This window comes from Lytechinus variegatus, chromosome 6, assembly GCF_018143015.1.
Source record: "Lytechinus variegatus isolate NC3 chromosome 6, Lvar_3.0, whole genome shotgun sequence".
In the NCBI taxonomy this organism is placed as follows: domain Eukaryota; kingdom Metazoa; phylum Echinodermata; class Echinoidea; order Temnopleuroida; family Toxopneustidae; genus Lytechinus; species Lytechinus variegatus.
The window spans coordinates 29,672,141-29,816,319 of NC_054745.1; the positions used below are offsets into that span (position 1 = coordinate 29,672,141).

At 36.5% G+C, this 144,179-nt stretch overlaps 4 protein-coding genes across 4 annotated transcripts; all 4 read right to left on the reverse strand.

Annotated features, from left to right (window-relative positions):
- Window positions 1-3,427: 3,427 nt before the first annotated feature.
- On the reverse strand, window positions 3,428-34,858 carry LOC121417337 (membrane-associated tyrosine- and threonine-specific cdc2-inhibitory kinase-like). The gene is made up of 15 exons (XM_041611010.1): window positions 34,576-34,858; window positions 24,952-25,096; window positions 23,540-23,640; window positions 21,322-21,404; window positions 19,398-19,523; window positions 18,564-18,639; window positions 16,298-16,420; window positions 14,517-14,608; window positions 13,574-13,680; window positions 12,286-12,431; window positions 10,060-10,222; window positions 8,603-8,720; window positions 7,030-7,137; window positions 5,174-5,369; window positions 3,428-4,262 (listed from the first exon to the last, which is right to left on the reverse strand). The coding sequence occupies exons 1-15, from the start codon at window positions 34,675-34,677 to the stop codon at window positions 4,230-4,232; spliced, it is 1,719 nt and encodes a 572-aa protein (XP_041466944.1). The 5' UTR covers window positions 34,678-34,858; the 3' UTR covers window positions 3,428-4,229.
- A 10,270-nt stretch (window positions 34,859-45,128) lies between these two features.
- Window positions 45,129-69,595, reverse strand: LOC121417338 (cornifelin homolog). Its single transcript, XM_041611011.1, has 5 exons — window positions 69,438-69,595; window positions 61,870-61,969; window positions 53,452-53,545; window positions 47,417-47,553; window positions 45,129-46,071 (listed from the first exon to the last, which is right to left on the reverse strand). The coding sequence occupies exons 2-5, from the start codon at window positions 61,951-61,953 to the stop codon at window positions 45,964-45,966; spliced, it is 423 nt and encodes a 140-aa protein (XP_041466945.1). The 5' UTR covers window positions 61,954-61,969; window positions 69,438-69,595; the 3' UTR covers window positions 45,129-45,963.
- Window positions 69,596-77,581: 7,986 nt separating this feature from the next.
- On the reverse strand, window positions 77,582-112,720 carry LOC121417339 (cornifelin-like). The gene is made up of 6 exons (XM_041611012.1): window positions 112,612-112,720; window positions 105,083-105,115; window positions 96,493-96,548; window positions 80,110-80,203; window positions 79,332-79,471; window positions 77,582-77,761 (listed from the first exon to the last, which is right to left on the reverse strand). Exons 2-6 carry the CDS (start codon window positions 105,096-105,098, stop codon window positions 77,654-77,656), a joined length of 414 nt encoding a protein of 137 aa, XP_041466946.1. The 5' UTR covers window positions 105,099-105,115; window positions 112,612-112,720; the 3' UTR covers window positions 77,582-77,653.
- A 5,664-nt stretch (window positions 112,721-118,384) lies between these two features.
- LOC121417340 (cornifelin-like) lies at window positions 118,385-139,630 on the reverse strand. The gene is made up of 5 exons (XM_041611014.1): window positions 139,490-139,630; window positions 126,257-126,315; window positions 125,634-125,718; window positions 123,351-123,490; window positions 118,385-119,459 (listed from the first exon to the last, which is right to left on the reverse strand). The coding sequence occupies exons 2-5, from the start codon at window positions 126,311-126,313 to the stop codon at window positions 119,352-119,354; spliced, it is 390 nt and encodes a 129-aa protein (XP_041466948.1). The 5' UTR covers window positions 126,314-126,315; window positions 139,490-139,630; the 3' UTR covers window positions 118,385-119,351.
- Window positions 139,631-144,179: the final 4,549 nt, after the last annotated feature.

The following is a 144,179-nucleotide window of genomic DNA, read 5'->3' on the forward strand; positions in this document are numbered from 1 at the left end:
CATTGGACCCATATATCATCGCTGTCATGTGAAATCCTAATTTATGAGAAAAAAGGGGACAGCACATCCCCATTCCCCCCCCCCAAAAAAAGAGGATGGATACAGAGTAATCGACATAGGCAACTTTTTTTGCCTAAAAAGAAATCTCTATAGGAATCAGATTAATCAAAGACACAAGGTTGGAACGACATAAATAAAATCTCGATGCAAATTCCAGAAGGACTTTCAGTGGCCCCTGCAATTATGACAGTAAAAAAAAATATGCCTTGCCGTTTCCATAAACTCCAAAACTGATTCTTTATTTCTTCTACAAAACAATCTAATTTTCTTAACCGTGCTTTTGATGCTAATATGAAGTCCCTATAAATCTTGTTTTTTTCTAGTCTTGATCGATTTAATCATTAAAAGAGCTGATTTAATTTCTTAATACTCTTGAGTTGAATTTGAGTAAAATAAACTTGAAAGAAATTGGGGTACAACAAATTGAGTACCTTTATTGTTTTGTTCATTTTCACCGATATTTGTCAGCACTATTTCCATCAACTCTAAAATCCGAAAAACAAATTGGTTTTTATCAGTATTAGCAAAAAAAATAATCATACATCTGTAAAAATGGGTTAAATCTTTTGAATTTGAACATGAAGTCATATTTTTTGTGCAATAACTCCCCCTTTTTCTGCTTGTCAGACAAATTATTTGGGATCTTTGGATGTTATAACCCTGGCTTTAGTCTGGCGTGCATTAAAAAAAAAAAGAATTGCCAAATTGAATGAAAGTCTCTACAGTCCAATAGGTGGGCCCCTGCTATTTGGCATCAAATATCAGTCATTTCAGGGTTTAAAATCTTTTCATAATATGCCAGTTCGTAGATACCCCACGGGCAAGTTTCTTCAACTGACCTTCCTTTTCTTTCATTTGGATACTGTAGGCTAAATTCAAAGCAAGGTTTTATGGCAAGCATTTTTTTTTTAATAGTAGGGGATGCAGAAATTGCATAGACCAGGGGCCGATTGCACGAAAGGGTCTTTCCAAGGACCGTCTTTCGTGTCGCCCATCTTTTATGATACGCTATAAGCGGGGTGTTTCTGAAATTTATGATAAAGAATAAGATACAATTTCAGGATATATCACATCATTTTATAAACAAATATTTTGTTTATTTTAGCGGAAGAATAGAATATGTTTGCAGATCGATGATTGGTTTGAAATGCGTTTCACATGGCGCATCATAAAAAATGGGCGACACAAAAGACGGTCCTTGCAAAGACCCTTTCGTACAACCGGTCCCATGCAGGAGACGAGAATAGCACATCGATGAGGAACTAATTAAAGGGGAAGTTCACCCTGAAAAAATCTTTGTTATAAAAATAGCAGAAAAAATAGTAAAAAATATTGGTGAAGGTTTGAGGAAAATCCGTTAAAGAGTAAGAAAGTTATTAGAGTTCAAAATTTTGGATTTGTGACGTCATAAACGAGCAGCTGCCCCATGTGTTATCTAATATAAAATGTATGAATTTCAAATTTTGTATGGTTCCTGATGACTTAATTTTGTTTTCTTTTCATGATCGGGTGTGAAATGATTTGTCTATTGATATACAAAAGTTGCAGTGAAAACCATTTTCAATTTTTCTTAGAAAATTACATTTCATTGATTTTTTACCATTCGCTATGTAGGAATGCTGCTCGCATATGACGTCACAAATCAAATAATTGAAATTCTAATAACTTTTTAATTATTTGATGAATTTTTCTCAAACCTTCGGCAATATTTTTTACTATTTTTTCTGCTATTTTTACAATAAACTTTTTGTCAGGGTGAACTTCCCCTTTAAGGAATTTGTTCCATTTCTACTTTGAATGCATAGCATGCTTCTTTTACAATGTAATGGGCAAACTGCTAAATACCAGTCCCTATTAAAGGGGAAGTTCACCCCGACAAAAAGTTTATTGTAAAAATAGTAGAAAAAAAAAAAAAATATTGCCGAAGGTTAGAGAAAAATTCGTCAAATAATTAAAAAGTTATTAGAATTTCAATTATATGATTTGTGACGTCATATGCGAGCAGCATTTCTACATAGCGAATGGTAAAATATCAATGAAATGTCATTTTCTCTGAAAATTGAAAATTGTTTTCACTGTACCTTTTGTATATCAATAGACAAACCATTTCACACCCGATCATGAATAGAAAACAAAATTAAGTCTTCTGGATCCATACAAAATTTGACATTCATGCATTTTATATTACATAACACATGGGACAGCTGCTCGTTTATGACGTCACAAATCCAAAACTTTGAACTCTAATAACTTTCTTACTCTTTAACGGATTTTCCTCAAACCTTCACCAATATTTTTCATTATTTTCTCTGCTATTTTTAAAACAAACTTGTCTTCAGGGTGAACTTCCCCTTTAAATGAATGCATAGTTGATTTCTAGTGTCCTGATCAAATGTAAAGCACAATTCAAAAGAATACATGAAATATCAAAAGTTTGTGCTTATCTCATTGAAAATTAAACCGCCATGACACTTTAGTACAAATGACCTTCACCTCATCACGCGCAGAATGGAACTCCAAACTGGCTCTTATTCTGAAGTGCAGATCAACTTCACCATGATCCAACTCTGTGCTACATTTATGGAAAGCTGGAACATGTCAGAAATTTGTTTACATTTTATTGTTCTATATTTTTTTTACCCTCACGCTTTAAAGCTAAATGAAAGTATGGTCAGTTTCTGTTTGTTGTAACTCCCGTAGGAACTCGGCAGGACAGCATTTTGCTGGTAAACGCCAAGCTGGTATATAACCAATTACCAATGAAACATTTAACGTCTATGTTAACAGTTCCCCTATGTCTGCGCGGTCTCCCAAGTCTGCGCACCCGCGTATCTGCACGATTCTAGTAAAAGAAGATACGCAACGAGCACGAACTTTACACATGCAATGCATAGACAGGCATTCATAAAAAAATCTGACTCAAATAATAAAAAAATAATGAATTTAGGGCATTTCATGTGACGGCCTCAAAATGCAGCCTTTGTCATCAAAATTGTGTGCAAAGTGAATGGGTGCTCAGACATGGGGTACCATTTTTTTTTTCAATCTGAAAATGACTGCCCGAGGTTTTTTCAAGAAAATCCTATATTTTCTTTCATTTTTTAATGAGAAATTCGGTACACTTACTCTTAATAAAATAAGGAACATTATTAACCAAAAGATTTTGTGAAATAAGACGAAATTCATGTTAAATCTTAACTCAAATTGTTAGGTGCGCAGACTTGGGGCCCACCATCATACTTGCAGTAAAACACTGACTTCATTAGAAAGTCTGTAAAACCAAGGTGAAGTATGTCTATATCATTGTGGATCTAGATCAGGTACAGTTACATAAATTGAACTTTGTGAAATCATAAAATCTAAGCTGAAAAACAATGATTATCACAGTGAAGATCGCCAACACAGATAGGCACACGTGGCACAGTGTATAATTATTGCTGCAATAAAGACCCAACGGAAGTGCCTGTATCCGCGCTTACTTTGCTTATTTCTTCCAGAATCCTTTGGCACATATTTTTCATTCATACAAACAGACACTTGGGTGATCATTATATTGGATTCTGTAAAAAGTCATTTTGAGATCGTTACCACAACTGGCATTTATCATTAATTATGAAGAAAGCTAGTTTGATTATCATTGAATGACAGTTACAAATGATTTAAGTGTAAAATCAGCTGATAAATGTGAGCCTGTCATGTCATTAACTCGTGAAATGTTTCAATCTCCATAGGTAAACCACAACATAAGGGGCCGGTTGCATAAAAAAAAGGTTGCCACTAAAAAATGTGTAATTTTCAATTGCATAATTTTGTTAGCCAGAGTTTTTGTTTATTAGCAAGAGATATTTACGGCAAAAGTTTTATGCAACGGGCCCCTGACCGTATTTCATTTAACCACAGTTTAGAATATGGGCCACAATGTCTCAGTTAATCAGTTATAGATGAAATGAATTACTCTCAGCCCAGTTTGGTTAATAAAGTGAAGATAACGTCCGAGCGGGGATTTGAACCCTTGACCTCATGTTCACAAGTCCAACGCTAGACCACACAACCCATATAAAGGTCTGATGAACTATTCAACACTGTATTTGTCAATGCTTTACAGCCTCATAATGTTGGCTTTCTCATGAATATTCACAATACAGCATGTGGTCAATGTAGTCTCTGTTTCAGTCACTGTCTTCCCCCAACTCATCAAATTCCTATACAGAAAGACAGAGAATGGAAAATTCCTGTAAATTCTCAGAAAAAATTGAATTGAAGAAAAATTGAAAACAAAAAATCTTATCCCACAAACCTCTGCATGAGGTTGAGATTAAATACATTTGCTGTAATTTTGTCAACAATGTTTAAAGGCATGAAATTAAAAACTCACATTTTTATATTATCGAAGTTCTGATTCATCCAGTGGGAATAGTCAAATACTATTACAACATGGGTCAGAAAAGTTTATCATACTGAAATTCGAATTTCTTTGGAAATTAAAAAAAAGATAAAATGTTTTAAAAACATGATCTCTTTCATAAATTTATTCATTTATGTATTCATTTATTCATCTATTATTAAAGTCAGTCATTACTCCATTCATCCACCACACATCCAATCTATCCCTCCATCCGTTCGTTCGTTCGTTCATTCCTTCATTCATTCATTCATTTGTTGAATGTTCATCCATGCATTCATCCATCCATGCATGCTTTCAACCATCCATCCGTCCGTTCATCTGTGTGTCTGTTCATTCATTCATTCATTCATCCGTTCATTCATTCATTCATCCGTTCATTCATTCATCCATGCATTAATCCACCCGCCCGACCATCCATTCATCCAGTCCAAAATTTGGCTGTTTTTGAGCAATATTTAAGAATTTAAAGGCAAGGATCATAAGGGGGGGGGGTAGGCAACCCCCCCCCCACCCCCGGCATATAGGATTACAAAACATTATTTCATTGATTATTATATCTTGGTCACATTTGCTCTACGGTCACTGTACGGCGAGTCAAAAACAGCCGTTTTATTCATTTTTATTCAAACCACCTTTATCAGAAAAAATCTTAAAACGATTGTTTTCGACTCGCAATTATGTACCACTGTTTCACTTTCAAGAACTTACCAAACTTAAGCTCCTAGGTTCAATCATACAACTATGCCTCTCTGTCTCACTATCTATCGAGCTGAAATCTAGTTTACTAGGAGTGCACCTTGGGGTGAGAAGGACCGACGTTCTGGACGGCGAAGGACGCGTGGGGGTGCCCATCCATTCAGCGTCTCGTACTAAGCTTACATTGGGACTTCCACATGGACTCAGCCTGTTGAAAGATGTGGTAACGATATCAAACCGAGTTTGCACAGAATCCAATCAAATGACCATCAAAGTGATAAATGCCTACTTTGACATTCAAAATGGCTGCCATAGACCCCCGAAAATATGATGTACATTGTAACTGGGGACAAATAATTTTGACAGAATTTTGCTTTGACTATAAAAACTGCTGAATTTTGATGTAGGTGTAAAGTATTGTCTAAACCCATGATTTCTATTCATATCTTGTGTCATAAAAGGTAATGAATGCTGCACTTGAAGTTGATAATGGCGGCCATAGGCCCTTACATGTTATGTAAAATTTGAATGGGGAAAGATAATTTCCACAAAAAGGCATACATGTATCACAGCCATTTTGAATGTTTAAAATATAGCATACATTTATCATCTAAATAACATAAGAAATTATCTATTTTGTTAGAAATCATATTTTCATGCAGACAAAGTTTCACTCAAACACACAGCACCATTTAGTCAAGCAGAGCTAAATTCTGATAAAATGATCTGTTCCCATTCAAATTTTACACGGTACCCAAGGATTCTGGAAGAGATCGTTCTATTCCTGCGAAATCAGCAAAACAAGCGTTAGGATTTGCGCTGAATATCAGGTACACATTTCTCCAAGCGATAATAATACACTGTCCCACATATGCCTATCTTTGATGTCGTTCTACAGCGTGATCGCTTTTCATCTTAGATTAAACTATTTCACAGAGCTCAGGTGATGATAGAGTACCAGATCTCGATCCATGACAAAAGGATTCCCCACCGAGCTTGTCGTGGGGGTGATTTTTTCATATACTAACTTCAGATCGAAGGACTTCATGCACACATTTGGTGAATTTCGTAAAAATTTTCAGTAAAAAATTCTCTAACAATGGGGGGGGGCAACTTAGTTAAAATAAGATTTTATTAAACTCTATTGACCTCCGATTGGGAGTATGAGAAGTCTCAACAAGAACATATTTACAATAATATTAATAAAGGTAAATGGGTACCACCAGGAAGTAATTCCTCAATAAGCTGTACACACCAGAATCGGAAGACGACATGTAGCTTAGCCGAGGGTAATATAGGAGCGCCTTGAGCACCAAGGAAGGTGGATATGTGCGCTATAGAAATCCTATATTATTATTATTCATTGACTGTAATTTCTCATCTGATAAATATTTCGTAATGATTAGCATCTCTGCATATGGCCGTATTTCCTAATTGGCCCGTATTCACAAACATGGTTGAGTCAATGGTTTATGCAGATTTTCTGTATACATTACGCTTAATTTAGTGCGTATCGGGCACGTGTTAAAAAAAAATGTCCAATGCTGATGCGTGCTTTTGTCAGTGTGTCAAATTGACGCCTGTTGCCGTAGTTATTCATGCTATTTTATTAATGAGTCCACTGTTGTTATTCATGAGTCCACTCTTCAAACAGTGGACTCGTGAATAAAATTGCGTATCTTACCAAGGTAACAGGCATCAATTAGCCACACTGTGAGAAAAGCGTGCATCAACATTGGACATTTTAATACACGCGCCCGATACGTGCTAAATTAAGCGTAATTTCTACTGGAAATCTGCATAAACTAGGGAATTAACATAGGTTTTAAAAACCACCTTTGTGAATTTGGGCCGTTGTTTCTACTTACTTTGCTGGTTGTCTGTGTTTAGTGATGGGAGATGAACTTCTTGGAGTAGGACCACCGCACTTCTTCTTCTTCAATAGCGTTGGTGTAGACGGAGTCAGGATGTTCTTACTAAAGATGTAGGAAATGCAAAAACAGACATATTAAAAGCAAAGAAAATAATTGGCACAAACAATGATTTCAACAGAAAATCTTTGAAATCAAAAGGTAATTGTCACAATATTATCATATATCTGGATCTGGAACATTGAAATAAAGTGATCTTTGTGAAATCATGAAATCTTATCTGTAATTCTGATGATCAGTAACACAAAAAAGGCATTATGAGGAAGTGTATTAATATTGCATGGAAAAATACCCCAAATCTGTTCAAAGTCCATGCTTCTTTCGCTTATTTCTCAGCAACAGACCAGTTCGTACTTACTTCATGGACAATTTTGGTCAAATGACCTTTCATTTCTTTCATAATGATAGGCAGATTTCAAAGCAAGATATTACGTAAGCTTGCCTTACATAGCAGGATGAAGAAATTGAATAGACCAGGTGACTAGAATAGCACACAAATGAACGCTTAATGAAGGCATTTGTTGCATTCCTACTTTGAATGCATATCTTAGCTTGTTGCACAATGTACTTTGCAAACTGGGAAATACCAGTCGTTCGTGGAAGCAATGTTGCTTTTTGTGGATGTAAATGAAAACGACAATTCAAAAGAATATATGAAAAATAAAGACATCAAAGTTGGTGCTTATCTCATTAGATTTTAAAGCACCATGTCACTTTAGTACACATGACCTTCTTCTGATCATGCGTAGAATCTTTTGATCATGCGCAGAGAGGAACTACGAACTGGCTTATTACACATTTACTTGGAGAGTAATTTGGCACATATTTTTTTTATTTATACAAGTACAAACACTTAAGTAGCCATTTTATTGGATTCTGTTCAAACTCATTTTGAGACCATTACCCTAGCTGGCATTTATCTTTAAAGCCTGCCTAAAGTTTTTGGAAAGGATATGAGTCATACTCTAATCTCCTTTAAAAATCCAATACTATACAAGCGTAGTGGTCATTATGGCCTGAATTCACAAAGGTGGTTTTGAAAACCCACGGTTGAGTCCATGGTTTATGCAGATTTCCTGTCTAAATTACGCTTAATTTAGCGTGCATCGGGCGCGTGTATCACAAATTTCCAACGCTGATGCACGCTTTTGTCACATTGCCCCAAATTGATGCCTGTTGCCATGGTTATCCACGCTATTTTATTCATAAGTCCATTGTTTTTATTCGTGAGTCCACTCTTCAAACAGTGGACTCATGAATAAAATAGCGTATCTAACCATGGTAACAGGCATCAATTTGGCGCAATGTGACAAAAGCGTGCATCAGCATTGGACATTTTTGATACACGCGCCCGATACGCGCTAAATCAAGCGTAATTTATACAGGAAATCTACACAAACCATGGAGTCAACTGTTGGTTTTCAAAACCACCTTTGTGAATTCGGGCCTATATGTTTTGCCCAATTTCCTTACAACATAGAAGTAGCAATGAAGTGTGAAGTCAACCTACCTGTTATGTATAGCTTTTGTATGCTGGATGTTGCCGGCATCTTCCTCACTAGAGAATGAAAGACTGCCTAAAGGACAGCCCAAGGAACCATGCGATGTGTCACTCTCAAATATCTCATCTGAAATAAAAAAAAATAATATTAGTTATGAATAAAAAACATTATTATGAAGCAAAGATTCCACAAAGATGAGTGTCTAAAGGCCACCACACACCTTACAACTGTCCGCGATCCGATTTGAGAACAAATCGCATTTTGCTCATTTTCTGAAAATGTGAATGGAACATATCATTTGATTTGAGGTCAAAATTAATTGAACAAATACTATTATCACCATTTTGAGAGATTACAAGCCTTTATTTTGGAGTAAAGGGCCAAATTAGTTTTGAATCTTAGCCAATCGTATGACTGTTATGATGTCATTACGACTAGATAATAATTTTGCTTTTATTCTTAGGATGATAGCATAGTCGCAGATTTGAACATAGGTATTCGTAAGACGATTTAGAACCTTACACAATAAGATATTCTGAGTCTCAATGTTAGCATCAAACTCTATTACATTTTATTCTGAAATCGGGTCGCAGACCAATCGCAGGGTGTGCGGTCGCCTTAAGTTTTAGCATAGGGGCATCCACCTAGTTTGTGGTGCCAGCAAAAGTCTCTCCCCCTTTTCTTCCCCCATTACCCCTGCCTACAGCGCCCCTTCCCTATTGAACCCCCTCAAGTACCGTCTAAAAAAGCTAAGATCCCACGATGACGGGTGCCTATGTTTGATCACAGGGACATCTATCTCATCGTGGTTACCAACAAAACATTCTTCCCTCCCCAACCCCCTCCCCCCTCCTTCCTAAAACAGTTCTATTCTTCAGCACACCTCCCTAACCAACTCCCTTGACATACCATCTGGAAAGCTAAGATCCCACGATGATGGATGTCTATGTTTGAGCAGACGGCAATCTGTCTCACTTGGGTAACCAGTAAAACTCTCTCCCTACCTCATCCACATCTCTACCCCTCCCTCTTTTTCTCCTCTCATTTCCCCTACTCACAGCGCCCCTTCCCTATTGAACCCCCTCACGTACCGTCTGAAAAGCTAAGATCCCACGATGACGGGTGCCTATGTTTGATTACAGGTGCATCTATCTCATCTTGATTACCAACAAAACTTTTATCCCTCCCCAACCCCCTTCCCCGTCCTTCCTAAACAGTTCTATTCTTCAGCGCCCCTTCCCTATTGAACCCCCTCACATACCATCTGAGAAGCTCAGATCTCATGATGATGGGAGTCTATGTGTGAGCAGACGGCAATCTATCTCATCTGGGTTACCAGTAAAACTCTCTCCCAACCTCACCCACACATCTACCACTCCATTCCTCTTCTACCCCTTCCCTCTTTGCCCCTTCCCCCATTACCCCTACTCTCAGCGCCCCTTCCCTATTGAACCCCTTGACATACCGTCTGAGAAGCTGAGATCCCACGATGACGGGTGCCTATGTTTGATCACAGGGGCATCGATCTCATCTTGGTTGATACTATGCTTGGATGGGGATAAGATCTTGAAGACTGCAGCGCTCAGTAGGGTGAACAGAAGCGAAAGGAATCCTTGAAACTTGTTCCACTGGAGGATAAAGCAAAAATGGAGAGCACCGTCACGATAAAAGCTAGGTTTGAAAAAATACAAGCATTTGAATACTAGCATTCAAATCAAAATGAATTCAAAGAGAATCCAATATTGACTGATTGGCCCATATGGGCTTTTATTTCCATCCAAGATAAAAAACATACATGTAACATGATAAAACAATATTTGTAAATATTATAAAGAGGCACGGGATAAAAAAAATACAATTTAGAACAATTTACAACGAATGAAAAGCACAACATATCAGATGGACCAGCAAAAGCCGAATGCATGTCAACGTAAATTCCCAAACGATGACATAGGGGAGACCGGGTTTAGTTGGAACATGAGGTAAGTTGAAACATTGTAATTTTCTTTAACGCCTGTAAAAGAAATTTATGCAATACTGCCCTCAATTTATTGCTATTATTAATACAACAGTGTTGAATTATTACTGCAATAAATTGAGGGCAGTATTGCGTGAATTTATTTTACAGGTGTTAAAGAAAATTACAATGTTTCAACTTACCTCATGTTCCAACTAACCACAGTCTCCCCTACAACAGGGCAAATAGGCAACAAAAAAGTCTAATGAATAAATGATTGATTAGCAAGAGACCATTTGTATTGTCTTTAAAAAAAGATCACTCACTCAATTGTTTATATTTATAAGTGCCAAATAATTCTCTTGAAGAATGTGTGATGGCAGAGAAAATAAGCAAGGCCTTCCATGCAGGTGTCCGCTCTCTTTTTCAAGCAATCACAAATAACTGTCCCACATGTGCCTATCTGTGTTTTTGATCTTTAATGCTATTAAAGCACTACATACATGTACTATCAACGGCTTTAGCATGTTCCAGGGAATTCCTTCCTACGGGCAGTGACGGATCCAGGGGGGGGGGGTGGGCACATCCGGCCCGTGCCCCTCTTTTGACAGCCATAATGTAAATATGCTGTTCTTACACAAATGTGCCCCCACCCCTTAGAAAGTCACAGCATATATTTTTAATGGGAATAGGTCGTTCATACACAAGCGAGGACCTTTTTTCTTGCTTGACAAATTTTCGAGAAAATGTGCCCACTCTTTTGAAAAATCCTGGATCCGCCCCTGCCTACCCGGTACCCATTGGGTGATTTCAAGTACGGTGTTCGGTGTTGGTGTTGAGAGCGTAAAAAGTCCGCTGAACCGAGCTCCAACACTGAGCTGAGTTCAGAGGAACGATACCGGTTGCGTTTATCGATAGCACATGACGTCACGCCTCTGCGCTGCGCTGCTAAATCATCTCAACTTCACGCGAGAAGTCTCGACGACGAAAATGAAATCGGAGAGAAATGCATCAAATTCTCATCGTACAGAATACAAATGCTTTAATTAATTCAAGAATTCGAAAGAGTGAACATTATTCTTCATCAAAATATATAAAGCTCAAATAATTTGAACTCATCTTAACGGTAAAAGCAAATTTTACGGGGATGTTTCATCGTGTTCGCCGCCTGTTCACGAGCTTGAGATTGCCAACACCAACACCGAACTTGAAATCATGATTTTCCCAATCCCTGGGGGTTGGTGTTGGTGAATGGGGAAATTGCACGTAGATCATCAACACCAGCTGCAGTGCTGGGTTTAGCAGACGATATTCAACACCATTCTTCAACACGAACTACCGGAAATACGTCATATTTTTCGAGGTCAATCCCAACACCAGCCTGATTTCAAGTACGGTGTTGTGGCTGGTGTTGGTGTTGTCACAACACCAACACCAGCTTTCAACACCCACTGTCACCCATTGTCTACACCTGGGTGGAAAATTACACATGTAGAGTATTCTTACAAATAATTTCAACTTAAAAAAAGATGCTTTTCATTTCCCGTTGTCAGAAAATAAGCAAAACGTGATTTGTTAAAAAGAATTCGACTTTGGCCCAGTCGCTAAGTGCGTAGAGGTCTTCAGACAAAATGCCTCACACAGTAATAATAATAATATGTAGTATTCAAGAGGCGCCGATTATCTAGTTTCTAATTCGATGGCGCACTATTATACTACCAACATTTTCCTCACCATTCTGGACAGCGCCCTCTTTCTTCTCTGCCAGGCGATGGTACGTTGAACTACACTAGTCTCCATCAGTTCAGCAAGGGACGGTCTCTTTTGAAAGTCTGGATTCATCATATTCTTTATCAATCCTTTAAGATCAGATGAAATTCCTAAGGAATATAAAAAAAACACGATAAACACATTCGGTGGTACACCAAGGTTCAACCCAAGTCTACACTAGAATTATAACCACACCCGGGGGGGGGAGGGGGCAGCTCCATTCACGGGTGGATACCATGCGCGACCATGAGATCTCAAAAAGCACCCTAAACACGTATTTTCCATATTCTGAAAATGCATCCCTTAACAAGTATTGGCGAGTGAAACCCTACCCTAAACAAGTATTGGAAACAAAAGTTACTCTTGGCAAGTATTCCGTGAAATGAACCCCTAAACAAGTACTGTACAGTAATATTTCATTGTTATGTCCGACGGTCGTTGGTTTTACCTTTACACACCATTTGGTTTAGTACGGTCCCACCTTTTACCTCGTGCAAATCGGACTCTAAACACGTAGTGTTGGGGCAAAACGCCATCCTTTATAAAACATTTTTATTTTGTTTTATCATCTGCAAATTTGACCCAAAACATGTAGCTTTCCTAGCAAAATAGATACCCTTTTTTCACTATTTTTGTGTTTTTGAAACCCTTATCACGTTACCTAATTAACGTGCCCCATCTTGAAAAAGACATCCTTTTTACATGTTTTTTTGGTCATGCATGGTATCCACTCATCAATGTAAGTACCCCCCCCCCCCCCCCGGAATCACACTTCTATGGAATGCTAGGATTCATGATATTTCTTCCATATTCATTGCACTTATAATGTATCAATTAATACATGAGAATTCACAATTCATTAACTGGCTTCTGATGATACTACTACTATTAGTAATACTTCTAATAATTCTACTACTACTACTACCACTGCTTCTACTACTACAACAACTACTACAACTACTACTACAACAACTCCTACTACTAATACTACTACTACTACTACTACTACTGCTATTACTACTACTACCACTAATAGAACTACATGTACTACTTCTACTACTAACAATAATGGTGTATATAAAGAGAACACACCATCTAAAGACCCTCATGTCACGGCGCTAGCCCAGCAACAGTTCCTTTGTAAATACAAAAAAAAAACTACAAATATAAAGTAAGCAAATTCTACAACTAGATCTTATGAATGTCAGTGGCACATGCATTATGAAGCACACAAATGAATTGCCTGACATACCGGCTGTTAGTTGCCATGGTATCCTCCCCCTCCGTAGATCATGCCAGGAGTCTCCATTACGAGGAAGCTCCAAGTCACTGGCGAGCTCGAAGATCGTTATACCCAAGCTGAAAAACACAAGTATGCATTCTCATTGTATTTTTATAAATCGAGGTTAATGTCGGCATGCACTGAAAACAATTTTTGGCCCAGATTGGTAAAGAATGGGAAATTAGTACAAAGAAGTGAATAACACAGATCAAATGTTTACACAAAAAGTTTCTTGAAATTAGCTATTACTATAAGAGGGTGTTGCAAAAACATATTTGCGATCAATTGCAAATATTCTGCTGCAATTTTACAACTGATAGATCAACGTTAATAGCTGTAGCAAATTGGATTACACTTCTTGTTTCAGGGAGCAGACTAGCAATCAATCACTAATTTACAATTAACTACAAGACCTATGATTGAATCAGGGACCAAATATAGACTTGCGATTGATCGCAAGTTTCTTGCAACACCCCACAAGTCACTGTCTGTTGAAGAAACAATACATTCAACAATTGAATAATTTACCTGGTACAAATACAACAATCTACATACGTTAAAGGCAGAATAAAAAAATCAGCAATATAAGCATCATTGAACATAACATAATTAATTTATAATTAAATCATTTTACTGAATCCTGTAGGGAAAATTAATCAGATGCGAATCACTGAATTTGAAATGGATTACATTTCTTTTTATACAAGTAGAACAGATCTGATAGTCTGGCCTGCATTATGCGATTCAATACAGTGATGGCTTTGAAAACAACTATGATGAATGATTTTTCACACACACACAAAAACACCATTCACTCTATTAGTCACGCTCTGCCACGCAGTTAAGAGATAAACAAATTAAACCAAATGAACAATTTCTTCTGATGAAACTAAAATATAAAATTCAGATTTACCTGAACACATCAGCATGCATTCCAAAGTGACCCTGTAAAAGCTCAGGTGCTAGGTATTTAGGATCTCCTTCTTGGGCATCTGTAAAATCATGCTAGATAAAACAAAATAAAAAAAGGTTTGGTTAAAGTAAACGCAAATGGCAGTTGTGGTCACATCTACAAATGAGTTCAAGGAAAAACCAAGAAAATGACTCCCAAAATATGTATGAAAAATATGTGCCAATGACCCTGGTAGAAAATGTGTAAAGCTGAGAAATCAACAAAACAAGCATGGTATTCAAGCCAGATATAGGGCCCTTTTAAAAAAATATTGATGATGATGATGCACAGCAATTGTATAGCGCCATATACCTATCAAAGACAATCAAAGGCGCATTTTTGGAGGAGCCAGGCAATCTGGGTCCTCTAGAAGGGCGCGCATACAGAACTGTGACCCGCAGGTCTCTCCTCACCGTAAAACTGGTTGGGGGAATGCAGGTGGACCACTACACTGGGGTTTCCCCCTACTCTTATATGAATAGTGCAGTGGGTTCTTAACGTGCAAAGGTGGTGGCTCTCCTCTACACTCCTCCTCCGTCCCTATCCGAGGGACGGAGTGTTTTCAACTGTAACACAGCCTGCATCTATGAAACATGGGAGAGACGTTTACACACAACGCACTGGCTTCAGTCATCCGCCCGGGGTGGACTTGAACCACGATCTTTTGTTCGACGGGCAGACACTCTACCAACTGCGCCAACTTCGCTCTCAGCTTTTGCATCAGTGGTTAGAGCATTGGACTCATAATCACAAGGTTGTGAGTTCGAATCCCAACTCTGCCATTGTCTCCACTTTGATAAAAAGGCCCAAGAGTGATATCTGTCGTCTATTACGTAAGCCACTATGATTGATTAACCTAGACGTAAAATGTTTCCAAGGTAATTGGTTATATACCAGCTTGGCGTTTACCAGCAAAAATGCTGTCCTGCCGAGTTCCTACGGAGTTAGCACAGCTTCAGTAATACTCTGCCCCTAACACGCTTTTTTATGTTGGTGATCTTCTGCGTAGTAATATTTTAGCTTCATGATTTCACAGTGTTATAGGTTCATGCAAAATACCAGCTCTAGATCCACAATAACATGGTGACAATTATCCTCTATTTTAACGATTTTCTCAAGCTGCTTGTTGCAACTACAAATGTTTGTTTATGATTGAAGTACACATTTTTTAAAGTTTTTAAAGTTTTTAAAATACCTTTCTCAAAATTTCGGAAGAGCACCGTGAAAATACGACTTGCTACAAAACATTGCTCTTCCTAAGCATTTGCATTAAAGGTAAATGCCAGTTGTGGTAACGATATCAAAATGAGTTCGTACAGAATCCAATGAAATGATCACCAAAGTGTCTGTTTGTATAAATAAAAAATATGTGCCATAGGATTCTGAAGGAAATTGTGTAATTGCTGAGAAATTAGCAAATAAGCACAGGATTCGGGTCAAGCGTCGGGCCGACATTCAGAGTAATATTAATACACTGTCCCAGGTGCGCTTATCTGTGTTGGTGATCTTCAGTGTGAACATTTTTCAGCGTAGATTTCAAGATTTCACAAAGTTCAGTTTACGTAACTGTACCAGATCTAGATCCTCGATGATATTCTGACAATTAAGCCTGGTTTTACAGACTTTCTCATGAAATCAGTGTTTACTGCGACTACTGGCATTTCTCTTTAAAGATATAACAAACAAACAAACAGCTGACACAATGCATAAACTGCCCAAAAATAGCACTAATAATACCTTACCTCATTCATTTGAACAGACAGTCCAAAGTCACCCAGCTTGCAGACTTTATCAAAAGATATGAAGATGTTCTCTGGCTTCACGTCCAGATGCAACAGGCTGTGTGAATGCATGTGGTGCAATCCCTGAAAAATATGGAAAAAACAGATTTAACAAAAACTGTTACAATGTATTATTAACCGTATGAGCCATCTGAGTAGGGCAACTTTTATACATCATTGCTTGCTTATGACTGTGATGAAATGGTCGGTCAATAAGTTTCCAATTGTTAATCCACAGGCCTAATTTATTGCCCACTCAGGAAAGTCAATGAGAAAATGTGTGGAAATGTAGCGGGGAAATACAGCTGAGCTTACATCCGGGTACTCTACGCGCATTTGTACGCGTCCTTAAACCGCGCATTGCTATACGACACAATGTTCCTCAAGCTGAGACAATGCTGGATACTGCGTCTCCAGGCCAGGGATGCGTCATTTCAATTATGTCACAATGGTAAAGTTCAGAGGCCTTGTCTGTCAACATGACTAAATTGATTCCCGTTCCTGAACTCTAAAACATCTAAATTTTACATGTGTTTGCTCTAGATGTCTGATTTGGTTAATTATAGCAATATTGACTGGCCTGGGGGTGAAAGGACATATATCGCCCTCACTAAATTGATATCCCCCTCAACTAGAGCAATATAAATCTAGTTTCGGCAATATATTTCGCATCGCCCCGAGGCCCAGTCAATATTGCTTTATTATCACCCGTATCAGACATCTGAGCTGGTCACTTACAATACCATATTGCCCTACATTTTCAGAATATTGGGAAGGGTAGGTATATTGTTAGTCTTTTCCTCGGTCTCAATGCGCGTATTTACTTTGCATGCAGAGACGACGCAAAATATACCTTTGTATTGTCCCTGGTCTCACATCCGGGCATTTGAGGATGCGTATAAAGAGATACGCTTCATAAGGATCCACGCACCAACAATATACGTCATAATAAAGACAACGCTGGATCCGAGCGCTTGCAAGTACGTCATAATGGTAAAGTGCAGAGCCTAGACCGATATTAACATGACACAATAGAACTCTATTTTTAAAAGAAATATCCCCATTATCATGATTTTTGCTCTAGATATCTGATTTGGATGATAATAACAATATTGACTGGCTCTTCTTTCGGGAAACATCAAATATATTGCCCTTAAAAGACCCATATTGCCCTCGTCTAAAGACACGGGCTTTTGCTGGCAATATATTTGATGTTACCCTCAAGGCCAGTCAATATTATATAATTATTTCGTCTCTCCTGGCTATGGGATCAATTTCACACAATTTTCATCAATACTGAGTGAACCCAATAGTTCACACAGACCTGCCAACCTCTGGGAATGAAAACGTGTATTCTGTGATAAAAGAAGTGTATTTTTCCCCCAAAAAAGTGTATTTCATAATAAAATGTGTGGTGCACTCGGTCATTGCGGCGCTCAAGCTGTATGCAAGCTAAAATGCGCACTGCTCTTGCAGATGAAAAAAAAAACATTTAAACATGTGTATATCTCACCCTGGTTTTAACAAAATGATTGAAAAAGAAAGTTACCTGAAATTACATTGATCTAATAACCAAATTTGTGCAAGTTTTATGAAATAGAGACATATAGAGATGATATTTCTCAATAAATTATAATTTTGTTGAGAAAAAAAAACATACTTTTTAAAGAAAAAACATAATGGCGTATTTTGGTTGCAAAAACATACTCGTTGGCAGGTCTGTTTCACATCTAGTTTTCTACTTTCTATAAAATTGCCCGACTGCTAGGTAGTTCAAAAGTGAATAAAATATTTGTATGGATTACTGAACAAATTTACCAAACAATACATCATTTTAGACCTTAGACTCTGATTTTTTTATATATTTAATACACTTATCATCGGCTGAGCTGTCAAAATCTTGAAAAGCTTGAAAAGAAGTTTGATTTTAGAGATATGCCACAAGTAGCAGCATTCTTTTGCCTTTGATAATTTATCGACAGGAATTAGGATGTTTCCAGATAACATGAGGTTGCCCCTTTGCCATATTTGAAACATCAAATATGTCGTTCGTAAAAGAACCATATCGCCCTTGTCTAAAGACTTGGGCCAATATGATTCTGTTGCAGGCGACATATTTGATGTTCCCCTCAAGGCCAGTCAATATTATATAAATATTCACTATACCAAAATTATTATTATTATTGAGGTGGAAGATTAGAAACAGAGCCCAATATCTTCCCATTACCTGTATAAGATCCACTAAGAAGCTCCAGAGAATATGTTCAGGAATCTTGTGATTCTGTTCAGCATAAGACTGCAAGCTGAAAAAATGAATTAAATGAAATGTCAAATAAAAATGTAATGAAAATTATCAAGTTTTACCCGGGGAAGCTACTGCCTCATACTGTGTCCCCCCCAAAAAAAAAATTACTGCCTTGTTTTCGTTTTTTCTGGGATGCACTGTACAGCTGTAAGCTGGTTCTTCCAACAGCCTTGTCCAGATTGGACCATGGTATATGGAAGTTCCCTTTCCCAAAGCTAACATAGAGGGCATGAGTCCCACTCTCTAATCAGCGCCGATCCACTCATCTTTCCTTGGTGAAGAGGGAAGATGAGTGGATTGGTGCTGATTAGAGAGTGCGAGTCATGTGCCCTCTATGTTAGCTTTGGGAAAGGGAACTTCCATACACCAAGGTCCAATCTGAGGCCCGTCTTACAAAGAGTTGCGATTGGCCCGATCAATCCGAACTATGGACGGCCAGCAAGGTCAATATGTATTGTGTATGTTGGTTCAAAATATTTCCTATGATGTACATTCATGCATTATTTTCTTAAAAATTCACTGTGCTTCTCTTTGTTTTACATTGTGCAAATTTCCTGTAGAAAAATTTATGACACTGATGGATTTCCATATAGTTAAATTGATTGGATCAAATGCAACTCTTTGTAAGACGGCCCTATGACGACCAACAACCCTACTTATCAGCCTAATTTAACAATCTCCATTCCAACAAACTTAAGTGTCGGGAAAAGAAGGCAGAAGGACCCCTTTCAGAAACCCTCCCTCAGCCCTTCTTACGTCATCTTGCACAGTTCAGTCTGTATATATAAATGTCCCCTCTCTGCCCATGCCTTATAGAACTCCACGCAGTTGGGATGTTTGGAAAGACTCTCGTGTTTCTTCACTTCCTCCAGCTTTCTCCTCCTGCAAATTCAATCATAATTATATTTTAAATAAATTCACAAGCATTATACACGTAGCCTGCTTATAGTTTGTTAAAATGTGAATTATATCTACATTGAAGTACATGTATTCAGATCTTGGAAGAGTGTAGCAAATGTTTACAACATTTTTGATGAGTCCATACTAATTTGACTTTGCATGTTCGACTCAAATTAAAGACCCTTTCTGTTAGTAATATTACTCTAGTCCTCATTCACAGCGCTGATGAATGAAGCACTTTGAAAGGATGATATAAAAATGAATGAATTCTTAAAAATGAAATGCCTTTCCATTAAAGAAAGAATGTTTCCTGAAGTTTTCCCCTTTCCCCATTAAAGGATACTGTGGCCAAGTGGTCCAAGGCGCCAGGATACACCATGAAGGTCTGGGGTTCAATTACCGGTACGGCCCACGAACAAGGTATTTTATCCACATTACTCTTTGATCTTGCATCAAATAAATGAAAACGCTTCATGTATTATTGGTACAAACAGTAAACACTGATTTCATGAGAAAGTCTGTAAAACCAAAGATTAATTGTCACCATATTATCCTAGATGTACATGTACATGTAGAACAGGGGTGTGTTTCGTGAAAGAACCTGCTAGACGTTTCATCTCACAAGTCCCATATTATCTGACAGTTACCATAGTAACAGTGCTTCTCAGCCAATCAAAATCCCCACAAGTTGTCAGATCGGACAAAAATTTTGATGAAAGGCTCCCCAGGTATAGTTACTTTGGTGAAACATCATGCTCAATTTGCTTTAATATTTCTCGGCAATTACAAAATTTCTTCCAGAATCCTTTGGAACATATTTCAATCCATACATGTACATGTACATACAGACAATTGAGTAGTACTTTTGTTTGACACCACCCAAGCTCACTATGAAATCGTTACCACAACTGACATTTATCTACAAGGTTAATAAGGCTCTGTCACATTGTTCCATGCAAGCTTTGCGGGCGAGTTGCGGGCAATCACCCGCAAAAATGTTTCAAGCATGTTCAAAACTTTTCTGCGTGCAACTCAGACTTGCGTGTACTTCTGCGTGTGAGTTGTGTGCGAGATACTGTCAATGCAGCCGACCTGCGAGTAGCAAAAATAGTTACTAGCAAGGCTTGCACAGAACAATTTGACTGGGCCTTTAAGCGTTAGGTCAAGTCCAACCAAGATAATGGTTGACTTGAATAAATAGAGAAAAATCAAACTAGCACAACGCTGAAAATTTCATCAAAATCTGATGTAAAATAAGAAAGTTATGACATTTTAAATTTTCGCTTATTTTTCAAAAAACAGTGATATGCGCAACTCAGTGACATGCAAATGAGACAGCCGACGATGTCCATTACTCACTATTTCTTTTGTTTTTTATTGTTTGAATAATACAACATTTCATTTTTTTACAGATTTGACAATAAGGACCAACTTGACTGAACCATATAGTATTGAACAATGCTAACTCCACATGTTCAGAGAGGAATTGATCGTTGTTTCAGTTGACAATGAGGAAAAAATTAGAATATTTCTTTTTTACTATAATAAAGTATAAAAGAAATATTGAGTGGATGATGTCATTAGTCTCCTCATTTGCATATCGACCAGGATGTTCATATATTGTTCTGTGAAATTAAGCAAAACTTTAAAATGTCATAACTTTCTCATTTTACATCCGATTTTGATGAAATTTTCAGTGTTATGATTGTTGGATTTTTCTCTTTTTCTTCAAATCAACTTTTTGTTAGGGTGGAATTGTCCTTCGATCAATATAACTCACTTGTCTGACTCTCCTCTGAACCTATCTCTTGATCTCTTGACTGCGTAATACCCGCCATCCTCTTTGCTCTGGACCTTGAAAACCTAGTGTGAATGCAACAACAACAGCAAATCACATAACACACTGCCAAGAAAGTCGAGAAATGGTTTTGGGCCAAAACAACCAATATTTTGGAGTGGCCAAGCCAAAGCCTAAACCTGAACCCTATTGCAAATAATTGCAGAGGGAACTTCAGGGGAGCGTTTCACGAAAGGATTCGTCAGACATTTTATCCATACAAGTCCTGTTTTATCTGACAGTTACCATTGTAGCAGTGCCTCTCACCAATCAGAATCAAAGAAAGATGTCGGGGGAATTTCATTGTGAAAGAACTTGTCGGATGTTGTGGGGTTGGTTTTCGAAATGCTGGTGCTATCCCATCAATACCTCCAATGATCTATGCCAGTTTTATCTGACAAGACCCTTTTTATCTGACACTTGCCATAGGAACAGTTCTTCTCAGCCTATCAAAATCAAGAAAAACTGTCAGATCTGACAACTTGTCATACAAAAATATCCTCAGGTGGAGGATTGATCACGCAAGAAATCCAACAAACTTGAAGTCCTGACTTTTTTAATAGTGAAAATTTGGTGTACAATCCCAGTCAAAATATTATGGTTATTATGGTCTATGGTATTCTCCCGTAGGAACTCAGCAGGACAGCATTTTTCCTGGTAAACGCCAAGCTGGCGTATAACCATATATAACCAATTTCCTAGGAAACATTTTACATCTTGGTTAACCAGCCATAGTGGCTGACCTTCTAGACGACAGATATTACTCTTGGGCATTTTTATCAAAGTAGAGACAATGGCAGAGTAGGGATTCAAATTCACAACCTTGCGATTATGAGTTCAATGCTATAACCACTGGACCACACAACCCGTGCTGGAATATGCTGGAACCTAATAGTAAACTAAAGTAGCATCTGGATCCATTCATTGCAAAAAAAAATCTTTTTTTCCTTCATTCAGGCTATTAAAAATCAAAGGTATACCAAAGATATATATCTATCATAAATCACATTTAAATTAATTTCTGAGCAGTGCTCAATAAATAGATAATTGCATGTATGTTCCATTATATTGAATTATGCTATACTTTCTGTATGTTAAATTTCAATACGGTATTTCTCTTTGTATATAGATGGATATACTTTTTAAATAATTCAATTGATTGGAAAACCATTGAAAATGTATTGATGTATTACTGATTTACCGTATACAATATACTGCTATAAATATTTTTATGATAACATTGTGTATACCAAAATGTTCATGTCAAGTGAATGAACTTTGTTAATAAATAAAAAACAAGAAAACAAAGTATGAATACTTCTGAACATGCCCCTATTTTCCACATTGTGGAATAAAACAGAAATATGATGGAGTTTTTATCTGAGAAGCATATGCCAAAATACAGAAAGTCTGTTTTCTACTGTCATACTCATATCTCTTCTGTCTTCATCTTCCCCCATCCTCTTTCACTACTCTATTGTATCCCCCTTTCCCCTTATCTCTACACTCTGGTCACCCTTTCCTTAATCTGTCATTTGTAAATAACATATTTATAACGTTCGATTGCTATACCATGTTATCATTTTATTGTTATATTTTGTAAATCCAATGCAATTCAGTCTAAATGGCTGCGATATGTGGATATCCTAATAAAACCTGTTGAAACCTTTATGAACAAAATAAGTGCAAACATACAAGGAGCTACATGTATGTGACCATATTTTATTTTTTATTGCTAAAAAACCATCTCCTGTTAAAGTTACATGTACAATTATTAATAAAGAATGAATGAATGATTTTTTATAATTAGCTATGGCGTGCCAAATGATTTATTTCTTATTAAATTTTCAACTTTTAGTTTATGCATCCAAAGCAGTGGTGCATCCGGGGGGGGGGGGGCACATCCAGCCCATGGAGTCCCCCTTTAAAAAAGCCATAAAAATTTGTAATGTAAATATGCCGTTAGTACCCAAGTGTGCCCCCCCCCCCCCTTTTGAAAGTGAGGATCTTGTTTTTTCCGCAGGTTAAATGACCTTCAATTTTAATTATGTGAAAACCTCTTCTTCTTTTGCCAAATTTTCATTGGGAAAATGTGCCCACCCCCCTCTTTATTTTGAAAATCCTGGATCTGCCCCTGATCGAAAGACCCTTCATTTCTTACTTCTCCAAATGATCCAGCTCCTAGTCTTCTCTCCACTCTGAAACACTGATCAAAATATAGTTCCCCACTGCTTTGGTTATAGTGAGGACTCTGGAGAACAGCTGGAAAATAGACTAGTCAAGGAATATAAGATCAATTACGGTAATAAAAATAGTAATAATTGGCATTTATATAGTGCTTTATCAATCTGGAATGTTCAAAGCGCTTCACAATTATTATTACCCGGTCACTGGATTCATAGCATTCCAAGCAGCCTGTTAGGCGCAAACTTGCTAAACCAACCACAATGACGTTTTTTTCATACGAGTAACCAATTAGCACCTGGGTGAGAGTGGCAAAGTGTGGATTGATGCCTTGCCAAAGGGCGCTAGGTCATGGAGGGATTCGAACACACAACCCTCTGACAAGGCGAGAGTCAGAACCGCTACACCACGGCGCTTCCAAAATTGGCCATTGAATGAAGCATACACCTGTAATTCAAGAGACAAACATGAAAAGAAACTTTCCAAATCGATGCACATGCAACTTCGTCTTTCAGAATGTGACGTTAAAACTCTGTCCCAGACATTCAGGATAATCATATGTGATTTTAATATTCATGTGTGTAAAGACAAACACACGCACAGATCACTTCGAAGTACTACATCTGTAGTGTGTGGCAAAAGTAGTTGAATTTGACTGATTGCCATGTGAAAAATTCTTAATCTAAAAGGAAATCATCACTATAATCCTTAAATTGGCAAAGCAATACAAGCCAAATTTCACTGCAGTCACAAGCAAGTTTGTACATTTTCAACCCATACTTGATACAAGTGTTGATCATTTAAAGAATAAAGCTTGGAAAAATAAAGAACTTCAAATACATGTAGCTGCTAGTATCAAATGAGTTTAAAATGCTATTTTCCATGTAGGATACATGTACATTGATCTGGAGTGTTGTCAATTTGAAATCTAAAGGATATTGAACAAAGACCTTTTATTATGAATATTACCTACTAAAAATAGTTTAAAAAAAAAAGATTTTCTACAAAAGATACATTTAAAACCTATAATATTGTTGCCAATTCGAAGAATAAAGAGCTCTGAAAACTAAATTCTTAAGTCTCATTAGTTTTACTTGGAAGGATAAGATTTATCTGCCTGTATAAAATAGTAGTACAAGTGTTGTCAATTCAAAATAATTCATCTTAAGGGCAATTCCGTCAAATAATCAACCTTTTTGTATGTCGGACCCCCCCCCCCACATTTTCCAGGTTTTACTTCACTTCATAAACTGACCAAGTCATGGTCATTTGAGAGCCTTACAGACTGTCAAAAGAACAAGACATGAAAGTCCCACGTATAGGGGGTCGGACGTACATATCTTATGGAATTACCCGTAATCGCAATCATTATTTTCTATTGAAGGATACAGTTATCTGCTTGTCTGAAGGAAACATTTGTAGCTCTGTTCTCATCCTCAGTTCTAGATCGGTGTGGAAACAAACGGCTCACAGACGGAAGACTCTTTGCTGGAGGACGCGGTGGTAGGGAGCCATGAGGGGTCGAGCCAGTATTCTGAAACAAATCAAAATAGAAAAAATTGTTACAATTCTAGTTTTTATTCCATATCATAGTACAACACATTTTTTGTGGGGAGCCATTGGGTTCTGTGAAGTGGGTTTAAAGGTAAATGCTAGTTTTGGTAACGATATCAAGATGAGTTCGTACAGAATCCAATGAAATGACCACCAAAGTGTCTGTTTGTATAAAACAAAACATACCGTAAGTAACGGTGTATTAACCGCACCTTTTTCTTGGCGGGGTAGAAGCAAAAGTCGGGGGTGCGGTTTATACACGGTGACGGGTCTGAGCCAGCCCGCCGTAACCCCTCCCGTACATGTACAATGTCTGCCAGTTCACAACACATCGAGTGGCCGGGCGTAGCCGCCCAGGCAATGTCGTTTAGAGGGGTATGAGCCGCGGGTAATGGGAAGCGATTATTGCAATATTAATTAAATGTTGTCCATAACAAACGCACCCACCTTCATGACACTAATTTTGACTTTATTCTCGATTCAAAGTAGTGAAGTTCCCTGGCTAATTTAAAAGAGACGCCAAGCATACTCGGTAATATTTTGTCACCGCTGAGCGAGAGTTGAGTGAGCTTAGAGATTGCGTTGTAATGTGGTTATAGTGCGACTTAAGCTGGCGCTATTCAAAGTCCCGTTTCGCGCCAGCTTGGTTTTTTTCCTTCCTGTTTGCTTTTCATAAGATACCATGTAAACCACGCACGAGAGAGACGGCACGAAGCCGTAAAAAACAACTGGAAAAAATGCCAATTTCTTTGTTTCTTGAACCTTCCTATAATCCCGTATCCAAAATTCATGCTAAGACATCAAATTTCTGAAAGTGATTGTGAGATTGTGATGCAAGAAATGTGAATGTTTCTTCCTCCTACGCTGGGAAAGACACAGATCATAATTTGATAAGATGTACTGGCATGACTTGTACTGTATCGTAGTTTGCAATGTAATGGCAGTGCTGTGTGTGTACACTGTGACTGTGAGGTGAGCAAGTGTGTAAGTTGCCAATATTGTCGGGACCGTTCTTTCTTTCTAACATTTGTAGATGAATTGATCAAGAACAGCATATTTCTGCATACCGGTAATCTCTTTGGATACTTTGAAATCTTAAAAACTTAGATTTTGTTTCTTCGTACCTCAAATATGCATGTAAATGTGAGAAGATTTTTTTATTTTTTTTAATTTTTTTTTTTTAGTCCAAAGTTGGGGTGCGGTTAATACATAAGGTATGTGCCAAAGGATTCTGGAAGAAATTGTGTAATTGCTGAGAAATCAGCGAATAAGCACAGGATTCGGGTTGAGCGTCGAGCCCAGCATTCAATGCAGTAATTATACTCTGTCCCATGTGCGCTTATCTGTGTTGGGGATCTTCAGTCTGAACATTTTTCAGCGTAGATTTCAAGATTTCACAAAGTTCAGTTTATGTAGCTGTACCAGATCTAGATCCTCGATGATATACTGACAATCCTTGTTTTACAGACTTTCTCATGAAATCAGTGTTTACTGCAACTACTGGTATTTCTCTTTAAAACAGACGAGAAAAGAATAACAAGTTTTATTTTATAGTTGAACATGGTAGGCTTAGACTACACTCAGTGTAGCTTGATGATGATGATCCACAGCATTTATATGCGCAATATTTCTTTTTAAAAGTCAAATCCACCTCAGAAAAATGTTGATATGAATCAATAGAGAAAAATCAGACAGGCACAATGTTGAAAATTTCATCAAAATCGGATGTAAAAGAAGAAAGTTATGACATGTCAAAGTTTTGCTTATTTTTAACAAAATAGTTATATGAACGAGCCAGTTACATCCAAATGAGAGAGTCGATGATGTCACTCACTCACTATTTCTTTTGTTTTTTATTGTTTGAATTATACAACATTTCAATTTTTACAAATTCGATGATTAGGACCTCCTTGCCTGAAGCACAAAATGTTAAAATAATGGAATTCCACGTGTTCAGGGAGGAATGAAACTTCATTTCACATGACAATGACGAGAAAATCAAAATATTTCATATAATAAAATACAAAAGAAATAGTGAGTGATGTCATCAGTTCCTCATTTGCATACCGACCGAGATGTGCATATAACTGTTTTGTGAAATGAAGCAAAACTTTAAAATGCCATAACTTTCTTATTTTACATCCAATTTTGATGAAATTTTCAGTGTTATGCTTGTTGAATTTTTCTCTTTTTATTCAAATCAATTTTTTTTTGGGTTGGACTGGTCCTTTAAACATTCATAGGTGCAGATTAGAGCCTTACGAAAATTAGTGTGATGTGTCTCCTGAAATTGTCACTTTGGGCTACATTTATTACTATTTTGTTTAATTAGGGCCAGATCTACTGGACAGATCTAAACTGTTAGTTTCCCAAGGATTTCTTAACCCTAAAAAGACTGGGGGGCCTTTTAGGCCCCCCCTGTACATAAATCGCGATAACTTTTTTGCGCATGAAGCGTTCGCGCCGCCATTTCATGACTTTTTTCTCTTGAGTTTTGCGCAACTTTTGATACCAAATTTGTATACCCCCATGCCGCGGTTGCGGAGTTACGTAACATTTTCGTATCACATGTCACGTAAGAAATTGAAATTTGTATTCGTTTGTGTGTAAAGTGTATGGTATTTGAATGAATGTTATACACATTGTTTTCTAACTACATTTTTATTTGTTTCTTTCTATATCTTGTTACTTGTCGCAATAATCCCAAAACGCAGCTCCTTGGAAGCTATACTGGGATGTCGATAATGTCATGTGCCAATGGAGGTGACAAGGTGCAGGATTTGGGTTGGCTCACATATATACAATAAAAATGAGCGTGCAGGGGTGCGAGTAAAAACATGCATTGGTCCATTTATAGCATGTGGGACCCAACAGGAGGCTGCATCGTGCTGATGATAGGTAGTGCAGCCTCTCTGAACGTAGTTGGGTTTCCATGGAGAATGACATGTCCTGGTAATCTGTTCCATATCCGTACTGTCCTAGGGAACATTGCATATTTGTATGTGTCTATTGTAGCTTTGGGTATGGCATATTTAGCTATATGGTCGTGCCTACCAAAGTAGGTTGCTGGAGAAATGACCTGTGGCAAAGGCACGCGAACCAGTTGATGGTGCATCCGGTGAAAAAGGGAGCATTGTGCTAAGAGCCGACGAGTGTGGAGGCTGTTCCATCCAAGGGTGGAGACCAAGGCTGAGGAGGATGTTGTTCTCCTGAAGTCACAGTGAACGAATCGGGCCGCAGATCTTTGTACTTGTTCCAGTGATTTAACAGCTGTAACTGTGTGCGGATTCCATGCCTCAGAAGCGTACTCCAGTTGAGGACGGACTAACGCAGTATATGCCTTGGCCTTAACCTTTTTGGAACACGGTGATAGAGTTCTGCGGATGAGGCCCAGTGTACGACTGGCCTTTCTCCTGATGTCCTGACAGTGAAGATTCCAACGCAGATCTGTAGTCACTGTCACTCCCAGGTATTTGTAGTTGTTGGCTCTAGGTATCGCATCGGAGTCAAGAAAATAATCATAGGTGCGAGGAGAGCATTTACGTGTGATGGAAAGTACAGCACATTTCTTGACATTAAATTTCATTTGCCATGTAGCAGACCAGGATGACAGCTGTAGTAGATCTTGCTGCAGGATGTGAAAGTCTTCATCAGTCACGATCTCTCTGTAGACGACACAGTCATCAGCAAACAGCCGAAGAGAGGATTTGATGTTATCTTGGATGTCGTTAATGAACAGAAGGAAGAGAGTCGGACCGATGACCGAGCCTTGGGGGACACCAGAGGAGACATCCCTCCATGAAGACTGTTTGCCGTTAACAACTACAGACTGCTTCCTGTCTGAAAGAAAAGCCATTATCCAGTTGAAAGTGTCACCTTTGATGCCGTAATGCTGGAGCTTGATGCCAAGACGTTCATGGGGCACTCTATCAAAGGCCTTTTGGAAGTCTAAGAAGATAGTATCAACTTGACTGCGTTTCTGTAAAATGAAAGACCAGTCATGAACGGCTAATGACAGTTGGGTGGTAGTTGATAGCCCCTGGCGGAAGCCATGCTGGGCATCACTAAGAATCTCATTGGATGCAAGATGTTTGGAAACATGGCTGAGGACTATGTGCTCCATTATCTTACAGGCAATACAGGTGAGGGATATTGGCCGGTAGTTTGATGGGTCACTCTTGTCGCCCGACTTGTGAATTGGTGAAACAAGAGCCTTTTTCCATTGTGATGGTATAGTACCTGTATTATAACTTTGTTGAAATAAAAAGGCAAACACGGGCAATCTCACAGGCTATAAGCTTAAGAAGCTTGGGTGGGATTTCATCAGGCCCGCTAGCTTTGGACGGGTTGAGTTGCTTTAACTACTTTTCTACTCCTCTCCTGTCAATGTGTAGGTGGCCAATAGATGGGTAAGAAGACTGGCCTTTTGATGGTAGACTCTGAGTATTTTCTTGAGTGAACATGGAGTGGAAAAAGATGTTCAATGCCTCAGCCTTGTCTGCAGCTACGGAACACGGTTTTGAAGCTGTGCGCAGGGGAGGTATTCCAATCTGCTCAGTGCGGCAGCTCTTGATGTAAGACCAAAAGGCTTTTGGATTATCACTCAAGCTGGCTCCTATGATGTTATTGATGTAATCATCATGAGCTTTATGGACAGTCTTGGCTACTTGGTTTCTAAACCTTCTAAAGACTTCCCAGTCAGCTCCAGTATTCTGATGGCAAGCTTTCTTGTACAGTCGGTCTCTTTTCCTCATTTTCTGTTTAATGTCCTGTGTAATCCATGGGAGATTTCTTCTACCTCTGCTCATCTTTGACGGGACAAGCTCAGTCAAACATTTACTGAGGAAATTGGAGATCATCATCCAATTTGTCTCTACAGAACGTTTTTCAGGATCTGAGAGGAGAAACGTCATGTCACTTGTGAATTCAAGTAGCAGTTCTAGGATATGAAAATAATGAAAATCATTGCATAAAAAAATAAAGAAATACATAAGAAATGCAAAATAAAGAAATACATAAGAAATTAAAATCAAAGAATAACATAAGAAAAGTAGTGCAAAATACCAGAATCGCTTGCACAACTATATTTAGTAATTACTAATTTGCATAAGCATATCTAATAATTCAAGCATGAAACAACACAATTCCATGATAAACAACCTCTTCTTACAGCTGAAAACCTTGAAACAGGAATTTATGGACCGCAATAAGTACCAAAATATGAAAAATTCAATTTTTTGATAAAAATTTGCATATTCACATAATTAATTATGAATATAATTTGCATAAATTATGTGATATCTCTTATGCTTTGTTTTCACCAGCTAGTGTACATGTAACACATCACTTGTTTATCTTCCAAGATTGCTTTGGCTCATTGCAAGAGAGTGTAATGCAATAAAACATGCCAAATGTTGTATTTCTCTACATAACATGTGCAGAGTACTTATTTGCATATTTAGTAATTACTAATTTGCATAAGCATATCTAATAATTCAAGCACGAAATAACACAATTCCATGATAAACAACCTCTTCTTACAGCTGAAAACCTTGAAACGGGAATTTATGGACCGCAATAGGTACCAAAGTATGAAAAATTCAATTTTTTGATAAAAATTTGCATATTCGCATAATTAATTATGCATATATTAAAAAATACAATGAATATCAGTATTTTGACTATGTTTTCTTTTAGAGGACATGACAAAGGATGTGTGTGCCAAATTTGGTTGCGATCGGACGACCAACGACCGAGATCTTAGGGGGGGCCCAACTTAGGGGGGGCCCAAAAGGCCCCCCCCCCCCAGTTTTTCTAGCCTCCAAAATAGCCCAGTCTTTTTAGGGTTAAGCAAATAAGAATGTTTATAATATAATACTGGTAATAATAACATTCACTGTTTTACAATTAATGAAATAAATGAGTTAACTTTTAAAACCTTTTCATATTTTTTTTCAATTTTAGTGGAAGGGACTTAACCCTAAAGACTGGGGGGGGGGGCTATATCAGCTCCCCCCTCCTTCGACATTTTCATGATAAATCCGCCGCTCAAAATTTTTTGACTGCATCGCTTCCTGACTTTTTACTTTCAAGTCTCGTGCAACTTTTGATACCAAACTTGTTTTTAGATCAAGTTCAAACGAAATTACAGATTTTCAGAAACGGAAAATACAATTTTTTTAAATGGAAAATTACTGTCAATACGATGTTAACTATCATTTGATCAGTTATCATGACTAGATAGGATCTTGCCTTCTGTTTGGTATTGATGATTTTAATCAACTTTAATTTTGTGTGAACTTTGAGTTGGACATAAATTATAATTTGGGGGTTGAAAACTTGAATGACAATTTTTCATACCGACAAATGTGCACAAATAATGTTCACCCAATATACCCATTGTCATCATCGTACAAGTGTAATGATAGTATTCTACTGAATTGAATTGACTTTAATAGTTAGGACCTACACCAAATATATCAGTCAGGTACAATGGAGTAAATCACATCTAAACAAAACTTTTGGTAAACTGGAGCTAACATAATAGCAAGATGCTAATGGGCTATTCCACGGTTACTCACGTTACATTTGGAGACACCTTGACTCATACTTGGAGCTGTAACTCCATTATTATTGATAGGAACTAAACATCTCCGTATCACAACAAAGTACACAGTCTGACTATCCTTTGTATAAAAACAAAACTTGGGAAATTCTATTATGCTCCTGGCAAATCTTTGGAATGTGTCGGTTACTCACGTTACAGATTTGACCCAACCTGTGGAATTGCCCTAATCGAGATTAGCCCCATAGTTTAAAAAATAATTTTAACTAGGCCTAAATATAGTGTTGCAGAAAATAAATTGTGATCATTTTTAGTGAACATATGATATAGTAATTTACACTATTTACAAGAAAAAAATATCTTATTTATTCACAAAATATTCATATAGAACTATTATACTGACAAGATAATAATGGGCAGATATACTAATTGCTAAAATGAAGAAACTATCGTACAGGACCTAGACCAAAAGCTTCAGACTCTGTATATTTTTGGTTGTTCCGCTGAACTACGTTGGCTCCACTCAACAATACATAGACTGAAGAGCTTGGAGGCCCGTACGTACAGCCAACTTATAAGTGAACTAACGTTTTATAGGTCGCGATTTAAACTGTTTTTTAAGCAAAATTTACAGTTTCAAGGTTCCATTATCAGGGAAATATAAGTAAGTGTGTACCTTGGACTGGAGTTATTGATAAAAATCCTCTGCATGATCGAGAAATTTTTCATCTAAGACATTTTCACCTGAGCTGAGGGTTTTTCCTGCAAGTTGCCATCTTGAGTGACGTCATTATCTTTATTAACTTTTTAATGTCTCGATATATCAAATGTTGTCTGCTACCTGTGATCGTAGCAGACTTAGCACCCATGTGGGGCAGATCGCATAATAATCAATATTGAAAGCAATATCGATATCACATTCGTAAATTGTTGACGCCCTCTCCGTTCGTTTGTATTTTATTTCATATTTTGGCTGCCATTTTTGTTTTTCCGGTGTCCAAGACAAGTAAACATTGGTACAATTTTCATACCTTTTCATCAATATCGTTGAAAGTATTTTAATAATAGAATATCAAATATTGAAAGTTTGTAGTTTATAAATCCTTAACGTTAGACAAAATTTGATGTGTACAAGTACATCGAAGTGACATGGACAGTTGATTGACAAAACAAAAGGGAGGATGTGATAACACATGCGAGCTCACATGAACACTCTACCGTCGGTGAATGGGGATTACGGTAAAATGTCAGAAATTGTTGAATAAATCCCCAGAAACGATGGTTATTCCTGACTAACTTTATACAGGACCTTGACCAAAAGCTTCAGTCTCTGTATTTTCGTTGTTCCGCTGAACTACGTTGGCTCCACTCACCATACATAGACTGAAGAGCTTGGGGGCCCGTGGCTACAGACGTCTAGTGAGTAGCGTTTTATAGATCGCGATTTAAAACTGTTTTTTAAGCGAAATTTACAGTTTCATGCCATTATCAGGGAAATATAAGTAACTCAAGTAATTCCATACCTTGGAACGGAGTTATTGAAAAAAAATCCACTGGATTGAGAAATCTGTCATCTAAGACATTTTCACCTGACATTTTGACCTGACGGTTTTTCTTGTCAGTTGCCATCTTGAATGACGTCATTATTGTATTAATAAATGTCTCGATATATCGCGATTATAACTAGTATCGTTTGTCTTCGTGTAGTGTATCATATCATATTATTTGCCTTGTAGGTGTGCTGGTTGGTAATGCAATATCGATATCACATTCGTAAATTGTTGACGCCTACTCCGTTTTTAAAAAAATTTCATACACTGTAGTTTGGCTGCCATTTTGATCGTTTTTCCTGTGTCCTACCCAACTAAACATCGGTAAAGTATAATTTTCATGCATTTCCAACCATATCGTTTAAAGTATTTTCATAGTGAATAATCATGCATTCTTAGTTTGTAGTTTATAAATCCTTAGACAGTAGAGGCGCACGGCCAATATGGGAGACTCTCTCCAATAAGGGAGACAATCTCCCATATTGGAGACTTGCTTTGCAAAAGAACAAAAGAAACAACACCAACAAAACTCAAAAGCATGATTTTTTCCACCCAAACTTTTGTCCCACTGAGGTCAGAAGCCCATTTGTTTTGTGTGTGGATGACAACAAAAATCCTTATAAAAACAAAAGTAGGCCTAGACGGTAAATTTTAAAAGTAGACGGTGAAAAGAGGTAATATTTCAAAAGGAATCTGCTTATGACATTTTAATCTGCCGCCAAGGTAGATCTACTCCTTTTTAAGCAAATGTAAACAAAGAAAATTGGTCTCCCAAACTGGAGACTGTCTCTGATTGGATACCCAAATTCTTTAGAAAAGTCTCTGATATTGCCTTGGAGATAATCTCTCTCATCGGAGACTGTCTCCAATATTGGCCGTGCGCCTCTACTGTTTATGTGTAAAATTACACCAAACTGTGGACTGTGGATTGACAAAAGTGAGGGTGTGATAACAAATGCAAGCCCACACGGACACTTTAAAGTCTTTACCGTCGGTGAATGGGGATTAGGGCCTACAGTAAATGGCAGAAATTGTTGAATAAATCCCCAGAAACGACGGTTAGGAATAACCGTTGTTTCTGCCTTCTGGGGATTTATTCAACAATTTCTGACATTTTACTGAGTGGAGCCAACGTAGTTCAGCTCAGCGGAACAACCAAAATACAGAGACTGAAGCTTTTGGTCTGTACAGGACCCTGCTTTAGTAACGTCCGTTCAGCTGAGCAGACAGCTGCGGCGGCTCGGCCTCGGGCCGCTACGCCCGGGCCAATCGACGACGGTATGCTCAGTCAGGCCTCAGCTGCCCACACTCACATGAACTCGGGCTCTGATCTTCTCTGCTTACCTTTTTATGTGAAAACGACGGTTCCTGGAAAAACTTCGGAACTGGTCTGGCTGGTGTTGGAAACCCACTAAAACTCGATCTTGAATTAACCTTGGAATGCATTCCTGCGTTCAGTCAAAAACACTCCTTTCGTTCTCGATCTCTTTATAAAATTTGATTTCCCGCGAGAGACATATCGCGATCACTTGTTTACGTTTTACTCTATGAGGGTTGCGTGCATTAACGAGTGATTGCGATTATCAAACGATACCGCGGGAAATCTCGAAAGGCGCGCGCAATTCCGAGGTTGGTTGGTTCCGGTTCCGAGCGTTCCGAGGTTAACTTGGGCATGATAGGCAAATTCATCAAGCACTCCTCCTTACCAGAATGAAGAGCGCCATCTTTACGTTACATTTTATGCTCATCCAAACTTTTTTTTTTAAAAGGGAAGTTTGAACAGCGAGACGAAGTTAATTGTAAAAAATACCAGAAATATGACAAAAAAATATGTTGGTTACATTTTGAAGAACATCCTTGAAGTAAATTGAATTGCTTCATCATTGTTGTAACGTCATATAATGCAGGCATCTTCCCCATTTATCAAGGACTAATAAATAAACGAATTAATAATAGGCATAAATAAATAAATGCATAAATATTAAATAAATGAATAAATAAATGAGAAAATAAATAATAAACAAATAAATGAATAAATAAAAAAACATAATGGTTAGTTGCGTGCATTTGAGTGTCCGAAACTCCACACACACGTACACACAGCTTCAACACAGGAAACAGTCGTTAGTCACGAGCGTAATATTGCAAAAATATTACGTAAAAAAGTATATCTTAATCTCACACCAGATTGATAAGAGTGTGAAAAATTTATCCAATTCCATTCATTTGATGTAAATATTATTAAAATTAGTTCACTATTTACATCTCGCTGCTCATTTGAAATTGTCCATATTCACAACCGTTTGCTATGGCAAACGGTCCGATATCACACATATTTTCGAGACACTGGCATCTTCGTTTTCCCACTGAAATATCCGTAAAGGTCAAAAGGTCAAGATTGATTGTCATCTCAATGCTACATAGATTACCTACATGTTGATATATGCTTATGACGGGTATAATGGTTACATCTCATTTTCCTCCCAAATTTTGACATCGAGCAGGCAGTACTGTACAACGTCACGTGATAGTATGATAGTTCCGTTCCTAGACCCTTTTCATTTCATTTCATTTCATTTAGGTTTTATTTCCACAAATCCGTTTAGTGTTACAAAACTTTGATAACTTAACATACATAACTAAGTTGAACAACCATCACACACGTATATAGACTATAAAGTATAAATAGCAAGCATTCTTAAACAATACATATTAAGAGATGTTTAAGTACATAAAAAACGGAAAGTGGGGGAAACCTTAGAAGCAGAATGCTTGTAGATAAGGTTCCCTGTTTATACATTACTTTTGATATAACTACTTAATAATAATACACGAGACAACATTTTATCAATCAACTTACACCGACAAAAACAACACAACACAGAAAAGTGACAAAAAGCAAAGAAAGAAAGAAACAAAGAAATAAAGGAACAAAAGAAATAAAGTAAGCAGCTGCCATCCAACAGAATTTAAGAAACTTCTGGATAAGCTCTGTGGACAAAAATACAATAGAGCATGCCAATAAAGAGCAATTTCATATTGTTTCATTATATTGAAGAAGAAGCTTTGCTTTCAAGTTATGTTTGAAAATATTATAATTTTGTAGTTGCTTAAGTGTCATATCCAAGGAATTCCAATAAACTGGACCAGTATACTATCGGACTTTTCCTAAGTACTGTTCTCAACCTATGCAAATGAAAGAATGTCGCGACTGTCGGGTAGGGTAACTATACAAATGTTGAATCTTTTGGAAAAGTGTAAAACATGAGGAAGAGCATTTGAGTTCAATTGAAACATGAAACACCCTAAAAAGAAATTATATAAATCATGCACCTTCAATATTTTATTGGTGAAAAATAAAATGTTTGTGTGACTTAACCTGTCAGAATGGCAAATTATTCGCAATACGCGTTTTTGAAGAATTAACAATTTATCCAGTTGGTAATTAAACGAATTACCCCATACAAGTATACCGTAGTTCAGATAAGGTAGTGTAAGTGTTGAGTATAAACCTTTTAAAATATGCATATGAAATTACGATTTTAGTTTATTGATTACCCCAACATTCCTCGCAAGCATTTTACTTAAATTCAAATTATGCTCTTTCCAAGAAAGTTTATTGTCAATAATATAAGACCAAGAAATTTTAACGAATCAACTATATTTATAACAGTATTATTAATGTAAACATTACCGGGTAACTGTGAAATAGAATTAGGTCCAAAAATATTCCGAGTGTATGACAATGATCGTCATTAGCGGAAGCAACATGTTTAACGAATTGTAAAATTGCATGTATCGTGGAATGTTTTTGTCTGAAACCAAATTGCGAATCTGCGAAAACATTATTACTTACAAAGAACGACATAGTACGATCAAAAATAAGTTTTTCTAACACTTTGGAAATTGACGATAGCAGTGATATTGGCCTATATTTATTGGAGTCTAAAGGATCACCTTTTTTCAATATCGGAATAACTTTAGCGATTTTTATTGCATCGGGTACAACACCTTGACTTATAAAAGAATTGTAAATGTGCTCTAGAGGTTCAGTAATTTCATTTATGATATGTTTTAGACTTTTAGCAAAAAAATAATAAATTCATCATGGCCCATACTTCGCTTGTCTTTCATATTTTTCACAATTCGTAAAATTTCTGATGAATTGGTTGGATTGAAAAATATTGAATTCTGATTTTTGTTCTTCAAAAAATTATGAAAACTTTTTTCTACGTTAGGAATTTTCTTAGCCAAATTTGGTCCGATGTTTCCAAAGTATTCATTAAAGTGATTGGATATAGATTCATTCTCATCTAAAACTTTGTTTCCCTCACGGATTTGGGTTATATCTTTCATAAGACTCCTCCTATTCAAAGCAATATTTATCATACCCCATGTTTCGTTTATGTTGGACCTTCTCTTTTCAAACTGATTACATTGTTCATTTGGAACAATAAAGACAATCCAAACAAAATTCCTGTGCTATACACCTTTATCTACTGATATCTATAATATAGCTACATTTTGAGAGGGCAAATATTTAGTAGTATAGAGTACGAAATCGATTTTGATGAGGGTCTGCGTATACATCTAGGATAAACTAGCAGGCTGCATCGTCTGCTACGTAAACCAAATGAGCGAACATGACCGAAACTAACCATTATGATAAGTAAATAAATAAATAGATAAATAAATAAATAAAGGAATAAATAAACAAACTAATTAATTATTAAATAAATGTCATTTTCTGGAAAACTTTTGTTGTCAGCCTTGTTTCAGTATTTCACGTCCTCTCCTGCATGAACTAAAAACTGAGTCATCATGAAATGAAACATGAAACTGAAATTACTTATAAAGAGTTTGGTTGCAAATTGGGTTAGGTCCACTTTGGACCATTCCGAGAAAAATCATGTTTTTTCATTCATACTTATTGCAATATTTTTATGATAAACTAACTTGTCATGATGTAGTACCCGATCATGTGAACATAAAATTGGGTGGAAAATAAATCGACCTGTTTTTATTTTTTTCTATATTTTTTTTCTTCAAAAATTATGATTGTGGACCTAACTCCTTTTGCACTGAAATGAATCCAATCTCTTTTGAATAAAAAAAAGTAATTTTTCTTTGCCACTTTCATTCACGATGTACTGTGAATTTCAAATTTTCTTTGGTATCATCATAGCGACTAAAAGTCTATAGGGTTTGAGACAGAAAACAATAAAATTTTTGAAAAAAATGACCTAACCCATTTTAACAAGTGAGCTCTTCAGAAGAGTTTGGTTGCAAAAGGGGTTAGGTCGACTCCCATAATTTTTTTTCTCCCATATTGCAATATTCTTATGCGAAACTGAATTTTCATAATACCCTATACCCTACAATGTGAACATAAAATTGGGTATAAAAGAAATCTACCTGTCTTCTCCTTTTATTATTAATATTCTTTTTTTTTAATCATCATTGTGGACCTAATTCCTTTTATAATAAATCCATTCTCTTTTGAATAAAAAAAGTGATTTTTCTTTGCCACTTTCAATCACGTTTTAATGTGAATTTCAAATTTTCTTTGGTATCATCTTATAGAGCTACTAAAAATCTATATATTTAGAAAAAATAGTCAAATTCGATGAAAAATGGACCTATCCCTTTTGCAACTGAACTCTTCATAATTATCATTAACGGTAGCTGCTCGTCCAAGAGCATAGGACTACGAGCAACTGCACTTATCACAATATCTTATTCTATATAGGACTTTCCTTTAACCTTCACCAATATATTTGAATTATTTATTCTATAATTTTTTTGAAAAACCGAGAGGATTAATTTTCCGATTAAAGTCCCCCCCCTCTCTTCCTGAAAAGAGATTATCCCTGCTAGAAAGAAAAGTGTGTTCACATGGTCGACATCCGTGTGACTCACACTGTTGAAATGCTCCAATTTAACAGTGTGAAGGTGATTTCACATCGTGTTCCACACTGCGAAGACACTCGGGGCACTGCCCCCCCCCCCGTAAGGATAGGGAGTATTATTACTCCTGTAACAATTTGATTTATTATTATTATTTTATTCGGCATACAGAATCAAATAAAATATTACAAACAAGTGAATACAAAATGCAATAGAGTCATACAGATCATAATATAAAATTCAAAACAAAATTACGTTGTATCAGGTGCGTCTGGTCAAGCTGCCAGGGTATGGAAAAAGTTAACTTAATGACTATGGTCCGCAGACCTTCCTCCCCATACCTGACCAGACGCACCTGATATTGATTTAACCCTAAGATTTGCTTTTTTAATTACGACAATCCCATCATTATCTGTATTATCACTTCTGGAAAGGACGCCTGTATAACGTCCTACAGCGTGCATGTTGACAGTGTCGGAACACGAGATGAAATCACCTTCACACTGTAAAACCTGAGCATTTCAACAGTGTGAATCCCTTATTCACAAGTCATAGTAATCCTTAACCATGTGAACACGCTGTGAACAGTCACACTGTTGACTAGTCATAGAACCAATGTGTTTGATGAAATGTAAAATCCCCTTCGGTCTGCTCCCTGAATAATCAAAGAATAAACAAAAATGAGGAGAGAAGGAGTTGGATCAAGAAAAAAAAAACCCAGATAATTTCTTTCTCATGACACATTTGCAATTAAATGTGTGTTAAAATGGCACTTTTGAAAAATTCCTAAAAATTAAGCTTGAAATTATAGGTTCAAATGTTCACTACCATTGGAGAGGATATATATCTGAAATTCCATATCTGACCAGAGAAGGGTATTGTAGCCAGATTAAATTTACTGACTGAAATAGTAAAATAGCCTCAATTCTTCCTCTAGTCGAAAAATAATTCCAAATTCATTGATGTATCTTCCCAATTTGTTCAGTAGTTACCATTTCAAGAATAAGTGTTGAACTTTCAAATATATTCATACACTTTTTGTCAATCAGCAATATCAAATTGAAAAAAATCGAATTGGTTGGGTCGAACGAATATCTTTAGCCTTATTGTGGTAATTAGGGTTACGAAACCTTTGCTTGCTCGCTTCTCTCCATAGATTTTTGAGCCCTCGAACATTGCTCGAAAGTTTGCCCCCTCTTTCCTTTCCACTCTCTCTCTCTCTCTCTAGTACGCCATTGTTCATTATTTTCTTTCATCAAGTTTACTTAATTTGTGAAAAAGGGTGATCGGGTCAGTATGAGACAGCAGAAATAATAATGAATGCAAATGATAATCAGGGTGGAAAAAGGAGTAAAAAATACTTTTTATTTACACTGTATTAGGCGGTCTGAGGGTAATGAGAACAAATCTGTACAAAGTCCACATTTGACCGGTTGCTTTCTATCCTAGGCAATTGTGTCTTCTTAAAGGTCAATAGATATAGAGGCACTGCTGACGTACAAACTAATGGTTAATGGAGGGGGGGGGGCTATAAACAACGACATTTTCACAAGCAAGAAAGCATATCATTTTCTGAATAATAATGTCAAAATCTATCACAAGATTATATAATAATAATGATGATGATGATAATAATAGAAATAATAATAATAACAATAACATAGGATTTGTATATAGCGCACGTATCCACCTTCAAGTTACTATATTACTCAAGGCGCTCCTACACAATCACATTTCATTTTTTTAAGTTAGGGTAGACCACGGGAACTTACACGCTAAAAATGATGGTTATAAAGGGCGGGGGGGGGGGGTGGGGGAATCTCTGTCCCTGGCCAAACAAACAGAAAACAATAATAAAACAAACATGACAGCTCGTTATCTTAACAATAAAAAAGTTTTCAAGAAGTCATTGGCCCGTATTCTGAAGTCAGGTTTATCTTAGACCACGGTCTAACTCTGTGCTGAAAATATGGGAAACCAAGAGTCTCAAAATTTTTAATAAGTTGCCTGTTTTTTTTTTTTTAATTATGTGTTTTATTGGTCTTCAAAATCACATATAATCACAATATTTACAGGTAATTGGAAATGGTTTGAAACAGTTCAAAAGTAGTAAAATCACAAAACAGAGATAAAATAAAAAATAAACGAAAAAAAAATAAATGAAAAGGGTGACATAAATCAAAATAAAACATTGGACGATACAGGTTACTCTATACGGAATACACATCGAGATGAATTTACATGTATAATCATTTGTAGCATATTACTCTGTGCATGCAAGTTGCCTGTTTCTTATGTTTGCTGTGCTCTTCCAGATTCATCGATGGTGAAGACAATCATCTTTTTATAAATCCTAGACAATTATGAATTATTTGAGAGCCAAATGAGCTGAAATATGATATCTCTACTGTTAGTGATCTATGTAACAATTGGCTATCCACAACTTAAACCTCAACTTTAAACCCGACTTCAGAATACGGGCCTATTGTCTGAAATTTCGGACATCAAATCAGCAGTTTCGTCCTAAACTCTGGACAAACGGCATAATAAATTTGCAAATTATAATCAGCTCTGAAACTAAGGACTAACTGCTGATCCGGTTCACCAATTTTCGACAAAGACCTATATTTCCACTGTCCTTTGACTGGCATTTACAATAGATTTACAGTTTTCTTGAATGTGTCGTGTGAACAATCGGTCACTCAGTAGATTTGTGCACAGGGTGAAATTATGTTCACACTGTTTGATTTTCATAATTTGCATTGAGCAGTGCTAATCACATCTTTACATAGTCCACAGTGTGAACACATTCTGAATGCTCACACTGTAGAGGTGTCCACCGAGTGAAGTAATCTTCACGGCTCCACTGCATAAATTCAATGATGTGATTGCATATTCACGATATCCACAATGTATCCATACTGTGAACAATTCCACTTTTAGAGATGTGAAGAGTAAAATAGATACTAACGATTGATTGTATAATTTTTGAACGTGTACACATAATACCATAATCCACAATGTGAACATATATTGACATAATCCACAATGTGAACATGTATACACATAATCCAAAGTGTGAATGCACAATGAACATTCACACTTCAGTTGTTACAAGAAGTGAAATTATCTTCATGGTTTTAGCCTGCATGGTTAAACTGGATCATTTGGTGTGAATCACTTCTCCACATAATCCAACATGTGAACAAATATTAACATAATCCACACTGTGAAAAATGTATTGCTATAATCCACAATGTGAACATATATTGACATAATCCACCATGTTAACATGTATTCACACAATCCGGAATATGAGCTTGCATTCACATAATCCACGGTGTGAACGTAGATTCACATACTCCACAATGTAAGCATGAATTCACATACTCCACAATGTGAACATGTATTCACACAATCCACAATGTGAAAATATATTGACACAATCCACAATGTGAACATGTATTGACATAATCCACAATGTAAACATATATTAACATAATCCACAATGTGAACATGTATTCACATAATCCACAATGTGAACATGTATTCACACAATCCACAATGTGAACATATATTGACATAATCCACAATGTTAACATGTATTCACATAATTCAAAAAGTGAACATATATTCACATAATCCAAAAAGGGAACATATATTCACAATCCACTGTGAAAACATATTCACATAATCCACAATGTTAGCAAATATTCACATAATACATAGTGTGAACACACTATGGACACTCACACTGCATAATGTTACAGGAAGTGAAATTATCTTCACTGTTTTGACTTAGTTGAACTGGATCATTTAATGCGAATCCCTTCTTCACATAGTCCACTGTGTGAACACATTGTGAAAACAAGGTGAACACACTGAACACATTATCAAGACACAGAACACACAATGAATACACGGTAAACACACTGATCAAACTGTAAAGACACCGTGAACACACTGAACAAACTATAAAAGCTCAGTAAAAACATTGTGAACACACCGTAATCAAACTGTAAACATACAGCATGTACAGTAAACACATAGTCACACAGGGAACACACAGTAAATTGTGGCCACACCGTGAAAACACAGTAAACACACCGAACACACGGTAAACAAACTGAACACACTGCAAACAAATAGATCACACTTTAAACACACTGTGGACACAGTAACCACACTTTGACCACAACGTGAACACCGTTCACCGAACACCGTAAACACACCCTAAACGGACTGAACACACACTAAACATGCTGTGAACACACTGTAGCACACTTTAACCCACTGTGATTACACTGAACACGCTGTAACACACTTCGAACACACTATAAACACATAGTAATCACACTGTAAACACAATGAACACACTGGACACATTCACTGTGAACAGATAGAAAACACAATGAACGCATGGTGAACACACGGTGAACTCACTGAGTGCCATTGCGTTTTATCCTGTAGGACATGTTAAAAAAGAGAAAATAAAATGAAAAAGAGACATGACATGAAATATGCTGGTTAAATGATTAGCATTTATTTAAATTCTCAATAAAAAGCCTCTTAAATTCAGCGTTGTATATTATAGATAAAAATAAATTTCAGTTGTATAACCACTCATACATGACACAAGAACATTTTGTTCAAAATACAAATCAGTATCAACAATTTTGGCAGACTTTTTCAAATAAAAGAAAAATCCAAACTACACTTTCCGAATTGAATTGTTAAAAATCAGCCCCTTGGTCTAACAGCCTTGAAGTGATATTCTGTTCTTCAGTATTAGTATTTACCACCTTTCTCCTAAATCTGATGCCACTTGTTTAACCCCAAAAACTAAGAATTCTGTTTTTAGAAAGAGCCATATAAAAAAAATCAATAAACAGAAAGAAGGGTTTAAAACTTTTAAAATGCTTTGGCTGCCTCTCGATATACTACATCAAACTTGATCTTTTATTACGAGCGATACATGTACTATAAAATACTAAAAACTCACAAAAAAAACTAGATACATCTGATTATAACGAGTTTGAAAATACTATAATCACTTCAAATACACATATAAAGCGATATTTAATCGATATCCAATCGATATCTAATCTGTCATAATACATGTACAAATTGACGCAAACACAGCATTTTAATAACTGAAGAATTAATTAAGCTGCATAATAATATTGAAAGTTCTATAAGAATTAAGAAAAAATATTCAGTGTGACAATGATACCAAACCAATCATTTCAGTAAGATTTAGGCAATTTTTTTATCGAATATTGTGCTCCTCACTTCTTCTTTAATCTTATGGCACTACACATTATTTGCAATAATAATTGTTAACTTTAAACCTCTCAATTACTACTAAATATATTCTTTTACCAAATATCAAATATTTCTTTCCTTGTCATTTCATTTCCGTTCGTGTATCAATTCTAATCTTATGTCACTACGCATTATTTACAATAATGAATTCTTATCTTATGTCACTACGCATTATTTACAATAATAATTGTTTACTTTAAACCTCTCAATTATTACTAAATATATTCTTTAACCAAATATTTCTTTCCGTGTCATATCATTTCATGTCCGTCCGTGTATCAATTCTAATCTTATGTCACTACGCATTATTTACAATAATAATTGTTAACTTTAAACCTCTCAATTATTACTAATATATTCTTTAACCAAATATTTCTTTTCGTGTCATTTCATTTCCGTGTAACAATTAAGCATATTCTGTTCCAACATTTACCAGCTTATTTCCTCTGTAATCTTATGCCATTTGGCATTAGTGCATAAATGGACACAGTCAATGCTACGACTTTGCTATTAAATACAACCGTTCATGATAAAAATGTGTGTGTGGGGGTGTGCGTGTGTGTGTGTATAATTACTTAAGTGACTCCCCCCCAAAAAAAATGATAATAACAATAATAATCAAAACAATAAAAAAAAGTGCGTATAGTTTTCTTTTAATATTTTCCCCAACCCCTATAAGTAAAGCATAAACCATACTAACGACTGAACTTTGTACCCCCTTCTCTGGCGAAAAGTTTGGTATTGAATATTGACATAATCCATGGTTGGGCAAGTAATAAAAGACCGCCAAATTCCATTTATTATACCAATTTGGTAAAGAATTGGTACGGTCTGCAAATTTTCAAAGGATAATCACCGTTTTTATGGTTTTATAGACAAAATCTGATGGTGCACTGCGAATAGTGCAATGTTAAGTGCATTAACCACGATCAGTGGATGAGTCTATAACAAGCTGAATAGAATCAGACATTCAAGTCTACTCCACAGAGAAATAACACACCTATCTCCTTTATACACAAAAACCCAACACAAAGACACACTCTGAAACACATTACGGTGCGGTATAGAATAAACTTCCAGTAGTGTTGCCCCCGGAATTTCATGGACATACGGCTGTGCCATGTCTTTACCCTTTAAGATAAGATGAAACCCCTCTCCCCCTCAAAAAAAGGAGAGGCTTTTAGGAGTAACAGTCAGAGTATTCTGAACTTTCAATAGATATAAGAATAGTACAATTATGATAGAAAGGGGCATTAAAACCCGCGATTTAAAAATGATGAAATATCTACAAAGGAGTCAGTTGACATCCATGTCAAAAGAACCAACACGTGAATACTTACGAAACTTTTTGAAAGTAAAGGCACAACCATTAACAAAGTGAAAGAACGTGAAGTGAATTACATTAAATCAATTTCGAATTCTACAACATGCTACACCCGCCCCTTTTCCTCGCGTCTCCTTAGTAGCGTCGTCCAGCGACTGTGACGTCACGACATGCGTTTATGGCATAGCGCGTCCATTCTTGATCATCTTCAATTCGCGTCCCAGCTGGCAGGTGGTGCAAGGGCCACAGAAGGTCATGCAAGCACAATCGTTCATCAGGTTGCCCTGTATAGGGAGATATAACCCGGTAATAGTCGTTTTTATTGCACTCTTCTTGCGCGTAAAATCATTAGAGGAATTCAATATCAAATTATTTCTGATTTTCCCCCTTCAACAGGTTTTTTTTTTACTTTGAAAATCAATTCCAAGTGTAATTATACAATATAAATTACACTCATTTGCTTACACACATTGGAGATAAACGAATATGAACAACATGTTATAATTCATCACAATCGTTAGCACAATGTTCATATACAGCTTGTAGGTTATTGAAGTTATTGTATGATGACTGTACATATAGTACTATCTCATAAATTTGAAGAGTTAAACATTAGAGGACTCTAAATACTATTTCAAGAAGGAGAGAGAAAAAAGGAAGAACAAAGAGAACAAGTTATAAAATCGTCCTGAATTTCCTTTTTACTTTAATCATAATAGTTTCAACTAACATGAAAATATACTGAAACCTTGGAGGACCATTTGATGTCATTTCTAGTCTGAAATGGTATTCAGCATTGCAAGGAATCTTATGTTATGGACTTCCAAATGCCACAAACAATACCTACCGATTTTTGTAGCCTTTTGAAAGTTTAATCCAATATCAAATCAAAGATTAACACACCACGATAGTATTACTATGGAGTCATTGTATTGGATTATGATTCCCTTTAAATCCTCCCCGGAAATTAAAAAAAAAACGAAACCAAAAACAAATGAAAGAAGACAAACATACACCACCACCGAAAACAACAAAAATAAATAAACCAAAACATACAAATCAATCAGAGTCACTGATATAAACATCAAAGCCACAGGTGTAATGATTTTTTTAAGGAGGCACCACCAAATAAAAGCAATTATTCACATCGATTGTGGTTATCTACTTCTTTTTTCTCTTTCCAATGCGCTTAGAAACTGTTGTATTAAGCGCTATATAAAATGTTAATTATTATTATTGATTGCGGGGGCAATTCTATTGTATAAATAAGTATTTTTAATTATTCTCCTTGAATTTCTGCGTGTAAATTCCAGAAAAACGATTTTTAGAATAAGCTTGTAGTATAACTATATTTTCACTCAGCTACTTGTCCTCGCTCACTCCCGAATTTCATCATGCTCCTATTTTAAATCCCCCCCCCCCGTAGGTTGGTCATTTTTGTCTTGGGGTTTCCCACTTCCCACTTTAAATGTTATCTGTTATATTTTTAGGTTCCTTTATTTTGTGTTTTCAATCCTGTAGAATCTTTGTACCTTGTGATTTTGGATGATTTATTTTAATAAAAACATTGATATTGTTTTTTTCACACTCGGGAAGTTAGCAAAGAGCTTGAATTCAAAGATAACTTACAGTGATGTTGTGGCGTGAACGTACAACTGCACGCATAGCGATGAGAGCGGACGGGATGCACATAGGCACGCAGCAGGACTCATCCATATCAGCGGCCAGCATGCATGAATGACAGGGCACAAATGTCGTACACAGACCTACAAAATATAGCAGAGATCCCAAATAGTTAATTTTTATCATCATGATTATTGATGAATAATATACTAGTGTTTTTTTTCTCACCGTATATAGATAGCCGTAGTGCGACGATATTACTATTTCTTAATGAGATACTGACCTGTCCTTATTATGCTAATTGTCATTAGTAAGATGACCTTTGTTACAATTTTCATCGTCATTGTCATCATTATGGTAGGCCTTATTACAGACTACACGTCCTTTATATTCACAAAAACGAATCGCAAAGCTAAAATAATTTGCGACAATCATTTATCTCGTCAAATTGCTTATTGTGATCATTATTACGCTTATAATCAATGACAAGGTTTGTGGTGTGTGTTTCATAAAGCTGTTCATAAGTTAAAGGCTAGTTTAAGAACGACTGTTGATTATTCTTGTTGTAAATGATATATTCATTTGTGATGGATTGACGCGTAAGAAAGGTTCACCAGTCGTTCTTAAAGTCGCTCTTAACAGCTTTTATGAAAGAGGTGAGAAAAAATACACAATGTAAAGAAATGTTACCTTATTCAAAGACTTCAAAATCTTTGCTATTAAACGAAAAATTAGGGGACTAAAAAATAACAAGTGGAACGACCCCTGGCAGTCTCGCCTGCATTACGCATTCGATATAGCGCAGCATTGCTTCCTTTGTAAAAAAAAACAGCTAATGAATAATTATTCACAGAAGAAACGTTAATAAGATATTAAAATATTATGTCCATTGACGCAAAATTACCTTTGACCATGAACATGTGACCTAAGGATTGTGCAAAACTATCATTCATACTTGATTACCATGATTACCCTTATGTCGATGTTTCATGAGCAAGTACCATAAACTTCCTAAGATATGATGCCAAATTCAACATATACTCCCAACACAGACAGAGTTCATTGACCTTTAAATCACCTTTGATCTTGGCCATGTTCCTGAAACACTAACAGGGTATTCAGGGATACACTGCTGCTCTTATGTCCAAGTTTCATGACATAAATCCATAGACTTTTATAATTTATGATGACAATTCCTCACATACCCTCCATATGGCCAAAGTGCGTTGACCCTTAGTGACCTTTGACCTTGGTCATGTGACCTGAAACTCGCACATTATATTCAGGGATACATGGTTGCTCTTATGTCCAAGTTTCATGAACTAGATCCATAATTTTTAAAGTTATGATGACAATTCCTCAAATGACCCCAACATGGCCAAAGTTTGTTAACCCTAAGTGACTTTTGTCCTTAATCACGTGATGCAAAACTCAGGTTTAGTAATACACCTCTATCCTTAATATGTCTAAGTTTTAGGAACTAGGGCCCGTATTCCATAAACGAGATAAGCATGCTTAAGTAAAAAAATCTAAGCATTTTGTCTTATTTTCTGTCTAAGATAAAATTCTTAGCCAAAATGCGTATTCCATAAAGAATTGGCTAAGAATTTTGTCTTAGAATTTGGCTAAGAGGTTTTGCGCAACTAAGACTGATATAGGATGAATGGCTAAGTAACTTTTCTTAAAAACTGCAGATTCTGTATTTCATAAATACAACATGGCTAAGAATTTAGCCCTAACTTTAAGACAGCTGTGAGTTGTCTTAATTGTATTAGTTTCAAGGTAATTCAGACAACAAAATTTTAGAATTTATACCTATATTGCATATTGCATGAGGCTCCTGCCTCATTTTTTAAACCGATTTTCATAAAATTTTGAACACACATTGGTCTTAAGGTAAGGAGGTGGAAGATGTTTTTCTTTTTCAGAAATTGTGTTGCCATGGTAACAATATATTATGGCCAAAATTTTGCCGTTTAAAATACTTCATTAATTTTCTACCAATTCTCATGAAAGTTGGCTCACACATTGGATTTGAGGAAAAGATGTGCAAGACACATTTATGCATGTGTCGGAAATTGTGTTGCCATGGTAACGGTATATATTGGCAAAAATTATGTATAAATCTTTCTGTTCCAACTACTTCCTCAGTTTTTAACCAATTTTCATTAAATGTGGCACAAACATTAGTCTTGATGTGAAGATGTACAAAACATATTTTATGCCTATATAAAAAATTGTGTTGCCATGGTAAAAAAAAATACCAAAAATAAATGAAAATCTTGTGATTGAATTACTTCATCAGTTTTTAACTGGTCTATTCTCCTAAAATTTGGCATACACATTAGTCTTGAAGATGTCTAAGACATATTTTTGACTGTATCAAAAGTCGTGTTGCCATGGTAACAACATATAATATAATGAAATTAGGTGAAAAACTTGTGGTTTGAACCGCTTTTTAGTTTTCAACCAATTCTTGGCTCACAGTTGACTTTGTTGGCTCACACATTGATTTTGAGACTAGATCTGTAAAACATAGACTATATTGAAAAATGTGTTTCCATGGTAACAGCATATCAAATCAATAAATGCTTAAACAGCATGATGTGGATTAAACTACTTCTTATTTTATGACATTGGCCTGTATGCTCATGGAATGCAGGTTTTGCGCTAAAATAATCTGCAAGACACATTTTCTCATTCATCAAAACATGTGTTTGTATTGGTACATGTAACTGCAAACATCTACGCCGAAATAAGATTAAGACAATGGTCAATGCTAAATTTTGTTTGGCTACATGGAGAACTACATGTAGCTGTGGGCTTAGTTCTAGCTTTTAATTTTAGGGGGGGGCTAGGCCTCTAGATCTCAAACTACAGCCCCTAGCTTTAGATGTAGGCCTAAGCCTAAATCAAGATTCTTTAGTCCTAGAAATAATCCAATGCTAGATCCCTAGCTCACTTCCCTTTTCAGGCCTAATGTTAGATGAATAGATCTAGACTAGCCTACATTTACTTTTTTTTAGAACTAGAATCTATATTTTGATAGAGTCTACAAGTCTCCACTCTAGATCTCGACCTATTACTATATAGGCCTACACCTAGATTGATATAGTTAGTTGTACTTGTAGATCTAGATAGGGTGTAACTTTTAGTCTTAGTCATTTAGTCTAGATCTAGGCCTAGATCTACGTTAGAGATTCTAGATCAAACAGTAGACTAGATCAGCCAGTCCTAGCGTTAGGGCTACCGACTAGGCTAGAAATAGAATCTAGAATGAATAGAAGAAAGCATAGCTATACTAGGCCTAGTAATACTAGGCTAGGCCACCTAGATCTAGTAAATTTATATAAATCTAGGCCCCAGTCTAGTCTGAGCTGTTGGTCTAGGTTTTATTTCAGGCCTGTTTTCTAGAAACCTTAGATCTAAACAAACTCCCCAAAATGTATAAAATAGAAACTCCTCCAAATCTAGGCCTACATATAGATATATAGGCCTAGGTCAGGACTAGATCTAAGTTTTGGCAAGCAATGTATAGCGATGGGTACTCTAGCACTGTAAACATGAATAACCGTCGTTTCTGGGAGTTATTTAAAAGTTTCTGACATATACTGTCATATCACATTGGTGAGATTAAGGTCTAGGCCAAAGTAATGTTACAATTAGACTGTTGAGTGTCGTATTCGTAGACGTAGTCGTAACGTTAGTTTAGCAAAAAAAAAATCGGAGACTGAAATGAAGCTTTTGTTCTAACTTTACCTAGTAACCTAGTCAGATCTATTCTAGTCCTGCATGTAAATCTATCCCTGTCCTAAGTAAGGCTAAGCCAGGCTAAGTCCTGAATGTTGTTCCAGGCCTAGACCAATACTGATAGGCCTAGGTTTTTATGTACTTTATGTAGCTTCAGTGTCGGTTGCTCCACTATGTCTATGGCACTAGACTAGAGTCTAACAAAGTTACATTTTGCAGCCTTCATGTCTCATGAAAATAAAAAGTCAAAATAATGTTCAATTCTCCTCCAAACAGACGGATACTATAGATTTTGGGCCTAGGCTAGATCTAGGCCTAATGTTAGACCCAAGACTAGTCGACAAAGGTTTTCCCTAAGGGGGCCTAGGTCTACTTAAACTGAAGTTAAGAGTAGAGATGTCGAGAGGAATATTTCAATTTATATTTTGACAAACAATACATGAAAAGTAATAAATGGGACTGATACACAAAAAAACTGTGCAAGTCACTCGGTTTGGGATTGAAATGTTTTGGTAATTAACAAAAATATAGATAATTTGAATTAAAAATTATTACCATATATGGGTGATGAATGCTCCTCTCTTACTACAATAGTTGTAATTAGTTTCAATAAAATCCAAATTTTTAAGAAAAAAACAACTTCTGTGACATTTTTGCAAGTTTGTTGCAGTCACCTCTGCAGCAATTTATTATTAAGAAGGTCACTGAAGGTCATATCATTTGAGACTTTGGCTTAGCCATATCGCCTGACTTGAGACAAATGTCTTAAAGTTTATAGAATATCGTTAGGGAAGATTTCTTAGACAAGCAAAATGCTAAGACAAATTGCTAAGACTTAAGCAAAAATCTTATCTCGTTTATGGAATACGGGCCTAGGTTCATATACTTTTGAAGGTATGACAACATTTCAAAAACTCAACCTTGGTTAAGAATTTGATATTGATTCCCCCAGAATGGTCTAAGTTCATTGACTATAAATGACCTTTGAACTTGATCATGTGACCTGGAATTCGGCCAGGATATTTATACAATATTGACTGACCTTGAGGGAGATACCAAATATGTTTCCCAAACTAGTCTCATATTGCCCCGAGTCGAAGACGAGGGCAATATGGGTCAAGTGAGGGAAATATTTTTGGTATCTCCCGAAAGTAACGCCAGTCAATATTATTATTATTACCTGTTACCTCTTTCTGGTACATTAAATTAATATATTGATAGATTTATAACTAAATTGTTGGACTTACCTTGGTCAAGCCTATAGTGTCAATTCTGCACTTTACCATTATGACGTATTTACAAGCGCTCGGATCCAGCGTTGTCTTTATTATGACGTATATTGTTGGTGCGCGGATCCTTATGAAGCGTATCTCTTTATACGCACCCACAAATGCGCAGGGGATTGATGAGCTCGGAATACGGATATTATGGACCGCTTATTAATGTACGTAGGTGCAGTAGGAAAATTACTCTTTTCTGGGAGGAGGGGTGTACGAATATTATGGTCACTCGTCATTCAGCTGATCGCGGACCCAGCCATTGTGACGTAGTTTATGTTGAGTTTATCAGTTAGACAGACAGAATACGCGTTTATATCATGTCTCCAAAATGCCTCATTCAGGTCAGGTAATAATACTGATTATTACCTGACCTGAATGAGGCATTTTGGAGCGCATTTGTAGATGCGTATAAAGAGATACGCTTCATAAACGATCCGCGCACCAACAATATACGTCATAATAAAGACAACGCTGGATCCGAGCACTTGTAAGTACGTCATAATGGTAAAGTGCAGAATTGACACTACAGGCTTGACCAAGGTAAAGTCCAACAATTTAGTTATATAATCTATCAATATGTTGATTTAATGTACCAGAAAAAGTTGAACAGGTAATAATAATAATATTGACTGGCGTTACTTTCGGGAGATACCAAAAATATTTCCCTCACTAGACCCATATTGCCCTCGTCTTCGACTCGGGGCAATATGAGACTAGTTTGGGAAATATATTTGGTATCTCCCTTAAGGCCAGTCAATATTATATAAATACGCCATGACCCTTATGTTCAAGTTTCATGAACTAGGTCTATATACTTTCTAAGTTATGATGACGTTTCAAAAACATAACCTTCAGTTAAGATTTGGTGTTGACAACGCCGCCGTCGCCGTCGAAAAAGCGGCGCCTATAGTCTCGCTCTGCTATGCAAGCGAGACAAAAATCGTAGGAAGAGAGATTTTTTTTTTTTTTTTTTGGGGGGGGAGGTGACATTGACTTTCGCCAACGACTTACAAATGGTCATATCGTCACAGCATCCGCACATATCCGTAGACCAGTCACGTGATGGCCCGCGAGGCATCATGGGATTGCCAGTCACTTGAGTCACCTAGTTTGACGTAACAATAAATTCATGATTCATAATTATTCATTTGTTATTGTTGATTCTATCATTCACGGTAGGCGAATTGAAATATTGATATGGATTTATTTACTTCATTTGGTGGTTTTAGAAAAGCAGATACTATTCCGTACTTTTTCGGAGGGAGAAGGAGGAATTATTAAAAATGATACAAAATCGAGGACGAATTGAGTAATTAAATAAAACTTATGCTCATGTACAGGAAATGGTTATACGCGATTGACAATCAGAAGCTATAGTCATGTCATAAAACTTATCAAGGTAGTTGTGATGTATAGGTGATTTTCTTTCTGCATGTTCGTGTGTGTGAAATAGGCTGGTGTGTGTTACATTTGCGGAGGTGTGTGTGTGTGTGTGCTTTTACATGGAGGGTGCCGTCACGTTGGCCGAGTGTTCTAAGGTGCCTGCCTACAGTGTGACACAGAGTGGGGTTCGATCCCCGGCCAAGGGACCTATGCCCTTGATCAAGACATTGTGCTCTTTAACCCTAAATTTGAAATAAATGGACATATTTCGAAGTATACTTCGTAACAGTGTTTGTGCATGTGTGTGTAGTTATTGGAAAAAATACCATGTATTATGTTTGTGTGGGTGTGGGTTTGTGCGCCTCTGTGAATTCATGAACGTACTTAAATGAGTTTCATGATATGAGCTCCGGCGAGGATCTCTAAATTCCAAACACTGATTGAATAACCAACTTCAACACTTGGTTTTACACTACACACTAAGAAATAAAGGTTCAAAATTGAACCCCGAAAGGTTGATGCAAAATCAGCACCCTATGGATTCAAAAATTGAACCCTGCGGTTGGGGTTCATTTTTGCACTCTGCGGGATCAAAACTGCACCCTAAATTTTAAATTGAACCCCTAGGGGTGCAGTTTCGAACCCGCATCGTGCAAAAATGAACCCCAACCGCAGGGTTCAATTTTTGAACCCCAAATTAGAGGTTTAATTTTTGAACCCATAAGGGTGCTGATTTTGCATCAACATTTCGGGGTTCAATTTTGAACCTTTATTTCTTTGTGTGCAGGCCTCTTTATTTTGGAGCCAATCCCCCCTTTTGCATTTTCTGACCAATGTCCCCTTAATTTTGCAGTGAAAACCTTCTTTTTTAATTAATCAATTTATGTTTTGCCATAGTCATACCCTCTTTAAAAATCGATCTCAGGCTCTGTATCTCATCGAGAATTTAGAAATTACGCCAAAGCACATAATCCACTGGTAACGACTTTTTTATATCAATGGAAATGAAAGTTCGACACATGCACATTCTTTTTTCATTGGTTTACTCTTAATTGGTTTAGGAGGCTGCACTCTACAAGCTCCGCTTTTTAGCAGCCTCCTCCATTCTCAACCTGATTTGTAATAATCTTGAATATAATTTTCTGTACAGGAATAATTGAAATATGTTTTGTTATTTATATATGTCAACATGTACAGAAAAAACTGTAATTGTTGAAAATGGAAATAAACGAATGAAATGAAATGAAATTGCTCCACGTATTGTCCCATTATTAAATGACTATCGTGTACCGCGCTGCTTTTGCAAATTAAATCTTAAAGGGAAAGTCCACCCTGGCAAACAATTTCATTGCCAAAGTAGCAGAAGAATAGTGACGTCATCGTGCAAAAAAATGAAGTTTAATTTTCTCAAGCAATTGATTGCTTCAACTTTATTTCAAGAGACATATAATTTCACAATAGAATTATCAAGCCATGAACAATTATCAAATCAAAATTAATTCATTATATAACATACACTGTATGGGACAGCTGCTCATATTTGACGTCACAAATTAGAATCTTAAAACTATAATAACTTTGTGAATGTTTGATTGATTTTCGTCAAACCTTTACCGATATTTCTTTCTTTTTCTTACTATTTTTAAAACAGACATTTGTTCAAGGTTATCTTCCCCTTTTACTACTTTTTTGAGAGAATTGGAACTAACTGTGCACATATCACGTTTGCCGTACAGTGGGGCTCTTGCCATAAGCCCACACTCTGAAAAAAGTTTTACCCAATATTGGGTAAAATCTTACTCAATGTTTTTAGAGTGCATGCATCTGCATCCTTAATAGTCTCGATTCATATAACTTTTCATTAAAACAATTCAAGATATAAAAAAGAAATCGCGTAATAAATCAAATGGGTATTTCATGTTCATTGAAGAAGTGAAAGTGAATTCTTCTTGAAAAAATGTTTTTGTGTGGATGCCGCAAGACTCATGAATATTATAACTTAGTATTCTAGTGAGCATCCATTGTGATACCAGGGGTCCGTCTTACAAAAAGTTACGATTGATCCGATCAATCGCAACTATGGACGACCAGCAACGTCAAAAGCTATTATGCATGTTTGTTCAAAATATTTTCTAGCTATGATGTACATTCATGCATTCATTGTTTTCTTGAAAATTTACTGCACCCTTCTTTGCATCCAAAGTACATTGTGCAAATTTTATGACACTGATGGATTTCCATAGAGTTACGATTGATCGGATCAATCGTAACTCTTTGTAAGACGGGGCCCTGGAGGCACAATAGCTCAGTTAGTAGAGCGGGGGTTTCGGATTACTGCATGGGTCTGATTCCCACTTTGTGCTATTTGGTAAGTCATTAATCTTAATTACCGGGTCCCTCAGAGAGGACCTAAGCTGTCGGTCCTCTGGTTGCCTACTTACAAACTTCTATGCCTTCTTAGCAATCAGGTAAAAAATAACCACCACCACACAAAAAATATATATCACCACCACCATGCTACATGGTTCATAAGTTGTGTTATGAGTCCGAAGCCATTTTTAGAACTTTGAAAAAAGAATTAGGACTTAATTAAAGTACAAGTACAATGTTGAAATTTCAAAGCTATTGTTGCACTTCGAATGTAGTAAAATCATCAGTGTGATAAGTGAACGCCCCCCCCCCCCCGAAGAGAAAAAAGATAAAACAATAGGGGGGTCAGATATAGCGAATGTATAGCCAAAGTGCAAAAAAGATGTGAGCAAGCAAATAAACATTTATGACCCTACAAATGTCATTTTCTTAAAAATAGATTTTGGAAATAATATACAGATAATTTTTTAAAACTCTTTCTCTTTTTTTTTGTCTCCTCCCTTTCCTTTGCGGTTTCTTTTTTTTTTTTGGGGGGGGGGTGGTAAAGATAACCCGAAGCCCCCCAGGGAGACTTCTTGGGCTATACCGTGTATGTTATAAGCAATCTCTTTAGATGAAATCGGAATCAATTAAAATTTGCTTTCCTATCGAAATTATAATCGGATTCATTTAAATTTATTTCCAATATACCAAAAAACGAACACGTGATGTGTTGGAAGGATCGGTAATTTTCGAAATTATGATTTTAATTGAAAGAATACATTGAAAATGAAAATTGAAAAACGAAATAATAGAACCTATCCTAAATTGCTATTGGACGAGAATATATTTCGTCTTAGTTTATAGAAAAAAAGTAACCCCATGATTATGGTTAAATCTGCTTTCATTGTGATAACGTATATTGAATGTGCCCGGGAAAATGCTATAATGCTGTACAAACAATGTGATGATTGTGAGTTGTGTACTGAATCATACTAAAAATAATGAAAAATAGCAGGGCCCGCTGGGAGAATAGTTTTTGGAACTGATTGGCTACCCTGGGTAAATATGCCGTTATTACTATTATTATTATTATTAACATTTTGCATAGTTCCTCTTTCGTTTTTGAAATTCACGTTTTCATTTAATTTTGCGCTATCTTTAGTTTGAACTACAGTGTATATGTTGATATGTTAAATACATAGGGCAATATCATAAAGAATTTATTTGCAAAAATACTGAAGTTTGATTTTTGTACAAATGAAAATGTTGTAGGGAAGGAAAGAAGGCACCAAGAGAAAAAAAAGTGAAACGAAAAATTCGTGCAAACACTTTCAATACATTAGTGACCGAGGAGCGTTGAGGCTATTGCTTAGTCTCCCAACTTTGAAACGGACTGCCGTGGGTTCGAATCACAGTCATGGTGCATTTTCCTTTAGCAAGAAATAAATCCACATCGTGCTGCACTCGACCCAGGTCAGGTGAATGGGTACTCGGCCGGATTTATTCATTGAACGCTTAGGCGCCTACATGGGCATGATGGGTGCCTCTGTTACTTCCTCGGATATGATATGATACGGCTTATCATATACCACTCATCACGCAAAGTACGCTACATAACTTGACATATTATCATCATTATTATTTATGCAAACTTTCGTGATCTATTTCATCTCCAGGGGAGAAAACTATAATACATGAAATGGGAAGAAATTAAGATGTTACTTCTGGGCTCCGTTGCACAAGGGTTAGTGATTGATCATACGCTTGATTTTCACGATTAATTGTATATTGTAGCGAATGCAATCAATCGTAGAAAAAAAAGGTTCTACGATCATTGCTCAGCGTTGTGTTACAGGCTATTCGCCACTTTATTTTTCACTTTTCTGAATGAAACTTTTCGAGTGCGATTTTTTTTCTGGACTTTATTTTTATTACATATCACAGACACAAGGGAGAAAGAGGGGTCTTGCAGGTTATGTTTTAAAGTCAACTCAATGTTTCCCTGTGCCTTTAATAGCTTGCTTTTTGTAAATTCCCTTTGCAGTTTTGTTGACAACGTAATACGAGAATGGTGACCTTTATGTGGCATTAATGAAAGAACCTTTAGGTATTGATATCCGTGTTTCATCATCTCTAACCATTTTCCCCGCTTAGCCTCATCCCCTCCTCCATTTTGTTTATTTCGGATCTCCATGGAAATGGGTTGCCACGGATACCACACACACACCACAGACTCTATTTACATTCAGGGATCTCAGTAATCATCGCATTTCAATTGTGGCGCAGTCACATCGCTGAATAGGACTCCAGACCGATCAAAGCTATTATGCGATTTACAATGCAATATCATCGATGTATAGGCGTGAAGATCTTAGATGACGCCATATTTCTATTTTGTATATAGTTGTATATATAGTTTGTTTATAATTAGTATTGAAACTAAGTTTAGGGGCCTGCCTTCTCTACAAGCTTTTGCTTTTTCTTGGCAAGTCCCTCCGTTCATTTCTTGTTTCTTTTCATTGATAAAAATACTGCAACAAATTTTATATGTATTGTTACTTTGATTGTATTTTGAAAAACTTGTTGAACGGAAATTAATGAATAAATCTATCTATCTATATTTTGTTTACATAGGAGGATTATACAAGTGAAATTATTAGACTAAACATTTGTTTTAATCCTTTCCTCTTACATCTTAATTTTCTTTCTCCCCCTTTTCGTTTTTCTTTTCTTTTACTACTTGTCAAAATTACTGTGGATGCTGTCGCCCAGCCCATTGCCCTTTGCTCTATGCAGGCGCTGATCCCGGGGGGGGGGGGGCAGGGGCACGTGCCCCCCTTTTGAGAAGCAAAATGAAAATTTGAACTGTAAAAATGCCGAAAAATTCTACTAGCTTGAATAGAGTTGGTAAACTATGTTCTACCGGAGTCTATTTTCTGTATTTTTGTATAATCGTTCTACGTTTCATTTATTCGCATGTTATATACATGTATAAAACAAGAGCTTTCTTTGTTGGCGTGCTGAAATGAAAATAGCCATAATTTTGTTGTGCTTTCACCTATTTATTTTGACATAAAAAAACACAGCAGTATTGGTATAAGTAAATTTTACGTGTTGCGATGTTTTCATTATTTTTAAACTCATTAATATGTCATGTTTTTAAGGTCACTAGTGGCACTTTATAAGGGCGGCGGTATATTTCACTCAAAGTATGTTTATTTATTTTGATCATAGTTAACATAAATGCAGAAACTCCTGCAAACAAGCAAGACGATTGTGCCGCATTTTTAAAGTGAATCCTGACTTAACGAAGAAAACTATTTGAAAATCAAGCTGAATGACTGTCTGGAATGGTTTGTCCGCCGAGTTGGTTGGTTACCTATTGTTTGGCCATGATGGTAGGCCTAGTTACCACGGGTTTGGGCTTGAGGGAAAACCTGGTTGGTTAAGCACAGGTTGGCTTGAGGGAAAACTTGAGGAAAAATAATTTTTATTCATTCTGTATGATATATAATTTGAATTAGATTGAATATAAATATTTCCTCATTTTTTGTTTGTATATCACATACTTATAGCTTGACGTTTGACTCATATTGGATTCCCCCCCCCCTCAAACTCAACTTTCATATAATACCGGTTCAATAATCTACTATTTATTTTCATCTGCTATATTGTTGACATATATACATCAATGACATACACTGTAAAATCTGCGGTGTTAAATATGACACCAATTGGTGTTAATAGAGGACCACACCCTGAGGTGTAAAAAATTACACCCTAGAGATTGAACATAACACCAAAGAGTGTAAATGTTACAACAAATGTGTTGTAATAACACCTATAGTTGTAAAACTAACCCCACCAATCAAACAACGGTGTAAAATAACTGGTGTGGTCCTCTATGACCGATTAATACCACAGTTTTTGCTGTGTATGGATGGATACTTACATTTATTTTGCAGATCATTAACTATGAACTTAGGGGCCCGTTGCAGAAAGAGTTGCGTTTAAACGCAAGTCAAAAAATCAATCGCAAGTCCCAAATGCGCACTGTTGATTGGTTGAAAATCAAGTTGCGCAAGATTTGTAGAGTTGCAACTGATTGCAACTCTTTCTGCAACGGGCCCTAGAACTTGCTATTTATTTTCTTCTATTGAATTATATGTTTGTATATAATTTGTATATGTTTGTAAAAGACATCCCTCGCTGCCTTACCTAGAGTCGGAAGGAATGACTTGCAGGTAACAGGAATTTTATATATTTTTTCCAGGCAACTCCAGGACTGCAGCGGGGAGTCCTTTTTAAAATTCTGTCATATTTTGTAATGTCATCATTCTATGGTTTTTGTTTGAATGCCAAATAAATAATAATGATAAAAGCACGGTTGGCTAAAGGTCAAGTCCACATCAGAAAAATGTTGATTTGAATCAAAAGAGAAAAATCAGACAAGCACAATGCTGAAGATTTCATCAAAATCGGATGTAAAATAATATGACATTTCAAAGTTTCTCTTATTTTTAACAAAATAGTTATATGAACGAGCCAGTTACATCCAAAGAGAGTTGATGATGTCACTCACTATTTTATTTGTTTTTTATTGTTTGAATTATACAATATGTCAATTTTTACGAATTTGACGATTTGGACCTCCTTGCCTGAAGCACAAAATAATGTAATTCCACGTGTTCAGGGAGGAATGAAACTTCATTTAACATGCCAATGACGAGAAAATTAAAATATTTCATATTTCAAAAAATAAAAAACAAAAGAAATAGTGAGTGAATGACATCATCGACTCTCTCATTTGGATGTAGCTGGCTCGTTCATATAACTGTTTTTTGTGAAATGAAGCGAAATTTTGAAATGTCATAACTTTCTTATTTTACATCCGATTTTGATGAAATTTTCAGTGTTATGCTTGTTGATTTTTTCTCTTTTTATTCAAATCAAGTTTTTGTTGGGGTGGACTTGTCCTTTAAGTACACGTTTGCTTCGAGCATAAGCCTGGCGGATACGTACAGGCTGGGGTCGAGGAAAAGCCTGGTTGGTTAAGTATGGGTTAATTGATCTTGATGGAGAGCCTGGTTGTACGGATTGGCCATGAGTTAAAGGCTGGTGGATTATCTAGGTTAATATTTTGGAAACTAACCCTACACTGCTAAAACTCTTCCCGGAATCTACATATGAACACAAGAAGTGTTAAACAACGCTAGTTTCGTTTTGGTCTAGCACGAGAATTATGTGTTTATAAAACATCAGTTAGTATTAAAACGGCATCGGTTTGATTCCAAACTGGTGTTGTTTCAATACTTTTCTGGTGTGGACATAATCCGGGCTGGTGCTAAATCAACACCGGAGGTTTTGCAATGTAATGATGTCTGGTGTGCTAGTTGGACAGCCCCAGTAATTTGGTTGGTAAACAATGGGTTGGCCTTGAAGACAGGCCGGGTGGGTGTTTCATAAAGCTGTTCGTAAGATACGAACGACTGGTGATCCTTTCCTGTGCAATGTGATATCCCTATGTAATTGAGTTATGACCTAAGAACATGTCCCAGTCGTGCGTAAAGTCGTTCGTAACTTTACGAACAGCTTTATGAAACACCAACCTGCATGGTTAACCGACGGGTTTCGGCTTGAGGAAAAGTTTGGTTGTTAAACTAAAAGATAGATAATTTTTTTTTTGAAACTAACCTGAATTACTGTCTGTGGTGCTGGCTGTACCGTCACAGCTGGTTGGTTGATCACCGGTTGTTGGCCTTGAGGATATGCCTGCATTTTGACCACCCACTCTCTACAGGTAATATATAATTAAGGTTAGACCTTTACAATACTTTAATATAAAAATGATAATAATGGTGATAACAATGATAATGATACTAAGGATTATGACAATAATAACAATAATAATTATAAAAAATAATAATTATAATAATAATGATGATAGTGATAACAGATTCATTCATTCAGTTTTTTTTTATCTGCAACCTGACTTTCTTCTTTATTTCTAAAATGAAAAGTAATGTCCCATCATTTGTGTTTTAGAGATAATCATACACACAATGAAAAGTGTGTAAAATTGTGCCGTTTAACGTCAGTTTCCATGGTAATGCCCATAGGATTCCTGAAGCATGTTTTATAAAAAGTGTATTTCAAGTTATATGTGACGTCACCATTAACTAAGGCCTAAGCATGACTTCACGTCTGGTCACGCCATGCGTGAAGTCGTGTTTACCCTTCCTTGTTTGTCGAATGTACATATTCATGAATTTGATTTAATTATCGTCATGCACGCATGATTGTTTTAAAAAATCTACTCCTTTAACAATGTGCTTAACATTCTTAGGTGCAATTTTGAATGTTTGTACTGAAATAAAATTTGATTTAAGATATTCAATACAATGTCATTTTGCTTTAGCCTAAATGTCGTTGACTTTTTAATGATCGTCATATTTATATGTAATTTAATTCCGGATACACTGCTATGCGAGCATTGTGTGGGGGGGGGCGATCTACCCAACATTCATGAAACAACCTATCTACAATTTATAATGTTCGCATTGAAATGTACTTTAATTCCAGCTATTTAATACACAGACTTTATTTCAACTTCAGCTCATGCAAATAAAAGAAATGAAGACTTCTATTTGGCTTACAGGAACGAGTCACTAGTCTTGATTAAAGTCGCATATGGATTATAAAGAACTTTACGTTTCATGAGGTTGTCTGACAAAGAATAAGTATCAATTTCAGTCATGCTAAATTGCAAGTAAAGTGCCATAATTCTGATTGACGGGGTGACGAATTATTATCTTTTCGAGACGATTAATATAAGGATCATAATCGACTTGTCACCTTGGTCGTACAGCTTATCTCATCAAGTTGATGAGATTACATGTTACACGTTGTCATGGTAGCTTGGCAAGCTTCATAAATTGATTAGATGGAATGTATAACATAACTACTCAGACACTGTATTACGATGGGTATGGATGTGTGGGTTGGTGTGTGTGTATGTGTACAGACTATATAATGTTGTACATGTATTTTTATGTAGGGCCCAGTTTATAAGCAGTTTTGCTTCTTTTGGGTCCTGGCCATTTTTAAAATATGTTTGCCAAATGATGAATGGTATGATATTTATTTTACGGTGTTCATGTTCCATGCTGATTTTAAATGGTCAAGCTATCTTAAACGACTAATGTGACCTGCAAGGCAAATATGTTGACATGATAAATACTATCAAGTCAATTTGGCAAGATTTAGCTCTCCATCTCGCGCGTTTCAAGCGTAATCCCATTGATGAAAACGCGGTCACGCTCATCCCGTTGAGTGTGAGATTACAAATGCTTGATGGTGTGCGTCATTCAAGACGGAATTAAGATAAGGTCACTTAACTCATTACTTTTCAGAAACACCCATTCTCCTTAATACATTTAAATAAAACTTCTAAATTCTTAAAACTACGACTACCGCAGAAACGAATCACAAGACGTACAGTGTACACACACACACACATATATATACACATATCGACTTATCACTTAAAAAAACAAATGACGGTACTATTAATATACACTTAAAGCATTTTAGGATGGCACGTATCAAATTTTCCAGTCGTTCTTACAATGCTCACAGTTTTCTGAAGTTTCTTCAAAAAGTTACAAACTTACCTATCCATATAATATGAATAAAATCTTACTGTACATTTTTTTATATAATACAATTAATTTGGGATTCTAAGGCTTTATCTCAAAAGAAAAATATCAAGCAAGTTCGATACGACATCTAATAATTGGTTCCCTAGGTATTTTCTAGCTAGTTATTTAGATTTATTCTTTCTTCAAATGTATTTTGAATCATTATGATCGATGTGTTTTTATACACCCACACATGCATATATATATATATATATATATATATATATATATACATACATACATACAACAAGTCTCTTATACACCACTATCAACCTGCACGCACACTGCGATCATTCCTATCTAGTTTCTAATCCTGGGGCGACCAAACCGTTGCTCATGCATGACCAGCCCTGTGGAATTCACTACCAAAAAAGCTGAAGAACTCAACCTAAAATTGCATTTGTTCACCAGCAGGTACTAGGCTATACACGTAGGTTTGAAGACATTTGTAATTTACCCTTAGTTGTATTTCTCTTAGTTCTCTTTACTTCTATGTTTTGCTCTCTTAAGCGCCTTGAGCATTTAATCAAAATGGAAAAGACGCTACACTGTATATAAATCATATGTATGTATCATATATTTATATATTTTTATATATTCATATATATATATATATATATATATATATATATATATATATATATATATATATATATATATATATATATATATATATTTATAAATTTTTGTATATATGTACATTATATATACACGAGTAAGGACTGTTATTTTTTTCGTTCACGAGAACGAAAAAAAATAAATACAAACAAATACAAATAGACTAGAAAGATTCTGGAAAAAGATGCCTATATAAACTTGAAGAAGCATTTTGGGGTAAAAGTTGGGAACGGACTTTTTAACACAATTCAAATATGCTGAATCTGATAAGATCGGTTCCCAAGCTGATTTCTTATGTTTTGACCACCTAATTTGCATAAACAAAATGGCTGCCAAATTGACAATTCAGAATATTATTTTTGCAATTTTCTGTTATTATATTTGCTTTCACAGACATGGATACTGCAAACTCTTGCATACATAACATGTACCATTCGAGAAAATTGGCAATTTCAGTTTGCAGCTAATTAATTATGCAAATTTATGCATAGACTAGAGCCACTCTGGAAAAAGAGGCATATATATATATAAACTTTAAGAAGAATTTTGGGGTAAAAGTAGGGGACCGGACTTTTTAACACAATTCAAAAATGCTGAATCTGATAAGATCGGCCCCCAAGCTAATTTCTCATGTTTAGACCACCTAATTTGCATAAACAAAATGGTTGCCAAATTGACAATTCAGAATATTATTTCGACAATGTTCTCTAATTATATTCGCGTTCACAGACATGAATACTGCGAAATCCTGCATTCATAAGTGTACCTTTCGGGAAAATTTGTTATTTTTGTTTTCGGCTGATTAATTATGCAAATTTTATGCATATTTTTATCATTATGCTATAATTTGATAATTTCAGCTCAAATGTTTATATTTTGGTACAAATAGTATCTGCATCATCATAAATAATTGTACGGCCCTTAGAATATAATATCACAGTGAATAATAATTTTTTTTAAATTTCTTATGTATTTCTTTCTATTTTGTACCTTTTGTTTTGTACATGTTTTGTTGTGGGATCTGTCAAAGCATTGATTTTCAATGGCAGAAAATAATTAGCCTCAATGATTTAATTATGTATAACTTTTTTACATTTTTTTATTCGTATATATCCATGGGCATAAACAGATGCACTAAATCCCAGACCCACATCTCAGCATACAAAGGTAAAGTCCTGCAGGGAGGGCGTTCCCATTTAAAAGCGCACTGGTGGTGATCCAACGAATTTCATGAACCTATCTGTATTTAAGCAAATTTCACTATTAGTTGCTTAAAATTTGATTATAAAATGGTTTCTTGAATTATGATATCCATCAATTAAATCATATTTACAATTTTAGATGATGAATTATTAAATTTGAATCATGAGAGTACTGTAATTCTCAACTCCTAGTAGTTAATCAGTTGCATTTAATATCCTTTGGAGTACTTATGCTCTCCGACCAACAGAATCTGATCACACATACATGTTTATATATTATGTTTTTCGTTAGCAAAATGAAGTGAAAACATTCTGCTGAAAGTGAGATGTTGCGTATATTTTCCATCATGCTGGTCAAATTGTCTCAATTTGGAGAAAAAAAAATCTCAGAACTGAACCCACACATAAACCATCTAATTTCTTATTTTACCTATCAATTTGACCGTTTTCCAGGTTTTAAAAGCCAGACAGTGATGTTCTAAAGTTCCACCGTGGCAACGAATAAATCACTGCATGTCCTTTTAATCACACATTTTGATCATTGGACTTCATTTACGGATTACATGTGCATCTCCATAGTATATCTTTTCCAATGCTGTACTGCAACTGTCCTATCAAGGATTGCCGCTTCATCCAACTTAGCGGCATCCAGCTTCCCCCAGCTTGATATACACCTTTTTCTTTGGAGTGTTGAATGGTCAATATCAGTTATCATCGATGTGGTGTTCTATTGGATGGCTTGATTTATAGGGCAGCCTCATATTTTAACAGTCTCTAACATCTCTAATCATTGAAATCAAACCAATTTAGTACAAGTATTCTGTGGAGGCAGTTCGTATATGGAAGTCATCGTGTTTGTGTTCTTGAGATATGCCCGATTCTCATGTCACAGATCCATAAAGAAAACCTAAACTTTTGTCTTGAGAGAGAATCTGCTGTCTGACCAGATCTTGTTTCAGGTGTTAAAATGCTTGGAGTGCACCTTTTCAATACTGCAGTGAATTTTCTGATGTCCCCTTGGCCATTTATCGAAGTTCTAATATTCATATATCTTCATATCTTCATAAGATTAGACTATTTCTAATTGATAACGAAGATACCTTTCAGAGGATGGTGGGTTCCTGACATGTTTGGTGTTCATGTAGGTGATTATTAATCCACTTCTTTAGATCGGCATTAAACCCAACAGCATCCAATAGCTTACCCAGTTCTGATAGGCTGCATGCGAGTCTGAGATATCACTATCAAAGTCTAGGTCAAGAATTTCTTCGACTGTAGAGCCAGTGTATCTCTTTCTGTGAGGAAAGCAGTTGCCTTAGTTAATACGTTTGACTTGTTAACCGGTTATGTTACAACTGAACTTGGCATTCTTCTTGGGAGACTGACAGTCTGTTTTTGAATTGATGATTCTGCACTCCAATAGCTTTCCTCTTACCTTGCCAACAGAGGACAAGCTGTCTTCATCACTGGCATGCAGTTTCCTGTGACTACCTTTTGCTATATATGGAGTTCCTTGGAGGTCTGTCCTTGGTCCCTTGTTCTTCAAACTGTATCCCATCACTCCTCTTGGCTCTATAATGTGGCAACATGGTCTTGGTATACATTTCTATGCTGATAGCATCCAGCTGTATACCTAACTTTTGATCCAAAAGTTGGAGATAGAGGGGTTCGTGCAGCTGGTGTTCTTGGTGCTGCCATTAAGGATTGGATGAAGGTCAACTTCCTGGAGCTTACCGATAAAAAGCGAAGTATCTTGTTCTGTCATCTCCATATGCGTAATTTTTATCGGTGAGGAAGCTATATGTCTCCAGTATGCAAGGTTGGATATCTTTGCGTAGTCTTTGATAGAACAATAAGCATGAAGAAATACACATCACATGTCTTCCAATCTGCATATTACCAGCTCCAAAGAATTGCTGAGATCAGACATTGTCTTACATGAGGTGATGGGGGAAAATATCATCCATCCTGTCCATGACCGGATAACCTCAAGATTGGACTTCTGCAACTGTCTCCAAGCTGGTTTGCCCTCATCAGGCACCCCTAGCACTTTTCAACCATAGGACGCAGTGTGGAAGTTTGTTCTACATTGTGCAGTGAATAGAAACCTTCTTGCACATGTTTTTACCATGGGGCTAATCTGTGTTTAGCCTATGTTTTTATCATTTCCTCTTCTGTATTCCTTATCGTTCGTAAAAGAATCTTTCAAGGCAAGGATTGGATAGAAGCTGTGGTTTTCCGTTATCACTTTGATGGTTGACTTGGGGAAAATGTATCGTTACCAAATAAATTGATAAATCGATAATGACCCCAAAATTAGTAAGTGATCCAGTAAAACAGACCCTTTGCATTTATTACAAATTGTACTTTGGTAAACTGCCATGATTGCAGTTCTGATGGAGCTGAATCAAAGGATATAATTTTGCTACATGGATGTTAACAATGTACTGATACTTATATCCGATTGATGCTACATGTACACTGCATAAATCATACGTTTAATTGATTATTAGATCTAATTATTAAGGATATATAAAACATGTTAATATATCTATTTAAAAAAATAATTTCAGCATGATAACAGCTCTTCCAACTTCTAAACTATTCTTTTCTTACGGGTTCATTGAATTTGGTAATTGTCATGATTATAGGATCAGCAATGAATGTGTTTTATATTGGGCATGTGTAATATACCTTGCAAGTATATTACTTTCTATATAATGTACATACATATATGTGTGTTTGTTTCTAAGTACAATTAGCAGTTGTGGCAAAAGAGGTATATCAAATGATTAAATCATTGAAGCTTAGTATTTGTTTGCCATTGATATTAGTTTTTAAAGATCTCATATCAAACATATACAAAGCAAATGGGAGAAAATATAAGAACATAAATAAGATATCAAAGAACAATAAAATACGTACAAATATTGACTTAAATACTACATTTAAGGACCAAACAATTATCATAATGATACAAATGTTATTAGTACCCAAAATGATAAACATTTTAGGTGTAATTAACAAATTATTGCATAATATTCAAAATATGCATAAATTTGCATGATTAATTAGCCGCAACAGAAAAAAAATTCCCGAATGGTAAATGTTATGTATGCAGGATTTGCAATATCCATATTGTTGAAAGCGAATATTATAAAATAATATTGCAGAAATAAGATTATAAATGGTCAATTTGGCAGCCATTTTGTTTTTGCAAATGAAGTGGTCAAAACATGAAAACTTGGCTTGGGAATCGGTCTTATCAGATTCAGCACATTCAAATTAGGTGAAATAGATCAGTTCCCAACTTTTACCCCAAAATGCTCCTTGAATTCAAATTCTCCCCATATTGGTCTTGTCTAAAATGCAACTACATGTACCTAACGTCTGATTTACAGAAGCTATTTCAACATTTTCAATCATTACTTATTCGCCAGCACCTCTTGATTCATCGCTTTCCAGCTATTCAGGAAGATATTGTACACCAATATCAAATACAATGGGACTTTCATCCTTTTTTTCAATATTCATGATGCATTGCTTGTTGCTTAAATGCTTGACACGGGACGACAAAACGAATGCCGGCCATTCTCGCCTGCATTTTTTTGTTTGTTGTTGATTAATTAAAAGAAAATTATTTAGTACACCCTTTACCTTTAAGTTAGTAGTTAGACTTAACTGACGTGTCGTAAAATGAACATTTCAACAGCATGATGTTACTTTATATAGTATTACTCACCTATCTCAAAGATGAATTTAGGAGCAGGAGTGGTTGTTTTATCTCCAAAGCGAAAGCGCAACTGGTAGGAATATGGCGGGTGTTTCATGTGCGACGGACTTGTTAGCGGTGCGCACGATTCTGAATTAAATATCAAAAGCACAGCATTATATCGAAATGGGAGTTGTGTGCCTAGTTTTGCCTTTCAGAGTTGTCGCGTAAAACGAGGACATGGAAAGCGTTTGATCCATTCTATTGTATTTCGCCATCAGAAGAAAACACATTTTTTATATTGAAAATACCATGAATACAGCCAAGCAACTAATTTATAATAAAGGAATATCATTCCCCCGGTATTGTGAGTTAAGAATTATTTCTTTTCGTGTTACAGCATTTACTCATAATATTTAAACTAATTGACAACGACATTTGGGTTTGCAGAGTTCTTTTTTTTAGCTATTGTATTGAACTTATTGATCAATTAATTGTGACTTTCCATTTTACTTTTCATTTTTCCCCAAATTATTATAAAGTGGCATATTTTATCTCAGAGCATTTAAGAGGATGCTCGAATTTTTCATTGCATTCAATTTTCTTGGGACGCGCAGTTCAAAACACACTGGGGAGCCACTTTCACACTCCTGAATTTAAGAATCATTACAGCATAAAAATTAAATTTTGAAATGATATACCATGTGACCACACTGAACACGATGTAAACACACTGTAAACAAACACACACTTTGAACATACTGCGAACACACACAGTAAAAACTGTGGTGTTAACCGGTGAACATAGAGGACCACACCAGTTATTTTACACCGGTGTTAAATTGGTGGTGTTAGTTTTACACCTACACTCTAAAAAATGGAATGTTAAATCAACATTTTGAAAGGTTGGAGGAGTGACAACATTTTCTAAATGTTGCATTTACCACTTTAAATGGTTCTACCCAACATTTAAAATGTTGGATTTAGCTTTATACAAAGTTGGATGTAACATTTGGAAAAGGTTGTCACTCCTCCAACCTTTCAAATGTTTATTTAACATTCCATTTTTTAGAGTGTATACTATAGGTGCTATTACAACACCTATTGTTGTTACATTTACACTCTTTGGTGTTATGTTCAATCTCTAAGGTGTTATTTTAACACATCAGTGTGTGGTCCCATTCGCATTATTGCACATCCGCAGGCGTGTTTCGTTTGCATTTTTGCACAACCACGCATTTCCCATAGACGTCCCCTGCCCCATTGTTTTTTAACAATCGCATGCCCCAGAGCGTGCCTAGCTACAGTGTATAGCCTGGCGTTTGTGTATACCGTACCTGTGTACCGATCGATCGATCGCGAGTGCGACATTAGTTTAGCGTTCGACGGATTATCGCAGTTTCAAAATTACAGAATCATTACATTGACTTTTTCCAAAAAATCAATACATCCTGATCACAGCCAGAAAGTTCATTGAAAAAGGAGAGGGGAAAATCAATAAAACCCTCCTTACAAATAATACCATGGCCAGGCTTATTGTTAGGAGTCTGTGACTCATGGCCCCATGGCTCATGGCACGAATGTGAATGAGACCCTTTCAATACCTTGACCAGGCACAAATTTACTCTTTTATTTTCCACTAGCTATTTTTATCGGATTATCATGATTTTTGGTATCAATACAAAGCTTATGTAATGAACAGTCCAAGAGGATAAATAAAAATCATGCCACTAACGCAAGAACCAAAGTAAAAGGGGGGCTATATTTTGTTGGAAGTATTAGGAGAAAGCATTTAGAAAATGTAATTTACTATTCATTTTTCCATAATTTATCCGATAAATCTATATACGATAAGAAAGCCCAGGAAACACTCTACAAGTTTGCTACGCAACATTTTTTTTCAAAATGATCATATAAAAAGTTATGGCACTCTGAATAACAGAGTGTATTATACTGCGTAGAGGGGATCACTGCTAAAATAATGCAACACACAGGGGGTTTACAGGTGAACGCATAAAGAGTTAACAAATGACATACCGTGTGACCACACTGAACACGATGTAAACACACTGTGAACACCATTGATGTAAGTTTTAACACCACAGTTTGTACAGTGCACTGCGAACACACTGCAACCACACCGTGAAGACACAGGGGACACACTATAAACACACAGTGAACACACCCTGAATACACGTTGAACACGCAGAATACACTGTGAACACACTGTTAACATCGTAAAGAGAATGTGAACACACTATGCGATACATGCTACTCCCTCCACCCCTGCCCGAGACATGATTACCATCACTAATGACCATAGCAAATGATTTCGAAGACGGATAGAGCAATGTTGGTCTGTTGGATTATAGAATAAGAAAATATGACCTTTATCCTCAATAAAATGAATAGATAAATAAATGAATAAAAACCCTGCAGGCCTATAGTCATACGTATCGCAGAAAGTTTGTATTTTAATACTACATGTCTCCAAGCATTTATATATATATATATATATATATATATATATATATATATATATATATATATATTATAACAGTGAGATTAAATAAATGAGAAGAAAAATTGCTTTAGGGTATGGAAGTCGGGGTGGTAAGGATAAATCAGGTGCTTATAAGTGTGAGTGAGTGTGTTTCTCTGTGTATGCGGGAGAGAGAACGACTGACTTGAGAGAGAGGAGATATATAGAAAGAGAGGAGAAAACAATGGAAAAGGGACAGGGACTGTCAGCTGAACAAGGCAGTGTGCTTGTGTGTAATGGTGTAGGGGCGTATGTGTATGAGCGGGGACGGTGCATGTGAGGGTGTGTGTGTGTGTGTATGTGAGGGGGAAGAAACAACTCTGAATTTGAACTCACGATCACATTGTAAATAGAATAATGCTCTAATAATATATTTTGCTAAATATTCTAGTTTTATAAACCTAAATTTTGATTTACTTTGGAGCTTATGACTAATTAATTACATGATCTACAAAAGAAAACCCCGTCTCAACACTGTTTTTAATTCGCATTGTGTGAATCCCGTTTAAATACATGTGGGCCCGTCTTACAAAGAGTTACGATTGATCAGATCAATCGTTCCTATGGAAAGCCAGCAAAGTCAACATATAAAATACATGTACATTATGAATGTATATCCATAAATTCATTGATTTCTTGACTAATTGGTGTGTTCTTTGTTTACAAAGGACATTTTGCAAATTGTCTGTAACAAAAATTATGATACCGTTGTATTACCATAGAGTTATGATTGATTGGATTAATTGCAACACTTTGTAAGATGGGGCCCAGTAATCATCATCATCACTTTCATCATTTCTATTGCTGTTGTTTATGCAATATGTCCCATAATACAATGCAAAAACTGTGGTGTTGATTTAACACCAGTCCGAAATCTATACATGTCCACACCAGAGAAGTGTGACTTGATCAACATCCTCTTTATCATAATTATCCTCTCCATGAGCTCACGTTTGTTCCGAATTTAAATCTCATGATTTCTTTATTTTCCTTTGAGTCAATAAGCCAGGGACGCTGCATTAGTACGCCATCTACGATAGTTCTCGGTTAGACATGGCAGGTCACACATGGGTATTTAGACCCCCAATCACTCACGTGTTAAATCACGATGAACAATATGGCAAACCCATATGTTAATTGTGTACTTGTCCTTTCTCAAACAAAAGTTAAATAGCCTGAAATAAGACTAAACATAATTTCAGCCAGTAAATATTCATATCTGAATGATACGCGCCTTAAAGGGGAAGTTCACCCGGACAAAAAAGTTTATTGTAAAAATAGCAGAAAAATAATAATAAAATATTGCCGAAGGTTTTGGAAAAATTCATTAAATAATTAAAAAGTAAGTAGAATTTCAATTATTTGATTTGTGACGTCATATGCGAGCAGCATTCCTACATAGCGAATGGTAAAAAATCAACGAAATGTCATTTTCTCAGAAAATTGAAAATGGTTTTCACTGTACCTTTTGTATGTCAATAGACAAATTACTTCACACCCGATCATGAATAGAAAACAAAATTAAGTCATCAGGAACCATACAAAATTTGAAATTCATGCATTTTATATTACATAACACATGGGAGAGCTGCTCGTTTATGACGTCACAAATCCAAAACCTTTAACTCTAATAACTTTCTTACTCTTTATAGGATTTTCCTCAAACCTTCACCAATATTTTTACTATTTTTTCTGCTATTTTTATAACAAAGATTTCTTCAGGATGAACCTCCCCTTTAAAACCCAAAATAACAACAACAGTTCACTGCGAGAAAAACCGAATAGCATTGTGGCATAGCATAGTGTGGTGAAAAGGAGATATGTGAGGAAGAAGAGGAAAAAAGGAAAGAGAGAATGACAGAAAAAACATCAATTAGTTTTTGTTCGTCTAATATTGCCACTGTAATGCAATTGCGAAAACATGGTTGTCACCCCACTCCTCCTATACACTGCAAACACGGCCAAAAAGACGAGTGAATCCTGTTTCTCGTCAATCGAGCATGTGTTAGTGTGACGTTCCCTTAGCTTATTTTAACGGGTTTATTTCCAATTCGTCCACTGCCAATTCGTCAAATTGTTAACTCGTCTATCATTTGGTCTGCCATCAGTTCGTCCACTCACCATATGGTCTACTTTCATTTAGTCTAATGCCAGTCCGTCTAATAACCAGTTGGTCCAAAAGCCATTTATTGTGCGAAATGAAGGAAAATGAAACGGGTATTGGACTAAATGGTAATAGACGAACTGGTGATTAGACAAAGTGATGATTGCACTAATGGTTATTGGATCAAATGGTTGTTAGACGAAATGTTAATGGAGGACCTAAGACCAAATGAAGGTAGACCATGCGGTGAGTGGACGAGTTGGCAGTGGACGAATTGGCAATTTACCCATTTCACATACATGGTCCATCCTTGCAATGTAGTTCTAGACGATTAACCTACTATCTACGTAACGGTACCGCGCATACAAAGCGCATACATTCGTAATTCCGAAGCTTCGTTATTCCGAAGGTTAGGATATTCCGAAGGTTCGTTATTCCGAAGGTTCGTTAGTCCGAAAACGAAATGAGGTTCGTAATTCCGAAGGTTCGTTAGTCCGAAAACGAAATGATTAACGAACCTTATTTCGTTTTCGGATTATCGATCCTTCGGAATAATGCTACAAATGTTCGGATTAACGAACTCTTTCACGTTTTCAGATTAACGAACATCTAGGTAAAGGCAATTTACGTGTTTCGGAATTACGAAGTGTAACCATACAACATGTACATGTACAAAGGTAGCTTGGCATACGCACATGATCATAATGGTACGTCTCAAAGCACCGTAACGATGTACGTCGCGTCGACGAAATAACGATTAAATTTGTCTACAACTATGACTCGACCGTATGGCAAGCCGTTTAAGCGTTTATTCCTATATCAAGAATTCGATTTCTTGATATCAAGAATTACCATTGCTTAACTACACAAAAACATTTCTTGATATCAAGAATTCGATTTCTTGATATCAAGAAGTGAATTCTTGATATCAGGAAATAGGATTAAATGATAAAACGGCTTGCCATACGGCCGAGGTGTACACACCAACCACTCACTAGTCACAAATCAAATGAAGACAAGTATTTTCAAATATACTGATACTGTCTAGTCTTTATTTGCGAAGTGCATACAGGTAATTTCCTAAAATTGAATACTCAATAATTTGAATCTAGTACTAACATTAATTCGGTTGAATAATTTGTTGGAATGGGGGTTTCTGGCACCGAGGTTCTCCCCTAGCACAAGGCACTGGAAAAGGTCACAGTGATCTCGTTCTCTTCGAAATATCCCCTTGCAACTTTTGGAGTGATTTTATAGGCCTATACACACTAAGTCAAGGGGGTCAAAATCTGAACTCTGTGGCCGGAATTCACAAAGGTGGCTTGTTTAAAACCATCGGTTGAACCCATTGTTTATGCAGATTTCCTGTATGAATTTCGGTTATTTACCGCGTATATTACACAAATGTCCAATGCTGATGCGCGCTTTTGTCAAAGTGCGCCAAATTGACGCCTGTTGCCATGGTCATGTATGCTATTTTATTCATGAGTCCACTGTTTTCGATTAATGATGGTTTGTTGTTGGGGTCCTCGATTTATTGTTTCCATTAATATGTTGTATTTTAGAGTTGAGCCATTAGCTCCCCCTTCTTGAAACAAGTAACTTTTCACGATACCGTCTATACTACATTCATATGCATCCAGAATATTAAACAAATCCAGGGATTGTATTCTATTTACGGACTTGTAAAACGCTTTCTGAAGCACAAATGACACTTCACTTTTTCTTCATATTTTAAGTACACATGTATACCTATACCATGTATACTATCCTTTTACATGCTATGCAAGGTGACAAATATACATTGTCAATACTTTTTGTCCAAATTACTGTGAATACACATTCAGAACATTATAAAAGGCAAGAAGTTACAAGAAATCACTATAAAAGTGCTAAAGTAATTATTACTACTATGAATAATTAGGAATATTAAGTGTGCGCATGACCAGTATTTACTAAATTGCAATGTATGCCTATATATTTATTACATTATACATTACATTACATTATAACAATACAATGAAGAAAAAAATGTATTATGAAGAAAGGAATGAATTATTAAAAGACAAATTTTAACAAATTAATAACATGTTCATTAGGAAAAATGCATTATCAAGTATTTCACCATATAATTCCAATAAAAAAACAACCATCTTGATGTGTAGAAATACGATTGTAAAATATCCATGATTATTGAATATCTTATATTACCTTGAATCATAGACACACATCGAATATCTGAGTATTAAAATTTACAACATAAAATGCTCCTTTACTGTCTTTGCTCGAATTTACTTTTCTGGTGAGCGTCATTTCCGACACCTTACGAACTCACTATAAATAGGCTACACTGTAAAACAAAAAAGGTGTAAAAAATATTCATGTGCTTATTACTGTTGCATGTTGATACATTTTCTATTACCCCTTGCAACACCGAATATTTTTCTAAAAAATATAAACCAAACTTGAAAGAATACTCCTTAAGTCGATTTTTTTTGTCAATCTATATAGCAACCCTTTAATTTAAACCTTACGGTGACGGGTTCCATGCCATATAGTTTTGTAAATGGCGAGTTGCAAGCTACTGTTATAATCTACTGTTATAAGCCATGAAAAAAATTGAGAAGGAATAGAGGAACTATTATCCCCAGATTTTGAAAAAGTTTCAGCCAAGACGCGTTCTAAACGCATGCAATTTGGAACGTCTTGAAAAGGGAAAGTTTTTGGTCCAGGATATTATGGTATAGATTTCTTATCAATCTACTATCTAAACATGCTAAAAGGGGACATTTTAAACCCATTGCACAGAAATTAAAGAAAAAGTGCTAGATTTGTTTTACATTGGTAATGCTTCGTTGAAGTTTTAAATCAAATTCGTACGACCATGAAGCTCTCATTTATACCTAATTACAAATAAACATGGTACAACAAAATGAGTTTTAAAAAATGTTATCCAAGGTTCATCTTAATGCAAATATGATTTCATTACCTTTTGGCTACACATAATGGGTAAAAATACTCCGTCAGGGGAAATTATGTGTCCAACCAACATTGGGCAATTCTTTTAGGCATATTTATTAATCCAGTGTGATGAAAATTCTACCCATTCTAAAGTAATTCCTGTTTGTGTGTTTTTTAGCTTACTGGACAATATGCTTCCCACATTGGGTAAAATACTGCCTCGAATTGGTTGGACACATAATTACCCTTGTGCTGGTTAAAATCTCACCCATTTTTTTTATGATATACTATTCCGCATTGTTCTTCGCATTTTCTACCAAACCAACACAATTTCTACCAAACCAACCACATTCTAGTTACTTCGATTAGGTTGGCAGCATATAGAATATTAACAATGAAAATGAAATTGGAAAATCAGTCGACCGTGTTTGAATTCGACATCTTAACAATGAAATAAATTCACATTTTCCTTAGCCCAAACAAACGGAGAAAAAAATCAAAGTAAATGAATTGTAAATATTAGAATCATCGTAGTAGTATTATGTAAGTAAACTACATTTGAAGTATAAATGTCTGCGAATTGAAAGATGTCGTTTGCCCATGACCTGCTGTTGAGCTCATATATCGTTGCCGGGGGTCTTAGGCCTGTGCTTTTCCCGCCTTGATGGCCTTAACTTCCCGGGCAAGCTGGCATTGTGCACACGGCTCCAAGAAAGTAGACAGACAACAGTCGGTGAGGATAGTACCCTGTCACATAATTATAGAAAAAAAGGAAATATGTGAATAAATTAAATCTAAATGGAAGACAGTGAAGTAATCAGAGTTCATAGAGAGGACAAGAACATGGTGTCTATTGCATTTGAAAATAAAAGTCACAAGGGAACGAAAATTCAGACCTTTTCCAGAATTTCGATGTAGTAACAAATTGATTTTGGCATAAATTTTGATATATATATGCAGAAAAAATATCATATTTCCAATGTATTTCCTTTTTTTTTAATTTATGTATTATCATGTCCCTTTTACTTGGACATGGATATTTTTCTGAATTCTATCATTGTTATTAAGATCTATTTTTCATTATTTATTCTTTATTGTTATTGTTTTCTGGAGGGGGGGATACAGTGACCCTTAAGGTAACAAGCAACATTGAATGGGGAATAACTTGATGGTTGATATCTCGGATGGATGAATTTTAAAATATATAAACGAATTATTACTTTAACTGTATAGCCCTAAATTAATACAAAAATTATTTAAGTCCACCCCAGAAAAATGTTGATTTGAATATAAAAGAGATAAATCAAACTAGCAAAACGCTGATGATTTCACCAAAATTGGATGTAAAATAAGAAAATTATGACAAAAGTTTTGCTTATTTTTCCACAAAACAGTGATACGCACAACTCAAATGAGAGGGTTGATGATGTCCCTCACTCACTATTTCTTTTTGCTTTTCATTGTTTGAATTATACAATATTTCATTTTTTTAGGTTTGACAATCAGTACCAATTTGACTGAATCATATGGTATTGAACAATGCCCATTCCACATGTTCAGGGAGGAATTAATCGTTTTGTCATTTGACAGTGAGGGAAAAATATAGAATATTCCCTAATTTCTATAATAAAATACAACATAAATAATGAGTGGATGACGTCACCAGTCTCTTCATTTGCATACCCACCAAGATGTGCATGTAACTGTTTGTTAAAATTAAGCAAAACTCTATATGTCAAAACTTTCTTATTTTACATCCGATTTTGATGAAACCTTCAATGGTATGCTTGTTGGATTTTTCCCTTTTTATTCAAATCAACTTTTTGTTGGGGTGGACTTGTCCTTTAAATGAAAAAAAAAAAATCATGCGTACTTGGTAGATACATGAGTGTGTGAGGCAAGGCGAGTCTCCTGAACGCTTTAAAGTATGTGAGGATGCGGATGTATGAATAGCGTGTGTGGGATGCCAGGAAAATCTGAGGCATTAAACACAATTTGATGTACGTGATTGTGCCTGTGAGTGTGTGGGAGAGGGAGTTATCTAGATATCATGTATGTGTGAGGATGGGTGTGTGTGAGGGTGGGTGTGTATGAGTGTGTAGACTGTGATGTGAGTGTGTGGAAGAGGGAGTCACCTGTATATCATGTGGGGTGTGGGTGTGTTATGGCGTGTGGAAGCGGGTGTTACCTCGATATCATGTGTACTTCCGTGTGTGGGTGTATGTGTGAGTGAGTGGAAGAGGGATTTACTTCGATATGTGTGGGTGTGCGTGCAGGTGTATCATGTATGGGCGCAGCATGTGGAAGGAGGAGTTACCTGAATGTTATGGCGCCCTCTAATTTGGGTCCTCATCGTGATGAGTGAGTTTGGTACGCAGCAAGGCACGCAGCAGTTCTCTCCCATATCAGTCGCGATACAGCACTGATGACATGGGCCTAGGAACAGTCCCAACAGACCTGAAATTTAAGATAAGGTTGAAAAGTAGGTTGAAATCTTAGATATTTCAGTTGAGGAGAAGCTGAAAATGAGGGTCAAATCCGCCACCAGCATTGTTATTTATTATTAAAAAAAAAGTGGTGGAGGGGGCGAGTCGAAGGTAGGAAAGTAGTAAAGGGTTGCAAGGGCAGACTGCACTTCAATTTTTGTTTTTCATTTTTCAAAATTTCTGGTGGAGGGGGATGCCCCTTTGCACGACTCCCCGGTGACCACCACCAAAATACACTAAATGCAGCTAAAACATGTAAAAGGATATCATTCATTTGTCATTATTCATCATAATCATATCGATATATGTTTGTTTTAAAATTGACTCTTCAATAATTCAGGAATCAAAGGATTAAGAAATACGTAGATGAATAATAATTAAAAAAATTGTTTATTCGCTAGAAAATTCAATTTGGCAATAATCAATGGAAGAAGTGTGCAAACAAACAATTAACAAAACGTCATAAGAATAATAATTACAGGAAGGATGAATAGCGGGGCATTTTTTCATTACATTATCTCAAAGTATAGCTTGCTCTGTGATAAGTGAAAGAGGATGACAAGAACGAACATATATCTTAATTTTTCATTTATTCAAGACCATACTTACAGGTTGGAATGTCCTCAAAGCAGGAGCAAATTCCAGTGTGCCAGTCACGTGGGTTACCACGTGGCATCAGAGGATTGGTCACCGTGCTAGTCACCTGACAATTTCACCAGGAAAAAAAGAAGAAGAGAGAAATAGTACAAACTGAAAGGCTACGTTACAGCAACAACCTACTCAGGCTTCACATTGGGCGAGAGACGCTCCAAATACTCCCCTCGTTTTCTTCAATCAATTCATTTGTTATAACTATGGTAATACACTAGCGTACCTACGGGGGGCAGAGGGGGCAGTCTGCCCCCCCCCCTGACGAGTCACAACCCATACAAAATACATATCCCTGCCCCCCGACGAGCTTGAATACCTATTTTGCCCCCTGACGAGCTTGAAGACCTTTTTTTATTGTCAAATTTTTCGACCGGTTTTGCCCCCCCCCCCTGTGGAAAATCCCAGGTACGCCACTGTGGTAATATCAACATATTCTGTCCAAACTTGCACAACAAAGGGACAATTGCCCATCAAATATCCATCTTACTTCAAAATGCAGTGCAGAAAAAATAATAATAACAATAATAATAATTAATTGATTATAGTCCATGTATCAATTACTCACAGGATATATTGTTCATTTCATTCAGTAGTCGATTTTCGTAAAGCAAGGAGAGGCGGGATACTAAATAACAATAGAACCATGATACTGATATAAAACAAAAATCATTCAGTACCGAAATAAACTAAGCGAACTGTGCAAGGTTAAAGATGGTAAGTGCGATGATCATTGATCACTAACAAAACACGAATGATGGACTCGTACTCTTATCTAATTCAGTTTCTTGACAGCCTACAACCAGTGGCGGATCCAGCTTTCGCCAAAGGGGGGGGGGCGAAAAATATATTTTCATCAAATTTTTTCTCGATTGGCCGCTATAATCTGATTTTTTTGTTGGTTTTTTCAGGGGGTAGTCCTATAAAAAGTCTGAAGTTTTAAATTTATGTTAGTTGTTATTGTTATAAACAAGATAAGGCATCTCATGTGGTCTTCATATATAATGCGAGAGCGAAGCGCGAGCTAAAATTCTTTGATATTTTATGTTCTTAGAGCTGAAGATTCTGAGCAGTTTTTATAATCATGAACAAAGATAAGTATCCAAGTAAACAATGCGAGCGCGAAGCGCGAGCCGAAATTTTATTATAGTGACTTGAAAAGGGACTCAATTAGGACTGTTTTTAGTGATAAATGAAGAGGATACAAGTATCACCAATTAAATAATGAGTGCGAGCTCAAAATTTTTGATATTCCGATTTGAAAACTGGACAGTCTAAGCGCGTTTTTATTTAAATAAAGAACAAGCTGTGTGTCTCAAACAATTAAATGCGAGCGCGAAGCACAAGCTTATTTTTTTGATATACTGACATGATAAACAGATAAAGGAGCATTTTGACAAATTTTTGAAAGAATTTCCAAAGAGGATAGGTATCTCACAAATCAAACAATGCGAGCGCGCAGCGCGAGCCTGAAAATTTTGATATAACAATTTGTGTAAATCAAACAAAATAATAAAAGCTTGATGTGCGAGCTAAAACATTGTGAGCAAATTGATATAAGAACTGGATATATTTAACCCTTTTAAATGGGATTCATTACAAGGCAATGCGAGCGCGAAGCGCGAGGGATTTTTTTATATAAAGCCTATTTTCCGATTCTTCCCCTCATCCTTTTCTTCTTTCCTTTCGGGGTCGGGCCGGCCGTTACGAGGCTGCATGTAAATTACACATCATGGTTATAATACCTCTTTCTTACTTTTCTTTCTGTTTTTCGTAGTTTCTATCAAGTTAAAGAGTACACTTTTTCTGCAGGTTGTCAAAAAATAGGGGGGGGGGGGCCGGGGCCGGCTCGGCCCCCTCCTGGATCCGCGCCTGTACAACGTCGAGGTATAAATTAAGAGTTTAGTTGCAAAAGGGGTTAGGTCCACTTTGGACCATTCCGAGAAAAACCACGTTTTTTTATTCTCACTTATTGCAATATTCTTACGAGAAACTAAATTGTCATGATGTACTACCCCATCATGTGAACATAAAATCGGGTATAAACGAAATCGACCTGTCTTCAATTTTTTTTCTCTATATTAAAAAAAAATATCATTGTGGACCTAACCCCTTTTGCAACTAAACTGAAATGAATCCAATCTCTTTTGATTAAAAAGGTGATTTTTCTTTTCCACTTTTAGTCACGTTTCCATTTCAATCTGAAATTGTCTTTGGTATCACCAGAGTGACTAAAAATTTAGTGGTTTAGAAACAAGAAACAATAAAATTTATGAAAAATTGACCTAACCCCTTTTGACAAATGAGTTCTTCAGAAGAGTTTACTTGCAAAAGGGGTTAGGTCCACTCCAAGAAAATCATTTTTTTTTATTCTCCCATATTGCAATATTCGTATGCGAAACTGAATTTTCATGATACCCTACCATGAGAACATAAAATTGGGTATAAGAGAAATGTACCAGTCTTTTTTTTAAGATATTCTTTTACAAAAAAAGGATGTGTGGACCTAACCCCTTTTAAAACTAAACTGAAATGGACCTAACCCTTTTTGAAAAAAAAAAATCTTTACCATTTTAGTTCACTTTTTAATAGTAATTTAAACTTTTCTTTGGTATTATCTTATAGAGCTACTAAAAATCTATACATTAACACATAAAAATTAAATTTGATGAAAAATGGACCTAACCCCTTCTGCAAGTAAGCTCTTCAAACGTTGTATAAGTCAACGGATAAGATGACCTCAAGTGGGAAAATATCAATTCAATTTCGATTTAATTTCAATAAAATTTTGGTTCTATTGTAGGAGATGGTGGAAGATTTTCAACAAATTTGCTAACAAATAATTTGCTGAATGAAATGAACAATATTTCCAGTTATGAATTATTAATACATGGACTATTATTAATTATGATTACTACTATTGTTATTAATATTGCAATGCATTACATGACAAGAGTCCGAAGACTTCAATAAACTACATAAATGACTCCTTATAATTGCTGGACCTTGCATTTTACCCATAGATATACACAACAAAAAAAGTAAGTCCCCCTTAAACAAGCATCAATAATTTCCAAACCAATGCGAGTTTTTAATATATTTTTACATGAGCGTGTAGGTAATTTTATAAGCTACCCTATGAGTAAATGTTATGGACGTATTTTACGTCATGCTTCAGTGAGCACCGTCAGAAGGCAAAAATGTCACTTTTCAAAAGTCACAAGCCACATATCATGACTTTGATTCCATTTCATTGGAGCTTATTCCACATTCTCGTCCCCAAAAATAGTCAGAAGGCTTATAAAAGGTACTTTCTAAAGGACGACACAACTTTTTTGGCTAAATTTCACGGTTGAATAAACACAAGTCAAAATTTGCTATGATTGGTTATTTTACACGCTTCTATCAATAAAAATTATCGAATATGATGACAGTTATTTTTGGGAAGAGTTTCTGCAACAGTATTCATCGTTTCACGGTTCAATGAACATTTATTGAAAACAAAAAATACGATTTTCAAATATCATAGGCAAGTATTGTTTCATTTTGGTACCTGAAAATGATCTTTTCTCAACTTTTTCGTTGTGTTTATGACCAATTAACATGCTTCAATGATTCAAAGGCATTTAATTAAACATTCACGCTTGAATGAACATGTGGAATGTGATAAGCTCTTTTTTACGTTATTGGAAAAAATGCAATTTGTAACTACGGATATCTGTCAGAAACCTCCTTGCATAGTTAATTTGATTTGATTTTTGTGAAAATCCCGATGTTTAATGCATCAGTGAACACATAATACTCGAAAATTATGCAAATGAGAAGAAAGTTCAAGGCCTTGGCCCCACTCTGTGCCCTATCGAATTGTTATTTTGGTGTGCGCACCTTTTGGATAGTGTTACTCTGAAGCCATGTGCGAAGTTTCATGAAATAACTGTTGGCAGAAGCAGGCGCGGATCCATAGGGGGGGCCGAGGGGGCCTTGGCCCCCCCCTTCGGCTAAAAAAAGAGAGAGGGAAAGAAAGAAAAAAAGAGGAGAAGAGGGGAAAGAAAAGAAGAAAAAAGAAAGGAAGAAGGGAAGAAAAAAGAGAGGAAAAGGGGGGAAAGAAAAGAAGAAAAGGAAGAGGGGGAAGGAAGGGAAGGAAGAGAGAGGAAAAAGAGGAAAGAAAAGGAGGAAGAGAAGAAAAGAAAGGGAGAGGGAGGAAAGAAGAGAAGAAAAAAGAGAGGGGAAAGAAAAGAAGAAGGGAAAGAAAAAAAAAGAGAAGAAGAGGGGAAAGAAAGAGAAAAAAGAGGAAGAGGGGGAAGGAAGAGAAGAAAAAGGGAGGGGGAGGGAGAAGAAAAAAGAGGAAGAGGGGGGAAGAGAGGGGAAAAGGAGAAAAAGGAAAGAGAGGAAGAGGGAAGAAAGAAGAGGAAAAAAGAGAGAGAAGGGGGAAGAAAAGGGAAAAGGAAGAGAAGAAAAGGCGAAAGGAAGAGAAGAAAAGGGGAAAGGAAGACAAGAAAAGGGAGGGGAAGAGGAGCGGAAAGAGGGAGAGGGGAAAGAAAAGGAGAGAGAGGAAGAGGGAGGAAAGAAAAAAAGAGAGGAGAAAGAAAAGAAGAGGGGAAGAAAAAAGGGGGAAAGAAAGAGAAAAAAGGGTAAGAAGGGGGGGGGAGGAAGAGAAGAAAAGGGAGGGGAGGGGGAGAAAAAAAAGAGGAAGAGGGTGGAAAGAGAGAGGAAGAGGGGAAAAGGAGAAAGAGGAAGAGCGAAGAGAAGAAAAAAGAGAGAGAAAGGGGAAAGAAGAGAAGAAAAGGGGAGAGGAAGAGGGGGAAGGACGAGAAGAAAAAAAGAGGAAGAGGAAGAAAGAAAATGATGTTTGAACCAAAAGGGCGCCGAAATGATGTTCGAAGGGATGCCAAAATGATGTTCGAACTGGGGGCCGAATTGAACTTAGAACGGGGGGGGGGGGGGGGCGAACTGATGATCGACCTACATGGAGGTGCGCCGAATTGATATTCGAGCTAGGGGGGGATGATATTCAAACTAGGGAAGGCAAATTGAGTTCAAAGGGATACCAAAATGATGTTCGAACGGGGGGGGTGCGAATTGATGATCGACCTACACGTAGGGGCGGCAAATTAATATTCAACTAGGGGCGCCAAATTGATGTTGGACCTACATGTAGGGGCGCCGAATTGATATTCGAACTAGGAGGGCGCCGAAATGATGTTCGAAGTGGGGGCGCCAAATTGATACTCGAACTAGGGAGGGGGGCCGAACATCGATACTCAAACTAGGGGGCGCCGAATTGATGTCCAAACTAGGGGGGCGCAAAATTGATACTCGAGCTAGGGGGGCGAAATGATATTCGAACTAGGGAAGGCACATTGAGTTCGAAGGAATGCCAAAATGATGTTCGAACTGGGGGCCGAATTGATGTTCGAACGGGGGGGGGAGGCAAATTGATGATCGACCTACATGTAGGGGCGCCGAACTGATATTCGAACTAGGAGGGCGCCGAAAAGATGTTCGAAGTGGGGGCGCCAAATTGATACTCGAACTAGGGAGGGGGGGGGGGCGAATCGATGTTCGACGTAGGGGCGCCAAATTGATGTTGGAACTAGGTTGCGCCAAATGTATGCTCGAGCTAGGGGGGGGGGGGGCGAAATAGTATTCGAACTAGGGGCGCCAAATTGATGTTTGACTTACATGTAGGGGCGCCGAATCGATATTCGAACTAGGAGGGCGCCGAAATGATGTTCGAAGGGATGCAAAAATGATGTTCGAACTGGGGGCCGAATTGAAGTTAGAACGGGGGGGGGGGCGAACTGATGATCGACCTACATGTAGGGGCGCCGAATTGATATTTGAACTAGGGGCGCCAAATTGATATTCGAACTAGGGGCGCCAAATTGATGTTGGACCTTCATGTAGGGGCGCCGAATTGATATTCGAACTAGGGGGGGGGGGGCGCAAAATTGATACTCGAGCTAGGGGGGATGATATTCGAACTAGGGAAGGCAAATTGAGTTTCATGTAGTAATGCGTAAAAGACAGCTATATACAGTTGATACGACACCTTTTCGTTTCCAACCTACAGTGGGAAATCACGTTTAATTCTTTTAAACGAATTCCACTGAAACTATTACGTGTATTTCCTCAGGCCTAAACTGCATTGCTATCATTTACATTTATTGTTCCATCTTGAAATAGTGTATTAATACAAGATACATGGGACCTTGGAATTCATGTTTCACTAGTATTGTATGAAAGAGAGAGATAAGAACTTATCGTCCAAAATGATGCGAACTTAAGAGCATTGTTTTCATATTTATAAAGACACTGACAATAAAGTATATTTTTACAGTATATTTATCTTTAGTATCTTATATTCTTTTTATATACACCGTTTACACGCATTCTGTTTCTTTTGAAAATCTATTTGGAGTATATAAAATTTGAGCAAGATTATAAGATACATAACCTTTTGATACTTTTGATTCTTTTCAAGAATATTTTACCCAAAATAAAATATTAATTTTCTTTCATGCAGAATATGCAATTTAGTTATTGCACAACCAGTTTTCATACGCGGCGATACAGGGGCGTCATCCCCGTAAGATTTTTCAACCCCTGAAGCAAAAAGTAGAAAAAAAATGAGAGTACCCACAAGAACGAAGAATGCCTACAATGCAAGAGAGGTTTCTGTGAGAAGTAACTGAACTTAACATTACCCATTCGGCAATGGGAGTCAATATTTCGGCACGATTATTACTTGACTTGAAATTAGGGCCCCTAAGAAATCCTGGATCCGCGACTGGCTCCCACTCACATAATTCTAGCAGGGCCTACTCTGATGAGAAGTTAAACGAAATTGAAAGCATCAAATGGTTGAAAAAAAAATCGCTTGAGTTTCCCGCTCGCATTGATTATTTTTTAAGGTGATATTACATTTATTCATGAACACATCATTATAAAACTATTATTCAATTGCCTCTTCTTCATGCATAGGCGGATCCAGGTGGCGACCCGAGGGGCCCGGACCCCCCTATTGGTAGAGCAAAAAAAAGGGGGAAGAAAGAAAAAGGAAGGAAAAGAAAAGAGAAAAAAGAAAAGGAGGAAGACGAATGAATAAAATAAGATGAGAGGAAGACTTGGAAAAAATATTTTATGTCACTATATATAATTTTCGCTCGCGCTTCGCGCTCGCATTGCCTGTTTGTGATCCACATATCTTGTTCAACACGGAGCTTAAATATCAAGTTTGGAAGTCAGTATACAAAACATATTTCTCCTTGGAAATTGAACTTTCATTAATTTTTGTGATTTACATATTGATTTTTAAAAAGTGGTCTGTAAAAATGTCAGTTTTATGGTCTGAATATTAACATTTTCCAATTGCGCTGCGCGTTCGCGAATTTTGATTTATCAGGTACCTATTATTTTCATGTATTCCATAAAGTTTTCAAAATATCCCTTTTCAGGTCTGATTGTCAAAACGCATCAGCTAGCGCTGCTATGCTTGCATTTTTGATTTGCGGGTTATGTATGTCTCAATATTGATTGTATAACAAACTACTTAAAATCCCCTTTTCATGACAGTTTATCAAAAATTTCGGCTCGCGATTTGCGTTCGCATTAATGGTTAAAAATATATCAACTAATTAATGATGCATCCTATTCATAAATAAAAAAGTGCTTGAAATGTTCAGTGTTCAGGCCATAATATCATCAGATTCCGCGCCCTCATTATGCATTAATACTAAGATATCAATTTAATAATTAAATTGTCACTTTTGGTTTATCTCGCGCTTAGCAAGATGAATAGGAAGATATATAGTCATCATATTCATATGATAACATGTCCTAAGGATGTCAAGGTCCTATGTCTCAAAATCAAAGTAATAATGAAACATATCAGCTCTTTATCAAGTGCGATTTATATCCACCTTACAAGTTTCCTACAAAGAGTTTGAAATATCAGATCGGAATATCAAATATTTTAAGCTCGCGCTTCGCGCTCGCTTTTATTTTCATGATAAAAGATTGTTTAGAATGCCTAGATTCTATGTCTAAATCTGAAACATGCGCGCGCATTTTCATTCAGTTATCCAGTTTCAGATCACAATATCAAAAAATTCTGCTCGCCCTTTGTGCTTGTATTATTAACGTAGGAAGATCCCCATTCATGATTTACAAAACATGAATAGAGTATCCCGTTCAAGGTTGAAATCTGGATTTTTTTTAGGCTCGCGCTTCGTGCTCGCATAATTTGATTGTGAAATATGTAATGTCTACATGGCTTAATGCAAGCAGTCCTTAAAAGGCACTTTTCGATCAGTTCAAAACGTATATAAAAATTTTCTGCTCGCGCTTTGCGCTCGCCTTATTAATGTAGGAAGATCCCCTATTACTCATCAATTTCATGATTTAGGAAACATGAATAGAGTGCCCCGTTCTAGGTCTAAAACTAGAATTTTTCCGCTCGCACTTCGCGCTCGCATCAATTGTTTAGTTATATAGCTATCTTGTTTATGATTACAAAAACTCAATTTTGTTTATGATTACAAAAACTCAGTTCAAAACGTGTACAAACATTTTCTGCTCGCGCTTTGCGCTCGCATTATTTATGTAGGAAGATCCCCTCTTACTCATCTTTTTCATGATTTAGGAAACATGAATAGGGTGTCCGGTTCTAGGTCTAAATCTAGAATTTTTCCATAGTTTCGAGGATGAGTAAACAAATGATCTTTCACCCCAAGTTTTGGAAACTTTGGGGGTAACAAGAGAATTGGAAAGGGAGGAACGTAAGGATCTTGAAGGGGTATAACTTTTGATCAGTGAAATAAGGTACTGGGGAGATGAGCCATGAACACAATGGAAAGTTAACAACAAAATCTTGAACATAATACGCTGTTTTACAGGGAGCCAATGTAAGGATCTTAAAATAGGAGTAATGTGAGTGCGCCTGGTGGATAGAGAAACGATGCGAGCGGCAGCATTTTGAAGTTTCTGAACTTTCACTAACTGATTCTGGGGTAGATTAAACAATAGGGAATTTCCAAAATCAAGACGGGACGAAATTAAAGCGTGAACCAATTTTTCTGTGGCCGGTCGAGACAAGTAATTCCTTATAAAACCAATATTTCGCAATTGGTAGCGAACTGATCTACAAATAAAAGAAATGTGATTTGACATTGTCATGTGAGAATCAAAAACTATACCCAGATTGCGACAAGAACTTGACAAATTTACAGTGAGACCAGAAAATGAAATGGAATCGATGTGGATTTTACTAAGCTGTACTTTGGAGCCAAAAAGAAGAAATTCACATTTGGTTGGATTCAACTTAAGAGAGTGAGAAGTCAGCCAGTTGTGAACATCAACCATGCAACATTCAAGACGATGGATGGAAATTACTGCAGCTTGTTGATTCGAATTAAAAGAAATCATGAGTTGGATGTCGTCTGCATAAATATGGTATTTTATGTTATGTTTCAACAGAACTTGTCGCAATCCGGATAAATAAATCGAAAAGAGAGTTGGCCCGCCCACAGAACCCTGTGGTACTCCACAAGAGAGAGGCAAAGCATCAGATTTATAACCGTTGATACAAACAATCTGAGAGTGAAATGACAGATAAGACTGAAACCACTTGTAAGCCTCACCCTTAACACCGAGTGAACTAAGTGTGTTCAAAAGGATAGTGTGGCTTACCGTGTCGAAGGCAGAGGACAAATCTAACAGCAAAAGAGCTGTGGTGTTCCCTTTATCCATACTTTGTAAGATATAATTAGACGTGTCAAGAAGTAGTGTTTCTACACTATGATTTGACCTATAACCTGACTGGAAGGGATCGAGCAAATCATTATCTGAAAGGTATTCGGACAATTGAGAGAACACAATCCTTTCAAGAATCTTGAACAAAAATGGTAAGTTTGAAACTGGGCGGTAGTTTTGGAGGGAGTTTTGGTCCAGGGAGGGTTTTTTTAACAGTGGGGTAATGAGAGCAACTTTCAGGCTTGGGAAAGTTGACCTTCCATAAGATGGCAGAGTGGTCTGAGATGCCAGGTATGACTCGAGGCTTCGATAAGAGAGCTCGATCATCAGAGTCCCTAACCATGACAACATCAAGGATGTGACCTCTGTCGTGTGTTGGAGTATCAACTAGTTGAGAGATGGCGTGACCGCTAATTAGATCATTAAACTTCTGTGTGTTGGGTGAAGAGTTATTGTCTAGGTGAATGTTCAGGTCGCCAGTGATGATAAAAGGTGGAGTTCGATATATGCTTCTATCCAGGAAATCAGAGAATTCATCTAGGAATCTGGAAAAGCTATGTCCACCAGGAGGCCTGTAGATTACAGAGATGTCCATGCAATTAACATTGTTGGAGATGGTTGCGGATAGACATTCAAAACTGTTGAAATTTTCATGCGGCTTGGTGACAACTTTAAGACTGTTCTTGTAAAGAAAAGCCACTCCACCGCCACGCCCAGAGACCCTTGGACAATGCTTGAATGTGTAGGAGTCAGGACACAGGTCACCTATGACCGCATCGTCATCTGAAGTCAGCCATGTCTCACTAACACAGACAAAATCTAATTTGTGATCTATAACAAAATCTTGAAGAATAGTAGCTTTATTACGTAGTGACCGGGAATTAATGCTGGCAAATTTAAGATGCCCCTTTAAGAGGCATCGTCCTCCTCTCTTGCCCCGATGGGTCCTCCGCCTTCGACAAAGTCTACTGATCCCGAGAGACACCAACCGGTCCCATACAATGGGATTATCTTCTCGCCATCTTCCCGTGGAACAACTATCCCTTATATTAAGGGCATGAAGTGTCTGACTATCATATGTAAAATGTGAAGTTAAAGTATCAGCTGAAAGGTTGGATCCACTAGAAGTATGAAGATGATGATGATGATAATGATTATGATGATGATGATGATGAAGGCCATGGAGATGATGGTGGTCATGATGAAGATATTGGTAATGACTAAATCGAAGGAGGAATAAATTCACGATAAAAAGGATACGACACAGAAATTTTACTTCAAATATTCTGATAATAACATAGATTTAACGTTTGCCTTAAAGGGGAAGTTCACCCTGAAGAAAACTTTGTTGTGAAAATAGCAGAAAAAATAGTAAAAAAAATTGGTGAAGGTTTGAGGAAAATCCGTTAAAGAGTAAGAAAGTTATTAGAGTTCAAAATTTTGGATTTGTGACGTCATAAACGAGCAGCTGCCCCATGTGTTATGTAATATAAAATGTATGAATTTCAAATTTTGTATGGTTCCTGATGACTTAATTTTGTTTTCTTTTCATGATCGGGTATGAAATGATTTGTCTATTGATATACAAAAGTTACAGTGAAAACCATTTTCAATTTTCTGAGAAAATGACATTTCATTGATATTTTACCATTCGCTATGTAGGAATGCTGCTCGCATATGACGTCACAAATCAAATAGTTGAAATTCTAATAACTTTTTAATTATTTGATGAATTTTTCTCAAACCTTCGGCAATATTTTTTATTATTTTTTCTGCTATTTTCACAATAAAGTTTTTGTCAGGGTGAACTTCCCCTTTAAATGAGTGAAGAGACGAAGATTGTTTTACAGACTCTGCTGGTAGAGAGTTCCACAAATCTGGACCAGGGTGTCTTATGGATCTCTGCGCAATAAGCAGTTTGGGGTTGATTAAATGGAAATTTGAAGAGTTATGGGTACGGTATGAATGAATAAATGTATTCAGAGAATAAAAATTGTGGAATGAAGGTAGGTGGGAGCATGTTATTTACGTACTTAAACATAAGTAGTAAACTTTGAAGTGTATTTATGTCAAATACTGTTAGAGTCTTTAGTTTATGGAATAGTGGATTTGTGTGTGATAAATATTGGGAATCAGTACAGATTCGAAATTGTTTTTTTTTTCTGTAATTAAGTAAATTGTATTAAAGTTTTCCATTCTTTATAAAGAAATGTCAAAAAATTTCAGCTCGCGCTTCGCGCTCGCATTATTTAAGTGATGAAATATGTAATGTCTTCATGGCTAAATGCAAGAAGTCCTTAAAAGACACTTTTCGATCAGTTCAAACGTATACAAACATTTTCTGCTCGCGCTTTGCGCTCGCATTATTAATGTAGGAAGATCCCCTCTTACTCATCTTTTTCATGATTTAGGAAACATGAATAGAGTGTCCCGTTCTAGGTCTAAATCTAGAATTTTTCCGCTCGCACTTCGCGCTCGTATCAATTGTTTAGTTATACTGTATAGCTGTCCTGTTCATGATAACAAAAACTGATTAAAGTTTTCCATTCTTTATGTAGAAATGTCAAAAAAATTTCAGCTCGCGCTTGCATTATTTGATTGTGAAATATGTAATGTCTTCATGTCTAAATGCAAGCAGTCCTTAAAAGGCACTTTACGATCAGTTCAAAACGTATACAAACATTTTCTCATTGCGCTTTGTGCTCGCATGATTAATGTAGGAAGATCCCCTCTTACTCATCTTTTTCATGATTTAGGAAACATGAATAGAGTGTCCCGTTCTAGGTCTAAATCTAGAATTTTTCCGCTCGCACTTCGCGCTCGTATCAATTGTTTAGTTATACTGTATAGCTGTCCTGTTCATGATTACAAAAACTGATTAAAGTTTTCCATTCTTTATGTAGAAATGTCAAAAATTTTCAGCTCGCGCTTCGCGCTCGCATTATTTGATTGTTGAAATATATAACATCTTCATGGCTAACTGTATGCAGTCTTTAACAGGACTGGTAGGCCTACCTTTCCGATCAGTTGAAAACGTTTATCAAAAATTTCTCCTAGTGCTTCGCGTTCGCAGTAATTATAGCAGGCACATCTTTTTTCCGAATGTTCAAATTTTAGGAAAAAATACATACAATTTAAAAAAAATTGCTTGCGCTTCGCGCAGGCTTTATAAAATAAGGATTATGATATTATACATTTATGTTGATTTAAAGAATAAAGTTAAGAAGTGACTTATAGGACTACCCCCTTCAAAGAAACAAACGAAAAAAAAAATCTTCGAGCGGCCGATCGGGGAAAATATGGCTGAAAAAAAATTTCGGGCCCCTTTATTGGCGAAGGCTGGATCCGCCCCTGATTCATGTGCCCATGAAATAAGATAATTTAACATGCATTTAAGGCACTTATGATTGCCTGGGGGAGGGAGGGGCCGCCATTTTTCCGAAAAGTACACAGGGGCGCCAAAATCAGGTCGAATTTGGGCCCCCCCTCCCTACAAAATCACACATGTCTGGATCCGCGCCTGGGCAGAAGAAACAAAAACCGTCCATGAAACAAACCCTCATTTCAAAATTTTGACTCCTCTCATAGACGTGTGTACATTATTGGTGCATATGTTTACGAATAAGTAACCCCTTATTCAATATGGTGGAACTTTTTTTCAAGGCTGTCTTTAGCAATGTCGTTTGGCAGTAATGTTTATCAACCTATGGGCAAAATTCTGTGCAAAAATGAAATCGATTTGTTTATTTATGGATGAGTGAGCACGCATCAAAGTGGGAAAATTGGTATTTTCAATGTCACAGACACATTTTAAAGGATAATAAAGTGGTTATTTAGGGCAAATTCGGTTTCAAATGTGACTTTAATTGCTGTTGTTTTTATCATCCATCATTTCTATCACCACACACTTTCCGAATTTTAAACATTTTCATGGTTGAGCGAGCACAATCGAAAACTTAGGAATGAATACTCTTTATACTGCATAAATGTATTCTTTTCCTCACAATTTCTCAGGATCAGTTGAATGTATGGACAAATCAGTGGTGGATCCAGAATTTTAAAATGGGGGAGGGGCCTATAATCGGGGGAGCCACTAAAATTTTCAAATTTTAACATGATCTAACAAGTTGTAGAGGATACTACCGTAAACCCCTATGATGATACGTCACAATTCAGGGGCCGCGGAACGGTTTTCAAAGTGGGAGGGGGGGGGAGACTGAGCCAAAAGTGAGGGGAGGGGCTGATCATGCAAAAAAATCAAAACCGCATGGTCATTTTTACACTTTTGTACATGCTTTTGGAAAAAAGTTGGGGCTGAAGCCCACCCCCCGCTTCCGCAGCCCCTGCAATACATTGTGCTCACTCAACCATGAACATACGATATCAAAATCTGGTCTGAAGTGGTTGAATGATGGACAGTAAAACAGCATAACACCAAAAAATTCACCTGAAAAACAACTTTTTCCCAACTTTGTATTTGAACAAACTGAAAAACGACTCTTGTGACTTTTAAAAATGGTCATTTTTAATTCAATCTTTAATCACTCATGCATGACTCCACCGATCGATCTCATTTTTCCCCAGGAGTTGCTTAATGAGTTCAGAAAACCACCTATGAAATATCATATCTCAAACTAATTCGGTTCAAAAGTTACAGCAATTTGATTTAGGGGGGACTTACTTTTTTGTTGTGTATATATAGTAATTAATAACACAAATTAGTATATATTTCTATGATTTTACCCAACTTACTGTAAACCACATTCTTAGTCTTTATCAGATTTATTATACTTTTTTTAGATTGTCATATTCAAATGTATTTATTTATATAATTCGTATTATATGAAGATATGAATTTATCATTAAAATGCAGAACCTTTTGAAGAGAATATTGCTCATATACACAGTAAAAAATAAAGTGCTAATTTAGCACTTACAGTGCTTGTATAGTGACTGCATTACGAGTGCTGATTTTCTAGTTTAAATTTGAACTAAAAAATCAGCAATCGTAATGCAGTCACTATACAAGCACTGCAAGTGCTAAATTAGCACTTCATTTTTTTACAGTGTAATGTATCTCATTGAGTCACATGACCAACAAATTGCATTCTGGGAAAGGAACCATTATCAATTTGATTAGTTATGTAGTTGAGCTTATGCCTATTACACTGATTTATGCATACTGTCTTTATGATATAGTCACACCAACGAAACCGACTCCAAACCGATCAAGGCTATTACGACATTACCAATGGCATACCAACGGTCGGTTTGGAGTCGGTTTCGGTTAAGGTCACACCAACGAATCCGACTCCAGACCGTTCAAGGCTATTACGTTATTACCAATGGCACACCAACGGTCGGTTTGGAGTCGGTTTCGGTTACAGTCACACCAACGAAACCGATACCAAACCGATCAAGGCTATTACGTTATTACACTGTAAAAATTGAAGTGCTAATTTAGCACTTACAGTGCTTGTATAGTGACTGCACCGCGAGTGCTGATTTTCTAGTTCAAATTTAAACTAGAAAATCTGCACTCGTAGTGTAGTCACCATACAAGCACTTTAAGTGCTAAAATAGCACTTCATATTTTACAGTGTACCAATTGCATACCATCGATCGGTTTGGAGTCGGGTTCGGTTACAGTCACACCAACGAAACCGATACCAAACCGATCAAGGCTATTACGTTATTACCAATTGCATACCATCGATCGGTTTGGAGTCGGTTTCGGTTAAGGTCACACCAACGAATCCGGTATCAAACCGATCAAGGCTATTACGTTATTACCAATGGCATACCATCGGTCGGTTTGGAGTCGGTTTCGGTTACAGTCACACCAACGAAACCGATACCAAACCGATCAAGGCTATTACGTTATTACCAATTGCATACCATCGATCGGTTTGGAGTCGGTTTCGGTTAAGGTCACACCAACGAATCCGACTCCAGACCGTTCAAGGCTATTACGTTATTACCAATGGCACACCAACGGTCGGTTTGGAGTCGGTTTCGGTTACAGTCACACCAACGAAACCGACACCAGACCGATCAAGGCTATTTCGTTATTACCAATTGCATAGCATCTATCGGTTTGGAGCCGGTTTCGGTTGCAGTCACACCAACTAAACCGATACCAAACCGATCAAGGCTATTTCGTTATTACCAATTGCATAGCATCTATCGGTTTGGAGTCGGTTTCGGTTAAGGTCACACCAACGAAACCGATACCAAACCGATCAAGGCTATTACGTTATTACACTGTAAAAGTTGAAGTGCTAATTTAGCACTTACAGTGCTTGTATAGTGACTGCACCGCGAGTGCTGATTTTCTAGTTCAAATTTAAACTAGAAAATCTGCACTCGAAGTGCAGTCACTATACAAGCACTTTAAGTGCTAAAATAGCACTTCATATTTTACAGTGTACCAATTGCATACCATCGATCAGTTTGGAGTCGGTTTCGGTTACAGTCAAACCAACGAAACCGAGACCAAACCGATCAAGGCTATTACGTTATTACCAAAGGCAAACCATCGGTGGGGTTTGGAGACGGTTTGATTTGTATGACCGTCCTGCCTGAACTCACCTGGACCACCGTCGAGCCTGGCTGGGTGATAACCACTTCACGAGTCTCACATTTTTCTAAAAAAACAAAAACAAAAATACATGTATGATCATGCCAACATATATCCTTTATGATCGTGGTTGATTTCTAATTAGTTTTTAACAATCATTAATATGGCTGGGTAAAATAAATGGGATGTAATATAGATTTTTATACGACGACATGAAGGCCTAGAGGCGCGATAGCTCAGTCGGTAGAGCGGGGGTTTTGGATTCTGGTGACCCGGGTTCGATTCACAAGTGGTGCGCCAGGGTCCTTTGGTAAGGCATTTAATCCTCATTACCAGGTCCCTCGGAGAGGACATTAAGCCGTTGGTCCCATGGTTGCCTGCCCACAGGCATTCGTGCTTTCTTAGCAGTCAGGTAAAAAAAAACCTCGGTATAAAATAACCGATGGGTTCTGGAAAAAAAAGTAGGGGTAACTTGGACGGAGGTGGGTCGGAGTATCTCTGTCCAGAAGGGCACTATCGTCCGTCCATCCTCCGTGCAAATCAGCCTTTGTCCTGGGCTCCGTAACACAAAGGTTTGCGATGGATTGCAAACGATTGCAAATATGAAAGAACCGCACTGATTGGTCCATGTTCAGTATTTTAAACCAAATGCGCGTGTAACATTGATATTGATTGGTCAGTTCATTTAGCGATTGATCGCTATTCTTTGTGTAACGGAGCCCTGGTCTTGATAAGAGAAATATCTTTGGAATTTGATCGATGCATAATAGACATTCCGACTAGGGTCCCACGTCTGAACAAGGTTTTGGTAAATCTTTGAACTACTTCTGGAGAATATAGGCCCTAAAGGCTTTTCATATAGTATTGACACATTATTTTCCTATTGACGAATGTAAAACCCTAATGGTATAGGGTGAAAATGTTGCTTTTCAATACTTTTGAATGGACTATTGTTCGTATTAGAATGAGCAATATTCATAGAACCACAATTCAGGGGGGGGGGTTCAACGTTTGAAAAAGCGTGGTAATTGCTACCGGTTGAGCAGAATGATCATCATCTAATTTGATGAGGACATATTGTTTTTCTTTCAGAATGCACAGATAAAATCATTTTCATTTTTAAAAGCTCTAACATTTCATTATATCTACATCACAATACATAGGTGGCAGCTGCCCGCATATGACGTCACAAAACAAAACAAAAAAAAGCTTCACACTGTCTTCTCTCATGTCTCTTTAAAAGCATTAAATGCATATTGATACATGATGTATTAAATCAAGTGATTGACTGAAACCAATCATGTGATCAGTTGTATAATCAACCTAACATGTTGTAAAAAAAATGAAAATGAAGGCGGTGCCCCCCCCCCTCCCTCTATGGCGGCGTTGCTGTGTGCAGAATTGAAAAAAAAATTAAATGGGAAGTTTGCTGACCTGCTCTGTGTTTTAAATCAAGTTGGCTTAAAATAGTTATCATTCAAGTGGGCGCGTATCGCAAGAATACTCTGCTTAGATTGTTGCATTATGGGTAATATACTTGGCCAGACATAAGTAGTTGAGGGCCTGACGTAGGGCTAAGCTGTTTCGTATGCCCTTTAACCATGTTAACGCAGGCATACACGAACACCTTCGTCCACACGTATCAAGGTTTAGCGCCGGATCAATGAAGTGGAATATGATCATGTTTGTCTCCCTTATGATCTCTTTGTTTAGCGGCAAATGGATTCACTGTGATATACTAGTACCATGAATGACACATGTTATTGTATTTTATATACACCACAGATTTGGTATTTGTTCGGTATACTTCATGAATTACTTTCTGTTTTGTATTTCGTTGTATACGTTATATACATTATATGTTTGTTTGATATCACTTTGTTATGATGATAACAATGATCTTACTACTACTAATAATAACATAATGATAATAATCATCATCATCAGCACATACTAATTATTGTTTCAAGCGTTATAACCATGAACTAGTCCCTTGCTAAAGCAGCAGCAACAATCATAGTTGTAGCTGAAAATGTGGTACTGGGAGTAATGTTATTTTACCTTATTCATATTTTGTTGGCAAATTACACCGAATTTGATCGCAAGAAAAAAAAAGCAACAAATACATAGTCTATATCATTCATATATCAATCTGCGTCAATGATTTTTTTAACAGGTATCATCTTGCAATTGATTAATTGTTTTAACGAATGGATTAGAATTCGTTACATGCCCAGGCAGAAAAAAAGTCTGTCAAAATATTTCAATAATTTCTTTAGTTTGCAAAATTTACTTTGATTTTATCTATTCGTATACCTTCCATTAACATCTTTCAATGGTCTAATTTGGAAAGTTTTTTTGGGTGTTTTATTTGGCTATTTTGGACGGTCAGATTATTTGTAGGGCGTTTATGATCGATACATCTTAATATATATTCGGCCACGGTGTAGGTGCCGTGGCCGAATGGTCTAAGGCGCCTGGCTATAGAATGAAAGTCCGGGGTTCGATCCCCGGCCTCGGCACCTATGGCCGTAAGCAAGGCATCTAATCTACATTGCTCTTTTATCCTGCTTTCAAATAAATGGAAGTGCTATATGCATTATTGGTAAACTAAGTGTGCACTTGTTAAAAAAAATATCTAAGAGACATAAACTGAATTATTTAAATGGATAATGAATGATTACAAATGGATAAAGGCAATAAAATAAATAAAATGGATTGTGAACGATGTTTCAATGAATAAATGGTGTATGGATTGATTGATGAATAAATGACGAATTTCCATGTGGACAATAAAATTAAATTTGAATTGAATTGTATTGATTTGAATGAATGGATGGAAGAGTAAACGAATGAAAGCACGAACGAATGAATAAATGAACAATATTAATGAACGAGTGAACGAACGAATATGAATGAACGAATGAATGAATAAATGAGTTGTAAATGGATAACTGAATAAATAGGGAAATGCATATTGATAATGCGATTGGGTTTTTTTACCGTTTTCTCTGGTCTGAATGGGGCACGAATCGCCCACGGAATGAATTTTATTGAATGGAAACAGGGAAGGGCATCGTTACAATAAAAAACGTGACTTGAAAGAGAACACAAAATTGGTTTAATTTTGGTGTGCGTCGTAAAGGGAGGAGATATATGATGAGAGGGTGGTCGGGGTGAAGGGGGTGTTGGAGAGAGAGGAAGAGATAGAGTGAGGGAAGGGGGGGGGGTGGGGTGGAGAGAGATATGGTAATCTCAGTCTCATGTGATGAAGTTTGACGTGGGCTTGAGGGATGATCAGGGAAGGGGTGGGGGGTGAGAGAGAGAAAGGAAGTGTGTGAGGGGGAGGGTGGGTGTGTATGTGAGAGATAGAGAGGGGGTGCGATAGCTCAGTCGGCAGAGCGGGGGATTCGTATTCCGATTCCCACTTGGTGCGCTAGTGCCCTTTGGCAAGGCATTAATCCTCAGTACCAGGTCCTTCGGAGAGGACCTTAAGCCGTCGTTCCTCTAACAAGCATTCATGCTTTCTTAGCAATCAGGTAAAAAATCACCACCAATAACATTACCCCCCCCCCCTCCTCCTCCTTGAACTTCAATAGCAGCCAGCACTACTTCTACTGAAGTGGATGTGTGTGGGGGTGAAGCAATGCTATTTTGTGAATATCTGTATTGTGCGGCATAGCTTTCCCCGCACAACATCATTCTCGAATAGGGAGACAGGGGACACACAGAGAGGGGGGGGGGGGGGGGGGGAGCGTAGGGTGCTCAAACAACTAGGGAGGCGTAAAATCTGATTTTTCACCCCAACATTATTCCATTTGTCGGTGGCCGCCACCCATTTACACCCTATTTACCGTGTATACAGTAGAAGTTTCTTTCAATTTACAATGCACAGGTTTCATGGGGATGAATGTGATTCGCAAATATTTGCACAGTTTTCATTCGTCTCAGTAAATACGGTGTATGATTGAATATTAACATTGAGAAAAATAATATTCCCAGACACTTGCCGGGGTCGGTCTTTCAGTTTCCGAAGGCCCTTCACAGTTATTTTATATTTTATTTCAAAACTTCACTGAGGAGTTCCCTTGCTTGAAATTGAATAAACTAGTTGTACACGCTGAGGTAGGTATTGCAGGCTATGCCCACCCCAATTCACAGTAAAAATGATGTTAATATTCATTTTTTACACAACTCTGTTAACTCTGTGAACCTTGCATTCCTTTTTTAAACGGTTTAAATAAATATCTAGTATATTTAAAGCAAATCCATTTTTCATCATTCTATTCTTAATAAATTGAGCATTGTTGTCTGAATCGTTAAGCAACTACTGCAAGGTCTAATAAGTGCCAAGTAACAAGTTGTTTTGAACAAATTGGATTATACGTCACACAAATATTCATAAAATATGTTACCGTGAACTTGAATGTCTCTGAACCAAACTATTCACTATAAGAGAGATATTTTGATTTAAAAAAGGTTATTGTATTGGCCTATACATATCCTGCATGGAAAAAATTGGATAACGCTTTTCAGGTGATGTTGGTAGTGCACAATGCACATGTTCTAGACAAACTCGGCAATCATCATTTTTGTAATGAAAGGACACATATGTTTCCTTGTACATGTTGGAGTGTGTTCATGACCTAAGAATATGGCGCTATATCTATTTCATTCTGACGATTAATCGATCGGTCAACGAGTTGGAATCGATATCAAATGAACTCGTTCTCTTTCTGAGTTCATCCCCCCCCCCCCCCCCCCCCGTTTGTAGACAAGCAGCATGACGTAGGATGTTATTTCTTTATTGAAAAAAAAAAACTACTGAAAATAAACATACATTTTGCTTTGCAAGCATTTCAAATTTTCCTTTAGTCGTGCTCACACCAATTATACGTATACATTTTTATTTGTTGTAATGTAGGATAAGAGAATACTGTTGCTAGAATGTATTGCTCAAGATCTCACGTGGAATAAGGAGGTGCGGTAGCTCAGTCGGCAGAGCGGGGGTTTTGAATTCCGATGACCGGCGTTCGATTACTCTTTGGTGCGATAGTGCCCTTAATAAAGTATTCACGCTAATTACCAGGTCCCTCGAAGATGAGCCATCAGTAATCTGGTTGGTTGCTTACAAGGATTCTAAGCGATCAGGTAACCAAAAAAATCATCACCACCAAGCGGGTGGCCGGGAATCGAACCCCGGGCTTCAATGTGTCTAATCAGGCGCCTTAGACCACTGGTCCACGGCACCTCCAACAGTGACAAACGGAAGTCAGTCTTTTGAAAACCATATCTAAAACCGCCACTTTGATTTTGATTAATTTTTTTCATAATAATAATTGAATATTTAAACTGGATTTGAATTCTATAAAGTGTGTACTTTTCCTAAGTACAAGCGAGGCGAACGATTTACAAATTTATTTATGATAATAATGATAATGATGATGATTGTGATTATGGTAATGATGATGATGATGATGGTGGTGGTGGTGGTGGTGATAATGATGGTGATGATGATGATGATGAAGGTGATGGTGTGATGATGATGATGATGGTGGTGGTGATTATGATGATGACGATGATGATTATGGTGACGATAATGTTGATGTTGATGATGATGTTGATGATGATGACAATGATAATGATGATGATGAGGATGGTATGATGATGATGATGATGATGATAATGATGGTGGTGGTGATTGTACTTGATGGTGTTATATTCAAGAGCTGTAAGATCTGTTGTTACATTAATTTATTTAGTAATTTAATCTTTAAGAATATTCATAGCATCTAATGATTAAGAATATTCCAGAATATCTTAATAAAGCTTTGTTAGCAATGCCTATTAAGAGACTGAGTAATTTCTTGCTATTTATGGAATATACAAAGAAAATCAATAAAGACTGTACACAATATAAACTCTGTTAATAACTCTATACCTAGTGGTAGTGGACATGAGGTCTTTAGCTATTTTGTTTACATTGTTATTTCACTGAGGTCATTCAATAATCTTCTAAAATTAGACTGCTCTAAAAATTGACAGAATGTTCTTTTTGTAGACAATACTAGAAGCTTCCAGAATAGTGAAAATTTATTTATAAAAGCTGGCAGTTTCTTCATTATATCATATAAGAACTCAGAGTTTCACACTTTATGTCAGAGCATAGTTTATTTCCAACTAGAATACAACATTTATCTTCTGTAGAATTATTTGCACGCTATCAATGAACCGTTTGTAGTTACTCTGAGAGAGGAATTTTTAGTTCTCATCGAGATCATCAACCTGTTTAATTAACACTCTTCAACCCATGGTTTGCTGAAAGTGTCTGTTAATCATCATCAACATCGTCTTCACAGACATTTCAACTCGTTACCATGGTTACAGTGACTCTTATTATTCATCGTGTTTCAACATCGATTTCATCATTGCCAGCATTGTAGACATTAATTTGAGCAACCTTTGCCAGAAAACCTGGATATATTGGATATAAATACATACCAGGAATATACAAATTGACTAATCAGAACTGACACTTCAAGAGATGCAAGATCATTATTTTTGTTTCTTTTGTGTATGGTTGATCTGTTTCCTGTATTTATGTTAAAAAAAGAATTCAAAATTCTAAACTAAATTTTTATTGTTATTTGTTGCAGTATCGTAACATTGATGATAGTGATGGTGATGATGATAATGGTGATGATGCTGCTGATGGTGGTGGTGGTGGTAGTGGTAGTAATGATGATGGTGATGATGATGACGATGATGATGATTATGATTAAAGAAAGGTGTAATTCCTGTGACTTTTCCTCTGGGATAGCTAGGTGATGGTGTCGGTAGAGTTCTCGAACTAACCACATCATTGTCGTGTTTAGCAAGCAGAAGATCGTACACTCTAAAACACATTGAGTAAAAATTGTCCAAATATTGGGTCGAAAGGGAACATGCACGTTTGTGGGTAATTCTCCCTCATATTTGCAAACATGCATGTTTTAAGGGTAAATTTCAAAGAAACATTGCGTAAAATTTACAACGTATTTGGTATCATTTTTCCCAGCAAACATGCATGTTACTATTTTACCAAACATTGGGTAAACTTTTTTTAAAGTATATACAGTGTTTCCTATGACTCTTGGCTTTTCATAAAACGGTGCTAATAATTAATATTTTTTTTCATAATTGCTTTAAAATATCTGAATCAACGTACATACCAATATATATTGGATTTTAGTACGACTAGAAAACAAAGATTAAGCTGAATGTCACATGGAACAATGTTACGTTGACTCGCTTGATTGAAAAAGAATTTGTATGATTTCAAACTTTCAATAATAAAATTACTAATTCAGCAAGAATGACGTCGCATGTATGTTTGTATATATATCATAACTCTGTATGATTGATGATACTGCTGTTTGGGATTTCGGTTTGATCTTCATCCTTTTATTAGGACACAAATTTACAATCTATTTTGATTAACGTTAAATCAATTCATTTACTTTGTCTAAATGCACATTTCTCGAATTTCCAAATTTCTGTAGAGACAAATCAATAGAGTAGGAATCTGTTACAAGAACTGGCTTGTATTACAACTCAACAGGTACAAGTACATCATCGCACCTTGGAAAGGCAAACACCGACAATTAGGAAAATGATTTTTCGAACCTGATTTTTCCTTAGCTTGTCTACTTTTCGATAAGATAAATGTCTAACCATGGTACATCCGATGTCGACATTTTCTACGAGAACGAGTTTATGAAACGAACCCCCCCCCCAAAAAAAAAAAGAAGAAATGCCTGTATGTGTTTGCATCATTATCGTGAGTGCATAGGCGGGGGGGGGGACTTTTTTTTTTGCTTGTAAATTTTGTTTCCTGCGTCCCCCCCCTAAATTCACGTGGACCCCCCCCCCCCCTCTGAAACTTGGGTTGTCCCCCCAAAAAAATCAGGTTGATGACCTTTTTTTATTTTTTTTTTTGCTTGTCAAAAAATTTTGGTTAGCCACTCCTAAATCTCCTAAAATTTAGGTTTATAAACTTTTTTTTTTTTTTTTGGGGGGGGGGGGCTTGTCCAATTCTTTACCTGTGTCCATCCCAAAATTTCAGGTGGACTCCCCTAAATTGTTTGGCTTCCGCCGCCAATGCGTGAGTGCATTACCTTCAGAATATATGATTGGACTGATTGATCTATATAACATAATACTTTGATTATTTAAAGGTCTTTAAGAAAAAAAATCTATTAGCAAATAATAATGATGATGATGATGATGATAATAATAACAATGATAATACAATCATAATAATAATGGTAATGATATTATTATCATTATAATTATTATTAGTAGTAGTGGTGGTAGAAGTAGCAGCAGCAGCCGCAGCACCAGCACAGCAGCAGCAATAGTAGTAGTAGTAGTAGTAGTAGTAGTAGTAGTAGTAGTAGTAGTAGTAGTAGTAGTAGAAGAAGTAGTAATGATAATGGTAATAATACTAGTAATAATAATGATAATAACAATAATGATAATAACAATAATAATTATACGAATAATAATAATTATAATAATAATAAGAGTGAAATATAAAAGAGAAATTCAAGAAATACTCACGATATTGAGTGGCCATTGTGCTGATTCAAACTCCTGGAAAAGGACAACAACAACACATAGATAAAAATGTAACATTATATTGGAATAGTTTTATCAATAATGATAACAGTCAAAGAAATTCAAAATTAAATACCTTTTATTTCAATTCCATGTAAAAGGGAAAAAATATGAATCAAAGTTTAGATACATTGTTGTATAAAGTATAGGAAAAATACACAGAAATGTAAGTGCATGGAAATGAGAGGTCCGCTAAAAGCAAAGATTGAATAATGCGGTTCCCCTGATAAAAGGTATTATTTCACATCATGGACCCTACCTGTTCACATTTTCAATTATGCATAAAATGCATAAAAATAAAAAAATGAAAATATGAGAAGAAGCTGGTAAAAAGGAGGGGAGACAACGAAAGGGGGAGTGGAATATCGGGAAAGAAAGACAATATCTTTAATGGAAAGAATGAAAATTTAGAAAGGGCAAGAAGAATTACGGCGCTAAAATTGTATTTATTTTCATATAAAACGAATAAAATATATACATGATAAAATTGCACAAATCGTAACAATCATATATCATGAAGGATGGCCCATTAATGTTCACTAATCATGAACATTAACCATGTACATGTACATGATAAATTATAATTCGTTCCATTAATCTGTGAATAGCTCGCACAGATATTTTTCTTTTCATCTAGTTATTTGAGCAAACATTCTGATATTTATTCAGAATGCTTACGAAACCAGGTGAAGTGAAAAGACGCATTGTTGAAAATTTGGAATGATTCATCCAGCCTTTTATGAGAGGGGACCTTGTTAGCTTTTGCCATACGGTTGAGGACCATTCTAGCGTATGCCTACATGGTTTAGATACAAATTAAGTCTGCAATATCACTGTGAGTAATAAAGTAATGAGTTTTGAGGGGAATAAAATATCAAACAGATACCTGCTTACCTGGAGGTTGAACAGTATACAGATTTTGCCTATATAGAGATTGGATATAACATTTCATTCCCCAAACGGAGTTATAGTTTCTATTCCCGTAGGGATTTTATTACACACGGATCTCCATAACATTCATGGGCGGAAATCTGAGGGGGGGGGACAGGGGGACCCGTCCCCATACTATTATTCAAAATCGAAATAAAACATGTATTTTTGCAGAGATGACCTATCTTTTATTGGTGATTACCCTTTTTTTTGGCAAAATTTATTTTGGTCCAAATGACCTTACATTTGGGCTGATAACCTCTTTTTTTTGGCTTGTCAAATTTTACAGCCCCTGGTCTCCCTATCATTGGGAAGAGATTTCCGCCCTTGATAGCATTAGTAATTTCGACACTGAAATGCTCAAAACTGTCTTATTGATTTTCCAAATGTTCTTAGACTTTTATTGATCTTATTCTTTCCTTCCCATGCGATACAATAGTTATAATAATAATATATTTATTTACCCAGGGTAGCCATACCACTTCAGTTAGAAAACTGCTCTTCCATCGGGCCCTGCTTAACATAGTATGTTATTAAAACCCTTCTCCAATCTAAATGTTGAACGCCTAGCAAGAAGGTTCCATTTTTATAAGTTTTTGGTATGACTCGGCCAGGGATCGAACTCACGACCTCCCGTTCATGAGGCGGACGCTCTACCACTGACCCACCATGCGCGGTTCTCATTGAACAGATTTAGGATTATATTTGATAGTCTATCGTAATGTGAGAGCGTTAGGACGCGGTAGGATGGGAAAGCCTATGCAGCATGCCTAGAAATCAAGTCTTGGAACTCTTGTTGGAATGCTCCCCAGGGAGTGGAGAAGATGCATACATTGTATTCGGGCATGCCAAGATCCGATGACCGGGGTAAAAATATATTTGTAAAGCGCTGAGACACGTCGCTTCTATGTATTAAGCGCTATATAAAAGCCAAATATTATTATTAATCTTGTTATTTACAAGAACACAAAATAAACCCACTTCCTCCTCGCAGGAAACTTGCCCAGTCGCCTTATAAAAAGGTTATATGTTGACATGGTAAGATACGTCCACAACATAGTTCGCCCTATTGCAAAAAACTGTTTGCTTGACAACGTAACGTATGTCGACATACAACTTTTTATAAGTCGAACTGACGAGAAAGTGTATTTCGCCAAGTCGACATGCAACACTTTCTAATGGGGTGTTGCCAGAAACTTGCGATCAATCGCAAGTCTATTTTTGGTCCCTAAACCAATCGGCAGGTAAATGCAAACTAGTGATTGCGAATCTGCTCCTTGAAACAAGAAGTTCAATCTGATTTGCTTCAGCTAACGCTGATCTATCAGTTGTAAAATTGCAACAGAATATTCGCAATTGATCGCAAATATTTTCTTGCAACACCCCCTAAGCCAACTTGGTAAGATAGAATAACTTGCCACCGCGTCAAGTCATTAGCACTTTAGAGCTACCAGAACACCGCACTTCGTTAACAAATTTAACTCTGAAATGGTTGCATTAAACAAAAAGGGTTCATTCTTGGTGTGACCCCCTGGGTTAATCAGCTTGAAAGCACCAAACCGGTGAGCTATAAATCCAATCAAATCATCAGCATACTGGGTAATAACATGGACTCGCATGCATCCTGGTATTATTGGTTTTGATCATGACGCCTTTCTGAAAGTGAGTATCCATTTACTTGTAATCACCCAGCACAAAGCCTCCAGTTCTATTACACTAATTATTGTTGGTAACGGATACATAGCAAGCATAAAACAAGGCTTGGTTGTGAAATAGATGCATGAATACACGGTGTAATTGTGTATTTGAGTGCCCCTGGATAAAATCTCGATTTTTAAATTTTTTTTTTTAATTATTACTTTTTAATATAGCTATTGCAAAAATTAAACAGGAAACTGGATTCCGGAAATAGCGGCAACCTTTGAATTATATATTCAAAGAGAATTGAAGAGAAAGAAATAAAGAGAGAGAGATTAGGGGCAGGGAACGATAAAGGAGTTAAAAATAAAAAAAGTAAAAAGTAAGGGCTTTTGAAAATTTGACATTCTAAAAAAAACCCACAATCGTTGTGAGGTCTTGCATTTCCAATCAATGGTCGTACGCAGATATTTTTCGGGAGTGGGGGTGTAGCAACAAGCGTAAACTTTTTCGAGAAAGAAAAAACAAATCAAAACCAAGGGAGCAAAGCAACCGACCTCGTCATTGTGGTGCTTTTGCATTTTCAAAATAAAATACAAGGATTTCGTACATACCTTTGGTGAATTTGTTACAAATTTCAGTAAAAGAAAAGTTAACCTGTTGACTTCTTAATTTTGTCATTCTCATATGATTTGTATAGGGATCACCTGGATCTGGTAGGCAATTGGTTAAGTTTTCAATCTTGCGGGAGGGGGGAGGGGACTGCCCCTTGCCCCCACAGCGTATAACCATAATCAAGCCTACTTCATTTTAAACTACTATGGTAACAACATTTATTTTCAAATTAAGGAACAATCAATTAAAATGAAAGGTCAATAATGCTTTATTAGCGATAAAACAATATTATGAAACTGGAAAGAAGAATTAGAATACACGTGTCTCATGGAGTCTTGTGAAAAAAATGAAAAATGTGATTATCTGTGAAGAAAGTTGCATATACATGGGATATATGAAATACATGTTTATAACAATCGTTCAGTAAATATTGATAACAATATGGCTACATAAGTATAAGCGCCGTGATATAAGCGCGACATATAAACACTTGCATAATACATGAGTACTCATCTGCCGACGGCGCTTATCAGACAAGATATTCTATGATTATCCGTTACCATGGTAATATATGCCGTTAAATAATACACAAAATCCAAGGATGGCGTTGTCTCTCCAGAAATTATATATGGAAACACGAATCGATATAATCTAGATGGTTATTTCTAATTCATTTTTGTTTGTATATTCCGTATAGTGTTGTACATTGTAAAGCGCTTTTTGGATTTGATGAAAAGCGCATTATAAAACTAAGTTATTATTATTATGTTTATTTTATGTACTTTGTTATTTATGGCGAATCAGCATGACATATTTATGCAATTCGAATGTAGCGTTATTGTAAGCTCATTTCAATTGTTGAAGTGAAAAGGTTAAATAGTGTTATAGTCGGACACTAATAGGGAGGAAATGAATATGAAAAAAACAAACAGAGCCAATCAATTTTGAAAACATTTCTTTTGTTTAAATGTAGTATGAGTGAATATATATATTGAAAAAATCATACTACTATATGGGATCCCCAAAAAATAACAAATAAATGATTAAACTTATCCTTACACTGCACAACAGAAAGTATCACACTCTCAAAAATGCTATTGGTTGAAATCTGTCAAAATTGGTAACAAAAACTAATGATTGGGTAACAAATTTGCTCAAATGGATAATGATTGCCTAGTTTTACCAACATACATTACTAGACATTTTAAGTGTGCACCCATGCTATGGACTTAGTGAATTAATCTGAATATCATCTGAGTGATAAAAAAAAATCCAGGAGGGCCAGTCAAATACATTGCTGTAGACACATACGTGCTCCCCCCCCAAAAAAAAAAAACCGTTCAAAGGGATGTTTTCTCAGTTTTGGACGCGGGCCGCGCGTGCACTAGTTAAGGGTATCGAAAACATTGATTTCTTTTTTTAAAAAAGGTGGTTTTAAAGGACTGGTCAATGATCAATCGTGGGGTCAAACGTATGTAGGTTATTTTTTTCCAAAGCTTTTTTTAAGACTAGCCTAACGTGTTTAAGCCACCCCCAGGACTTTTCCTCCTTATTTCTGAAAAGTGATTGGGTTATTCCTTATTGTACAAAACTTGTTTAGGGGTTATCGTTTTGTTTAAAAGGGGCCAAAATGTGTAAATGAAGCCCGCGAAAAATTGTTTATGGGGTTATTTTGCACACAAAGAAAAACTCATATATAGGATGTTTCGAAATAATTTGGTCAGGCATGTGTATAGCAATATATTTGACCCCCCCCCCAGAGAAAAATATCTTTGCCACAAATATGTCATATTACCGTGGGCATGAATACTGCAATAAATCAAAATAATATCACAAAGCCAACTCCATTTTGTTGCCTTGAATCACTCAAGAAAATTATTCTCTGTAAAAACGAACTCCCCAGGAAGTGTTACCTATTGGTCGTATGTTTAATATTCTACTGCAAATAATGTTGTCTTTTATGATCCTAGCAACATACATTCATACCCTTCAGTGGAAACATTGAAAAATAAACAAATATTTACTTTCCTCATTTTTGATACATTGTAAACACTAAATATCAGAACTTTTATTTGTTAGTAAGCGCTTTAAACATGTTTGAATAATAATAAAAAAGAGAACCGCTTTATAAATGCTAAGCTGAATATAAGCACGGATGTGTTTATGTATGTATGTATTGGAGGATGTGTAGTCTGCAGGCACAGACCCTCATTGGAACTTTGATCAACAAGTGTGCCTCCGCGCAAAGACTAGCACATAGAAAACTTAGAGCCTTCAGTACACAAGGCACGAGTAGGCTGCACATTCAGACCCTTATTTCGAGTGAAGGGTTTGCCCAGCAGACTAGAGGATGTTGGCATATTATGTATGCATACACACATGCAATTTAACATAATGCTTAAAGGACAAGTCCATAAACTTGATTTGAATAAAAAGAGAAAAATTTAACAGGCATAACACTGAAAATTTCATCAAAATCGGATGTAAAATAAGAAAGTTATGACATTTAAAAGTTTCGGTCCATTTCACAAAACAGTTATATATATGCACATCTTGGTCGGTATGCAAATGACGGAATTGATGACATCACTCACTCACTTTTTATTTTGTATTTTATTATATGAAATATGAAATTTTTTCGTCATTGTCATGTGTATTGAAGTTTTATTCCTCCCTGAACACGTGGAATTCCATTATTTTAACACTTTGTGCCTCAGGCAAGGCGGTCCTAATCATCAAATTCGTAAAAATTTAAATATTGTACAATTCAAACAATAAAAAACAAAAGAAATAGTGAGTGACATCATCGACTCTCTCATTTGGATGTAACTGGCTCGTTTATAATACTATTTTGTTAAAAATAAGCGAAACTTTGAAATGTCATAACTTTCTTATTTTACATCCGATTTTGATGAAATTTTCAGCATTGTGCTTGTCTGATTTTCTCTATTGATTCAAATCAACATTTTTCTGAGGTGGACTTGACCTTTAATGATTCATCAATGAACCATACTCATCCCATGTGGTAATTTGATTATACGGAAAACAAGGACACTATTCAGAAGTAGAGATTACAACAAAGGAAAGCCGGGAGCTGGTGGCACTGACAAGTAATAACGGACATTTTTTTTTCGGAAGTGAAATTCAAACATCATCACAAAGCAGATGAAGTGTCATTGGTCTTAAAAATACTTTTTTTCTTGTTGTCTTGGGCCAACACCAAAGGGTGATTGTAATAAAACAAAAAATATGCGTAATAATTAATACATAAGAGCAGCTAAGTTCATTACAGCAAACAACAAGCTTGAACTGTACAGTGACTACGCTATCAACATATTGGTTTGGAAACTAAAGTCCGCTTTTGTTATTATTGATGTGCATGCCAATTCAAAGGAATTGAAAAAAAATGCTTAATGAACATGATTAGAGAATGGCCATTTTGTGATTTGAATGGCATCTATGATTGCTTGGCGTGCGTGTGTAATCATGACATATATTATGGAATGAAAAATTATCATGCTGTCATGTGCATATTGTAGAACTACATTATATACATTATGAAACATATTATTCAACAAATGTGGAAATACATAATGACACAATGATATTATTATTTATTTTGCCATAGAAACATACAAACATCATAAAATGTAAATACAAAAATTACAATGTAATCAGAAAAATATATCTACACAGCAAAAACTGTGGTGTGTACATAGAGGACCACACCAGCTATTTTACACCGGTTTTAAATTGGTGGTGTTAGTTTTATACCTATAGGTGTCATTACAACACCTTTGGTTGTTACATTTAGACTCTTTGGTGTTATGTTCAATCTCTAGGGTGTAATTTTAACACATCAGGGTGTGGTCCTCTATTAACACCAATTGGTGTCAGTTTTAACACCTCAGTTTTTACAGTGTACAGTTATTATTTTCATTGAATTTAAAATGATATCAACATGATCCACTGGCGATCCACATCAATCTATTGGAAAAGTTGTAACATGTATTACAAAACTTTGCATTCGTCAATCCTTTTTAAACGAATTTTGAAGAACAACAGAATATGTTTAAACATTGACAGATTATGGCTAAGCGCGCCGCCACGCCCATTGCTTTTCGCAATGCAACCTGCCTCCCACTTCAGAAACAATTCTAAAAAAATGTCGCTAAATCAAGCACAGCTTGCACACAAAATTAATCTTCTTCATATTAATGCATGTGAAAATATCAAAATACCATGCAATAATGAATTTATCTTATTCCATGAATTGAAAAAAGACTTACCCTATTTACTGAGCGGTAAGAACCTGTAGATATGTACACACGCCAGGAATATGAGGACCGTAGTATTAGCACTGCTAGTAGTGTCACACACCAGTTGATCAGCCCCAGGGACGCCCGTTATGTTTATACTTGGTATTCAAAAAAAGCAGTAAAATGTGGTGAACGTTCCATAATTTTCTCTCTCCCTCTCTCTCTTCTCTCTTTCTTTCGTTCCCTTTCTCTTTCTCTTTTGTCGAGCTCCCCAACTCTCTGTCTGCATATGCCGGTCTGTATGTCTCTTTCTTTCTTTCTATCTTTCTATTTTTTTCTTTCTCTCTCTCTCTCTCTCTCTCACTTTCTTTCTTTCTTTCATTCTTTCTTTCTTTGTATCACTGTCTTTCTTTTTTCTTTCTTTCTTTCTTTCTTTCTTTCTTTCTTTCTTGTTTCCTTTTATTTGCCCTCCTTCCCCCTCTCTCTCTTTCTCTCTCTCTCTCTCTCACACTTCTACTTCACTTAATTTCTGAGTCCATGGTATTCCCCTCGCTCTTCCTTCACTCTCTTTATCTACTCTCTCTCCCCCTCTATCTCTCGCCTCCAAGTTTCCCCATACCCCCTCTATGTCAATCCCTCTGCCCACCCCCCCCCCCCTTCTCTCTCCGTCTCTTTTCCACTCCTATCCCTCTCTCTCGATCTATCCCTTCGTTCCTTTATCTATTCTCTGCCTGGCAGTCTGTCTCTCTCCCTCTAAAGTCCCCCCTTCCACCAGTCAATCTCTCTCCCCCTCTCTCTCTCTCTCTCTTCCTTCCCTCTCTCTCATTTCAATACACCCACTCTCTTTTTATAAAAATGTAGATTTTTCCTCGATCGAAATTGAATGGTGTTTTGTTCTCTGCCGTGACAATGGCACACACCTTCGCCTCCAACCGTCTCTAGGTCACGAGTATTGTATTAGGGGGGATGGGGAAAGAGGGAAGAAGAGGGAAGGAACTAGAAAAGGTAAAATATAGATGAAGGAGGTGCTGTGGCCGAGTGGTCTAAGGCGCCTGGCTATACATGAAAAAGTCCGGGGTTCGATCCCCGACCGCGGCAGCTACGCCCGTGAACAAGGCATTTAATCGACAATGCTCTTTTATCCTGCTTTCAAATAAATGGAAATGCTATATGCATTATCGGTAAAAAGGTGAGAACTTGTTAAAAAAAATGTAGATAAAAGAAGGGAAGGGACAGAGATAAATGGTAACTGCAGAGAGTCGGAGATAGAAAGGGGGGGGCTAAAACTCAGACGATTAAAAATAAAGAGATGAGGTTAGAGGGGGGGGGGGCATAGATGTCTTCATTTAAATATGCCAGGAATAGTTGGAGGTAGAGCGGCGTGGAGGGGGGGGGGGTGATGGGAGGAAAAGAAGGAGAGAGAAAGGCTGAAACGCAAATGTGTTATACTATCATTTATAATAAACATGATAAAGGTGAGGGACAAGAAAGAGAGAAATATAATTTATCTACTGCGAAAACAATATCTGCATAATCTACAACTACTCACATTCACTTCTGAAATCGAAAAGCCAGCTAACACTAATACCTATTACATTTTAGCAGTATACGACTTTTTTCTATTTCATTTCATTTATTTATTTCCATTTCTGGTAAAAAAAAACATTCAAATACAATCAAATATTTACAAAAAGAAAACATATGAATATCAATACCAAGAATATGGGGGAGCCAGCAGAGGCCATTTGCCTTTCAAAGGCTGGGCTCCAAAGCCATATTGAAATATACATAATATAGAGAGAGAAAGGGGTACATTTATGTCTGAATTAGCCAAGAGCCACCCAAGTTTCAAAATGTTATTATACAATTCATAAAAGACGTTCCATTCATTAACCATGTTATATCGGCTGCCAAACAAAAATTAATTTATGGCATCAAAGCGTGGGCCGAGGGGTATTCTTTTTCTAAAGAGGAAAGAATTTAAACTTGTGACTTGTGCTAAGGCCTAAATGACGAGACTACCAATGCATGATAATGAATTACCATTGCAAACGAGATTGAATAGATTGAGGATTTGATAAGACGCGAAAACGAATAAAAAAAATGCCCATTGTCACCATATTTCAATTATCATTGTAAAAAGGAGTGTCGTTCATTGACTATTCAGGCAGTTGACAGTTCCCAATGACGTCATTCCGTTTCTTTTATGCTCTCTCTCTTTCTATTTCGCCATGGTCATGCGCACAAGGAGAGTGGGCGTTGCCTGACCATTTCTTTCTTTCTCTTTTTTTGTTATAATTGTATCTCTATTAAAATTGCAAATCTTCCCAGAATTGCATGAAAAGTATGCAACAAATCCTTTATTTGTTTTATCTTATTTAGAAAAAAATACTTTCTTCAATTTCTACTCATGAGTATAAATTCTGTGAACACTTTATAGACTTGTTTTTTGTGTACTGTTTGTTTTTACATCAATTAATGCGCTTGATAATATGCCTACTAGTCTGCCACTTTTCCCTGTCTCTCTTTTCTACCAAGAACTAACAAAGTGGGATTGACATCCGATTGAGTGCATTATTTATTTCTTGCTGCATCTTATTTCATTATAATAGAGATAGATCATTTACACATGCATGGAAAAAATGAAACAATTATGATTTCATGTAATAACATGAAAAGTGGAGATGAGAAATCATCAGCCCACCTTATGAATGTCCATGAAGACATGCCTAATGCCTAGAACTGTTTCAGCCCCTAAAATCTTAAAAATTCAATAACTCCATTACTTGTTATTCAATTTTAATGAAATTTCCTGCATTTTGCTCTTTGAATTTTACCCTATTTAGTCAGCCCGGAGTACCTCTTTAACCCTAAAAAGACTGGGGGGGGGGGCTGATTCAGCCTCCCCCCCTCAACATTTTTCGCGATAAATCTGCCGCGCAAAATTTTTTGACCGCGTCGCTCGCTGACTTTTTACTTTCATGTCTCGCGCAACTTTTGAGACCAAAATTGTGACCCAGGGTACGCGGTTCGGAAATTACGCAACATTTCGTCAGTGCGTGCAGACCCAAAATTACTCAAAAACGTGAATTTGTGTACATATCCAATGCAAATAGTGTTTTTAGCCAAAATTCATAAATGTATAATTATTTTTCCTTTTACTGCTTAAAATCAATTAATTTTATCTTTTTTATGGTCAAAATGAAGTCCCCGACAATTTCCATTGAAAAAACAATAAAAAACAAAAAGTCGAAAAACAAAGAAATACATAAGAAATTTAGAAAACAATAGAATACATAAGAAAATAAATGTGATGTTTAATTTTTTTAAAATAAATTTGATCAGGTGCCTATCTAGAGTATGTGAAACAAAAATTAGCATTTCTGGGGCATTATTTTATTAATTAGAGCAAACTTATGATTTTACGCATAAATTAGCATAATTAATGAGACATGAGATTTTTGCAGAATTTGATGTTATAGTTTTGTAAATAATGCCATGGGTAACGCGCGTGCCAATTTTCGCCGCGATCGCGCGATCGACGGCCGAGATCATAAGAGGGGGCTGAATCAGCCCCCCCCCCCCCCCCCGTCTTCTTAGGCGTCAAAATAGCCCAGTCTATTTAGGGTTACTTTGAAGTGTTAAGTGTGTTAAATTCAACACCTATCAGTGTCTATGGGTGTTATTACTGCACCTTATATATATATATGTATGATCACATACTAGTGTATAATACTAATACCTCACGGTGTGCTCTTGTAGGGCCACCATCTGGGGGAATTTTTGCTACTCTTTACACATTTCTAATAATTTGTCTACCCCTGTGTATGTGTGAGTGTCTCTCTCTTTCAACTGTCTCCCACCTACGCCTCATAAGATGTCTATGAATTTTCTATTTCATTTGGTACTGTAGAGATGGTGGAGGAGTTCATCCTCTCGCTATCACGCCAGTACCTCGGAAAACACATGCCCACACCCGCACATAACCTCACAGTCTTCTGGACGTGCAGTCCCCCCCCCCCCCTCCTTCCCATGCGGAAACAAAATGTGTCTTTGGAGAGATTGAAACTAAACCATTCTCTTCAGGATTGTCGGAAATATTCATGCATATTTCAAAGTAATACTAAAAAATACAAACAAAAGAAGTTTTCGTGTGTTACAAATATCATAGGGACAGGAATCAGAGGTGACAAGTCATTGGTAAAAATATTTCACTTAAAATAGAAGAAAATAATGTTTACTGTCAGTTCAAGTTCTGAAATTGACCGGAGTCAATATTATCCTTAACGTTGTTTCACTTTCACTCTAAAAAAGGTTTACCCAATATTGGGTAAAATGAGAACATGCATGTTGGTTGGGTAAAAAGATACCCAATGTTTTGTAAATTTTACGCAATGTTGCGTTGAAATAGCCCAATATGGGGGGGGGATACCCAGCAAACATGCCCGTTCCCTTTCTACCCGATATTGGGTAAAATTTTACTCAGTGTTTTTGAAGTGTTATTACAACTATTTTTTGTCCCCTCTGACATTTATTACACCGATTTTAACCTACTTTTGATTTTTGTCTGCGTTTTTACAGATCATACCACGACAACCAAACATTTACATTTTTCTCTCACATTGACCTGCCATCCATTGTTGATTGAAGCATATAAACTCATTTATCTAAACTACGTAGAAGAACATTTTGTAGAAAAATGTTATTTTGAACAACGTTGTTTTTTCGTTTGCCACAAAGCAAGCTTTATTGTTCGATATAAAACTACAAAACTTTATGGGGTGTAAACCATAGTTTACCGTATGCATGCATTTATTCATAATATTATTAAACCAAATTGATCTAAAGGTCTGTACCGACCGCACAAAAACGTTTTTAGCGCTGACAATACAGTAACAGAGGCCCTGTTACCACCGGCTATGTGGCAGCGTTGCCTAATGTTACAAGAATGCATTGCTTAATATTGAAATGAATATTCAAACTTTAACAATCCGAAAGATGTGACTGAGCTTACTGTTAGTGCCATGTTAAGCTAACAACGTTTCTGTGCGGTCGACACTGGTTGTCTCAAAACAAGTGAATGGGAAATTCTATAATTTTTCAAAAAACATAAACAAATATTTACCGTAATTATCAAGTGATGAGATATTTCAAAAACATAAACAAATATTTACCGTAACTACCAAGTGATTAAAATGAACGCCATTTTCCAAATATTGTTTTACATTTAAAAGTTTGTGTGAATTTCTACAACTGAATCAGCAAAGTCAACAAGATTCAGGGAGGAGAGAGACGAAATAGTAGTTAATAATTCGATAGAATTCATGGAAGGGATAGGGGTAACTTTCTCTTTTCTATCATTCTGTACATAACATGCGGGAAGACATGCATATTACATTTTGTAAAAACATAAAAAAACTAACAACAATATCACTAATCTAAAAACATTCAAGATGTAACAACTTGGACACGGAATATATACAGATTTACAGGCATACAAAATATCGTGGAATGATTACATAGTTATATCATCTAAACTAGCACACGTGATTTTAGTACTATCAATAAAAACTAAGGCACTTTGTGTTAAAGCTATAAATAAGAATATAACCCATTACCGTTTTCGGGTGGGGGGAAGTTAGTTATCCTATGCAGACGATCGCCTTGGAAAAGATCTGGGCCCAGTTGCAGAAAGAGTTGCGTTTGAACGCAAGTCAAAAAATCAAACGCAAGTCCCAAATGCGCGCTGTTGATTGGTTGGAAATCAAGTTGCGCATGATTGTTAGAGTTGCGATCGATTGCGTTGGTAACTTTGCCATCCAATGGTAACTACCATGGTAACGTTGTTCACTAACCGATTAACATCAATAAACCATACAAGTTACCAAGGTTACTATTAATAATGGTAACTTTATGCGACGGGACCTGGGCTCAACAGGCTTCTGTACTGGCAACCCCATGAGTAAAGAAATAATGCCAACCATTCCTATAACTTCTTTATATCTGTGTATCTAAGAGTAAAAGAAAGTAAAAGTTTGCGCCAAAATACAAACGCAATTATCTAAGGGGGCGGATTATTGAACATTATGATAGAAAACAAAAACAACACAGACAACGTTATAAACTGTGTAGTTTTCTGATGTTACACTACTCATCAATGTTATTTGACGTATTAGTTATGTTACAGAGGCATGTAACCGATATAACATTATATAAACGTTAAGTACAAAGAGGGTAAGACAAAAGCTGCCGGAAGACTTTCTTACAAAGTTAATATCATTTATGTAAGAACTGAAATGGAAGAAGGAAGAAATTTTCTGGTCAGTGATTGGTCTTTATATGTAATTAGAGAAAGAGAGACAAAGAGACGGAGGTGGAGATAGAAAAGGAGAGGGAGATAGGGGAATGGCAAATAAAAACAAAGTGAGATAGAAAGGTATGCAAAGAGAGGGAGAGAGAGAGAAGAGGAAATAAATAACAAAAATAAAGACAGTCAGAAAAAATGAACGGAAAAGAAAGAGTGACAGAAAAAAAGGAAGAAAAAAGTGTCGATAAAGGCAATGGAAGAAGAGCAACATCAAAAGGAGGAGATAGAAATATATAAAAAGAGGAAGGAAAAAAGAAGAAAATATATTAAAAGGTCTTGAATATCGTCATCCATTCTCTCATATCATAACAGACAGGATAGACCACAGAGGTTCGTTGCCCATTCGCCAGCCATCTCATGACACAGCGCAGCTCTAGAAGGTTATTGGTCATCCGTAAGGGCTTTATGCTTGGATGCGTCCGCTCTTGATGCCCTGTACCTCGCGTGCAAGCTGACATCCGGCGCACCAGCCACAGAAGATGGACGTGCAACAGTCGTTCAGGAGGGACCCCTGTATAAAATGAAAGGAAATGGACAGAATGTGATCCCTCCATTTAGACAAGTCGTCTGAAGACGCATTACACTATGGAAGCTTAAAAGTGCCACCGAGATGTTGAGATAATTATCTTGGGAAGTCGACATCATGATAGCAAACGATCAGATGACGAGATCCTGGATCTCATCATATCGACATCTCAAAAGAGATGATCAGATGACAAGATCCCAGATCTCGTCATGTCAACATCTTTTAGAAGAGATGATCAGATGACAAGATCTTCTATCTCGTCATGTCGACATCTTTTAGAAGAGATGATCAGATGACAAGATCTATCTCGTCATGTCTACATCCAGTGGAAGAGATGATCAGATGTCATGGTCTCGTAACTTATCATGTCTACATCTTTTAAAAGAGATGATCAGACGGCATGATCATGGCTCGAAGATCTTGTCATCTGATCATCTCTTCTAAAAGATGTCGACATGACGTCATCTGATATTTTGCTATCATGATGTCGACTTCCCAAGATAATTATCTCAACATCTCGGTGGCACTTTTAAGCTTTAATATTACAATGTATGTAGCGTCATGGTATAGCGGTTCAGGCTCTTGCCCTGAAATCAGTGGCTCGTGTGTGTTCGAATCCTACCACAGCCTGGCTTTCGTTGGCAAGACACCAATCCACACTCTGCCACTCTCCACCTAGGTGTTACATGGGTACTCGGTAAGATGCGAAATTCCATGCCTAGCGACTGAGTCAGATGTTGTTTGAAGGTTTGCATGGTGGCATGTACAATTGCTGATGTGGTTTACGGTACACCGTGTGGGGTGTTATCGAAACAGTGGATAGAAGAAGAGAAGAAACGGATAGGCGAGAAAGTGGAAATTTGAGAGTAGAATATTCTTTCTTGAAAGTAGTCCTGAAAAAGGGCTGTAAACCAGAAGGAATGTTGAGTTAGAACATCTTGAGTAGTAGAGCTGACGAGGTGATGCTGGCTTGAGTCGGCAAGTAGAGATGATGAGTAGTAGACTACTACTCATCATCTCTACTCGCCGACTCAAGCCAGCATCTATCGTTTTGGATACCGGCTTGCCTGGAGAAAATAACCATGCACTTTCTCCACTCCGGGCGGGCGGGGGGGGGGATCCAACATGAGTTTTCACACTCACTTACATGTACTAGGCATACTGCACAGGTCTACATTATATGGAGTACCCATTTAACACTTGGGTGGAAAGTGCTTAACCCTAAAAGGACCGGGGGGGGGGGATGGTGGCCCCCTCAACGCTTCGCGCGATATTTCCGAAACGCAAAGAGATAGCGCCGCATTTTTTTTCCTTTTTAATTCTCACGAAACTTTTGAGACCAAATTCGCGACATACGGGTTAACATCGTGACGCCACGTGTTTTTTTTACTAGAGAATGTCATGCCCAAACTGGATCATTTTTATACTTTGTGTACTATGTCTAAGGGAGATCATGAAATTCATGGAACTATGATTACTTTTTGTTCGAATTCGTCTGCTTGATTAATTAAGGGTTCAATTTAGTTGTTAAATGGTCTGTAATAATTTCCATTGAAAGAAACAATGAAAAAAGAAAAAGAAAAAAAATATATAAGGCTTTGTGGAAATCTTTAAATTAGATTACAAAGATGACATCTGGGACAAAAAATTGAAGTGAAATTGGGTTTTTAATTTGCAAATAATGTTTTTCACAAATAAATCTGCACATAATTTGTTTATTTACAAAACATAATTATTTTCAGACCTTTTTTATACCCGATTGTAGTTCATGTTGAAACAAAAGTGTGTACCAAACCTCGGCGCGAACGGTGGCCGAGATCAGAGAGGGAGGTGGGGGGGGGGGGGCACCATGCCCCCAGTCTTCAATTCATTTCAACATCCCAGTCCTTTTCGGGTTAAGGACGCTATGCCATTGATTCGAACACACAACCGTATGATAAGAACTCAGAACTGAAAGATTTCCAGGTCCCCGTCTTACAAAGAGTTACGATTGATCCGATCAATCGCAACTATGGACGGCCAGCAATGACAGCTGGTATGTTGCATGTTTGTTCGAAATATTTTCTAGCAATGATGTATATTCATGCGTTGTTTTCTTAAAAAAAATCACTGTGCTTCTTTTTGTTTACAAATGGCATTGTGCAAATTTCCTATGAAATGTATGACATTAATGGATTTCAAAAGAGTTACGATTGATTGGATCTATCGTAACTCTTTGTAAGACGGCCCCCAGATGTCTTCTTCCACATTTGTGGAGCGTTGTGGCCCAGTGGATAAGACTTCTGACTTTGAAACAGAGGGTCGTGGGTTCGAATCCAAGCCATGGCGTAATTTCCTTCAGCAAGAAATTTATCCACATTGTGCTGCACTCGACCCAGGTGAGGTGAATGGGTACCCGGCAGGATTAATTCCTTGAATGCATGAGCGCTGAAACCTGAAAGGCAGCTCGAGCTAAAGCCGGGGTAATAATAATAATAACGCGCCTCGGAATAGAATATTTCTAGATACATGGCGCTATATAAATGATTATTATTATTATTTACCAAAATGATATAAATATTGATGCTTTCGTTTAAATCAAACAAGTGGGGAATAATATAGGTTTTCCCGTCCAATTTCATCAGAGTTGCAATCAAATGAATGAAAGCACGTTCAAATTCGAAATATTTCGTCCACCCTCTGCACACATAGTTCATTTTCATTCATTTAGCATTTAATTCCGTTCTATATCATTCCTTTGAATTTTGTAGAAATTCAATTCAGAGAGAAACTCGTTCAAATTAATGGCCCTAAGGTGTCATTTAATTTCGCGACGACGAGCTGATCGTTTAATTTCGCCTGAAACACCATTTTCAATTTCATTTATCAGAACACATATTTGCACTTTAAACTTCCAAATTCTGATAATGTTTCTGTATTTATTTTTTTTTCAAACTTTACCCTATATTTCTATTTTTTGCGGATCTTTTCAGTTAGAATCATTTTATTCCATTATGTTTGATAAAGACGTAATTCATGTAACACTTGTAGGATATGGTTGTAAACGCTTATTCTTTAAGTGATTGATGAGTGGTTGCAGGAGCGGATCCAGGATTTCCCAAAAGGGGGGCACATTTTCCGGAGGAATTTGACGAGTAAAAAAAAAAGAAGGTTATTAACCAAAGAATAAGGGTATTTCGTCCACGAAAAAAAATAATTGTGCCTCTAAAAGGGGGGGGGGGGGGGCACGAGTCGGCTGTGCCCTCCCCCTGGATCCGCCATTGAGTGGGTCGATGACCTAGTATGCCAATGGTAGGTATTTTTTCTTCATCATCTTGTTCTTTTGTATTTTACATAATTGTATATAATTTAAATCGTTTTGGGGAAGGGATGGGTATCATGGAATTGACCACAGTCTATATATAGTTATGAAAGTGGAACAAAAACGAGTTGTTGTTCCGATGATGGTCTGTCAGATGTAAAATTCAGTAAAATTTTTAACATCCAATTTAGGGGTAAAACCCATTTCCATAATTATTCAAAAGAAGTAAAAAAAAAACAACAAAAAACATTGTCCATATCTTGTGATTGCATATTAATGATTTTGAATTCCTAGACGTTCGCAAGGAAGGTCCCGGTGAGAATTTGAAAACACTACTCAGCTATTTTAATTTGATCGTTCTTTATAAATGTTTAAATGAAATAACAACAAAATCGCGTGCCAGTAGAATTAAATTAAATTAAGTATTTGGCTATTTAAATGCTGATCTCATAGGTCATTCAAATTAGTTGCAAATTGAATTATTACATCATTAAGTCGGTTGAAATTTTGACGAAATTGGACGGGAAAACCTATATTATACTAGTAAACTGCAATTTGGCTTTGGCAAGATTTACCTGCACATTGTGGCGTCCACGGTGAAGCGCCCTCATCGATATCAGAGGGCCAGGCAGGCACATTGGGACGCAGCAACTCTCTCCCATATCAGAAGCAATGCAACATTGATGACAGGGATGGAAGAAAAATCCAATAAGACCTAGAAAAGGGCAACAAGAAAATAGTAGAAATCCACGGATGGTTGAGGGAAAATATTGCTCAAAATATACACTCAAAGGGGGAGTGAACTGTGGGGTCTTACATTGACGGTGTCTTATTAAAGGGGAAGTTCACCCTGAAGAAAACTTTGTTTTAAAAATAGCAGAAAAAATAGTAAAAAATATTGGTGAAGGTTTGAGGAAAATCCGTTAAAGAGTAAGAAAGTTATTAGAGTTCAAAATTTTGGATTTGTGACGTCATAAACGAGCAGCTGCCCCATGTGTTATGTAACATAAAATGTATGAATTTCAAATTTGGTATGGTTCCTGATGACTTAATTTTGTTTTCTTTCAATGATCGGATGCGAAACGATTTGTCTATTGATATACAAAAGTTACAATGAAAACCATTTTCAATTTTCTGAGAAAATGACATTTCATTGATTTTTTACCATTCTCTATGTAGGGATGCTGCTCGCATATGACGTCACAAATCAAATAATTGAAATTCTAATAACTTTTTAATTATTTGATGAATTTTTCTCAAACCTTCGGCAATATTTTTAATTATTTTTTCTGCTATTTTTACAATAAACTTTTTGTCAGGGTGAACTTCCCGTGTAATACATAGTCTTAAAATATACGTTTTCAGATATCTACTAACACTACAGTGTGTATCAAAAAAAGTTTACACCAATTGGTTTGAGTTTTAACACCACAGTTTTTACAGTGTAAAAATTCCCTTCCGGATGTAGACTGAACTAGAGAGAGCAAGGCATGTATTCTGAAGTTAGGTTTAACCACGGTCTAATGTCTGTACTAAAACTATGGGAAGCCAAAATTTTCAAAATTTTACTAAATTATATGTTCCTTAGGTTTACTGTGCTCTTTCCCGATTCGTCAATGGTGAAGACAATCATCTTTTTATACTTCCTAGACCATTATGAATGACTTGAGAGGCAAAAGAGCTGAAATGTGATATCTGTACAGTTAGTGATTTCTGTATTTCAATTGGCTATTGATACTTAACCCCCAACTTTAAACCTGGGTTTAAGTTAAACCCGATTTCAGAATACACTGCAAAAAACACCAGCCCGGAATCTATACGTCCACACCGGAGAAGTATTGAAACAACACCAGTTTGGAATCAAACCGATGCCGTTCTAATACTAATCTGGTGTTAGACCAAAACGAAGCTGGAGTTGTTTAACACTTCTCTGGTGTGGACATATATAGATTCCGGGCTGGTTTTCAATCAACACCAGAATTTTTGCAGTGTACGGGCCTATGAATAGACCAGTTCGTAGTTACTTCATGGGCAATTTTGGTCAAATGACCTTTCCTTTCTTTCATCATGATAGGCAGATTTCAAAGCAAGATATTACGTAAGCTTGCCTTACATAGCAAGATGAAGAAATTGAATAGACCAGGTGACTAGAATAGCACACCAATGAACACTTAATGAAGGTATTTGTTGCATTCCTACTTTGAATGCATATCTTAGCATGTTGCACAATGTACTTGACAACTGTGAAATACCAGTCGTTCGTGGAAGCATTGTTTGTTTTTTGTGGATGTAAATGAAAACGACAATTCAAAAGAATATATGAATAATCAAGACATCAAAGTTGGTGCTTATCTCATTAGATTTTAAAGCACCATGTCACTTTAGTACAAAGGACCTTCTTCTGATCATGCGTACAATCTTTTGATCATTCGCAGAAAGGAACTTTCCGACCAGGCAATCAGTTTCATTAAATGTTTTTAAGTCAAAATCAAGGCAAATTATTTTAAATAGTTATTCATAAAGTTTGTTTGTATAAATTTAATTTAGGCATGTTAGGCACCCCCCCCCCCCTTTATGTTGTAGTTTAGTGATTTTTTTTTCTTTGTTATTAAAGTCTTTGTATGATTATTATGTTATAGGGTCAGCTAATCACAAGGCTCGTTCCTTTCTTGCTGTCCCTCTCATATTCAATCCAATGTTGATTTCTATTTGTTGTTGTTGTTTTTCTATTTTGTTAATACGATGCTTTGTATATGTTGTGTTTTTGTATGGATTTTTATGAGAAAATAAATTGAAATTGAAATTGAAAATTTGAAATTGAAAATTTGAAATTGAACTACGAACTGGCTTATACGTACATGACGGGATGTCATCAAAGCACTGGAGAAGACCAGAGCTCCAAGCGCGTGGAACGCCTCGAGGCATCAGAGGGTTTACAGTCATCTGAAACGAGAATGAAACCCAAATGATTATACACCGTATAAAATGAAGTGCTGATTTAGCACTTACAGTGCTTGTATAGTTACTGCGCTACAAGTGCCGGTGTTCTAGTGTAAATTTGAACTAGAAAATCCGCACTCGTAGTGCAGTCACTAAACAAGCACTGTAAGTCCTTAATTAGCATTTTATTTTTTACAGTGTCCAATGCATAGTCGATATTTGTATAAAACCATAGTTGCCTACAAAACAACAAGACATATCTAGTAATACAATATGAATTACAATTAACTCAAAAAGACAAAAATAGGTCTCATAAAAAATAACAAATTAAATTTTAGGTATAATTGGTACATCACTTCTTTTTACTTTAAATAGGAGAGAGTATACTCTTTCAGGTCACATATTTGCAATTGTTCGTCGGGTGCAAATCTTCGGATGATCTCAGATCTCCATTGTGATTTTAATTACATTTTTCAAGGAATCGATGCGGTGTAGATAGTTTGCCGGTAGCAAATGCGACAAGTGCCTTATCAACACTCACCTGGAAGTCTGTGGCCGGTGGGGCGAGCCCTGGCTGCTGTGTGATTGGTTGGTTCATGGCTAACGAAATAAACAAAACAGATGTAAGAAAGATTAATAACAACGTATCGATTACAGGTTGAAATCAATAGAAATACACGCCCTCTACGTCATGGCTAACGAAATAAACATAACAGAGGTTATGATTAATATTAACGTAACGATTACAGGTTGAAATAAATAGAAGTACACGCCCTCTACGTCATGGCTAACGAAATAAACATAACAGAGGTAAGGATTAATATTAACGTATCGATTACAGGTTGAAATAAATATAAATACACGCCCTCTACGTCATGGCTAACGAAATAAACATAACAGAGGTAAGAAGGATTAATATTAACGTATCGATTACATTTTTTGGTTTTGAATAATATTTTATTTTCCTCCTCTTTCAAATCAATAAGTTTACCATCACAATTCATATAAATAAAGATTCTTTGCATGTATACAATCAATAAACAATCACACAAATAAATGTATCAATATCAATGAGATTAGAAATATTTTTTAAATGATTACAAACGAAATCGACCTGCCAAATTTGTCTTCTATAACAATGTGAAAGCAGAGAAAAGAAAACCATATCAATCGACAAAATAACAAAAAAATACTTTGTAAAAGATGACTTTTTTCCCTGAATAGGATAGAAATAATCTCTTTTGCACACAATAATTGCACAAGAAATAAATTTTGAAAAGGGATGAAAGATTATTTCAAAGGTTAATTAGAGGGTTAATTAGATTACAGGTTAAAATAAATAGAAATACACGCCCTCTACGTCATGTCTGTCTTAACTTCTCTGTCACTTTCTTCCAAACAGGAAAGACATATGTATCACCAACATAATTGCAACTCAAATGATTGCTGATCGACTTCCAATCTCCACTTCAAATCCATTCCAGCAAAAAGTTAAATTGAATACAAAGAGGAAAATCCAACAAGCATAGCACTGAAAATGTCATGAAAATCGAATGTAAAGTAAGGAAGTTAGTTATCAGTGACATTTTAAAGTTTTGCTTTATTTCATAAAAAAGGTTATACGCACATCCTAGTCAGTATGCAAATGAGGGGACAGATGACATCACTCACTCATTTGTTCTATTGTATTTCATTTTATGAAAGATTTAAAATGTTCTCCTCATTGTCATGAGAAACAAAATTTTATTCGTCCCAAACATGTGGAACTACAATTACACTTTGTGGTTCAGTCAAGTCTGGTCTTTACTGTCAAATCTGCATGCTAAAATTGAAATATTGTATAATTCAAATACTACAAAAACAAAAGAAAATGGTGAGTGGCATCATCGTCTCTCTCATTTGCATATCACTGTTTTGTGAAAAATAAGTGAAATTTTAAAATGCTGTAACCTTCTTATTTTACATCCGGTTTCGATGAAATTTTCAGCATTATGCTTGTTTGATCATTGTCTATTAATTCAAATGATGATATTTGGGGTGGATATGACCTTTAAATGATTTTAATCTTCGTATCGATGAAGAGGGACAATGGCATGACACAACCCTGTGCTACCACGCTCTAAAAAAAGTTAACCTACTTTGGGGTAAAGTGGGAACATGTATATTTGCTGGATAATATAATTATATAATATTGACTGGCCTTGAGGGGAACATCAAATATATTGCCAGCAAATGAATCATATTGGCCCGAGTCTTTAGACGAGGGCAATATGGGTCATTTAAGGGCAATATATTTGATGTTCCCCGAAAGAAGAGCCAGTCAATATTTTTATTATCATCCAAATCAGATATCTAGAGCAAAAATCATGATAATGGGGATATTTCTTTTAAAAATAGAGTTCTATTGTGTCATGTTAATATCGGTCTAGGCTCTGCACTTAACCATTATGACGTACTTGCAAGCGCTCGGATTCAGCGTTGTCTTTATTATGACGTATATTGTTGGTGGGCGGATCCTTATGAAGCGTATCTCTTTATACGCATCTACAAATGCCCGGATGTGAGACCAGGGAAAATACAAAGGTATATTTTGCTTCGTCTCTGCATGCAAAGTAAATACGCGCATTGAGACCGAGGAAAATACAAACAATATACCTACCCTTCCCGATATTCAGAAAATGTAGGGCAATACGGTTTTGTAAATGACCAGCTCAGATGTCTGATACGGGTGATAATACATAATATTTAGCTAACTTGACGCAATGTTCCGTTGGAATTTACCCTATAAAATTGCATTTTGCAAATAATATTGCAGATTACTATAAAAAAATATATATCTAACATCAAGTAAGTAGGTCAATGGAAAAGAGACAAATCTGGTATATCCATCATATTTATAGAGAAAAGAGTCGGAAGAGGATGATGCCCCCCCCCCCCCCCTGTTCCCGCACCCCTGGAAAATCAATCTCAGCATTTGTATTCGCCTTTGATGGTTCGCAGCTAGCTGGCAAACTACTAAATGATGACAATCGGCCTGGGTCTATACATAGAGGTAGCTCCATGGTCTATATTTTTTAACGAGGCGCACATACGTTGCCTATTCAACGGGCTATTCAATTGAACAAAGGAGGATGGTGATGATGATGATAATAGTAATAATAATGATAATAATGATGAGGGTAATATAAATAGTAGGAATAGTGCTAGTGGTAGTAGTAGAAGTAGGAGTAGTAGTAGTAGTGGTGGAAGAAGTAGTAGAAGTAGTAGTAGTAGTAGGTAGTAGTAGTAGTAGTAGTAGTAGTAGTAGTAGTAGTAGTAGTAGTAGTAGGAGTCATAGAAATAATGTCATCCCCTCCCCCCCCCCCCACACACACACACCTTGACAAGGAAGAATGACCCCTACCCCCTGTGCTACCACGGGTAATTGCTGCTAGTAAAAACAATAATAATGCAAAAAATTGTAAAATTTATAGAGTCTGAGTACACAGACTAATGTTAGTGTTAGAGGTCACATCGTTTCGGGGGAAAGGGTCGTAGAAGCCAAGTTTGTCAAGGCGTCAACCAATAACACTAGAGATCACGATGCATTGGCCAGTGGGCTGGAATGTTTGGGAATGAGCACGGAGACCCCCATGTTATATGCATGCAGGTTGTCAAGTGAAATGAAAATCTCTATGACATCACCAATGCGGTCAATTTAAAGTATCCATGCATGGGTATTACAAATTTTGAATTTCATAACTTTCTTACTGCATGTCCGATATTGTGCAGACTTTCACGTATGGGGCCTTTACACTTGTCTGACATTTCTTTTTGTTTTGAAAGTTTTTTTTTTCTTTCTGATTTGATCCCCCTTTAACTCAATCTTGGCTGTATTCTGCGTACCGGATGATCTTGATACACTGAATTTCCGATTCTATCCATCCTGTTAATACAACATACATCCCTGGTCATCAAGTCAATACTGAAAATACTGCCAAACACCATTTCCGCTATCGGACCTGAAAGGCTTCTGCCCTTTGGCAACGTACAGGGATCCCTCAGGTACATTGCGTATAGGCTATGTACTGTTTAATAATTTAATAATAATAACAACAACAATAGTACTACTACTAATATTAACAATGGTTGTAATGATAATAATAATGATAACTAATAATAACAACAGCAATAATGAAAAAAAAAAATAATGGCAAAAGCCAATAGAACTACATTTACAAAGCGCGCTTCAGCCTTCATACTTTGGTTTCTAAGCGCATATATTGTGATTGTTATTACCCTGGTGATAAGATCCACCACTGACTGTCCCAGACATAAAGTGCACCATCTCCACTCCCTTGGGAGTATCCTGGCCATGTAGCCGTTTATCAGTGCACACATGCTAATCTAACCACACTGATTTTTGCATCCTACCAGGCACCTGGGTGGAGAGTGACAAACACGGAGCAAGAGCCTTGCCAAAGGGCATTAGCGCAGGGTGGGGATTCGATCCCTCGACCCTTGGCTTGAAAGTCAAGTGACGTAACCGCTACACCACGATCCCTCCACTAATAAACACTTGAGAAATTTTAAATTCCCTAGATTGTTTGACTTTAAAGGTATTACATTGCGATGATTTGAGTTTAACAGAATTAAATCCATACTGGTGAAGATTTTGATGACAATTCAACAAGGGATAAGAGCGCTTATGCGTATGAATTTTCATTCTCGAATTTGTGACGTTATATGCGAGCAGATTTCACATGATTCTGATTAAATCATGTAATATCAATGTCATAAATTGCATTTTGAAACGAATATGATGGTCACAATTTTTTCATTACAGAAGGGGTATCAAAATAATACTAATAGTAATATGCAACATTTATATAGCGCTTAATACAAATGTTTCAAAGCGCTGCATTCCTTTACCTCGGCTTTAGCACGGCTATACCCTGATCAAGCGCAACGAGCATTCCAGGAATTCCTTCCTACCGGGTACCGATTTACTACACCTGGGTTGAGAGTGGCAAATGTAGATAAATGCCTTGCCAAAGGACGTTAGTGCTGCGGTGGGATTTGAACCCCGGACGTTGTGGTTCAAAGTCAGAATACTTATCCACTGAGCCACAACACCTCTACATCTCTCCGAATGGTGTGCGTGATTGATGATCTATCTGGCGGCACACGTGACTGAATCACTTTGACGTAGGGTCTTTTCACACGGGAAACTATAATCATCATTGTTGTGATGTTTGCAATTCGTCTTTAGAATCATCGGACCTTTCACACGAAAACGGTGATTTGAGTGGAACTTACGGGAATTCACCTCCGGAGTAGAATTTGGATTCGTAACTTGTGGTTAGCATTCCTGATTCGAATCATGTTCTGGTTTGGATTCACACGTGCTAAAAAAAATCGCCATTAGCCTTGCTTTTCAGTGGAATCATCATTCAAATTACGTTTGCCTTTTTTACCGTGTGAAAGGGCGGGTAGTATCCTTCATCAAAACCCCATCAATTTGTTCCTGCTTCTGCATTTCTCTCAGAATACTTATATCAGGTAAGCCTACTATGCTCGCCTCCTAAAAAGGAAAACAAAATGTTTTCGTTGATTATGAAGCAAAAACGAAGTATATTCCGTTGCACCCAGTTTTTGACAGAGATTGGCGAGTATTTTGAACGCAGATCAAACACATATGCATCTTTTGACAATTCTATTTTCAAGACACTTTGTACACTCTTTCAGAATCCCGGTGGGCAACGACTGGAAAAGTCCATGGCGATGTCATTTTATCATATTTTCAATATGATTCCCTCCTTTGGTGACCTCGTCACAGGGGGTAGGGTGAGGGTGAGGGAGGGGGAGGGGTGGCTAGGCGGGAAGAGATGAATCCGAGTTTAGATTGACCTTCACTCTTTCTGGGTCAAACGATACCACTTAAACATACCACCACCAGCATTGGCGGATGTGCATCCCACTTTGAGAGCCATAATTAAGATTTCTAACGTAAATATGCGAGTCACAGGTTCACCCCGTGTATTCTTAAAGGACAAGTCCACCCCAACAAAAACTTGAATTGAATAAAAAGATAAAAATTCAACAAGCATAATACTGAAAATTTCATCGAAATCGGATGTAAAATAAGAAAGTTATGACATTTTAAAGTTTCGCTTCATTTCACAAAACAGTTCTATGCACATCTCGGTCGGTATGCAAATGAGGGAACTGATGACATCACTCACTCACTATTTGTTTTGTATTTTATTATATGAAGTATGAGATATTTTGATTTTCTCGTCATTGGCATGTGAAATGAAGTTTCATTCCTCCCTGAACACGTGGAATTCCATTATTTTAACATTTTGTGCTTCAGGCAAGGAGGTCCTAATCATCAAATTCGTAAAAATTGAAATATTGTATAATTCAAACAATAAAAAACAAAAGAAATAGTGAGTGAGTGACATCATCGACTCTCTCATTTGGATGTAACTGGCTCGTTCATATAACTATTTTGTTAAAAATAAGCGAAACTTTGAAATGTCATAACTTTCTTATTTTACATCCGATTTTGATGAAATTTTCAGCATTGTGCTTGTCTGATTTTTCTCTATTGATTCAAATCAACATTTTTCTGAGGTGGACTTGACCTTTAATGGGAATATGTAGTTTATACACAAAGGAGACCCCCCCCCTCCACCGTTTCTTTCTGGCTTGTGAAATTTTACTCATCCTTTCGGAAAATCCTGGGGCGGTATTCTGAACATTGTCTTATCTCCATATTTTATCTTATCTCAGAGATATGACAAAATCGGTATTCTGGTGGATGTCATAACTTTTGTCACAAAAATTGTCATAAATTTTGTCTTATCTCTTTGGTGCGCGTAATCCTTTTATACAAGCAAAAGATATGACAAAAGTTATGACAGGGGGTAGCAGTCATAAATTTTGTCATATCTTTTAGTACCAAATATCCCGATACCCTGCCGACTGAATGTCAAGCATATAACGATATCATTTAGATTAGATTGTGGCATAAGTTTCACTCATCATCCACGACAATTTTTAGAATTATTTTGTCATGCTACAATTAGTTAGGCCCTACATATTAATTTCTCCCTTTTTTCTCTGTTTTCCTTATTTTTCTACTTCTCCTCTAAAATCCTTCACAGCTCCCTGTCTCTCTTTGTAATTAAGCGCATCAATATTCGCGTAGTTGCGCGATGCCAGAAACAGAATTGGGGATATCCCCTACCTGTCACGGGGCATTCCTATTGGCTAGAAGGGCTCCCACTGGGAACTAACGATGATTTCGATTGGATTGCTTCCGAAAAGATGGGCGGGAACTTTGAGAGATATGACAGGGAAAAGACAATGTTCAGAATACCGATTTGTGACAATCATAGCATTGTCATATCTCGGAGAGAAATGACAAAATTTATGACAAAAGTTATGACAGAGTTACAGAATACCACCCCAGGATCCGCCCCTGACTACCAGCAGGTCTCAATAACCTTGACGCACTTCATGATTATCAGGGACTCTGCCATGAAGCAGGTTGATAAGATCAAACTCCGGGCCTTTTCACACGTGAATCTTGAATCATCATTTGTAATGATGAGTGCCATTGTAATCGTGACTGCGATTATATCGCGCTCGTGATTTTAATCATGTTCTACTTTGGTTTCACACGTGCTAAATATTCGTCATTTGCCTTATTTTTCACTGGGATCATCATTCAAATTACCATTTTTTACCGTGTGAAAGGGCGGTCCCTTCAATGAAATATGCCTGCTTTTATCTCAAAGACACGAAAGTCGGTATCCTATTTTTATACAGTGCCGCAATGTCGATATCTTTGAAGTTAGTTCTTAGTTCTTATTTTTCTTTTTTTCTGATGGAACCTATAGAAAAGACCTACATCACAGTTGGGAAGACAAACCTAGCACCAAAATAGGTCTATCTACTCGTGATGTTTGGATTTATTGTTTTCAAACAGCATATTGTATGATAGGCCTTTCTGAGTATTTTTGACATCAGCGATCAAATAAGATTAAACAAAAATTAAAGAGGCACGATGGTCAAAAGTTGTTTGCATATAGCAGAAATAAAAGGACTCTAAAATTCCATAAATCGTTGTACCGACAGTCACCGTATCAAAGTTGCTAATATCAACACCCTTAATTGGGCTAGTTGAACATAATATCTTATTAAAAAGCACTATTAAATATATCATCGGAATGATAACGAAAAGGTGACAAATGAAGTCAAGCTATGTATAGATGAAAGAAACGGAACAAACAAAAGGTAATATAATCCCCATTTAAGGTTTAGACATTGGATAAAGGTATCAGGCTGACATAAACACGATACATATCGGAAATGGTACTCGACACAAGGAGGCAATGACTGATAATGGAAACAAAAAGCCCGCGAATTATTGGAAGAGGTCCTCGAAGCGCGAAGCAAGGATAAAATGCTTGATGATGAAAATATTGAAAAACGTGATAAAATAATATTGGAAGTGGTGCTCTAGGCAATAATACAAGTTAAACGATTGGTATTGAAAAAGAACCAATATTAAAGTGATTGGTTAACATTGGTTTGACTTTTACAAAATCTGAGCTAGAAGGTCAAACTTGTTACCTGTGTCTCTGATATGTTACAAAAATGAAGCCCAGAAAAAATTGCGTTCGAAAATAATTATTTTGCGCTTCAAAAATGGAAGTATATAGTGACCGGAAACACCTTCTTAATTTCATCCCATACACTTATGTGTACTATTTAGGCGTCTATAAGACACCTATTTACTAATCGGGGTTTGCCTTGTAGTTTTGGCTTTTCATTCTCAATAATGGTTGTTTTCAGAGTTTATTAGTTCTAATACATGCACTTTTGCACATGTTTCATCTTGGTTTGAGATTTTTTAAATCTGCTGCTCACAAAGTTAAACAATACCTTTAACTCTATTTTGATTATTTGAGGGGTATGACAGTATGACACCCAGAGGATCGTATAAAAAACAAATAGGCCTATATATTCACTCCATAAAAAGTGGGGTGAATTGAATAAGCAAATTATGTTGAGAAATTCAATTACTGACAATAATATACGTAATAAAAGATGACAAGAATTTCAAAATCCAGAGAGCATTAAAAGTATATTTCTAGGTGTGTATGAGGAGGAGGAGGAGGGTGTGTGCTTAGTCTGCGGTGCAAACCCCTAATTCGAGTTACAGGAATGGTCCAGGCTGGAGATATTTGATGAACTTTTCAGCATTTTGCTCTGAATTTTACTCTATTAAGTTACATTTTCAGCCCGCAGCATAAGAGTCTGAAACTCTGAAAGTGCATTTTACAATGCCTTGTGCCTTTTGTACGTGCTAGTCTTTGCGTGGAGACCCACTTGTTGATCATTGATCAAAGTTTCAATCAGTGTCTGTGTCTGCAGACTAGGTGGGATGTGTATTGCAACAGGTTGCAACACAAACCTGCTCTGGTTTGTCATTATATTTTATCACCTACGCGGAAACTGCAAGCGAAAGTAAAAGCATTTTGCTCTGAATTTTACTCTATTTAGTTATATTTTCAGCCCGGAGCATAAGAGTCTGAAACTCTGAAAGTGCATTTTACAATGCCTTGTGCCTTTTGTACGTGCTAGTCTTTGCGTGGAGACCCACTTGTTGATCATTGATCAAAGTTTCAATCAGTGTCTGTGTCTGCAGACTAGGTGGGGGTAGCCCCAATAGGAAGTGTATTGCAACAGGTTGCAACACAAACCTGCTCTGGTTTGTCATCATATTTTATCACCTACGCGGAAACTGGAAACGAAAGTAAAAGATAGTTCCGGGTCGGAGAAACTTACAGTTCAGATAAAAAAAATCACGACTTTAATCTGTTCATCCGCCCCGCCAGATAAAGGTCAAGATTTATTTCCTTATACCAAAATGAATATTGCACCATTTCACAAAAATCCCTGATCACCTCTACATTCTTTTGAATGAACGTAAAGCAAAGTCAATACGTTCCTTGTCATATAGGAGGGCGCGCCGTGGTCTAGTGGTTCTGACTCTCGCCTTTCAAACAGAGGGTCGTGAGTTCGAATCCTAGCCGTGGCGTGTTTTTCTCCAGCAAGCAATACTGTGCTGCACTTGACCCAGGTGAGGTTAATGGGAACCCGGCAGGATTAATTCCTTGAATGCACTGCACGCTTTGTATCCTTGGGCAAAAAGCGCTAGATAAAAAACAGCTATCGTAATTATTATATATATTCTTCATAATTTTTTCAGGAAAGAAAATAACAATATTTTCCTATTTTATTCTCGGGTGGGAAACATAATAAAATCAGCGAATTTTTAACGAATTAGCTAACTCATCAGGTTGCGCGGGCGAAGCGAACAAGCAAGACACTGTCTCCTTGTGGAATAAAATGGATATATATGTGATTATGTGACAGGTTGAACGTTAGAATCATTCAGAAATAATCCGAACTTAGCCTTTCAATTTACCCTTTGATTACTGTATTTTGTTCATTTTGGAGGGTAGGAAGGGCAGGGGGGGGAGGTTGGTGCGATGTACCCCATCCCCTCAGAAAACGTGAAATATATTATGGTAATAAATGAGAAAAAGAACAGAGGAAAAGAAGGAGACAATGTGCAATATATCTTCTAAAAGTGATGTAATAATGAAAAGCTATCCGAAAATTTGATCTGTCTTTGAAAATGTCGAAGTGTTTGCTACCGCGCTTGTTTCGCTCGCTCGTAGCCGCTGTTTATGAATTTTGCCCCTTATTTGTCATGTCTGCCCTCGTTTTTTTTGGGTGGGGGGGGGGGGCTTATTACGCCAATGCAATGTAATGCTAAATGGGGAAGTCACACTAAAGAATCTTACTCGACACCGATCAAAACCATTTATGTCATTTTCAACAAAATAGGATCGGTCGGTATGGATTCGGTTTCCCACGTGTGACTGACACAATCAGAATCATGTAACACAAAGGTTAGCGATCAATCGTACGCTTGAATTTTACGATTGATTGTACATTGTAGTCAATGGAATCAATCGTAGAAAACATGTTCTACGATCATTGCTAAGCTTTGTGTAACGAACCCCAGGACGGAAATGTAGCAAGAGTTTAGAAAACTTTTTATCTGATCCAATTTCGTAATGGATCCAGGATAGAGTGATACACTTTCCAAACGTTTCATTGTCCGACTTCGTTCCAGTTCATCGAGCTCGACCAATGCAAAGATCTGACATGAAAATAATCGCTGGCCTAAGCATACAGTTTAGTATGGGAGGATTAGGGGCCTTAATAGGGGCAACGGACCTCCTAAATCATGTGTCACCCCCCCCCCCCCACTCCCACACACACACACACACACAAATGGAAACAATGAAAAATGATTAAGCTTATAGCTCAAAATCTATGGTAATTCCACATATTCAGGGAGGAAAAGACATTTGCTTCAGAGAAGAATGGGGAGTCGGTTGGAATATTTCATATATGAGTGACATCATGAGTCTCCTCATTTGCATACTGACCAAGACCTTCATCTAAAACCGTTTTTGCAAAATTAAACGAAATTTAAAATGTCATAACTGTCTTGCATTACATCCGATTTTGATGAAATTGTCAGTGTTATGCTTGCTTGATTTCCTCTTTCTTATTTAATTATGTAAGGGTGGACTTGTTCTTCAAACACCACTGGCCCACGCCCTTCCAATTAGTATGGATATATATCCTGCTCCTGCTATATGCATGACAAACTTCGGATTGCATGAATCATACAAACAAAATTTTGGCTAATAAAAAGTGTATCACTCGGGACCAATTGAGAGCTCATAACAATTCATCGTCCAGAAAACGAGTTAAAGGACAACTCCATCCCCAACAAAAAAGTGGATTTGATTGGAAAAAAAGGTTGATTTGAAACGAAAAAAAATCCAGCAAACATAGCCCTGAAAATTTCGTCAAAATTGGATGTAAAATTAGAAAGTTTTATGACATTTTAAAGTTGTTCTTAATTACACAAAACTGTTACATGCACATCCTGGTCGGTATGCAAACAAGAAGACTGACGATGTCATCCACTGACTTTTTCTTTTGTATTTTATTATGTAAAATATTCAAATTTTCTCCTCATTATCAAGTGAAACAGCAATTGATTCCCCCTGAATATGTGGAATTGGCATTGTTCAATACTGATGGAATTTTGTATATTAAAGTCAAATGATAAAAGACAAAAGAAACATAAACAGTGATTGAAGGACATCATCGACTGTCTCATTTGCATGCCACTGAATTGTGCAGATCGACGTTTTGTAAAAAGCGAGACTTTAAAATGTCGTAACTTCCTTATTTTACATCCGATTTGAGGAAAATATACAGCGGTGTGCTTGTTTGATTTTTCTCTATCGATTCAATCCAACAATTTTCTGGGGTGGACTTGATCTTTAATAGCTTAAAAATTAATTTGTTGGCTGAACATTCTTGCTGTTATAGTATCCCTCATTGTTATGTCAAACCTGTTAAGAAAATGAAGTATTGTATACTTCAGACAATAAAAAGCAACATAAATAGTGAGTGAGGGGCATTTGCATATCACTAAAATGTTCATATAGGCTCCCCAAATATTTGTGAAAAACAAACAAAACTTGTAGTAACTAGTTAAAGTTCCATAACTTTCTTATTTTACCTCCGGTTTTGATGAAAACTCCAGTGTTATGGTTGTTAGAATTATCCGTATTGAATCAATAAATATTTTCTGGGATATACACGTACATTAATATACATTGATCCAACAGTCATGAACCATCAACAGGCCTGATCAGGGCCCATCTTTCAACAATACATAGGCCTATTCAATAAATAACACAGGTTTTGTATCTATAGCCCACGTATCCAACTTGCTAGGTGCTTTCGGGCGAGGCGTTCCTTAAAGGACAAGTCCACCCCAACAAAAACTCGATTTGAATAAAAAGAGAAATTCACCAAGCATAACACTGAAAATTTCATCAAAATCGGATGTAAAATAAGAAAGTGATGGCATTTTAAAGTTTCGCTTCATTTCACAAAACAGTAATATGCACATCTCGGTCGATATGCATATGAGGAACTGAAGACATCACTCACTCATTATTTCTTTTGTATTTTATTATATGAAATATGAAATATTTTTATTTTCTCGTCATTGTCATGTAAAATGAAGTTTCATTCCACCCTGAACACATGGAATTCCATTATTTTAACATTTTGTGCTTCAGGCAAGGAGGTCCTAATCGTCAAATTCGTAAAAATTGAAATATTGTATAATTCAAACAATAAAAAACAAAAGAAATAGTGAGTGAGTGACATCATCAACTCTCTCATTTAGATGTTACTGGCTCGTTCATATAACTATTTTGTTAAAAATAAGCGAAAGTTTGAAATGTCATAACTTTCTTATTTTACATCCGATTTTGAAGAAATTTTCAGTGTTATGCTTGGTGAATTTTTCTCTTTTAATTCAAATCAGTGGCATTCGTCGCCAGAGCAAATGTCATTATGGAACCCAATTACCATCGCTCCAGATCCAGCTCCAACATGCAAGGTCCAGTCTAAGCTAAGTAAAGTGTATCATCATCGAGTCATATATCACACACCGGACAATCATAAATCATGCCATCTTCTTGCCAACGTCTCATTTACCATTTAGATTCAAATAAACATATAGGCATGAAAAGTATCGGCAATTCAACACATATCAGTCACTTAAAAAAGAAAAATATCATTGGAATTGGAGCAGCTTGCTTACCTGAAAACAATCTTGAAAGTTTGCCGATGGGCGAAGTGAAAAAAGTCAGAGCTTACTCTGCGATGAGCTGTGTATGCTTCACCAGTGTGTTTCGGAAGAGTGCTCAGCACAGTCTGATTCCCTAATGTTTAATGCAGGGTTTATTATCGTGTTGGAATGTCGGGTTGGGGTGGAAAGTGATCAAGGCCAGACTTCCAGAAACAAATCACGAACCTAAACTAGTCTCGGTATCCAGACTCGTTTCCGTAGTGATCATGCAAGCGGGATACATATAACATTTTCTTCTTTTTTTTTGCTATTGAAGTATTTATTGCAGTTATATGTACTCAAATTTTGGACGTCCTACGTATTCGTCAGGAATAGCTAGATTACAATCAACTCCTAAATCACATTAACTTTCGGAATTAATTAAATTATTTTCCTGTACTTTCCATGTCAATACGTGAAACTGAAAGATGTAGGTAGATATTAAAATATAGTATTGATTATGTTACTTTTGCGAGCCCTGGGCATAGAACAAAAACAATGTTGTTACTCTTTTCTTCTTTGCTTTCATTTCCACTTTAATTTCATATTTAATTATTCAACTTCAAATTGTACTTTTGCATTTACATTGTACAATGTTTGTTTTATATGGCCAAATGAATAATAATAATAATAATAATACATGTGTGTGTGTGTGTGTGGAATATATATATATATCGAAAGTCAACGTCTATGACTCTATGCAAATACAACAACGGATATCGGATCTCGTTACAAAAGTACTTAGTGGAGGAAGTAACGAACACGCACGCACACTCACCCTCGCACCATCATTATCCCACACACTCATCACAAAAGTCTCACGTGTATCTCAAGCACGTATGATCTGTTGAATATCGGAAGAACTAGTTCAGATGCGGGGTTCGATTTCCACTTGGATCATGTTTACAGTTAAAAGTTTTAATTTCTTTATGTCCTACACAAGCATTCATACATGGTACATGCAAAAATGAATAACAGATTTTCAATATAGAAAACAAAAACATGAATTGATCGATAACACAAATTCGTGTCAGTACATTCCAGGGAAAAAAGTTCCACAAAACTGATACTTTGAAGAAAAAAAATGCCTAAATAAGCAGGAAAAAGGAGAGGTTAAGATGAATTTAGTTTTATACAAAGAGGAAACATGGGAAATGTGATGAGATAGCAAAGGGAAATAGATAGATAGAAAGGTATATAGATAGATAGATATAAAGATAGGGAGGGAGATGCAGAGAGAAGTGGGAGGAACACCCAAAATTGCATAAAAATGTGTTTTTAAGAGGGTTAACACCATGCTAAATATATTAAACAGGTATACAACTAAAGAACGGGTAGTTCATTGTATCATATTCGTGACATTTCTTTAGCCAAAACAGCCAAATATTTTTAAAAGTTTCAAGACGAATTTTCGCTTGACAGAGCGAGTAGCATCGATGGGGAGGGAGGCCCCCGAAGCTACCGCCATTTTTTTTAATCCATTAGAAGCTAAAATAAGCCCTCATTAATATTAATTTCGTAAGATGCTCCCTCGTGTATCAGACAATACGCACATCAGAGCAATGACAAAGGTCAACTTGGAAAATTCATTAATGTAGGCCTATTCATTTTGTTACGCGCTCGTGACGGGAAGGATTCAGCGAAACAAGCAAGAATCGGGGAAATCGCGTATTAATGACACTCTTATCCAATGACAAGGCCGGATTATGAATATGAATGTCAATGAGGGCTTATTTTTGTCTTCAAATGATCGCGGTAGGCGGAGCCTAATCTCATTTGTTTTGTGTTGAACACGCGCGCAGCTTTCGGTCTAGTAATTTATTATAAGGTCTTGGGGGGGGGGGTCTCAAACTTCGGACCAGTCAGAGCAAAGGAATTACCCGTGGCAGAGTGGTTTCTTCCATTAATTGTCTCGTGATAGGAGGACCAAGGTGACTATTCTTTCTAATTTTTTGAAATGATGAATTTGAGAGTCGATCATGATTTTTTTTCTCTAGGAGGGCTTGTAATACAGAGTTTCAAAGAATACATTGGATAAATTGTTTTTATCACTAAAAGAAAAAGCAAAAAGAGACATTTTGGGAGTATTTCATAGTCAATTAAAGGGAAAGTTGTTCACGTGTGAACAACTTTTGTTGCACTGCCAAAGCGGGAGCATTAGTAATCGCAATATTCAAATGCTCATAACTTTCTAATTGTTTGTCCGATTTTTCTCAAACTTTCTTTGATCTTATTCTTTGATTTTTCTCTTTCCGCACAAGCCCACTCATTTGTTTCAAGGGTTTCATTCTCCTTTGATATTGAGAACATTATCTAAATAGAAAACTATGATCTACACACGTCCTCATTTATCCAATTCTTTGGATGAGTCTATAAAACACTCAATACTTTCAAACACAAACTCAAACGTGTCCAAATTAATCATTACAATATAAAAACGTAATTGCCGATTTTTTTTCTGTTGCCCTCAGTGGCGTTATGAACAACCAAAAAATTAACAACCAACAAATTAAAAAATGAAATATCTGTCCTCTTTCTGTGCGATAAGGGGCTCACATGAGTATTGCAGACCCCCATTCACTCATGTTAAATCATACGTAGCTCATCAAAAAATCATCAAAAATCAATCCCACGATAGATTTTGGTTTAATTCGCTGACATTAGTCACAACTAACAGTACATTAAGACTTGATATGTCAATCGGGTACTTGTCCAGCTCAATCAAAAGTAAAATGGCCTGAAATAAGAATAACCATAATTTTGGCCAGTTTATTGCCAGAAAAAAACCGAACTGCATTGTGGGTAATAATAATTAAAATGAAATACAAAAATGCAGTCTAGCCTCCCCAAAGACCTTAATTATAAAAGAGTATGAAATATGACATTGTTTCTATCATTTGTATTTTGATATACAAACATTTTGTCTATTATTAATGAATTAATTTAATCAATAAAGTCATGTGATCTTTACTTACGCCTGACCGGCATGCTTTGCGCGCAGTTGAATTATTCTCATGTGCCCTAAGTATATCTTGTCTACATGACGTTTATGTGACTCACCCATGCCGACAGGCAGCCTGTAGTAGCGCCACCTCAAGTTTTTAAAGAACAAGTTCACCCCAACAAAAAGTTGATTCGAATTAAAAAAAAATCGAAAAAGCATAAAACAAAAATTTTCATCAAAATCGGATGTAAATAAGAAAGTTATGACATGCAGGACCTAGCCTGTAGAAGGCTCCCACACAGTTTGAAAACCCAGACTTCAGTGACCACCTTCAAGGGCAACCTGAAAACATATCTGAATAAAAGTGTTTTTTGATAGACATTGGCTTATTGTTCAGACATGTATTACATGTATATGTAAATAGCTTTTTTGTTGTTCCGCTCTGAAGCACCTTGAGCATTTTGTCAAGATGGAAAGAGCGCTATATAAATCTTATGTATTATTATTTTAAAGCTTCGCTTAATTTCACAAAACGGTTATATTCACATCCTTTTCGGTGTGCAAATGAGGAGACTGGTGACATCACTCACTATTTCTTTAGCATTTCATTATGTGAAATATTCCAATTTTCTCATTGTGTTGTCGCCTGAAACAACGATTAATTCCTCCCTGAACGTGTGCAATTAGCATTGATAAATACTATATGGTTCAATCGAGTTGGCCCTAATTATTGCCAAATCTGTGAAAAATGAAATATTGTATTATTCAAACAATAAAAAACAAAAGAAACAGTGATGGACATCATCGACTGTCTCATTTACATGTCCCTGAGTTGTGCATATCACTGTTTTGTGAAAAATAAGCGAAACTTTAAAACCACATAACTCTTTCGTTTTACATCCGATTTTGATGACATTTTCAGCATAATGCTTGTTTGATTTTTCTCTATCATTTTATTCAAACCAACATTTTTTTTTCTGGGTTGGACTTGGCCCTAACTTCCCACATCATGCAGGCCTGCATAATGCGACGTTTTGAGCAGTGCATCTATAAAGGTGTTAATGTTTATATCTAAATATATAGGGTAAAATTCAAAAAGCAAAATGAGTAATATTTCATCAACATCTGACAAATAGCAAAGTTACTGAATTTTAAAGTTCAGCAATATAATGTGAAAACAGTTGTATATATGCCGTCATGAATATTCATTGGATGTGCGGATGATGTCACATCACCAATTTCCTTTTTCTTATGCGAGTGAAATCATTTTTTTTTTCATTCGTGTAAGTGATAATGATATGTTTCCCGTGTAATGAAATAGGTTGCAGCAATGAAAATCTTATCCACTTAGTCGGTTGTTATTCCAATATTTTTTTCTTGAAGGGGAAAATGTAATAAAATACAAAAGAACCAGTGGGGATATGACCTCAGTAGTTTGCTATTTGAATGTAGCCATGCATAGAACTGTATCACTGGAATAATGCTAATCTCTAAAATGCCATATGTTAACTTTGTTATTCCTTGTCCGAGTTTGATCAAATTTTCAGTGCTTTGTTCGTTTGATTTTACCTAATGTGTGCAAATCAAGTTTTCTTCACACGTGAGTATTCCTTTAAAAACATATTAATCCAGCTTTTGAATGATAACACACTAATTCACTACTCAATATCAAAGGGATGGTCCGGGCTGAAAATATTTAAATCTAAATAAATGGGGTAA

Bases quoted from the DNA above. Each gene is read 5' to 3' on its own strand.
- LOC121417337 (XM_041611010.1), bottom strand. From the start codon at position 34,677: ATGCATTCCAAGGTTAATTCAAGATCGAGTTTTAGTGGGTTTCCAACA. The intron at 23,641-24,951 runs GTATCCTTCAAT...TCTATTTTCCAG, and splicing joins CTTCAGACAAGCAGATAACT to CTGTTCTCCAGAGTCCTCAC. The intron at 21,405-23,539 runs GTAAGAAATGAA...CATTCACACTAG, and splicing joins GAGCTGGATCATTTGGAGAA to GTTTTCAAGGTCCAGAGCAA.
- LOC121417338 (XM_041611011.1), bottom strand. From the start codon at position 61,953: ATGCAGGCATATCCTCAAGGCCAACAACCGGTGATCAACCAACCAGCT. The intron at 53,546-61,869 runs GTTAGTTTCAAA...ACGTCAAACTAG, and splicing joins CACCACAGACAGTAATTCAG to GTGACTCAAGTGACTGGCAA. The intron at 47,554-53,451 runs GTAAGTCGTTGG...TATATTTTGTAG, and splicing joins CTGTGACGATATGACCATTT to GTCTGTGTACGACATTTGTG.
- LOC121417339 (XM_041611012.1), bottom strand. The intron at 79,472-80,109 runs GTAAGTATGGTC...CTTAAATTTCAG, and splicing joins CTTTGAGGACATTCCAACCT to GTCTGTTGGGACTGTTCCTA. The intron at 77,762-79,331 runs GTAACTCCTCCT...ATTATGTGACAG, and splicing joins GAGGGCGCCATAACATTCAG to GGTACTATCCTCACCGACTG.
- LOC121417340 (XM_041611014.1), bottom strand. From the start codon at position 126,313: ATGAACCAACCAATCACACAGCAGCCAGGGCTCGCCCCACCGGCCACA. The intron at 125,719-126,256 runs GTGAGTGTTGAT...TTCTCGTTTCAG, and splicing joins CACCGGCCACAGACTTCCAG to ATGACTGTAAACCCTCTGAT. The intron at 119,460-123,350 runs GTAAATCTTGCC...CATTTTATACAG, and splicing joins GTGGACGCCACAATGTGCAG to GGGTCCCTCCTGAACGACTG.